We start from the raw sequence: 126,027 nt of genomic DNA on the forward strand, positions 1-126,027 counted from the left end.
CTGTCCAAACTGAGACACCTGGGCAACCGCTTGCAAGGTACTCAATCAGAACATCCCCCATTGGACAGTTCTCCCCACCTTTCTCTTCCAGGAACATGACTGCCAATTACTTTCCTTCCTATGGGTGGGTCTTTCTGGGTATATACCTTTATACATGTGGATGTGCATATTTCTCCATCTATGTTAGGGCTATTTGGGAGCTTGGAAGTGAAACCCAGTTATCTCAGGAGACTGGAAAAATGGTGAAACTGGGACTGCACTTATTAAAAAAAATAGTAAAACACCAGGAGAGGGAAGCTAGGAGGAGGAGATGATGATGATGATGATGATGATGATGACGATGATGATGATGATGGATTTCAAACCAGCAACCTTTGACTTATAAGGCAAGAGTTATCCTGACTGTGCTGTTGCAACAATTAAGGTGAAGAAAAGGTCTAAAAGACAGTAGAGCTAATGGTAAGCCAAAGAGGCATTCCTTCACCTGTGAAGTAGCCAAAGGGAAACCGTCTGGTCAGAATGGACAACAGCATTCAAGACAACTGAAGAGGAAAAGACTACTTTCAAACCACAGGAGGAAAACAACTCAGAAGGTTGAATTTGCAATGGCAGAGAGGTGAGTAGAGGCTGCCTATGGTCCATTTTGGTCTGAAAAGTGGTTATCGTCCCATTCTGGTGACCGGGCATCCATGCAATGTGGATCAGCTCTGGCTGCCCTCTGGTTTCTACTGTTCTGTTCTAAAATGTGTGTCCTTTTTATGACAAAACCAACGAAGCAAAATAAGAATACTGGTCATTCATAAGATTCTGTTATATTAAAGTATTTTAGAGCAGTGATGATTTTTTACAAACGTCTGGAGGAACAGTTAAGATGGTAGTTTCTAGGGCTTTGCACACTTGAAAAATGATTAAGAAGGGCTTCAGACCTTTTTACAAAGCTAGAACATCTAGAGCATCTTGGCTGTTCATTAAAGCAGCCCCTCCTTTTACTGGTTTCCAAATGAGACTGAAAAAAAAAAGGGGTGGCTCACACAAAAGCCAGGAGAAGGAGGGGCGCTTTAACAAACGGCAGAGTTGCTGTGCTCATACAAGAGCTGAAGCACTTTCTTCTGAATCATTTTTCAAGTTTGCACAGCCATAATGGCTGCACATAAAACATAATATAGGAGAACAGTAGCTTCATGATTAAAATATTTCTATGTTTACTCAGAATAATGTCCTTTTCATTCAAAGATCCCTTGAGCATATTATTATTATTATTATTATTATTATTATTATTATTATTATTATTATTATTATTATCTGAAGAATAAAGGTTGACTGATTAAGAGCCAATGCATTTCTTCCTCATGCAGTGGACCGGAAACAATAAAATGGATGAAAGATTCTGACTGTAGATGGTGTTGGAACAGGCAACGTTGGGATGATGCACACACTCAATCACACTGCATTTAATAATGACCTCATAAATAAACATTAAATATGTTGTGCCTATGCCTGTGTGTTTGATGTTTTATTTTTGAGTGCTATTTGATTTCTTAATTACTTCCAAGAAACATACTAATGTCTTTGAGTTTTATGTCTTGTAACAACAGTTCGGCATCTCTGTGTCAGCGACACATTATGCAAAGATGAATAAGTGCAAAGCTGCTTCTCTCCTCTCCTCTCCTTTGAAGATTATTTTCTGTAAGCATCTTCTTGCCATAAAGGAGACAGAATCAGTCCAGTATAGCTTTGCTTTGATTTGCAGTTTAAGAATCTGTTCCTAACTACAGTGTCTGCTTCTTTAAAGCAACTCTGAATATTTCCCACCATCTTCCCATGTGTCAACCATGTGCGATAATGTTCAGCTCTCTGTTTCACCAAGCTTATAACAATTTAAACCAATTGGCTAGCAGTTCTAATGGGAACCCATCATAATTGTGTCATCTCTGCAGAGAAAGGTAAGACCAACTTAGCAAGCACTGCATGCCAGCCTCCCTACTCCTACAAACGCCTAAAGTCACCAAACCAGTCTAGTCTGTCCAAAAAGAGATTGGTTGTAGTGACCATTTTGAGGTGTTTGAGCTACCCTCCTTATCTTAAGGCAACCTAAGCTATTATAACCTTTTATATATATATATATATATGTATGTATGTATGTATGTATGTATGTATGTATGTATATATATTTGGGGTCAGGTCTTCCAACAGGCTTTCATTCATTGTCCTACCCCTTCACTTGCTTGCTCTTTCCAATGGATGCAAATATACTGTACAAGATCAGGGGCTAGTGCATCATTCATTGGCCCCAGTACTGTTTATTCTTTCTGATGATGACAATCTTTGGTAAAGTTGTATCTGGCTTCTGGTAGCTAACCAATCATCTGTTACCCCACAGTTATGTTCCACATGGGTGCAATTATCTCACAAATATCTTAAGATGCATTCATGTAATAAATCCCTACATTCTGATGCAGCTCAACAGTGCCTCCCAGAGCATCTACTAAGTTAGCTCAAAGCTTAGAAGCTTTAACATTCTGTGTTTTGTCTCTGAATGCACATCTAAAACAAGCTCTTTTGTGCAATGATTTGTCAACAAATTATTTAGTGGCAGAACTCATTAAGTTAACATTCCTATACTTTTAAAAATGCCTTTTATTTATTAAAAAAAAAGAACAAAGGGATGTCACAGCAAAGAATCCAGCCATTAAATAATTCCATGATCCCCTTCTCTTGGTTCTTACAGCAACTGAGCACCTGCACTAAGTATTATCAGATGTCACACATCTGACAATAATATTATTAATTAAAATTTACAATCCAGGGCTAGAATTACAATTATTGAGACCCTGAACTTCAAGAAGTATGGGAGAAGATTATCTATACACCCCAACAATAGATTCTATCAGCAATTATCTATAAGCCTAACATGCGAGAAGACATGAGTGGCAAAGAAGCAATGTAATGTAAACAAAAGGAACTATATATGTATATGTGGCAAAAATATTATAGGGAGAAAAGTCAGTGAAACATGTGCAGTCCAGAACTCAAGTGGAAAGAGCATAATATACTTGTATCGTGCATATCCCAGTAGGAATGCAAAGTTCCTTGTTTAAAACTGGGGAGCTATGTCTAGTCAAGCAGAAGCATCCTCAAAGAAGAGCAGAGGAGCCACATTCTATCACCCCCAGTGAGTTAGAATGTCAGATACCCAATTTTCATTTAAAAAATTAATTTCAAAGATACAAAGCAAAATATGTGGCTACTGTTTGATTGCCCCCTCCTTTTCTTTCTTTCTTTCTTTTTTCGAGCTAGTACTGTTTTTATCTTTCAACATATTTTGTAAATAAATGAAGATATAGTATTGCCTGATGCACACCCCAAGAAATTAAGGAACTTCCCAGGTTATTTTTCCTTTTTATTTGTTCCTTGTTTGTTTTCTTGGTAGAAAGTAATTGCTATGTCCCTCAAAAACAACAGGTCAGAAATCTACAATATTAGTGTAATTGTAATTGCACTGTAATAAGCAAAAGATGGCAGAAAGGCGTTCATAATCTTTAAAAAGAAAATGGGCTGAAGTAGTATGTATGTATGTATGTATGTATGTATGTATGTATGTATTTGTTTATTTATTTATGCAGTTCATCTACCACCTCAGTTAACTCAAGGCAGCTTACAGATGTTATAATAATAAAAAATAATATAGTTACATTAAATAATTGAAGCTAAAATAGCAAATGGCTCCACACTCAGTCCTTCAAGGCCTTCACGAAAAGCCAGGTTTTTACCAGCCGCCAGAAGCTGCTATGAGTGGTGGCCATCCTTGCTTTGGTGTGCTAACACAGATGATGCCTGCCATCAGGTCCCCATCCTGCCTCACTTGCTCATAGATGGGGACTCTTGGTGGGCCCCCTCTGGCGATCTGAAAAAGGCAGACTCTTAGGGACCCAGTCCCCAAGCTGTAGAAATTCTAGTAGCTATTGTCTTGAATTGCATTTGGAAACACACTGGCAATCAGTGTAGCTCCCACAACAGCAGCGTGAAGTGACATGGCAGTAGTGTGACTGCCCAGTAAGCATATAGGCTGTTGCACTCTGGATCAGCTGAAGTTTCTGAGTAGTCTTCAAGGGCAGTCCCATGTAGCGTGAATTATAGTAGTTTAACCAAGAAGTGAGAAGGGCATGAGTGACTCTTCTTAGTTTATCTGGTTCCAGGTAAGATCTCAGTGGATGTACCAGCCAAAGGATCAAAGGGTCTCCTGGCCATGACTTCCACTTGCACCTTGACTTGGAGCTGTGAGTCCAGGAGTACCCCCGATTGCAAGCTTGGGGTGCTCTCTCTGGGGAAGCACAACCTCATCAAGAGTCCAGGATGGTACAATCCTTGTAGATACATGGTAGATTTCTGAATTAACAGCTTCTTTGTCTTGCCTGGCTTGAGTCTGAACCTGTTACCCTAAAAGTGCATGAGATAAAGTCTGTTGTCATATATTTTAATTCTGTGGAGTGGTTCAGCATTGTTATCCAAACTAGGTTCACATTAAGGCATAAGGTGGTTTGTTTAATTTTGGCTTAATGTGTTGCATTAACCCAGGTGATTTATAAACCTTGGTTTATCCCTTACCATGATATGCAAACCAAAACAGTAGGTTACCATGACTAAATGAACTAAGGCTCAGCATGATGTTTGACTCAGACTCATTCTTTGAAATATTGTTTTTATATATTTTTAAGGAAATTGTAGGGGATATCAGGGGATGATGTGGTGAATGTGTTAAGTGCTAGAGCACAGGCATAGGACTGGAGGCTATTTGGGAGCTGGGGGAAACCCTTCTACCTCAACTGATTGGAAAAATGGAACAACTGCATATCACTGGAGGTTTATAGAAAGAAAAAGAAAAAGAGAGCACAGGGAAATGTAGGAAGCTCAAAAAAAGAAAAAGGGAATTACCTCAACCACCTCCCGTTTTTGCTGGATTTTGAACCAAAAACCTATTTAGAAGGCAAGAATTACAGCCTTTGTGCTATTAGAGAAGTCATAATCTGAAGGAATTAGAAAGAAACAGGGCAGTAAAAAGGATTTTTTAAAAAACTGCTTATTGTACCTATATGTATTTGCATTTTGATGTCTTGTCTTGGTATATATACATTCAATTTAATTTTGTATGTGCTTGTAAGTGTGTGGGTATAAAGCCATAAACATACAGTGTGCTGTTAGTTATGTGAATTCACGATTATGTGATTGATCATTTTTGTCCTAGCAGTGTTGGCTGGAGAATATATGGTCCCTATGCCACATTGACTCATGGAGCCACCTCCTGCCAATGCAAAGATTTGCATTTTTAGAATGATTAATGAAAAGGAAAAGGACCCCTCTAATACCAGAAACAAAATTGGACACCAAAGCTGAAGGGTCCTCAGACATAGCACAAGTTTTTGACCTCAGCAAGTCTACTCTGTGCAATATAATAAAGAATAAAATAACATTTGTAGTACCGTGATGCATCCTACCTCTTGGTCCGCCATGAGAACCACACACATTATAAAGCCAGCTGTACAAAAGATGGAGAAAAAGCTTTCACTTCACATAGAACAAGAGACAAAGAATAAAACAGGTCTGAGTAATGTAGCACTTAAGAATAAGCCTCCAAACTTTTATAAGCACATTTATCAATGCACTTGGATACAAATTTGACACCATACCCCACAACCCCCTTTTTTCCACTGGTTCAAATATCTCACTGTATGCAAATTGGCTTTATGGGAGGTTATGCACACATAACCTACAGCAAAGGATCGTTACCTTGTCGTGGTGCTGGAGCTTGAGCACCTCAATGGTCCCATGAGCTAAACCGTGAAGGGCCACCCAAGACGGGAAGGTCATGACAGAGAGGTCAGACTAAATGCGATCCCTGGGGAAGGTAATGGCAACCCACCCCAGTATTCTTGCCGTGAAAACTAAATGGATCAGTACAACCAGAGATATGTCGGTATACCATCGGAAGATGACACCCCCAGGTCGGAAGGTGGTCAAAATGCTACTGGGGAGGAACAGAGGATGAGTTCAACTAGCCCCAGACGTGATGATGCAGCTAGCTCAAAGCTGAAAGGACGGCTAGTGGCTGACGGTGCTGGTGGTGAACGGCGAATCCGATGTTCTAAGGATCAACATGCCATTGGAACCTGGAATGTAAGATCTATGAGCCAGGGCAAATTGGATGTGGTTATTGGTGAGATGTCAAGATTAAAGATAGACATTTTGGGCATCAGTGAACTGAAATGGACTAGAATGGGCCACTTCACATCAAATGACCACCAGATCTACTACTGTGGACAAGAGGACCACAGAAGAAATGGAGTAGCCTTCATAATTAATACTAAAGTGGCTAAAGCAGTGCTTGGATACAATCCAAAAAACGATAGAATGATCTCAATTTGAATTCAGGGCAAGCCATCTAACATCACAGTGATCCAAATATACGCCCCAACCACAAATGCTGAAGAAGCTGAAGTAGAGCAGTTCTATGAGGATCTGCAGCACCTACTGGACAACACGCCTAAAAGAGATGTTATTTTCATCACAGGAGACTGGAATGCTAAGGTGGGCAGTCAAATGACACCTGGAATTACAGGTAAGTATGGCCTGGGAGAACAAAATGAAGCAGGACATAGGCTGATAGAATTTTGCCAAGACAATTCACTCTGCATAACAAACACTCTCTTCCAACAACCTAAGAGACGGCTTTATACATGGACTTCACCAGATGGACAACACCGAAATCAGATTGACTACATCCTTTGCAGCCAAAGGTGGCGGACATCTGTACAGTCGGTAAAAACAAGGCCTGGAGCTGACTGTAGTTCAGATCACGAACTTCTTCTTGCACAATTTAGGATCAGACTAAAGAGATTAGGGAAGACCCACAGATCAGCTAGATATGAGCTCACTAATATTCCTAAGGAATATGCAGTGGAGGTGAAGAATAGATTTAAGGGACTGGACTTAGTAGATAGGGTCCCGGAAGAACTCTGGACAGAAGTTGGCAGCATTGTTCAGGAGGCGGCAACAAAATACACCCCAAAGAAAGAGAAAACCAAGAAGGCAATATGGCTGTCTGCTGAGACACTAGAAGTAGCCCAAGAAAGAAGGAAAGCAAAAGGCAACAGTGATAGGGGGAGATATGCCCAATTCAATGCAAAATTCCAGAGGCTAGCCAGAAGAGATAAGGAATTATTTTTAAACAAGCAATGCGCAGAAGTGGAAGAAGACAATAGAATAGGAAGGACAAGAGACCTCTTCTAGAAAATTAGAAACATCAGAGGTAAATTCCAGGCAAAAATGGGTATGATCAAAAACAAAGATGGCAAGGACCTAAGAGAAGAAGAAGAGATCAAGAAAAGGTGGCAAGAATATACAGAAGACCTGTATAGGAAGGATAACAATATTGGGGATAGATTTGACGGTGTGGTCAGTGAGCTAGAGCCAGACATCCTGAAGAGTGAGGTTGAATGGGCGTTAAGAAGCATTGCTAATAACAAGGCATCCCAGCTGAACTGTTCAAAATCTTGCAAGATGATGCTGTCAAGGTAATGCATGCTATATGCCAGCAAATTTGGAAAACACAAGAATGGCCATCAGATTGGAAAAAATCAACTTATATCCCCATACCAAAAAAGGGAAACACTAAAGAATGTTCAAACTATCGAACAGTGGCACTCATTTCACATGCCAGTAAGGTAATGCTCAAGATCCTGCAAGGTAGACTTCAGCAATTCATGGAGTGAGAATTGCCAGATGTACAAGCTGGGTTTAGAAAAGGCAGAGGAACTAGGGACCAAATTGCCAATATCTGCTGGATAATGGAAAAAGCCAGGGAGTTTCAGAAAAAGATCTATTTCTGTTTTATTGACTATTCTAAAGCCTTTGACTGTGCAGACCATAACAAACTGTGGCAAGTTCTTAGCGGTATGGGGATACCAAGTCATCTTGTATGCCTCCTGAAGAATCTGTATAATGACCAAGTAGCAATGGTAAGAACAGACCATGGAACAACGGACTGGTTTAAGATTGGGAAAGGAGTATGGCAGGGCTGTATACTCTCACCCTACCTATTCAGCTTGTATGCAGAACACATCATGCGACATGCTGGGCTTGAGGAATCCAAGGCTGGAGTTAAAATCACTGGAAGAAACATTAACCATCTCAGATATGCAGATGATACCACTTTGATGGCTGAAAGCGAAGAGGAACTGAGGAGCCTTATGATCAAGGTGAAAGAAGAAAGTGCAAAAGCTGGCTTGCAGCTAAACCTCAAAAAAACCAAGATTATGGCAACCAGCTTGATTGATACCTGGCAAGTAGAGGGAGAAAATGTAGAAGCAGTGAAAGACTTTGTATTTCTAGGTGCAAAGATTACTGCAGATGCTGACTGCAATCAGGAAATCAGAAGACGCTTAATCCTTGGGAGAAGAGCAATGACCAATCTCGATAAAATAGTTAAGAGCAAAGACATCACACTGCCAACAAAGGTCCGCATAGTTAAAGCAATGGTGCTCCCCGTAGTAACATATGGCTGTGAGAACTGGACCATAAGGAAGGCTGAGCGAAGGAAGATCGATGCTTTTGAACTGTGGTGTTGGAGGAAAATTCTGAGAGTGCCTTGGACTGCAAGAAGATCAAACCAGTCCATCCTCCAGGAAATAAAGCCAGACTGCTCACTTAAGGGAATGATATTACAGGCCAAACTGAAATACTTTGGCCACATAATGAGAAGACGGGACACCCTGGAGAAGATGCTGATGCTAGGGAGAGTGGAGGGCAAAAGGAAGAGGGGCCGACCAAGGGCAAGGTGGATGGATGATATTCTAGAAGTGACAGACTCGTCCCTGGGGGAGCTGGGGGTGTTGACAACCAACAGGAAGCTCTGGCATGGGCTGGTCCATGGAGTCACGAAGAGTCAGAAGCGACTAAATGAATAAACAACAACATGCGCACACGCATGCGTGCACACACACACACAAATATATTGGTCTAGAAAAAAACCACTCCCAGGAAGGAAACAAGTTGACATTTGTTTTCCTGGAACAGAGATGTGGGAAGACAGAGCAGCAGGGAAGTTGTCCAATAGGAAGACACATTAGCTGTCATGTTTCCCATTTCAATGTTCTGTTAACATTGTAACGTTTCACATGTCAAGTCATTTTCCGTGTCCATTCGCTTCGCTCGTTCAGGGTTTTTCCATTCCTGCACCCTCCTTTGTTTTGGAGCTTGGGAATGTATGTTTGGGTTTGCGATCCTGTTCAAGGTTACTTTCCCAGGCGTGTGTAACGGTTTCTAGCACCTGGGAGGGGGTGCGTACTGACGGGTGCTTGGGGCGGGACTGGCTTGCAGGCAAGGCTTTTAAGTTTGTATTTGGCACGCTTTTGCTCATTCTCAGCTTTCTCTGTATTTGCATACTATTCCTTCAATAAATCAGTTATCTTTAAGCCCAAGCTTGTGAGACTGAGTATTTGGGATTAGGCAACCATTACATAAAGCTGAGAATCATTTAATTACTTTCCGCTAGCCCCATCCAAAGTTGGGTAGAGAGGAGCGCTAGCGATGATCGAACCTCCGCTTCGCGAGAGTGAAGGGAGCGAAGAAGAGCCGGACTCGACGAAGACTCTGATAGCTCCAACTTCGAGAGCACAAAGAGCAGCACGTCGGGAGAGGCGAGATGTCCAACTGGATGATCTATTGTTAGCAGTGCAGGGTGCCACAGGGGGTGTACTCCAACCCCAGCCCGAGGTGGGAGCAGCACCGGGGAGGGGATCTCCACAGCCATCCTGGGAACTCAAAATCCCCTTATCCCCGAGGGTGGTGGTAACCAACAGACCCCTAGAAGAGCCGGTCACTCCTGCCCGCATGAAAGCCATAGAGGACAAGATGGAAATGATAGTGACCTTCATCAAAGATGCCACTAAAAGTTTGGGGTCCCTACAGGAAGACTGGGAAGAGGAACCCTCTCAGCTGTTACCCCCCCCCCCGACGGAGTTCCCTGTCATTCAGGGGAAGAAGCAAGGTTCGAGCTCCCCGGACCATGGGGGGAAGAGAGTCAAGGGCGTCCCGAGATCGGCCACCACTGGCGGCTCGACGCTCGCTGTTGTTTGCGGAGCCACCACAGCCGGTGGAGCCGGTAAGAACCTTCCCACCTTTTGGGGTAAAGTTTGATGGGGACCCTACCACCCTTTCCTTCTTCATTACCAATGCTAGACATTATATGGAAGATTGGGGCCGAAATTTCCGCTCTGAACAAGGCAAGATTAATTTCATTGCCAATAAGCTGAAGGGGAGGGCAGCTGACTGGTACGTAACACTGTGCCAAGCTGAAGCCACCGAGTTAGAGGATTTTGATGAGTTTTTGTGGGCGCTGAAACAGCACTTTGAAGACCCCTTAGCCCAGGAGAGAGCGAAGAACACCCTGAGGAAACTCTACCAAGGGACCCTCTCTGTCGCAGACTACGCTTTAGAATTTAAAGCCCTGGCGGGGAAGGTGGAAGACTGGTCCCAGTCGACTTTGGTGGAGATGTTCAAACAAGGACTGGAGACGGAAATCTTCCGTTGGGCTTTGGGCAGGGACGATCCCAAAACATTATATGGCTGGATACAGTTGGCAGGCAGTGCGGAAAGCACCCTACAAATGTATGCCCAGAGTAAGGAGATGAGACAGACCCGAGCCGCGAAGGGGGCTCGTGCCACTGGATTTTCGAGTCGCCCTAAGCCAAAAAATTGGGAAGAAGAAAGGGAACGGCGATTGGCGAGAGGGCAGTGTTTAAGATGCAGAAAAGAGGGGCATCGCGCTACTTCGTGCCCGAGGCGCCGACCAGAAGAGCGGCCTGGGAAAGCACCGGGAAAATCGCCCTCCCTGCCGCGCAAGATGAAGGCTGCCTGTGCTGAGCTCGACCCTCTGGACTTCCCATTCGGGGATGAGGACGAGGAATTACAATTTGACAAACCGGCGGGAAACACCTTCCACCTGTCCTGAAGGGCGCCCTTGGACAGGTGGAGGAAACCGGGCGCAACCACGATTCAGTGAGTGGGAACTTCCCTACAATGACTGTCAAAGTGAAATTGGGCTCTAGAACTAAAACTGTCGAAGTCTGGGCCATGCTGGACTCGGGTTGTTCTCGTTCGCTGATGCATCCTGACGTCGTAGCTGCCCTAGAACTGCCCACGTTCCCTCTGCCACGGCCCATGATCTTCATGCAATTGGATGGGACCATGGCAGGGGGGAAGGCAGTCACACACTCTACTGGACTGGTGGCTTTACAGATGGGCACCCATTGGGAGAAATTGCCATTTGTCGTAGCTCCAGTAGGGGGCCCTTTGGTGATTCTGGGAATGCCTTGGTTTGTGCAACAAAACCCTTTTATCAACTGGTTACATAGAACAGTAACGTTTGCTGATGGATTTTATAAAGTACCTGAAAAGGACTTGTTAGAGGACATGGAGGGAGGTCGGGTGGCTAGCACCACAGTACAAACTCTTCTACCACTAGAAGGCTTGCCCAGCCAATATCAGGATCTAGCTGATGTGTTTGGGGAAAAGGAAGCAGATCGCTTGCCACCTCACCGAAAAACAGACTGTGCCATTGAGTTCTTACCTAATGTAAAGTTACCTCACCCAAAGATTTACCCCATGTCTCCCAAAGAGCTGGCTACGCTAAGGGAGTTCATTGACAAAAACCTGGCTAGGGGTTTCATTGAGCCTGCTAACTCCCCGGTAGGGGCTCCTGTCCTCTTTAGACCAAAAAAGGATGGCTCATTGAGGCTTTGTACCGATTTTCACGGGCTCAATGCAGTCTCAATATGAAATAAATATCCTTTGCCCCTGATCAAAGATATGTTATCACATCTGGCCAGAGGCAAAATCTTCTCAAAACTGGATTTAAGAGAAGCCTATTTTCGCATTCGCATAAGGGAAGGGGACGAGTGGAAAACAGCGTTTAACTGTCCTCTCGGGGCTTTTCAATACAAAGTCTTACCCTTTGGTTTGTCGGGGGCACCTGGGGTTTTTATGCAACTTATCAATGAGGTCTTGCATGACCACCTGTTTAAGGGAGTACTGGTGTATTTGGATGATGTATTGATTTATACTGAAACCATGTCAGAACATATTCACTTGGTGCGTCAGGTGCTTGCTAAATTGAGAAAAGCAGAGTTGTATGCTAAACTGTCCAAATGTGCCTTCCATCAATCACAAATTGATTATCTGGGATATAGAATTTCTGCTAAGGGCATTGAAATGGACCCTGCCAAAGTGGAAGCTATTATAGCATGGGAGCCTCCACGTACCAGGAGACAATTACAAAGTTTCCTTGGATTCGCCAATTTCTATCGGGCATTTGCCCAAAATTTTGCTGAAATCGCCCTCCCCCTTACTGAACTGTTAAAAACTAAAGCGCAGGGGGATACGCGGCGTTCAAAAAACCCAGGAGCGCTCCTTAAATGGACTCCGACCTGTCAACAGGCGTTCGAAGCGCTCAAACAAATCTTCACTACCGAACCAATTTTACAGCATCCAGACCCTACCGAATCTTTCGTTGTACAAGTGGGTGCTTCTGATTTCTCCGTTGGAGCACTACTACTTCAGTCAGACCAGTCTGGCACCTTAAAACCCTGTGCATACCTCTCTCGCAAATTCACCGAAACAGAGAGACGGTGGCATGTTTGGGAAAAAGAGGCTTTTGCTGTAAAAACTGCTTTAGAGACTTGGCGCCACTTATTAGAGGGGGCTTCAAACCCTTTTGAAGTCTGGACTGACCATAAGAACCTGGAGGCACTAAGCACCAGTCGTAAACTCAGCCCCAAACAACTTCGCTGGGCTGAGTTTTTCAGCTGTTTTGACTTCACCCTTAAATTCATACCAGGCAAGAAAAACTTTTTAGCTGATGCACTCTCCCGCCGACCCCAAGATGCTGGCCCAGGGCCAACAGTCCAAGGTACGGTCTGGACCGAAAAGCAATTGAGTTTGGCAGCGGTGACGTGCAGTCAGGCACGAGCGCATCAAACGCAGCCTCCAGCCGCCCCGCCTCCCAGCCGCTCACCGCGCTTGCCAATTCCATCGGATTTGCAACAACAGTTGCTGCTCCACCTTAAAAATGATACTTGGTTACAAACAAATCAAAACATTGTAACTTTCACTGACGGTTTTGCCTGGCGCAACGATCGTCTCTATGTGCCTGACGCTTTGCGAAAGACAATCCTCCAGCGCTGCCACGATGACAAGCTGGCTGGGCATTTCGGATATCTAAAAACACTCCACCTAGTTCGGCGGCAATTCTGGTGGCCAACGTTGCTTAAAGACCTTAAAGCCTATGTCACGGCATGCCCTGTTTGTGCAGCTACAAAGCGCAAAACAGGCAAGCCTCAAGGTCTCCTTCAACCCGTTGCCACCCCATCCGTCCCCTGGCAGGACATTTCCATGGACTTTATCGTTGACCTACCCCCCCAGTCAACGAAAAACCGTCATTTGGGTGGTCAAAGATTTTTTTTCAAAACAAGCCCATTTCATCCCATGCACCTCTATCCCCACCGCGCAACAGCTGGCACGCCTCTTCCTCGTTCACGTGTACCGCCTTCACGGTATCCCCGCCCATTTGGTGAGTGACAGGGGCACACAATTTACGTCACAATTTTGGCGGGCATTTTTGAAACTCCCGGGCACCAAGCAAGCCCTCTCCACTGCCTGGCATCCGGAGACGGACGGCTCTACGGAGGCGGTTAATTCTACTCTTGAACAATATCTCCGTGCTTTTGTCAATTACCAACAGGACAACTGGGTCGACCTACTCCCTTTTGCTGAAGTCGCTTATAACAATGCCGTACATCAGAGCACTGGCCAAGTTCCCTTTAAGGCTGTCTTCGGCCGGGACTTCGTTCCAATCCCGGAACTCCCGCACCCGCAGCCCCTACCAGCCTCACTCACTGACTGGGCTGACTCTCTCAAAGACTCGTGGCTAAACATTCAGCAAGCTCTGCTCCATGCCCAAACCACTTACAAACGACATGCTGATGCTAAACGCTCCCCTGAACCTGCTTTCGCTGTAGGGGATAAAGTCTATTTGTCTACCAAATTCCTCAAGTCACCACAACCTTCAAAGAAGCTTGGCCCTAAGTTTGTGGGTCCTTTTTCTATTGTGGCACAAATTAACCCTGTTACTTTTAAACTCGATTTGCCCCACAACCTCAAACGTTTACATCCTGTTTTCCATTGCAGTTTGCTCAAGCCCTACCTGCCGTCGGACCGCTGGCATCCCCAACCGGTTCCACCACCTCCTCTCATGATTGATAACCAGCAACACTTCGAGGTTTCGGACATCCTAGACTCCGTCGCCAGCGTTCCACTCTGCAGTACCTCGTTCGCTGGAAACATTTTCCTCATCCTGAATGGGTTGCTGCCCCCGATGTACACTCGCCTCGTCTGGTTACACGCTTTCACTCTGCCTACCCTGACAAACCCGCTCCTTAGCATTGTTTTGGGGGGGGGGCGATATGTCATGTTTCCCATTTCAATGTTCTGTTAACATTGTAACGTTTCACATGTCAAGTCATTTTCTGTGTCCATTCGCTTCGCTCGTTCAGGGTTTTTCCATTCCTGCGCCCTCCTTTGTTTTGGAGCTTGGGAATGTATGTTTGGGTTTGCGATCCTGTTCAAGGTTACTTTCCCAGGCGTGTGTAACGGTTTCTAGCACCTGGGAGGGGGTGCGTACTGACAGGTGCTTGGGGCGGGACTGGCTTGCAGGCAAGGCTTTTAAGTTTGTATTTGGCGCGCTTTTGCTCATTCTCAGCTTTCTCTGTATTTGCATACTATTCCTTCAATAAATCAGTTATCTTTAAGCCCGAACTTGTGAGACTGAGTATTTGGGATTAGGCAACCATTACATTAGCCTGCTGTTAATAACCTGCAGGCTGTTGCCAAAGTGTTTCAGTCCAGACGGGATTTTCTTAAACTGGCTTCGAATCGAACCAGCAGGAGTATAGGATTTAAACAGAAAATGCAGATATGCCTATAATTCTGTGCAGCTGCTGGATTTCAGTCAAATGAGGGAATTTACATGCAAGAAATCTAAGCACAGAACAGGTTTCAAACTCTAAATATTTGAGCAATGACAATGGAAAAAAACTTTCCAAATTTTGGTGGGAAAAAAGGCCACGCCGTCCAAAGTAATACATACATGCAGTTTCCCAATGGTGTTCTAAGCTACATGGTTCCATAAATAAATCTGAAAGTCTTCTGCAAATGTATAAAGCCTATTAACATTATGAAAGTTCCACAATATACAGTATGTATGTTTAAATGAACAAGTTTCTTTTAACCAAAAGCTTCTGTTCAGATTTTTACTTTAGCATAATTAACTGATCACTAGACCATAAAACTTCAAAACAGGAAGTTGGCTTTAAGCCAATATGACTACTGTCATCAAACTACTAATATGATTCTCTGAATCTCACGCCTTTGAAGCATAGGAGAATTTCTGAAGGAGAGTTCAGTATACTGAAGAATAAAGAACAAGTTTAAGTAAAATCCTATTCATTTCAGTATTTTTAGTCAGTGAATTAGTCAACTTCCTTATCATCAAAGCTGGTGAGAAACCAGTGTTACTTCACAGGATGTTCTGATACTCTAGGCTGTTCGTGCAAATGCTGAAGCACAAATGGCTATTTACACAAACCAAAACATCTGGTTTCCAGAAAATGTGCATCCATGTCATACAATGCATTCTCTGCAGAAAGGCATGAAGCCAGTGATATCATTACTTGGATGGCTCAGAGAATGGAAAGGAAATGGCAAAAAAGCCATGGGGCATCTTTTGTTTGTTCTGTTTTCAAAACAGAATTCTTACATCATTCCTTTACATTCTTACAATCCAAAATCTGTGGTCCCACACATCATTATTTAAATTCTGCATGGGATATTCTCCAATAGCATAGCTTTTTGGTGGCTAAAAAGAAAGTGGGATTTTATTCTGTTACATTATTAAACAATTATGGAGCTATGTTACGTGTCTTCTTTGGAGTGGTGATTCCATATTAGTGTTCCATATTTATAAAGGATCTTTATCAGGAGTTGAATGGCGGTAAACAAAGAGACTTCCTAATACTGGAACAAATACACTGGCACTTGTTCAAACCTTTTCCAGAAAAGGATTATTTCTATATGCCAGTTGTTGAGCCCCCTTCCCCCCAACCCATGCTGTTGGCTGAGGCTTCTATTCTGCCAATGATTTCAGACAATGTGGAACATGTTTCCTGCTGGCAAAGCTTCATCGTGAGAAAACAGACAATGAAAACGTTCTGAGTTGTTCCCAGTAAAGGGAATTATTCGATTAACATCTTAAGATATAGAGCTCTGATATACAAACTGACAAGCTGGCACGCTCTGAGATGATGAAACCCTTTTTATCAAATTCCTAATAGTTTACCAAATTTAAAATGGCACTCACAAGGCAAAGAAAATAGATTTCAAAAGTTGTTTGTGTATGCAAAATTCAGCATATTGTTACTTCGGTTTCTGAGTTTTGTGATGACGAATAATCTAGCTAAGCTCTGCACATTTGATAGATAACTATGAAATCTTTATTGTTGTGAGGAATTACTTGCCGTAGGATCCCCAGAACAATGCCTCTGGGCACCAAAAGGCCTGGAGGCCCTCCCTTGGCACCTACCAAGCTCTCTCTTTATTTTTAAAAGAACAAATATGAATAAAGAAAGAGGAGACTGCATGCTACTCAAACAAAGCACAAGCTTCCAGCTTTACTTTTATTTCCAAGAATGCTTCTGGACACCACATGGGAACTAAAGCATTCTTAGAAAATAAAAATGGGGAGGGAGGTTGGACTCCCATACTTTGTTTGGAAATGTTTCCAGGCAAGGAAGCTGGGAAGTGGTAGGAGTGTCCTGGCAGCTACGGGGGTTAGTGGAGAGCATCCTTACCAATTTGGTTGTGGTAAATGAGACTTTTTCAACAAGCCATGCTCATCACAGCAGCGATTTTAAGGCCACCCACAACAGGGTCCCAAATTTTCAAATGTGTCCACCAGTCCCTAAAGATTGGTGCCCCCTGCTATAGAACTCCACCATTTGTAAGGCAAGATATACTTCTGTTAAGGGACTATTCTTCAGAGTTTTCCCCAAAACAGAGGAAACAGATTGAACTAGATTAAGAAGATACTGATTTAAAAGGTAGCCCTAAAAGAGTTCCTAAGTAAACACCCATAATGAAGTAACAGCTGTAATCTGCAAATCAACACTTGAAGCTGGATCAGTATCTCAGTGGCCTGAAGAAGATAATCATAAATCCTATGTTGCTAGATAACCTTTGTTTCCTGATGTGGATCAAATGAATGTGTGAGGGCTATGCATTACACATACAAATGAGCATGATTCAAATTACAGTTTTAATAGCTACTTTAATAGATTGTTTGGGAGGGAGACACTGTCAGCACTGAGGCCCTTTTTCTTCTTAGTTAGCCTACATGCGAAACTCGGGCAATGTGGGGGGGGGTGTGACTGCTGGCATGTCGTGCCCAAATTCATTTCAACAGAGTACCGAAACATTGAAATGCCATTCACTGCCAGTATCTAGGATAATCTTGGTGCTGCATTAATCCCTTTTATAAGAATTTGGGATTATAATTTAGAAGCCTGATAATGTGTAATAGTAAGAATAGACCCTGACAAGCACAGAATTGTAATTTTAATTCATTTAAGAAAACCAAGATGTACATATAGAGAAAAAATGCTTCAAAAGTGACAAAAAGAATCAGAATAGAAAATACAACTTTCAGGTATATTTTGGGTAGGAAGCTAAAGATCACCCCTACTATGTACACAGGGTCCAATGCAACCAGAGGTTTGGAACCGCCCCCCCAAACAGCTTTAACAGATGATCATTGCAGATGGGTTCCTGCCAAATTGGACATTACAGCTATGTATTAAAATGGAATACCCACAAAGCACGAACTGAAATTTAAAGCGATACCTTGCAGAACATGTTGGATACAAATAGCTACTATTCTAATTCTAAAACAAAATCTTTTTTTTTTTCAGTAAATGGGACTGGGGAAGGCAATGCCTGGTTTTGCTAGCAGGAGCTCCAATGGTCCTGGCAGGGATGTCCAAGATGGCAGGACTTCTTTGTGATCCTAATAGTTGGCAAAAAGGGAAGCCCGGTTAGTGGTGCAGTGGGGACATGGCTGGGCATTGTCCAGACTGGTAGCAGCCACAGGGCTAGGTTGCTGTTAAAATATCCTAAGAAAGAAGGAGATCCCCCCCTTTGCTCCAAAAAACAGATATATTCACTAATACTAACTCTGTGCAACCTAGAGGTGATATTTATCCCCTTTCCTGGCACTGATTTTTCCATCTAGGAATTTTCTGAAGAGCATCTCTTCCCTTACTTCTGAAATCCATATCACATTGATAACAGGTGCAGAATGCATGACAGTCATCCTTTCTAAACTTAGTTACAAGTGTATGTGTTCTTTGGACCATTCCAGATTAAATTAAGTCATCCATTTTGACATTTTTGTCAAAATTGCCATTGAGTCTCTCAGCAAAATGTCTAGCATACCTCTGTCTTTACAATTAATCTAGGTAGGAGGCATAGTTTTCCCTGACCCAAGGAACTTTCTCTGTACCATTTCTCCCCCCTCTCACCAGCATCACCCCTTTGGGGCTTTCTTTCTAGGGCTACTGGAACTGAACTGAAAAAACATCCAGAGAAAGGAAACGTTTCTGGGGGCTCTTTCATCCAGCAGTACTAGAGGTCAGGGGAAGAGGAGGCAGGAGGCAAATGCTTCCTTTCGTGCTAGTAGCTGTCAGCAGAAGACCCACAATCACCCTGTGGAGTGCGAGGACTGGCCCCAAGGGAGCCCTTCTGCCCTACGCCTCTCCTCCCTGCTTCTTCGGCCTCCCATGGCTTTCTCCAAGGAGAGAGAAGGGTTCCACTTACCATGGGTGGTAGTAGACCGAAAAGAGGGAAAGAGCGATTGCTCCTTGGATCTGAGGACCAGAAGAGCCATCCCCCCTTCTTCTCTGGCCATAAGAGGGTAGTAGGAAGAGACCTGCCTTTCCTTCTTCTTCTCCTGCTTCTCTTGCCAAAGGGAGCAGAAGAAGCAGGAGAGAGACAGAGACAAGTTGGCTCTTCTTGCCCTGTGGGGATGCTGGCGGAGCAGCCACTGCCCCCTGCTGCCTTCCCATGGGGGAAGGCAAGTGGATCTTCAGCCACCACTCTTGGCACTAACACTACCCTTCTCTTCCCCCCACCCTGGGATTAGGTGCTGCCCTGTCTAATCTGCAGGGGCATTATTTTGACTCCTTTTGTCCAGAAGTTTATGGAAGACCCCTGGATACATGTCTCAAAATGCATCCCCCCAGCGCTGCAGGTCAGACACTGCTGTGCCTGCTCCTGCAGTGGCTAAAATGCTGCTTCCCCCTCCCTCTGCCCAGGGTTTCCCCAAAGGCACAGAACACCCCTGAGGGCTAAGACTCAGTAGCCACTTCCTCCCACCGTGCGGACACCCTTCACTTCCCATCCCCCCAAGTGCTGGCAGCCCTGATGTCAGCTGCTGGGTCTGGCAGGGATGGCAGGAGAAGTGGGAGAGATGGCCCTTTGGCATAGTGGGAGTGCCCTGACCCTCCAACTCCCCAGAGGCAAATGGCCAGGGTCCTAGGTGCAGGGGGGGGGGCTGCCCATAGCAGCCTTGGGTGGCCAATAGACACTTCCCTAATTCACATGAGTATAAGACCGGGGAGGAGGTACAGCACAATCAATCAAGAACACAATCTGTTCTTATAGCCAGTCTCAATAAAAGTAGTTCTAGCCTTCCTACGGAGTTGATTTCCTGGTCTGATCCACCTAGTAGAGCCATCGCCAACTGCATGGCGTGGCTTGAATTCAGAAAACACTTCTTCTGACCCAGCTGGAAGGTGCCTCTGTGACGGGACAGTCATGCAGAAGAGCCCTGTATTTCTATTGCTCCAGAACGCAGCTGAAAGACAGGCATCCCCACTTCCCAGTCCCCTTCCAGAGCCTAGGTGAGGAGACCCTCCTTGCCCGAGTTGCTATGGGTCCTGGGCAGAAGGGTGGGCAGGCAGACGGTGTACCTCCTCCATATCCTTGGCAACAGCCAGCTGCCAGAGCAGAGCACTTTTCTTTCTCAGTCTCTGCAGCAGTAACCATATGATTATCATTGTCACTGTCACTGGTACATCCTGCCCTTCTCCCCTTTTGCTGCCTGCTTGGCCCCTGTGCAGTGAGGGAAGGAGGCAGGAGTGGGCACAGGGGCTGGCACAGCCAGCAATGGAGCAGGAGCAGCATAGCAACAGCATGAAGGGGACTGTTGTGGTCGCTGCAAAGCACAGAGAAGGAGGGACCACTTTGTGGGGACAATGGGGATAACCTCCACACTGCCATCCCCTTAAACTGGCCCTGCACACAGATTATTTTGCAGCAGATCTCCATTTAAGATGAAGTTATCATAGAATTAAGAAGCAAGCTCAAAGCATCACCAGTAGCTTCAGGTGCTATTACTATAGACAAAAGAGTGCCTTCCAAGATTTGTGCCAAATTCTGTTTGCATCTCAATCCTCTCCTGGAACTGAAAACTCATTTGATCTTTATGTGGCACAGAGGCTATTTGGGTTTTTCCTTTTTAAAATTTGCTTAAAATAAGCAAATTTAAACTTAGCCTACCCCAAATTCCATGCTAAAATACGTAGCTATGATTTTGTCACCCAGCTACATGACCATGCAATAGACAAAATCATTCCCATAGATAATTGAACAATATATAGGTGGACCTCACTTAACAAGTGCCCTGTTTAGCTATCAAAGTTACAACAGTGCTGAAAAAGTAACTTTACAGCCAGTCCTTGCACCTATGACCATTGCAGCATCTCCACAATCACATGGTGGAGATTCAGGTGCTTCACAGCTGATGGGCATTTATGACCATTGCAGCATCCCACAGTCAAGTGATCACCATTTGTGCACTCACAGCCAGCTTCCAACAAGCAAAGTCAACAGAGAAGCCTGCAGTAAAATCGCAAGTCGGTCACTTGAAGTCTTGCTTAATGACCGTGGGTGATTTGCTTAATGATGGTGGTGGAAGTAAGGTCATAAGTCTATCAGGGTCACATGATGTTTTGTTTAGTGACAGGGTTGCCGGTCCCAATTGTGGTTGTTGAGCGAGGACTACCTATACTCTAGGGATGGATAAGCAACTTTGGAGAGTTTACAATTGTAATTCCTTCTTCTAACCTTCCAGAAGGACACAAGCAGCCATCTGGTGATATAATGATGTCACAAGAAGGAGTGGTGCTGAAATCTGGGGCCCATCTTTGTGAGCTTTGGGATACTTAAAGGTGGGGATGGGAGGAGGAAGCCCTTGGTGGACAAACTCTTATTGCCACCTTAGCTTCCCCAAACTATTCTACTCTTCTACTCAGAGAAACTGTTTTAAGATTAGAAGATTAGTTTTAGTAGGAAAAGTATTCTTCTTTCATTATGCTGACAAAACTTTACAATTAGGCCCATATCCAATCTATAACCAGAATATCATTTTGAGTGGATAAAAAGGTGAGGAAAGGGTTAAACATCTAGCTCTCTTTTCCTCATTGCTTTCCAAGTCTGATCAATACTACAAGTGGTACAACACATGCCTGTCCTTTGATTTGGCAATGTCATTTAGGCAGTATGTCAAGACATTGGCTAGAGATCAACAGGTTTTTGTTTTTTTTAACCCTTATGTGGTCTTTTTGTTGAAAGATCAAACAGATGATTTCAGGATTTGGGGACTAAAAGGGCACGAAGGGGATGGGGAAATGGTTAAGACAATAATTACTCAATAGAGAAAAGGGTGGAAGGCAGAATTCTATGTTTTCTCTTTTTTCCTTTTTCATTCCTTTCTGTAATCTTTTTTTCTTACTTTCTATCTTTTTGTTTGTTCATTTTCACTGAATTGAAAAAAATCTAATAAAAAGAGTTTTTTTTAAAAACAACAACAATGCCCACGTTACACTACGCACAACTGGCTTCGTCTGAAAAGTTCCTTCTGATGTTACACCTGTCTGAAAGCAGTGGTGTCCTCTGGGGGTGTTGTGTGGCTCATGGTGACATGCAGCTTATCTGGAACCTTCTTGCAGCTTCCAGGGGCCAACTCAGAGGGGATGAGGCTAAAAATATGGCCCTCCTTTTCTTTTTCTTGGTTTAAAAGGCAAAATGGGAGTCTTAAGCCTCTGCAAGCCACTAATTTCACCCCTTACGGACCTCAACCCCATAAAATGAGGGTCCTGGCCTCACCTCACTCAAAACCCAGGGCAGCCCTCAGGCAGATGTAGGGTGCATACCTCTGAAGTAAATGAAACTGAAAGAAGTTATTGGAGAAGATCCCCCAATGAGTATAGTAACTGAATAGGCCTTTGAACAACTGGGTTAGAGATATGGAAGCTGTGGGAGATCAGACACTAGTAGCAGGGGGAGGCATATCAGTTATTGCAAATAAGTAAATAAATATTTCTGAACTAAAGCTCGTAATGGCCATGTTTGTTGCAACCAATGATGTGGAGCATGGGAAGGCATAGACATGATGTGACCATTTATTTATTATTTATTTTATTTATTATTCAAATTTTGTTACTGCCCATCCCCCCCAAAAGAGGGACTCTGGGCAGTTTTACAACTGGCCAGTTTACAACCAAGGATAAATTTCCAACCCCTAAGTATGTGAAAGCAGAATGTTTAAAGTGTCAAGATTATAATTTCCAGATGTCCATATCCTCATTTAATCCTGACACTCATGGGGTGAGATGGCACCTAACCTACCTCACAGGATTTGGATTTAGAGGACATTAGCTTGAACTCTGGAGGATTAGCTCCAGTAGAAGTGCAGAAAAAACTGTTCCAAACAACCCCGTTCACGCACTGAAAGAAACATAGAAAAAGGCCCAGCACTTAATTAAGTTTTAGAATGGGGGACACAGATGACAAAGGTATTAATCAGCCAGGGCAGGCATTTGCTGACCTTTGAATTCTTGACTGTCATCTGTTTTCTCTGCTGTATCTCCTGTTTTAAAAGATAATGTAATTATTAAGTACTGCCAGCTCCTACTAGGTGCCAGATTAATTTAGCTGGAGGAAGAAAAAAAAAAGAACACTGAAGCTCTATGAAAAATCCTGCTACTTTCTCTAGCATTTCAACAGCACTCAAGGATGACTCACTCACAAACATATACCCCATAACATGCATTAGCACTTATAAATGACTAAGGAATCTGGGAAATTAGCACTTTGGTTCTTCAGATGGTTAACCGAATGGTGTTCTTACATCTCAGCATCATCCACCTCCACGTTATATGGGCTGCATAGAGAGAAAGTCTCTGGCCTTGAAAATTAGACACATACTTATTTGTTCTCCCACTTAGTTTTACATGGGAATTCTGTCCGATATGTTTACATATATTTAAGTAGTATCAGAGCCAAAAGAGGGCAAGTGTCCTATATTTTAGCCTTCCCAACCTGGTGCTCTCTAGGTCTGTTGCAACACAGCTTCACTGTCAGTCTTATTGGGACTGGGATGCTGGGAACTGTAGTTTCCCAACACATCTTGGAAGCACCAGGTTAGAGGAAGATGCTCTGGTGGCCCTTACCTGTATTGCAAGGGAGAAAGGAGAAACAAAAACCCTGACAAAATATATTACAGACCCTTTGGAATAATTGTATTTAACTACATAACTTTTTAAAAGGTGGAACATTTAAAGAGCAATAGAGTTCAGTTAAAATCTTTATTATTTTTGGTGCCTTCCAGTCGGTGTTGACTGCTGGTGACTGCCTGGACAAGTCCCTGCACTTTTCTTGGCAAGGTTTTTCAGAAGTGGTTTGCCCTTGCCTGCTTCCTGGGGCTCAGAGAGAGTGACTGGCCCAAGGTCACCCAGCTGGCTTTTGCCTAAGGCAGGACTAGAACTCATGGTCTCCCAGTTTCTAGCTTGGTGCCTTAACCACTAAACCAAACTGACTCTCATAGTTAAAATCTAAGCAGATAGAAATATGTAAAAATATCACAGAAACTGGCAACCATATATTCTCTGTCTATGCCATAGTGGTCTGATTCATTTGATCATATCCCAGGTTCAATGGCTTAGATATTCTCAAAACTATTCCTTTCAGGTGCAGCCCTGAACCCAGCCTGAGATTTTTTTCTGACAATGGAATGGGCCCTGTATTATCCATACAAGCAGATTGGATTGGTGGTTAATTTTTTCCCCTAGCATTGGCAAAGGGATGGGTATGATGGCTGGCAATGGGTTATCTCTGTGGCATCTGTAGCACTGCCATCTAAGAGCTGGGAATGAAGAGCTCAGGATCCTCTGGCTTGCCCTTGGCAGCCAATCACTTTGCCTCATGAAGGGGCAGGCTGGGCACACACCTTTTGACTTCTCTTGGACGTGGAGCAGCCAGACCAGGAAACCTTCCAGTAACCATCATTTTCAATTTCACTCAAGCTCAGAAATGTCTTTTCTAGAGACAACTTTCTCATCTACATGCCAACTTCTTCAAATTGGTTTCTGTTTCCACAACTTACTTGGTTTAAAAGAAGAATAGAAAAAGAGATGGAGAGATGGACCAGCTGGCAAATGTTCAGGAATGTCTATCTGGTGGTGGGTCCTGAAACAAACCATTAGTTTAAGCCAGAGATGCACAGTGTTTTGGGAATGAGCAGCATACAAACACAGTTAATTAATTAACTAATTAACTAACTTACCTGTAGTCTCAAAACATCATGTTCCCCCTTCCCTGTAACCTTGAATTGTAGCTCCCACAGTGCTTCCAAAAGAAGCACTCAAACTTTATTTTTTAATGTGACAGAAGGGGGAAACTATTAAGTATATGGGGAGTAATTATCTTAACTCTACTCACTCTGATTAATGTTTAAGTTGCATTAAAATTAAGTTAATGCATCTCCTTTCCATACTGTTTTCATGGTGGGGTGGGGTGGAGAAAAGGTACTTTAGGAATTAGGTTTTGGATTGAAAACAACATGAGCAACTCCTTCTAGTACTGGAGAAACATCTTAACTGATCCATAGTGAATTCCAATTTTAGAAAAGGGTTCAGGTGCCTGGGAATCCAGAAAATCTTGAAGTCCTCTGCATGGGAAACTGATGGGAATATTTTCAATTTGTTCTTTAAAATATGTGAAAGATTGGGCAACTCAGCCTTCCCTGCCACCTTGCTTTCTTCAGCCATCACTTTGTGCCACCCTAAAGTTGCCATTAAGATCGAAGTCCTCCCACACAAATCCTAAAAAACCCTCTCTTTTGTGATGCTAAATTGTGAAATTCTCTCTGCATTTATTAAGAGAAAGGCAGGCTTGTCATCTTAAGATTTGAAGGAAAAATATTCTATTAACTGAACCATAAAAAACAAGCTGAATTTCTAAGGTAATCCCCTTTTTGACAGGAAGTACTAGGAGCAGGAACAAGAATATTTCAGCAGATCTAAGTTATATACTATATTGCACCAAAAATCAGGCCTGAAGATAGAAGTATAAAATGTGGTTATTGATTTTATGTTAGGCCTTTGGACCAACTATCCTTTCTCCACTCGCTCCATCCATGAAAACAGGAGATGCATTAAGAATCAGTTTGGAAAAATTCTGCCTCACAATTTTGGAGCCTTAACAGCTGACTATGCAAATAGCTGCCAGAGCTGGGTACGATGTTGAAGAAATTCATGATTCTCCAGCTTTCATCCTCTTAACCTATGGAAAGCCATGGAAAGCAGGGCCTGGGATGGTAAGGTTGGCACCTGGGGGATTGCATAGATGAATGATGTAGTTGATGGATTGGGCACCTGGTTTTTCTTGATTTTTTGTTGCATTGTTTCTATTGTTTGTGGTTTTATTACTGTTGTGCCATAATATGGGCAGCCACAAAAATATTTTAAATAAATATTACATTGCCTAAGTTAGGGATGTTAATACTGAATTACAACTCTTGGAAGCCCCAGCCATTCTGGGCAATGATAAGGGATGCTGGAGGTCCACAGGCTTCCCAGTCCAATCTAGGTATATGTATCCAAGATGGATCAGATTTTGTTTTGCTTTTTTTCATTGTGTTATTGAACTATTTTGATATTGCACAAATACACATTGGTGTAGAATGCCTACTTTTCTGGGACAATGATCAAGAAAACATCAACAGCAAACAACAACTAAAAAAAAAATACCTTAAGGCAGCAAAACCACCAACACAGCAACAGAATACCCCAGAATCTTATGAGAACTGAGCCTATGCCGTAATCATGGAATGCTGCATGTTAATGAAAAAGAAAAATGGAAGAGCATGGAAGAATGGCTGGAGAGGCAGTAGATATAGTAGAGGTCCATAGAGGAGTGACTCGTTTGCAGGAACTCTGAAGAAGAACAATCTTGTTAGGAAGTGATGATTCAGCACAACATTTTGTTGAAAGCCCATTCATTAAGAAAGGGCTTGAAATAAAATGCCAAATATTCCAGTGCCTTGATATAATGGTGCTATAGAGCAGCTCCATCTGGAATACCAGTAATATATATTTATGGTCTTCCCATTTCTAGCACGAGCAAAAAAATGTAATTTTTAATCCAAAGGATTAAGAGCATCTTTAGCAGGAAATGCTAAATCATTTTAGAGCTTTTTTAATCTATAAACAAGAATATTCTCAGAGGAGTTTGCTTGAGGTTTACAAAAGTATAAACAGTGAGGAGAGAAATGTTTTTCTTCACTTATAAAATTAGAACCTTGAAACAGCCAACAAAAATAATTTGTGCAGATCCAGAACAGACAAATTAAAGAATTCCATGCAATATATAACTGATTCACAGAATTCAGTGTCACAATTTATAATTGAATAGGTAACTGCCCTGTGTAAATTTATCTACAGTGTAATTTTGGTAGCATACTATGCTGGCCATTATTTTATAGTTTGTCATTAAGTGCTTGAAATTTCCATTTTAACTATTAGGTTTTTTCCCCCCTCATTTGAACTCTACCCAGTTGGTATTGTGTTGCTGAATTCCCACTAAAACTGGAAGGTTTTGTATGATTCATTCTGGTAACCCTGCTGTCGCTTAATAGCACAGGGAATGCACACATGCACACACAGAACAAGATTTATGGACAAATTGCAGCTCTGAATATTTTGAATAATCTTATAGTAATGTAAGTAACAGTGTCACCAGAGCTCAACATACACACACAAAAATTACAAAAGTCTTTTCATGCCATATGTATATTCCACAATATTTTAAGAGACATTGTGACAGGCAAGATGTCAGATCCATAAAAGGAACCTGCAGTTAGGCTACATATTTCCAAGAAACTTGAAAAAGCAAGATTTGGGGCCAGCGTCAGGGGTGGCACTGAGAAGAATGAGGCTAAAAGTCAATGTCAGCTTGCCATATATTGAAGTAATGTAGCTATAGACATTAGCACTCAGGGAGTGTACACACACACACACATATATATATATATCACTATGCTACTAATTATCTGTGCATAGAGTTAAAAACAAGCATGAAATCTACCATGTGTATTTATTGCTCACTCGCTGTTATTCAATAGTCAGACTAACGCTTAGCATGACCCAGATCTATATGAGGGTGCCATCAACAGACAGATGTCAGAATAATCACTAAGGATGAAACAGCCCTAGAAAATTAACCTGAAACAATGTTTGATCCTCGTTATATTTTCAAAAATCATGGTTAATTTGTTCCTTCTTTGCACAATCCTGGGTATGGCCTGAAAAAAACAAAGACAAATGTCTCCAGTTTCCCCCTCACATTTGATCAATTGGACTGAATTGTTTCTGTATCAGATTAGCCTTTTCCCTTCTTCCCCTTCCACCTGCTTTTTGTAACATCTCCAGAAGAAAATTGACAATCAGAATAACTTGTGTCCGTTCATGATCCTTCTTTTATGGCTACTAGATCCGGGCTGCAAAAATGACCCAGTTCTAGTAGCTGTAATAATACTTGTCAGACATCAGCCTGGCAGAATTAAAAGCCTTGTAGGCAGTGATCCAGACACACATCTTTCATTACATTTATTGGAATAACTAGAAAAGCTTTAAAAAAGAAACCCAGCAACTGCCAAGCGTAAAGTGCAAGCCCTGTTCATAGTAGAAGCAACATTCAGTTCTGGGCTATGATGCTTATGCTGTCGGTGGGAGAACAATGGCCAGCAGTGCCTTGTCTTGGGAAAGTTCTCTTTGAAGGAAAAATCGAAGACACAGAAATTCTGTGCATCTCTTCATTGTGCCATCCTTACTGTGACCAGAAGTATATCACATTATTGTTGCTTTAAGAGCAAAGGGAAGATCTTTCCTCAGTCAAACAAATTAGTCGGAAGTGTATGTCTAAGGAAAATCAAGGCTAAACACACCTTGCCTTGGAACCACTCTACCCACTTATATGAAATGATAGAGTATCTTTCTTCGAGCCAGTACCCAGCCAGCATGAATCCTGGGAATTGAAGTCCCAAGACATCTAGATGATGTTATGTTGGGGAATGCTCTGATAGATAATGGAGAAAGTGAGGCAAGCAAGTGGAGGATAACAACAGCTTATCTGTAGTTGGTGCATATATTTTTACTTTTCTAACTTTCTAGAAAAAGGTTTGGAGAAGAATTTTAAAATTGTATGCACAACGTTTGCTGAGAAGAAAAGGTGCTTAGGATACCTGAAAATGAAGTAGAAGGGCTTGATAGATAATATGCACAGTCTTATTAAGCTTCCAGATCTGGTACTGCAGGAAAGGGATACTGAAAACTCTCTCTTTGCTGCTAATGGCTTTGGGATTTTTGTAGCCCAAATCTGACAGCTGTACGCTAAGGAAAGAAGTCACACAGTCTGAATATGACATGGGCTCCTGAAGCTGCTTCTAGCTGCTTCTGCTTTCAGATGAGTATCTTTTTTCCTATTGTGGCTCTATATGCTCTCCCTAGAACAAACAGTTTTTTAAAAGAGAATACTGTGCATTTGATGACATACAGTATGTAATGACATATTACAGATTGTTCCTTGCAGATTACATCAGATGGCTGAACAAGTGTTTCTTTCATTAACTATTTCCTCTACTAAGCTTGGGACAGAAAAGTGAAACCTTATACCCAGTTCCTAAGAAGGCTTATTTGAATTAAGGTGCTTTTCACCTAAACTGTCTCCTGAAAATATGTTCAAAATCACAAAATTACACCCACATTAAATATGTTTATTTGGGAATAAAACAAATATCTTTCATATTTTTGTCTTAGCTCCAAGAAAATACTGTTAAGATCACTAAATTGTATCAATTCACCAATTGAGCCAAAGATGGGACTTAGGCTTGAATGCCCACTCAGTGCTCAGTATGGCCATCCAACAACATAGAATAATAGAAGACAGAATGTGGTAGAAAACTCAAGGATAACTTATGCTTGATAATTGGTTACCTGTATTTACAATAAAATGAACAAACTTCCTTTCTATGAAATACTAACTCAGAGCACTTTATTTACCTACCAACATGAACACCAACTTTGCACTGCAGGAATCTGTGAAAAGCAGTCATGAACATAGTTTTCATCTCACATTACAAGTTCCTAGTGGAAAAGTTGTGTTTCAACAGGTCTTGTTATGTCTGTACTAGTTAATATGACTGCTACACAAACACTACTGCTAAAGCAAAGCCCATGTGTAAATGTACCAGTATGATTTACCAGTGCTAAAGGACAGTCAGTGGTCCTCTGGAGAAGGTACAACATGAAGTCAAATATATACACAGTCTAAGTCTAAGAGACTTTGAAGAGAGCAGCAAGTCAGGAAGACATGTTTGAAATATACAAAACCTGTATTTCTTCTCTATCCTCTCTATCCTCTCTATCTCTATCTCTATCTCTATCTCTCTATATGAACAAATGCATGTACTGTACTTTAAGTAGGTTTATCCTGTAGTCATAATTTTAATCTCTTAATTTAAGAGGGCAGATCTACTAAGGTTTACTAGTCTTGAAGACTCAGTGTCACCTGATAGCTGAGGGCTGCCTGCCTCCATTTCCCCCCATTTGCAGGGAACAATAGCAAATGGGGTCTTTATCTCCACTTTCTGCTTATGGCTCATGTGGCAAGCCACTGTCAGAAACAAAATGCTGGATTAAGGTGGGCCATGGTCTGCTTCAGCAGGTCTATTTTCAGGTTCTTTGGCAGCTGCCTATAACCACAAGTGATTATTTTCCAAGTAGGATTCTCACAGAATTTCTGTGGCAAGATTTATTAAGATGAATGCTATCAGTGAGCTATTATCAGTGTACAGCCAATGTATTTCCATGTACTTTAGGGCAGAGACTTTCTGATTTTCTTTCTAACAGCTTTCCAGGTCTCTTCGCTGATAACAGGGAAGCTTGCAGCTGGCTATTTACATACTGTAACCGTCTTCTGAATCTTTTACAGTTGCACCCACTTTTACCACTATGAGCTATTCTTATATTCTTTTATTTCTATTTTCCTGAGTCTGTTTATTGCAAGATCAAGGTAACTTCACCAGCTATCTGAAGGTTAGTTACCTTCTCCAATAAATAATTCAGTGTCTGCCTGAATAGTCGTTTGTAACATAATCTCACATGATGGTATCAGATGCATGTGAGTAAAACAAAGCTGCTAAATTCTAAAGGTTAAAAAAAAAAAACCTTAGTAACAGAAAAAAATGGAACAGCTGGCAATTGAATTCACATGCTGAAAAGAAATTCTGGTCTTACTTGCCAGTAGCACAAGACCTACAGAGTAGTGAAATACTGCAGCAGAGTCTACATCAGAGCCCTTTATACTGCTTGGTGGATATGTATGTTAAAGAAGGCAAGGAGATACGGTATTTGCTATGTTTATGAGATTCACTATAACATACCCAGTGCAAAGTGTCCTAACTTTGAATATGTAGAGTGGGTAAAGTCGCATTGGCAAGCACATGCCATAAGCTACTCATAGCATGTATAGCATTGCAACTGCAGGAGTAGCAGAGAGTCAGGTTACCCCTCTGTTTGCTGTTTATGGTCTTGCCTTTAACATCAGGTAGCCTCATGTATGCCTCTCCTGCTTAAAACATTAAAAATAAAGATTGGGTATTCACAGATGTGGGGTTATAACTGTGCCCCACGGGAAACAGACTCAGACAAGCGTAGATTTATTTTCTGACATTAGAGGAAAAGGTAGGGGAATGTAAGAAGAACCTTGATGGTTCAGGCAATGGTCCTTCCAGTCCAACATATGGTGGTATTTAGCTAGATGCATTCTGGAAGTTCACAATTCTGAACAAATAGCTCTTTTCTACTGTTGTTCATTATTAGCTGATATTTAAGGTATTCTATCTGTCTGTCTATCTGCCTGAATCTGTGATTCAGATAAGGCTAAACAGCCTGTAAGACTAGTAGCTATTGATGGCTCTGGCCTCCATACATTTGTACAGTTAAAAACCATCCAATTTCTTTTCAAGCCACATTAGATGTCTGTGAATTCCACCATTTATCTGTGTTATATAACACAGTTATATACAGCCTTAAAAGAATGTAAGAATGATCATTTCATAGAATGAAAGATAGGCCCCTTCCATACCAAGGCTGTGCCTATCTTAGATGGGCACTGCCTGCCTGTGTTCCAGCATGTATGGAGCTTGGGAAGGTGAGCTGATTAACTACCAGCTCAGCTTCTTCTCCAGATGAAACACTGTGGATACAGTTTAATGTATCTCCTCTTATGTTGTAAGTTGGACAGTTTCCCACTGGTGAGAAGCCCCATTTTATCCTGACTTCTGGCTTCTGGGATTTCCCCCCTCCCTCATGTATTCAATTCAATAAGTTTAGTGTTGTGACCACAGGTTGTAATAATACGACATTGCATAAAAAGGAATGAAATTAGGAGTAAGAATGAAAGTAGGAGAAAAAACAAAGAAAAAGCATGCGAGAGAATTAAGATGGAACCAATACTACAATTAAGAGCTTAAAATTTTCTAAAAGCAAGCATGGCAAAGGTAGAAACCTAACTGCTAACAGATGGAATCACATCCACAAGAAGGTAGTCTAGTTGTTCAGCGTGCAACCCCTTGTTTGTTTATCAACAATGTTTGCCTCCTGATTTCATCGTAGATAGGGCATAGAGCGCGTAATGGATAATGTCCTCCACTTGGTTGGCACCACAGGGGCAGAGATGCTGTTTCACTGGACATCCCTTCAAGGTATGCTGAAATTGGGGTTGGTAAGTGGAGAGATGTAAAAGTCTTTATCAGTAAAGTATTGGTGATGTTAACCAGATATGGGGAGATGCTTCTATGTTTCTTATAGTGGTGGTACCAAGATGAAAACTTTGAGGACTGTAGCACAATAGCATCTCTACAGGAATCCTGTTTGGAAAGCTTATCTCTGATGTTGTCACTACTCCAAGAACCCTGATGTTTTTACTGTTCTAAGTTCTTCTAGAGGGGTTCCTCTGTCCTGTAGCCATTTCACTGTGCTACCATCTCTCTGTCCTCCACGGTCATTCTGAGAGGCTGCTTTGCCCTTCACATAATGACCAATAGGGACTTTCCCCCATCTGTTTTTCTTTTTCTTGGTAAAGAAAGGCAAACACAGTAAGGGAAAAACAATGGTGGTGTATAGCTTTCCTATCATAGCAACATAGATAGAAGGGATGCTGTCAATTTATTTTGTTTTCCTTTTGTTTGGAGTAAGGGTGAAGAGACTTGTGTTACTGCAGGAACCATGTGGCTCCAGAGTAGGCGTTAATTGGTTTGCATTCTCTGTACTCTCTTGTTGGTCAGTGGGGAAAGCATTGATTGGCCCAAGGTGACCTCTGTGTGTTCTCCGCATTTTGGGTTTATTTATTTATTTGTTTATTTATCAAATTTATTCCCCACCCATCTCACTCAGAGAGCGACTCTGGGAGGTTAAAATAGGAATAAAAGAGAGCCAGTTTGGTCTAGTGGTTAAGGTGCTGGGCTAGAAACCAGGAGACTGAGAGTTCTAGTCCCACCTGAGGCATGAAAGCCGGCTGGGTGACCTTGGGCCAGTCGTGCTCTCTCAGCCTGACTCACCTCACAGGGTTGCTGTTGTGGGGAAAATAGGAGGAGGGAATATTAGGTATGTTCGCCGCCTTGAGTTATTTATAAAAATAATAAAGGCGGGATAGAAAATAAAATAAATAAAACATTAATTAAAGTACAATAAAACAGTATAGTAAAAACTGTTTTCTTAATAAATAATGTAAGATTCATTTCAAAAATGAAAACAGTTTGGAGGGATTAGTAGAGGAAATGTTAATGCTATGGAAACGCCCTCAGACCACTAGTGCTCCTAACTCATTTCTTGGTACTCTGCAAAGAAATCAGATTCCTAACATTAGTCCTTGGGATACTTAACCAGCAGGATGTATATTTGTGAATTCATTTATTACAGGAGATTTGCTTGTCAGTCAACAAATTGTCGAGGCGTTAGAAATGAACTTAAAACAACACAGTAATCCTGTATAAAAATAAATAATTATCAGTAACACTGCAACAATTAGGCTAAAGGATGAGAAGCCGTTGGTGAAAATCTAGGCAAATAAGAGTGTCTTCCACTGGCAGACAAACAGTGTCAAACATGGCACTATGTGACTTAGCCTTAAAAAATGTGCCATGATTTATTCTGTCATCATTGGTCTCACCTGTGAAGGTGGGAGGACTCTGAAAAGGGATGATGGTGATGATGGTGATGATGATGATGATGATGATGATGATGATGATGATGATGATGATATGCAGACAGGTTTGTGCAGGAAAGCATTGTACTTTACATACTTTTATCTTCAGCCCTTCCTCACCAACTTTGATAACCCCCAGATGTGTTGGACCATAGTCCCCCAAATCCGCAATAGCTGTACTGACTGGAGGAGGGATGGCACTTGGAATCCAACAGATCCAGAAGGTACTCTCTTTGGAGAAACTTATTCTCAGCCATTTGGGGTTCTTAAAACCTGGCACTGAAATTGATCATCTAAATAAATAGGGATAAGCATATACTCCAGAAACAAGAGAAGGGGGGAAAGAAAGAGAGATGGAATGGTCACACAACACATGTGGTGGCAATAGGCGTGTCATACTAATAATGGCTCATGTTAGGATTGATCAAGATTCCCTACATTATTTCCTAAGCGTTCTGCTTCCCAAGCCAGGGGTGGAGAACTTGTGTTCCTTCTGTTATTCTGAACTCTAATTTTAAGCTTCGCCCAGCATCACCAGTTATGAGGGATATTAGGAGTTGTATTTCAACAACTTCTGTAGAAATAAAGATTGCTTATCCATTATCTAAATTTCTAAATGGCTGTCTTTCAAGTAGCTGCTATTATCTCTAGACTTTTCTAAGCATCATCTCATCCTTCTAGCAGCAGCACTAAATCACTCTTTCAATACTTCTTTACCAGAGTGTGGAATGAACTCCATCACCATCTCAGAGGACTTAATACCAAGAAATGCATTTCTAGTTAATGTAAATGGGCAGCAGGTATAATAGATCAACCTGATCTATTTTTCACCCACCCTCCCACTGTACTGTATGTCCCACTAATTGTCCTGTCCTACTAGCCAGACAAAACATTTGGGCAGTGGTTGTGGAGCAAGCTTTGATTTCTATAATAACTTCACATCTTAAAAGTAAATCTAATACAGAATTCAGCTCAGGCTAGAAACCATTCCTCAGCCTGAACTTAATATATAGATTTGTACCACATACAAAATGTAGAATTACAGCTACTACAGTCTCTATGACTTTTTTAAATCTCTTGATTTTTTTATTGGTATTTATTTTATTCCTTTACTCTTTTTCTTGTTTCTTTCTTATGCCTGCTTATATACCTTCTTTAAAATATCTAATAAAAAGGAGGAAAAACAATTGGCCAGTTAAGGGTATTTTATTTATTTAATATATTTATTAGAGTTTATCCTTTTTTTTCTACTGACATCCTTAAAGTCACTTATGAACGGTGAATTGCAAAGAATTCTTTATAAAGAAACCATTGTTTTCAAATCCCCATCCCCCAGAACAGGAGCTGATACTTGGTTTTGTGTGCAAAGGGAGGATAGAAGGAAACCAAGCAAAATAAAAGAGAGTGGAAAGTGTAATTTTAGAGCAAATTAAGTACTGTAATTCTAGGTTCAGTCTTTAGAAGTCAAATGCACAGTGCCGGGCTTCCTGCATAATCAGTTTATTCATTTTATCTTCAAAATGTAATGCTTTCCACATCCATTTAGTTTTCATATTCAGAAGATACAGTATATGGCAAATTAAGCACACAATGTTCACTTGCAGCTAAACTAGTTATCTTCCATGTTCATTGGGAAGCACACATTATGGGGTGTCATTCAAGAACAGTTGAGCATGCTTAAGTCTCACTGGAATACAATCCAAATGGAAATGCTTTTGTATTAAGCCACAACATAGCCCGATACTGTTACTATTAATTTCAATGGAGATTGCATAGAGTTTCCTAGTGGAAGATGCATCTTGCTTCTAACAATCAGCACGACTTGGACTTCTTTCCTTTTCTCTTTCTTTTAAACACGCTGTTTACATTGACAGCACACAGCTTCCTCACTCCTACACAAAGTGCCTCAGTTCTAAATAGATTTATTGAGGCCTCTTACTCTTATAGTTCAATGTACCTCATAACATGAAAACATTTCAAAATAATTATATAGTAAACCATAGATAGCACTGTGCACAGCACTGGGTCACACAGCAATGATGAGCGTGAATTGAGTATGGAGAAGCAAGGACGTCAGCCTGGCAACTAAATGCAGATTAGTTCACACTATCATGTTTCCCACAGCTACTATGGTTGTGAAAGTTGGACCATGAAAACAACTAGACAGGAGGAAAATCGACTCACTTGAGCTGTGGTGCTGGAGAAGGCTCCTGCACGTTCCTTGGTCAGCGAAGGTGACCAACAAGCAAGTACTGGACCATATAAAACCACACATATCGCTGGTGGGCAAAATCACAAAATTCCACCTTACTTATTTCAGCCATGTCATGCGATCAAACTCATTGGAAAAGGCAGTTACACTTGGGATGGTCAATGGTAAAAGGAAACGAGGCCACCAAAAAACACGATGCCTAGACACCATCAAAGCCGACACTAGCCAGAGCATAAAACAACTGAAAGAAGCCATACAGAATCAGAAAATGTGGAGAGAGATGGTCTACAGAATCGCCGAGAATCAGACAAGATAGAACAGATGCCACCATCATCATCAAACTGTAGATACAGAGTAAATGTGCTTATGGCTAATGTTTACTTGTTATTGCCTCTTAATAAGTTAGGCATGCATTTTAAAAAATCAGTAGAATGAATGAATACATAAACGTGTCATCTGTTCCCATAGTAACATTAATTTGCTTGAGATTTTGTTATCAAGAAAGAAGGTTTTGAACATAGATTTAGTATTAAAACAAGATATCAAGTTATTGAGGTTAAGAGGCCTGGAAACCCATTTAACCTTCACTGCATTCTGGGGCTGTAAATTCCACAAGAGAAGCATAGTATGTGCACAGTATTATATAAACATGTATGACATAAACGTACTAATAGTTTAACAGAGAAGTGTTGACCAATGACTTCTATTATGATCAGCCAGTAAGAGTATACCGTATCTATGATTATATGTTCAGTTGGGAATATTATTCTTACAGTTAAACTTTTGGCCACATAATGGACACCATTCTGGCAGAGAATACTAATTGCTTAGTATTAATTTATTTTGGAATCCAGGAGGGCCATCAAATTCTAGTTGTTCCAAGAAACCTTCAGGAACTGGAGATGCCCAGTTTTTATACTGAAAGAATGCTTTCTCAGCACATTAAGATTTTTTATCAGTAGTACTGGTGGTTTGTTTGCTTTGCTTTAACCCTAGTTAAAGAGATAGAGTGAATACTGTACTTAGGTTCAGACATAACTGAAGCAGCAAGCTCTAGGCTTGAGAAGGGAGGGAGGAAGGAAGGAAGATCATGAGAACACTTAGGAACCAAATCTCTTAGTCCTTGCTCAGTTGTTCTCACAGTGTGGGAACCATAGGTTAAAGGTCACTAATAGTGGAATTACTGACTGATCTCAGCTTTCCTATTTTCATGCTCCCTTGTGTTTTCAGGGAGAACAAAGACTATTAAGAGAGGATAGAGTCTCTGCATATTTGCATTTCCAAATTTAATTCAGTTGGTTTGTTTATACAGGATGTTTCCTATTAGACATTCATAGAAAGAATAGAAGGAGGAATTTCATTGCATCATAACAGATCTCTAATAGATGAACTATGAAGTATTTATAGCAGGAATGTCCCCTTTCAGTTTCATGCCTTCCCACCTCATTTAAGCCAATCCCTGTTTTAACAAAAATATCAAATCATAATTAACACACAGAACTTGATACAGTTCTGTACAGTTTTTATTTTGGATTAAAAATACATACAAATGGTTTTCCTTGTAACATAAATTTAATGAAAATGTAATTTAACATAAAAATAATAAAAATAACATGAATTTGCCTTCCCTTCCATTTCCTAGTCCATTAGATTCTTCTCTTGACAAGCACTAAATTTGTTTACATTTTTAAAGCTGATTTTTTTTCTAAAAATTTCACAACATCATATTCCCTTCAGAATTTCTTCATGGCCCTCTGTTCAGGCCTACCTACTCCAGTGTGGGAACTCTTGATTTGCAGAGAAGCATAATCTTATGGTGACGTTTCCCAGGATTTTAAAAAAGCTGTTTAGACAAGTTCATTATGAATAATTTTTGAAAAGTGGTGTTTAGTTTTACAGTAGACCTATTAATAACATTACTGTATGTATATGTGCACAATTCTATGCATGTTTATTCAAAAGTAAATCCCATTATGTTCAATGGAGTTCTGAGTTTTTAGGATTGTAGCCTTGGCATTATTCCGTTTATAAATGTCAATATTCTACTTTAAATTAATTCTACTTTCCCTTTCTACTGGTAAACATTCTGTTTCCCTTCTGAGAGTTTTGAACATTCCATATGAACTTTGAGGAAGGGGATCTTCCTGTCTAATGAAGAGCACCTAATACATTACTGAAGATTGTGTAACAGTTGTGAATATACTTTGGGTTAATCAAGGTCCCTATTAGAATAGCAACAGAAAAGACACGTCATGTTCTTTCTTCTTTTTTTGTTTTTTTTCCACCACACATAGCAAGAGAAAGAAGTAGGTTGGTTGCTAGGGAGAACTGGGAAAGTGACCCATCGTGTATCATTCAGGGTGTCTAGTGTCTAAATTTAGGATTCAGCAGTGCCTGAAATCAAATCAGGCTCAAATACTGTTAAGTAACACAAACAGTTCTGGAAGAAGCTATTGCTGGGGGAATCATTTGATGTTCCATCAAGTGCATGTTAATGGCTAAGCGTATGAAGCTTTGTGGGTTTTGTGAATTGCTAAACTAGCCTTTGAAAAGCTGGCTTGCAACCAGCAAACAGTTTAATAGCTTGCCCTTGGGGAATTAAACTGGAAAGTGGATGTCCCCTATTATTCCGTTTTTTAACAATGCCTCAAGTTTGAAAGTAGAATCATTCTATATCTCCAGAGCAGGGTTTCTCAACCAGGGTTTCATGGAACCTAGGGTTCCACAAGAGGTCACTAGGGGTTCCCTGGGAGATCACATTTTATTTAAAAAATTATTTCAAATTTGGGCAACTTCACATTAAAGAGGCAAGTTTCATTCTTTATTTTTAGTTTAAAAACACTGTTAGTGCATATATACAGGCCTACCCATGAAACAAATATAATAATTTTATAACTTCGTCCTACATTTGAGCCTGAATGTGCAGGGGTTCCCTGAGGCCTGAAAAATATTTCAAGGGTTCCTCCAGGGTCAAAAAGTTGAGAAAGGCTGCTCCAGACACTTGGTTACCAGAAAGCAGAGCCTTCACATGCAAGTCTCCAAATCATTCATGACCAGCTCAGAAAGATCCTAAAGGGAATAGACTTGAAAATATTATTTAAAAAAAACACCAGTACCATTATAAGCAATGAGGCTGATTGCCCTTGAAAGTGTTTAAAACAAGTATAAACATGTCAATTTACATGGATACAGTCACCATAGCAGCATGGTAACAGTAAAAGCTTGTTCCAAACATATCCAAAAGGAAACTAAAAATAGTTTGATAGTGTCAAAATATCTCTGAGTGAGTGTATGTATGTACATATGTGTGTATGTGTGTGTGTATGTATATATGTATGTGTATACACACACACACACACACACAAACAGATATACTGGCTAAAAGAGACATAAAGCAGACTGAATGGGGGTGCAATCTTTTTAAATAGCAGTACATTTAATTTAGCAGTTAATGGGCTCTGTGATTTTTATCAGCATAAATGGCAATGCAGATTATTCAGTTCATAACCAACAAGCACCAGTGAATTTGCTTGGGCCACCAGAGACACTGTGCCTTCATTCCAATATAGATAGCAGTCCAAAATAATGCCATTCAGGTATGAAGCATCCTGTACTTCATTAGTCTCTTTGAAGAAGAACCTCTTGAGTCCTACTTTATGAACATGCATTTGGACCTTTTAATTCTGGGATTAATTGGTTAGGAAGTAATCAATTAACCATGCTTCTGGGTTCTACAATATCCTGGTTTTTAAAAAAATGTTGCAAGTTGCTCAGTTTATTTAATGCAGTACATCCTTTACATGGATCAAGTCTTGGCTAAGTTCTTGACATCTCAGTTATAATTTGTGGCCCCAGGGCTTTATGTATTTTATAGTTTTTCTAAGCTGCCCCAATGTGTAGACTCTGGTGGCCTACAACAGAATAAGACATATAGAAGTTCATATCTGGTCACAAAATGGCCACCATTAAACAATCAACTCTGGTTAAAAGCGTGATGGAACAGGGTAGTTTTGATGGCTTTGCAAAATGCCAGGGAGAAAGGAGCTCTGCACACCTCTGGAGGCATGGATTTCCAAAGTTTGGGGGTGGGGCACAACAGAAGAGGCCTGCCACATGGTTGAGATCCCCCTGGGATTCTTAATAGGCCATCTTGCTGTGTCCTTACTGGATGGGCAGGTTTGACCTTCTCAAAGTGGTTCTGAAGTAACCTGGTGCTCCATTATATAAGGCTGTGCAGGTGATGATCAGCTCTTTGAACTGGGCCCAGAAACCTACTGGTAACTAGTGCAGTGACTTTAACAGTGGTGTTGTCCTGCATTGTTGGGTGTCAAGTCCTATACCATTGGGCATGACCAAGGAAGCAAGAACTATACAGGCTTCAGTAAGGTATCTTTAACGCTAGACTTGAGGTAAGTACAGAATCTTGGAAACCGCAAATAGAATTTTCAGCCTAGTTTCTAGTTTATTTCACTTCTTTCCTTTCTTCCATGTCCATATTTTTGAAGATCCACTCTTGAGACTAGCCCCCCCCAAAAATGGTCTATCCCACATTCAAAACTTTTCACCACCCTTGTATCCTTCACTAATTATCTTAACTGTTTGCCATAAATAATCAAACCAATCATGGTTTTAGATTTATATTCATTCTTTTGCTATATGTATGTATGAATGGACTTAGGGTTACATCATATATTCAAAACAAGAAGACCTTCTTCTAAACAGGTAAAACAACCCTGCTCAGACCTCTTGATCTTATTGAAAGGGAACTTATGGATTTGCCCAGGTTGTTAATCCTGGGCAATTTTAACTCCCCTTCCTGGGGTTGGAAGTAGCTCAAGAATTCATGGCCACTATGACAACCATGGGCTTGCCCGGGCCCTTTGGGCTGTTATACACACCCCAGGTATGGCTTATGGTCACTCACTTGTACACATACAGCCTGTTGAGGCACGTGGATCTCACAGGTATTCCAGAGAGGTGCCGCTAGAGCTTACGAAACACACAGCCTTGTTCAACAGCTTAGACTTGCCCAGACAGGGCAAAATATTATTGCAAGAACTCCAGGGTCTTAACAGTATCTGAGAAGTAACAATATCTTTGAAATTTGGGTCTAGGATCTACCTCTGGTTATTTTTCCCTCTCTGACCACTATGAAATGGAAGTCTTTAAATAGCTATATCCTTCCATAAATCGCTTGAGATTTAGGGCAGGGCAGAGTGCAAAAAGGAGCTGTTTACAGTGCTGAAAACTAACATCATCAGAACATTCTCCTTGGCACTAGCTAAAAATGGTAATACATGCCTAGATTGCTATTCTGATTATTTTCTGTTTTCTCTCCAGTGTCTGCTACTGATCAGCTCCTACTCTGCTTAGCCTTTTTAAGATCAGAAGGATCAGCTGCTGCTTCAAATAATGGGGTGGGAAGATGATTTCGGTAATGAAATTATTCAAGGTCAGCTGACAAAATTAAACAAACAAACCAAAACAAAAGTCACAATTAATAAAAGCCAATGGTAATAAAACAAGCCATACATTCGAAGATATTAAAACTGAGAAACCATTGCAGTCCTGTAAAAACATACCACTTTTCATGATAGTGTGTTTCAGAAATGCAGGGCATGAAATTTGCTGCCCCCATTCCTGATGCTTACCCTGCCTCTATTGTTCTGTTCCTAGTCACTGCCAACCACCTACTTCCCTCCAAAGTAATGAATGAGAAAGCTTAACATATTTTACAAACACTGAAGCTTCCCGTGGCCAATGCAAAATAAGACAGAAGAGGGAGGTGGCATGCTGTCTCACTCATAAACTGGAGATGAGATGAAGGCAATGTCATGGGGACATGGCAGAAATAACAATTTTGTCAGGATGTGTTTGTTCTGTTAGTTACACAACTTTAAGATTTCCCTCACCTTGTTCCTTACAGTTGTCTTGAGTACAATTTCCATAATTCCTACCCAGCTCTTTGCCTCTGTGGCTGTTTGTGTCAGTCCTTCTTTTCCATCACTATAGATTTATCCCCCAGAGAGCTAGTGGGAGGCTTACCCATCACAAGCTGCAGTAACTAGTAGAGTATACACCTTCTTCATTGGGTTGAACCATTTCCTTTACCTTTCCTTGCTCCACAATAGACAGGTCTACAACAGTTGACAATGGAAGGGATTCCATAATGAGCCAGTCTTCATATCACAAGAACTCTGCGGTGATGACTGGCTGGCAATACCACTCTTCCCTTCTTTGGAGTCTTAACTATTCTTTGACATTCTCATGTTTCTTTGTTGCTAGGTAGGTAGGGAAACTTTTCTTCTTTTAAGAAATATGATCAGTTAATAAGATCTGGTTTCAGATGGTCTCAGGGTATGAATCTGACGAAGCAAAAGAAATGTATGAAATCTCTTTGAGATTGAAATGGGGGTCATCAAACAAAAGTCATCACGGGCATGGATTGTAATAGCATCCATTATTTTTCATTGGAAAGCAAATGTAGAAACAATACATTTTTGAAAGGCGCATCTTTCAAAAAAGAGTTTTAACTAGAGATGGGTGGATTTTTTTAAAAAAGCTTGTATTTAGGGATACTTGTGTGTTTTACAAAGGCACATATAAAGAATAATTACATATGGCGACAAAAGCAGATTTTTCAGTATGGTCTCTTTTTTTAAGTTTACAGGAAACTTGATGAAGCAGGATAATCTCTGAGCCATTGACTCCACTGATGCCCATAACAAAACACAGGTATAATGTACTAACCCACCAAATCCCAGTTCTTCATCTAGCAGCTCTATTAGACGGTGAAGCACACCGTTCCATTATTGCTTAAAGCTATTTTGTAAACACCAGCTTCAGATTTGCACATAATGAGAAATACATACTACTTGATAAGTCCCATTTGGCTCCTCCTGCCCATAGGAGCCATATAGCCTACGAAAACCCTTGTCTATGGTCTGTTTAATGTTACATGTGAACTAGGATCCTCAGCTTATTCCTTTCTTAAAAAGCCAGAATCATGAGACAGAGTTTGTTTTTCTTGTATGCCAACTGGATGGGTGCCATTCCAGTACAGACATTTTTCTCTGAGTTAAAATTTTTAAACTTATCTCTCCGGACAGAAACAGGGAGAATCAATTTCCTATGGAGAAAAGTTCACATCTGTTCTGAGTGTATTTCCTCTGCATTTCTTTTGTTTCTATCTATTCATCTGTTGCTGTGGTGATGTTTTCTTTGCTACTAATATTATTTCAACTCATTTTTTTTCTGAGTCACATGGAAAGGTCTCCAATATTGCTGAGAAAAAAACAGAAGGGAAAACTACTTAGTCCAAAGCAGAGTAGTCTCTGAATTCTGTTAGAATGTAGCAATGATTGATGGAAGACTGTCAAATTAATTTAAAGTATATTGGTTGAGTCTGTGAAGGTCACAACCAAGTCCCTTGTTTAGCTTAAATCAGAATTCCTCGACTTGGGTGCCCTGCAGATGTGTCATCAACTCCCCAAATTCCCCAACCAGCATGGTCATTATTGAAAAGTCTAGAAGTTGAACTCTTCTTCCCAAATTGGAAATGGTAGGTTTAACCATCTTGTTTTAATATTACCTTGTTATGCATCTATATTTCTAAAAGCTCCTTAAGGGAAGACAAAGATTCAAATACAAGAAATAGACTAATATGTATTACACAATAGATTGGCAAGAACGTCAATTACATCCAAGCAATTTATTGGAGGTTTCACAGTTATTTGGAAAATATATGCATTCATTTCTATAACATGTTGGAAGGTTTGTCTATGGAAAATAAAGCAAATACATCTGTCCCCAGTGGATTTCAGGAAGTCAACCAGCACATTACATTGTTTTTGCATTCAATTTCTAATATCTTCTCTGAATCCAAACAATGGTTTAACTAGTCCAGCATCCTGTGTGCCAGCAGTGGCAAAATGCCTATAAAAGCTCAAAAGCAGAAGATGAGGGCAATAATCATTGCCTAGTATTGCCCCCTGACCCCTCCCCCAGCATTTAGTCCTGACATGCCAAGTGCTCCTAATGATAGGAAGTAACATAAAGACATCATGACAGAGGAAATTCTGAAAGCTTTGCGGGTTCACCTAATCCCTTTTGTAAAGTCAGTTATGCTTGTGGCTAATTTTCTGTTACTCAGCATTATTAAGTTAGTTGAGATTTTAATAGTGTTAGAAGAGAAGAAATCTCTTTGGGGACTTCCAGACAGATAACTCCCAGTGCTACCAGTCAAAGTGCCCTATGTAGTGATTATCTCTCTCTTTCTCTCTTTTTTCTTAATTGTTCTTTTATGGTAAGGAGAACGATGGAAAGAAAACAGAAGTGGGAGACTATATTGTTGGAAACAAAATCCTTATCTGGAAGCATAAACACAGAGATATGTTTTTCTGCTTTTTTAGTTTTATATATAGTTTTATAAGCTTTGATCCCATCTCCCTTTGTGTCCTTTTGATAGCAAAGAGCACGAAACTCTTGCTGGCCTTATGGCCATAATAAAGGTTTGATTTGATGTGAAAGTGAAACTCCAAATGATTACTCACTTTCCCCTTGTGAAATTAAGATGAAATTGTTTAGCTTTCTGCTTGGCATGGCTTTTATAAGGGACTAATGAATAGCTCTCGACTACTATCTGTTGCTGGATTCGCAAATGCCTGAGGCAGTTCTCAAGGACTTGAGACGCGCATGAATACCAAAACCAAAGTATCATATGGACCTTCTTAAACAATCGTGGCCCTACTTCCAAAATACTGTATAGTCAATGGAAACTAAGCTATATGCACAGTTCTTGGAACTCTATATATGGAGATTTGAAGCTGGAAGTTCTCCAAGTTCAAATACATTTCTTGGACAGGATTTAGGTTATTAATACTCAGCAATCTAGCACAGTCACATGATTTCTTTTTAAAAATCTTTCTGCCAGTTTCTTGCTTTAAAGTCAGTTTTGATGTGTTTTTTGTCCTGTTTCCTGCAGCAGCAGCGTTCCTTCTAGGAAGCGCCATCACAACACATCAGAAGAAAGTTTGCTGCTGTTGCAGAAAAGTACTCATGAAAGCAAGCCAGGGAAGAAGTTTTAAAAAAGAAATCTGCCTCCAAAATAAAAATGTCTTCTGTCGCAAAAAGCACTCACACACACAGAGACCATTTATTTTTTTTCTCCCTTTATTCTATTTCCTGTTATTTGAATCCCTTTTTAACTCAGAGAACTGCACTGAAAAATTTACCTGGAGAATATTTAATACAACCTTTGCCAGAGATATGTTCTTCTTCATGTATGTGTTATACAGTGTTTATACTATTTACTTCTAAATTGCCTGCATGCCATTTTGGTGACTCTGGCAGGATGCAGGATGCAGTCAAATTAATATACCAAAATACACTGTGTACTGATTAAGTTATACCATCTGTGAGCCAGAGAGCTGGCTTCAAGTGACTTAAAGGAATCATGCTGAGTACTTCCTGCACCACAACTATTGGTCCTCAAACATTAACGGCTTTATAGCTAAACTTGGAGAGTATCCAACTCCTACTCTACCAACACAATGAAAAGTAAATCTGTCATCAAGCAAATCGGCTTTTCTGACAGTACAGCAGGGATGTAAAAAGTGTGTCTGGAGGCTTCACAGAGCCACCTGATATCCCTTTTGTGCCCTCCAGAGCTTCTCCAACTAGATGGGACAGAATAATTGTCCTACTTGTATTCTGAGAGTTGGGAGGAGCTTTAAAGGGAAAAAGATTCTTAAGCCCTGCAGATGTTTAAAACACCCACTGTCTTCTTAAAGCCCCTAACCTGTTTCCCAAATGGGCCTTGATCCCACTCACTCTAGGAGAGCAGTCCTCGACATGTCATTGGTGTGGTCTTCTAGTGGACAGAGTTGCCCATTTTGCTGTAGAGCTTTTGAGTATCAGTGGCACACAGATGTTTTCAATAGATGCCCCCTTTTACTAGCAAAGGTTTTTGTCTTTGACAAGCTTAGTTCTGTGTCTGTGTCTTCCAGGTCAAATGGTAGGCAAGATGGATTCAGGTCAGAACTACAGTAGTGGTGAGAACGATTCCCCCTGCCCCATTAGTATCTTGATTATTTTGGCCAGTTTCTGTTCTTGACTTTTAGAAAACCATTCATTCATTTAAGAAGATAAGTGTAGGATGCTGCTGACCCAAATCATAGGCATAACTTGGGTAGCATTTTGTTCACCCAGTGGCAATCAGATGCTAATGGAAAGCTCACAGAGCAGGACATAAGGGAGTTCTTTCCCCACAGATAAACACGAGACTTTTCTCCTTACCCCTTCTTTTTCTAGGTACACTTTTTGTTTGATTTTTATATAAAGCAGGATTTAATCATGTGAACCCTGCTGAAAAATCCTGTATACCATAGATAATCAGTTTATTTTCTTAGTGAGAACTGTGCCAAAATCCTAGACTGTACACCAAATGCTCTTTTGGGGATTGGCTTTTTACAGCTGACTACTAAATAGTTAAGAGACGGAGTTTTATTTTCTATATTTAAATTATACGTTTGAATTATATTATTTCTTTCTTGAACTAGTAACTTCTTTGAGCAGAGACAGGGTGAGGAAGGAAGATACCAGGGGAACTGGCAGCTATGTGTTCTCTCTTTTGCCTCCTAAACTGCTCTAATATTAATTTTCCCTTATGGTGCCTGAGGATCTTGTCATTCTTGGTATGACTTCCCATGACTTGCCCATGGAGCTAGAAGCTCACCTGGGAATGCTAGCTATGCTCCATGGCACATGTTTATTCCTAGACCTGTGTGGTGACCGAGTGGTCAGAGAGCTGGGGTTCTGAATCACTCCTCTGGACTTGAATGAGTCTGGTATGAGGTAGATGTGAAGTATGCTGACTAAATGATGAGTCAAATAAGGTTAAGATGAGTATCCTAAGAAAGAACACCTGCCCTTAAATAAGATCCAGAAGAGCAAAGACAAGCAACCTTCAACAGAGAAGCAGGGGATAAGTGAGCCGTTCTTTGATCTGCTTCCTTCTGCTTGGAGTATTTCAGGTTTTGGTAATCAAGAAACATGTAGTCATTTAGCATTTTTTGTGTCAGCAGTGAAACTAATCTCCTTGATGACTGTTAAAGGGATGTAAAAGAAACCTGCCCCAAAATATTATGGGAACAGATCCACCAAAATGGATCTGGTATAAATAGCAGCACCAAATATGGTCTGCTAAGATTCATTAAAAACTCAACATTGGGAAAATATTCATAGCGTTTCTACTCAGTGTCTTTCAGTACCGCACCCTTGATGGAAGGGAGGATTATAGGTAATGTTCTTGTGGCCTCATATGCCCCCCTACATATAATCCCCTCTCCCTTTTCCACTTCTATTTATCCCTTCTTGGCTCTCTCCCTTTTCTTCCTGGTGCCCTTTCCCATCACTGGGCATGCTCACCTGTACCCGCAAGGCATTCCAGCCTCTCCCCCAGATTCTCCTTGTAGCTTTTTCCTCTGCACCTTCCATCAGCCTCTCTCCTCCCACAGTAGCCTGCTAGCCTCACCCCTTGTACTGATGTGGGAGCCTCTCCTCCCTTGTTGCCTAGGCTTTTCTGCACAGCCTCTCCCTCTTATTGGTCTTGCACTCCCTTTTGCTCTAAAGCTCTGTAGATAAAAGAGGTAGAAAACAAAAATCAACACAAATATTTTAATATTTTTGTAAAATACAGATTTATACCGATCCACCTAGTCCTAATTACTGTTTTCCTGGACCATGAATCAGGAACTCCCCCTTCACTGTTTTTTATTCTGATTATGGCATACCACAACCATTGCATCATCATGGAATACCACAAAATATGGGTTCTTCATAATTAATATTTGCTTGACTTGACTACATATTTTTAAAACGGAACATCTCATCACCAACAAACACCAGTGGAGCTTTGGACACCATTAGAGCCAGACATGTCCAAACAGAACATTGCAACTCTTTGTCCAAACTCAACCTAATGGGCCATCACTTATAAAGGGAAACTATTTTGGACAGCATCTCCATACTCCAGGAGTAATAAATGTTCTGAAGGTTTAAGAAAATGTTTCTAAACATTCTATAATATTGTGCTGTCAACTAAGGAATTTTCCATGGAGTAATGAGTAATCTTTTTTTATTCTGCTGCATTTATTTATTTATTTTATTTGTCGTATTCTTCTACCGCCCAACTCATATACAATGACCCTGGGCGGTTAAACATACTGTATATTTAAACATATATTTATTTGTTTTTTTGCTTTTGTATCTTATGTATTTCAAATAAGTTTCTCATTCCTAAGACAGCTGAGAACCTATCATAAATTCGTTTTAATCACACAGTTTAAAAATATCAGTAGAAAGAAAAGGATTGTTATTCTCAATTCTAATTCATTCCGGAGGTATTTCATCTTGTAGTTCTGTGCCAGAGAGGCAGGAGGTAGATGAATGTCCCAAGGGAGGGAGTTGCTCTTCCAGGAGCCCATAACAGAGAAAGCCCTTTTTTATTTAATTATTTTTATTTAAAATATGCTGATACTGCTTCCTATGAAACATTTGCAAATTTAAAATGACAGCTATAATTAAAAACAGTTAAAACAATAAAAGACATTTTATAAAGTGCATGATAAAAGTGCAAGATAAAAACATTAAGATCAACATTAACTTAGTTAGAAAAAATAAAAGCAGAAATAAATTTTAAAAAAATATCACAACATTAACATATGATAAGAAGGCCTGGCAGAATAATGCAATAAGGACTGTGCCTGGTCCCCAAAAGACAATAAGGAGTGTGCTAGGCTAGCAATTCGAAAACATGCAAATGTGAGTCGATTAATAGGCACCGCTTCGGCAGGCAGGTAACGGCGTTCCCTTTAGTCATGCCGGCCACATGACCACGGAGGAAGTGTCTACGGACAAACGCCGGCTCTTCGGCTTTGAAATGGAGATGAGCACCGCCCCCTAGAGTCGGACACGACTGGACTTAATGTCAAGGGAAACCTTTACCTTTACTTAGGCATACTTCACAATGGAGAACATTCCAAAGTTGAAATGTTCACTGAACATGAACGTCCACTGAAAAGGCCGGCTCCCAGAAAGCCATTCTCCATACTTCAGCATAAGAGGATACTTGGAGCAGGCCCTCCGGATGACCCTGGGGTATGTATACAAACATATGTATTAATTAACTTCTCTTCATTGAAGAGTGGCACTGTTGAACAAGTTTATCTGAAAGGTGATGGCCTAATAATTTAGGCTTTAAAGAGAGGTTAGGCAACGTGTCACCCAATCCTATAGTTTAGTCGTATGACTACTAAATCACAGATTGCTTTATCACTTGCAGCAGCCCCCTGTCCAGCAGTTTGATGAGCTCCAGGAAAAGGCTGTCATGCTGAGACCAGGAAGAGGACAGCCTCTTCCCCACTGTGATCCCGCTCCCTTGGAGCCCATCAAACGGCTAATTGTCCACCTACTGGGAGCAAAGGGCTGCGCAAGGCGTTAGAGCACTAGCAGTGGGTCTTATACTGTCTACTACAGGCTTCTTGCCTGTGCTTTTAAGGAAATACTACAATATGAAACTGTCCTTGAAAACAGACTTCAAACTGGTTTGTTTTTTTTTAACCTGATCGATTGTGTCAGATTAACATCGGCTTATACGAGAGTGCATATTCTGACATATACGCCTAGGTACAATTTCAGGCTGTGATATTCTATACAAATTTCTAAATTCTTTTCCGAGGCATATTCATCTCCAGCATATTGCAAGAATCTAAGCTGGATTTGAGAAAGGAGTTTGAACAAGAAACTGTAAAAGATACAGTGGGTACCTCTGATTAAACTATGCAAAACTGTTCTGCTCGCAGCCACCACCTGATCACCCAAAAAACAAACCTTGGAGCACTTCTGAACTGGTTCTAACGCTGGCACACAGCAGCTTTTCTATATTCGTGGAAGGCATTTCTGTCTTTTCCCACCAACTCTCAATGTATTCGCTTACTTTCAGCCTCTCTTGGATATCAGATATTGATGGAAAGCTTCTGCTGCTTTCCTGAGATCAGACAGAAAAGACTGGTAGATCTGAGCATCATAACAGTACTGAAACCACAGTGTGGCCAAAATGCTCAAATTCTCCCAGTAAGTTCAGGGAAATGTTTAAAAACTAAACCAACAAAAAAAGGTACAAACTGAATTTATATGGGACCTTATTAATTAGTGGTCATACATTGAGCAGTAACTGCCCAGACCTCCTGCTGAATCCTAGGCTGCCAAACCAAAGCAACTGCAGTTGACATTTCCAGCCCCATTGTGGTTCTATAATCCAAAGAATGCTATTGCTGATGGAAACAGAGACCACTGAAAGATCCAGCAGCCTCAGTGTTCCCCTCTCACCCCGCTTTTGATTTAGCTTCTCCATCAGATGAACTAATCTCCAAACCAGTTTAAAAATGGAAAATAAAAAGTCTAGATAATTGGTGTTGTATGGACCTGAAATTTGGTCAGTAATGGACTTGTATTTCTTGTCCCCCCAAAACTGATAGTTGAATACAGTGGGTTGTAATTCCAGATGGGATCTAAATAAGATTTACTCAGTAAGGTGTTAGCTCAATCTTATTCAGAAGTGTTGGTATATTTCATATAACCCAAGCATCACTTCTATATAGTTAATCAAGAAGAAGGGAAAGGGTTAGGAAAAAAGGGCTGATTTCATATCTCCAGGCATGCTGTCCACATGCTAAGATTATGTAAACAGCATGGGTGATCATCTGTTGAGACAAAGGCATGTCTGCACTATTTTATGGCCTTTTAAAGAAGTGGCAGTATTGCCACTGGCATGCTATAAATTGCTTTGCTAGTAAAGATGGTGTTGGAAACAGCACCTCCTCACACATGCATATACAGAATGTAGCATGCCCAAAACAGCTTCCACCAGAACAGTCCATGTGCACAACCTGCTTCCATATAGGGACTATCCTAGTTCAACATTACATTAACATCTTTAAGATTTGAAGATTTTCCCATAAATCTGCTTATATACATTAATACTCTATCCCCAAAAGATATCAAATGATCACATGACCATATCATATGGCTCAGTGAATTCTCAAATTTTTTACCCCTCCAGCATACAAAACTCTGATTTTCATCCTTTCAATTATATTATTTGGGCTGTCCAATACATCCTAAATATATTTTTGATGAATCAACCTTCATCTCAGATCTGTAGATACCATTTTAACATTTTTAAGGACACGATTCCATTGATGGGACTTTATTGGAGATTCCAGTTCTTTAGTCCATGTTTGAAATATCCCAGAAATGCCCACTTCAAAAATATTCTTGAGCCTTTGACTGAGATATGTGAAAGGTTTTAATTCTGTCATAGATACCGTCAAGTACAGTAAGAAAACAGCTCAGGTGCCTTTGAGGCCGACAAAGCATCTGGTCCTTATTGATCTGTTAGAACATGCCATAGATACCACCATCCAAGCGGACAAATGTCATCAAAGTAGAGTGTATATCAAGTGCAGCTGCTGTAATAAACACATCCTATATTACAAAAAAAAAAGACAGAAAGTAATTTTCTTTCCCAACCGTTTGTTGTGAAAATTTTAAAAATGGCAGGTGGAAAACATGTCATAGGAAGTATACAGAATGAAGCATAAATATTTAAATCAGACATTGGTTTTTATTGATACAATGTTGGGAGAAATAGAGACTATTAAGACTAGCAGAACTTTGTTTAGCCCTATTGGGAAGTGCAACATTATGGAACTGGTCCTGCAGACACATTCGCATACTAACATCATAGAACACAGGGTGCTTATTACCCATGAATTGTGAGGATTCCATATCATCTTCTCTGATATCTAGCATTCTACCTCCTCTGGTGCACTCTTATACCTTCTGTGTAGAAACTTTCTGAAGATGAACCATCAGGCAGAGTTGTGTAAGAACAATCACTGACAAAGAAGTAAAGATGTGTTCAACACATTGCTTGTGTGCCATTAATCAGGTGCTAGTGTTTTTCTTACCACTCAGGCAATCAAAGCAAGAACTTGGAGCCCAAACATAGTTCAGTAAAAGGTGTTTAAATCATTAGATTGTTTACATGTTTGTTGAACCTCAAATGAATCTGTGCATTATGCAAGGATGTGCTATGGCTCCTAGGCATATGTATGTGACAGGTCATTGCTTATTTGCTGCTATGCAATTTCTACAGCTATGGAAAAAAAATCCATAATCCCTACCCTCCTTCAAAAACATGCTGAGAAAGAAATATGTTATCTGTAGAAAACAACATAGACTTGCACATGTCGCATGACTCAGAATGCCTTGTTAGACACAAATGCCAGAACAGAATGTGCCTGTCATAAACCAGAAACTGACTCATGTTTAAATATCAAAGATGATTTCAGAGTGGTCCCATTGATATGGAATAATAACAGCCTTTGAAATGGTGTAACAATCCCCATGCTTTTTTGTAGTTTTTCTTCTTTATTTGGTCAGAGCTAGGTACTTGGAAGACCTGGAACAGGTATCCACATGTTAATTGGCTCTGAACATGAATAACTTGGTATGCGTATGTGTACATACATATAATCATATATATCAGCATTTTTAAAAAAAATTCTTGCATATGGTGGGAAGTTTAAAAAAGGTTTCTCAGAACTACCATGATTGGTGATTGCCAAGTCTCACATTTCTGCCAGCTTTTTCTGCCAGCAGATTATGCTCAGTGGGGAGAGAAATTCAGCCAGTAGGCACCCCCAGTTGGTAACTTGCCTGCATTAAAACTGTAAGAATAGCACTACCTGTTGGCCTCATTACTGAGGAAGAATAGGGTCAGAGGTCAGGGCAACAACTTTTCCACTGGCATATTTTTATTTATTTATTTATTTATTTATTTATTTAGTATTGTAGGTGTTGATTTGGTGATTTTATGATGTTGAGGTTTTAAGGAGAATTTTACTGTAAACCACCCAGAGTTCCCCTTTTGGGGGGAGATGGGCACTGATAGAAATGTGAATGAATGAATGAATGAATGAATGAATGAATGAATAAATAAATAAATAAAATTTTGATCCTGGCTCTCGGACTGACACATTGCAAGTTAATGTGGCTGTCTAGCTGTACCCCAAACTAATTGGTTGGATTGGGCTAGAGTTTTGAATTTATTTTGGATTTGCTCAAAGCCTTGCCCCATTATTTTCACCACTATTTTTCCATAACGTTCAGTCTTCATTTTGGATATGCTTACTTACTGTTCTTTGGTTTAGTCTTTGAGTCCAGTCCTCTTTCTCTAAACTGAATACTCATCCATGTTTCTCTGCTGTTGCACGTAGGAATAAAGGAAATACTATTTAAAACAGATATTTTTGATGCCACTTTGTGTCCTGGAGGTTGTGCTCTGGTAACATATCATAGGCCTCTACAAACTAATAACCAGATGCTGTGCTTAGATTGCCCTTGTGTTTTCTTTTATTAACAAAAAGGGTAAAGGTGTCATCTTTCTGTTAGCCTTACTCCTATCTGATTTGGGACAATGAAAGAAAGAAGGAGGCAGCGCTACCAGAGAAAAGTCTGGCTGCATTCACCCCAGCCTGTTCTGATTGGGAAGGCAGGTCTGGGGATGGTGAGTGAAACCCTTTACATATCCTTGAACCATTCTTTTTTAGAGAAATATAATTTATATTATATGAACTTTAAGAACATTTTAAATAAAAACCACACATTTAGTGACTGCCTAAGGCCCCAAATGTGTGAAGGGACCCATCTCCTGGCTGTGTTAGTGATTGTTTTATCTCTCTCAGCTGCTATGTATTATAAATTTTGTAATTGTTTGAACTTTTATTTTAAATATTGTTCACCACCCAGAGTCACTTGCTGAAAAGGGTGGCTATAAAAATTGACCAAATAAAGAAATAAATATTAGCTAAATCTGTGATAAAGGGTTTCATTTCTGCTTCTTGATTTGGTAAGCTGATATAACAAATGCCAAATATGTACCTGAAGTTCTGTCCGTGGCTCTAAAGACTGTGCAGAGCTTAAGCAAAAGTTGGTCAAGTAAAGTATCATTTCTGGCATTTGCATGCCTACTGCACAAAAGCAATCCATGTCTGTAAAAGCAGACATTTGTGAAGAACTGAGTCTACTGAACAGGAAGGTAAGCTGGGCTTCCATGTGTTATCCTAACAAATTACTTGAGTCAATTTTAACAGCTCTTATTAATACTGTCTGGAATCAGTGTGGCAATGAGCCCACTGATGCAGAAAAATACAAAATACTTTGATACTTCAAGGATCAACTCCTGTTGATTGGGACACCTCTACTGTACTCATTTAGCTGTATATGAATTTGTTCACCTTCATTCCTTTCCTCAGTCCCCCCCCCCTTTTTTTTTCTTTCTCCCCTTCTGTTATCTCTATCAGTATTTAGATAAAAGCACTTGGAGAATGAACCTTTCCTTTTTTAATTTATATTATCTTGTAAAGCATCACATATATTGATGGTAAGATATAAAATCATAACAACAGACTGCCTTTTAGATTCCTTGCTTGTGCATCAGATTGCAAGCCTGCATTCATTCATTAGCTCATGATCGTTTCATTTACATTCTCTTCACATGTCCTGACATGATTAGCATGTGAAAGAAGCATCACTGGATGTTACTAGAACTTAATCATGCAGCTACCTAAGGACTTCAAATTCAGTTCAGAGGAAATTAACACACAGGGCACCACCCGGATGGACACCCTGAAGTCTATCCACCAGTCCTTGAGCAGCCAAAAAGTGTGCTGCCAAAAATTTGCTGCCCCAATCACTGCCCCTGATTGTCTCACAATAATGAAGCTGGCCACGTGTGCTATCTTTACTCTTTTAACTGCATCACAACCACATAATTGATTAGGTGTATCCACAGCATAAATTGTGTCCAAAGAAGAGGGAAAAGATTACTCTAAAACTGGAACAGCTAAAGATGACTTGAAGTTGCCTCTGCTATGGGCTGGAGATGAGATGACTGTAAGGACATTAAAAGATGGTATCAGGGCCAGTTTCTCCCACAGTTTGGGAGACATGAGGATGAGCCTATAAACTGTTTAAAATGTTTTTTTCTGTGTTTTTTTTAAACCAAGACCAAATATATAATCACAATAGATATGGTTAAACCTGGTGCATTCATGCATGTTCTTTAAGACATTTCCCAGTAGATACTGTACAGCTGTATAGAAAATGGAATAGAAGAGCGGCATGGTAATTAAGAACCATCCTAGAGTTTTCAGCCTTTCTAACATTCACTATTTTTAGTATCAACATCCTAGATTTGTTGCTTAGAAGTACAAGCACAAAGTGTTGATGGGGGGATTGTACAAACAGAAAAATGGGATGGGATATCTCTATTAAAGCGATTCTTTAATAAAAATTTAAAGGGCAAAGGGCCAATCATAAGGGATGGTGGGGAAGGCAGGTCAACATGTGGAGAGTTATGGATTCCATATGCTTGGCCTACATCAAACAAAACTTAGGAGAGGAGTAATTTATGATACAGCATTGCTGTATCTCAGCACAACTTTTCTTGATCGGAGTCCTGTGTTTAAATTTGTCTTTACATTTGAAAAGCAAAAGGGGTATGCACTAAAATTGTATACGTGTCCTGCTGTCAGAGCCTGGAACTCCTGGTTGCCAAGACTTTCCTCAGATTTGACTTGCTTAATCTTTGGACTTCCTATGTGGGTTCCCACAGACTAGCTGGTGCATGTGCTGACGTCTTCATGAAATTTAGACTGAATTTACAACTTTGAGATAAGCCTGACGAATTTATTATAACCATAAAACAAATAAGCATTGCCAGTTCAGGAGTTTTAGACAGTAACTGCTTAATTAAAATGAACTTATAAACCCTAGTACAAACTTACAAACACAGGAAATAAAATATATCCATATTATAAATCTTGAAGAGTTCTTCCTGAAAATCCAAATTGTAGTTTTTTTCCTAAGATAAATACTATTATCAAAATACTTATATACTGTTATTACTTACTTTTTATTTATTTCATCTGTATCCCACCTGTTTATTCTATCATTTAAGGTGGAAAACAACCACCAAAATACAAAATATATCAATCTTCTACTCCCTATAGTAGAAAAGCTACTATAAAATAACAACTAAAAAAAATAGTATTTGTGTAGGATTAGTGACTGCAGTTGGCTATTAACACACTTTCAGAGAACGTCTAAAATATATAAGCAGTACAAGAGCTGAGATGTTCTGTACAATAGCATAGTCCTGAGTTGTTAGAAGTTTGGATAGCTTGAAGCTGGTTTGGCAGCAGTCCTACCACCAGTGCAGGTGTAGCAAGGCACCCCAGTTGATCTCATAACTTTGTATAAAGCACACTACAGAAATCTAATCTTGTGTTTGCCAGTACCTAACTCACAGCAGCTAGTCTGTGATTTCAAGAGTGGATGTATCTGATGTATCATCATCATGGAGGTCATCCAGTAATCAAATAAAATGATGGATCCAGGAGCACCCCCAAACTGCAATTTCATTGAGGAGTGCTAGCCAAAGATAGAGATTCTCTTGATTTTCAAACCTGGGAACTGCTCACATTCCCAGTTTTAACTTATTAGGCTTCATCTAGGCTCTAATAAGCATCTTGAAAGCTGGATCACTGATTTCACTATATGAACACTCCTTTTACAACATTTTTTAAAAATGAAATATGATTAACAAACATTATCAGATAACTGAATAACGTAACTCCATGATGCATAAAGAAATAAGATATAGAAAATATAAAAAAAACTACTAAAAAGTAAAGGAACAAATATTATACACATACAAATTTACCATATTACAGTCTATTGCTATTGAGATAAACTATAAAATCTATCTAAATTTGATAGAATTGTGGTTCCTGGCTTGGAAGTTCCCTTATTTTAATTTTGTTATTTTTTTCTAATGTAGCAAGTGAAGAGGCTTTATTAATCCACATTATCTGGAGTTTTCCAGTGTTGGGCAATTATTATTCTGATATATACGTGCCAATCTAACAGGAGTCAAGTGCCAGTGATATAATCTTCCACTGCAGTTCTTTCATTGAAGCTGAGGCAAATCCACCCAATTTCCATAATTCCTGCCAAGTTGTCTCCTGTATGGGTTTGCCAAGATCAATATCCTAAACTTCCTTTAAACCATGGGGTCAATCTCCTATTTCTAATTGCAATAATAGCTTATACATTTTTTAGATTTTTCCTTTTGGTTGTTCTAAGTTATTAAATTCTCAAAACTGGTGTAAGGCCAAATTGCTGAAGCTCTAACATTCCTATAGCACAAAAGAGATCTGTGTTGTTACCAGAAGAACCCTCTTGTCACCATCATAGGTAAAGGTTTCCCTTGACATTAAGTCCAGTCGTGTCCGACTCTAGGGGGCGGTGCTCATCTCCGTTTCAAAGCCGAAGAGCTGGCGTTTGTCCGTAGACACTTCTGTGGTCATGTGGCCAGCATGACAGTCACAGAACGCCGTTACCTGCCCGCCAAAGCGGTACCTATTAATCTACTCATATTTGCATGTTTTCAAACTGCTAGGTTGGCAGGAGCTGGGACTAGCAACAGGAGCTCACCCCGTCATGTGGATTCGAACCGCTGACCTTCCAATTGGCAAGCTCAGCAGCTCAGCGGTTTAACCTGCAGCGCCACTGCATCCCTTGTCACCATCATAACTTATCACCTATTTGTTGCACTATCTGATCTTTATTGAGAGGTTACCTATTGCTATAAAAATCTTTTCATCTCTGAAGTTTGTAATCTCTCAAAGGTTTCATTTTAGCCAGACCATAGTGATTATTCTGATCTATACTGTTATTAAAGGCGCTGCGGGTTAAACCGCTGAGCTGTCGATCGGAAGGTCGGCGGTTCGAAACCGCGCGGCGGGGTGAGCTCCCGTTGCTCGTCCCAGCTTCTGCACACCAAGCAGTTCGAAAACATGCAAATGTGAGTAGATTAATTGGTACCGCTTCGGCGGGAAGGTAACGGCGTTCCGTGAGTCATGCTGGCCACATGACCCGGAAGTGTCCTATGGACAACGCCGGCTCCAAGGCTTTGAAACGGAGATGAGCACCGCCCCCTAGAGTCGGACACGACTGGACTTTACGTCAAGGGAAACCTTTACCTTTACCTTTATACTGTTATTAAAGGAGTTAAAGGAGAAATATCTTTTATTAAAGCTATTTATTTACTTTTCCAAATCTGAAGCATCTTTAGTGAAAACATTTTCAGTCTTGTTCATTTTAGCAAAATGTTTTGCCTGAAAGCACCACTGATTTATTAAATTCTTTGGTTCTAATATAGTTTCAATTTGCATCCATTGTTTGGAAGGATCTTCCATAATAAAGGGAATCATATGCCCTAACTGTGCTGCTTGATAACACACAATATTCTCAAATTGGATATGCCCGAGTCTCTTTTACAACATTGTTATACAAAAAAAAAAACCCCAAACCCACCAAACCCTCCAGGAAGCACCTCAGCAAAAAAGTCTAAGTCCTAGGAAGAACGATGCTGCGCATGTAATTTATTTATTTGTTATTATTCAAATTTAATTACTGCCCATCTCCCCCAAAAGAGGGACTCTGGGCGGTTTACAATAAAATCAAACCACGGTCATAAACGTTAAAATCTCATAAAAATCAAACACATTACAATTATTATAAAGTGCAATAAATAAATACAAAATCCAAGAGGCTATAAAATTCCAAGCTGGTGGGAGGGACTCTAGGGTGTGAGCCACCCCCAAGAGTGGTTACCCACTTTCCTGCCCCAGGCAAGACGGCAGAACCAAGTCTTCAGGGCCTTCCGGAAGGTCAGGAGTAAGGTCCCCGGGCAAGATGTTCCAGAGTGCGGGGGCCACTGCAGAGAAGGCCCGCTTCCTGGACCCCCCCAGATGAAATTCTCTTACAGAGGGGGTCGTAACACGCCCTCTCTGGATGGTCGGGTGGGGCGGGCGATGTAATGGGGATGAAACGGTCCCTCAGGTAATACTTCGCATCCAATAATTATGCGAACGCTACAGTTAATGTTTTGTAGCTGAATCGCCTCGTACAGCAAAGTCTTCATTCCCCTTCTTCCCCTTGCTTTATAGCATCTGCGCCAAGCCAGCTCCCGTTAATAAATTCGCCACATTCGCATTGTAAGATCGCCCGCCTCGGCGGGGTAGCGCCGTTCGCGCTTGCCGCTTCTATCCAGCCCCGGAGTCGTTCTTTCTGAAGAACTACAGTTCCCATACTCCTTCAGAGGGCGGTGCGTTTTTATGAAGTCACCATATCCCCGCCCCCTTTTATGTATATGTGTGGTGGAGCTACCGCCGACCCAGAGGGCTAGTTCTAGACTCGAGGTTGGTCGGGGGATTTTCCTCCCTCCACCTCGTTCCCAGCCACAAAGAGGGCGAGCTACTTTGTTCCCTGGACCCATCCCCTCCCCGGGTTTGCAGGCGCGCGGCGGCCGCCGCTTTGACGCGAGCCACTGACAGGATTACCGAAAGCTCCGCTGCAGAATTGCTCTCCCGCCCTGCTTGCCTGCCTCGCATCTGGGTGAGGGTTGTTTTTCCTGGAGGTGATTGATTTACAGCCTTTTTTCCCCTGCCGTTCTGCGAGGAGCAGCGGCCGTATCTTTTCTACCTGGTGTAGCGGAGGAGGAGGAGAGCGCGGTACAGAGGAACGCCACCAGTTCATACCGGGTCACTATCCCGGCTCTCGGTCTGTACAAGGTAAGAATGTATAGGTTTGACTCGGGGGAAATGGCAGGAGAGGGAGGCAGGGAGGGGGAGCGAGAGAAAATTTTAGAGCAGGAAGAAGAAAGAATTGCCCCCGCCGTTTTCTTCCTCCTCCCCCCCCCCCGTTTGTTTTTAGGCTCCTGATACGTCTCTGTATAGGTTTTGCGTTTGCATGTTCTTTGTCCTCTTTCTCAAAAAGGAAATTGCTCAGGCGTCTGAAGTGAACATTTCCACATCCTGTCTTCATCTTCCTTTAGCAAAAAGCTGGTAATGATCTGGGAAGTCTTTGTCAGGGAGCTTTCGGCTGGGAAATCTGCCTTTTTTGCCTCAGCAGCGTGTGAAAGGTCATGAAAGATAGGTGCTTCTTCAAACTCTGAATACGTTTCCTAATTTGCCTGGCTAATAGAGCGGGCCGAAACGTTAACTGATGCTAAAAAGAGTAAAACAAAGGAATCTGACTCCTTTGTGCTGATGTATAACAACAGCTTGATTTCTTCGGTGTTCTGGTGTCTTTTCACCATCCTCTTCACCATTAAAAGAAGTATATATTTCAAATAACATGATCTTTATCCGTGGTTGTAGAATTCTTATTTTCACTGTCCTTTATATTCTCTAAGATATTACTAGTCTGATGTGTTTGTAGCAATTTTCTATTTTTCTACTTTAGCTAATTTCCTCAAAAGCCTTTAGCTTCCAATGGCTAAATTACTGCAGGGAATATTAGCAATTTTTTTTCCTATCTTTTTTCATGGAAAATGAGGTTGAGGGTCTTTTTTTGCCTTCAGTGTTTAATCATTTCAGCCCCACAAAGACACCACACTCTTCCTTAAGAGAGAAAACCTTTGAGGATGGTAGCTGCTGAATTATCTCTTTATTTTATATTGTTTGGATTTTAAAATCTGCAGTTATTCATCATTGTAAAGTAGAGACTACTTCCATGAGTGGATGTATGTAACACTGTACTTCCCAGTGAAGTGTATTGTTTACAGATGGCCTGTTTTGTCTTGGCTGCTAGTTAGCTGGTTACTTTTTGCAATCTTTGTGATAGTCCTTTTCTCAGCTTTTGACCAACCAGACTTCCAAATTCTCTGCTTTAAATCTGAGTTATGCAGGACTGGGTTTAACTTTACGTTCATGTTGAATTTGTACAGGAAAGAAAAGAGAACAAGAAGTCTGTTTTTCCTGCTTTAGTTTGCATCTCATAAATACAATGTATTCTGTGCTGCTTTAAGTCTTGCTTTCTGTCTTGGTGTATGCTACATTTGGGCTGAATTACTCTCTCCAAAGATCTTATGATTGTAATTTATGGATACTTGAGATGTCATAATCTCATTTTATATTAATATTTCTCTGCTCACTTCAGGACTTGAAAGCTAATGCTAAAAAATATTTTCTCTGAAATTTGGCTTCTTTTCAAAGTAATGGTTAAAGTCATGCAGCCTGGATTTTAAGAATAGGTCCTAATATTTTAAATGAAGGAATATGAAGAAAATACTGACATTTTAAGGCTACTTGGTACATAAATTATTTTGCTAGTAACTTTGGTTAGGTTACTTCGTAGTAGATACGTTTTGTTTGGGATGTTAATTCTAATTAGCGGGTTTTGAAATCAGTGCTGTTAGTAAACTTTATGTTCTGCATTTTATTATGGTGGCATTGTAAGGTTTCTGGTTACTTATGGACTTAAGTAAAGAATTTTGGAAAACGTATTTGAACAAGTTAGAAATCTCAGTGTGTTTTCCCCTATTAGTGTGCCTTGCTTTTTAATCCAGATTGAAAAAGGATATATCTTTAGTCACAGAGCTTTTACACACAATGTTTTTGTTAAAGGCAAGGGTAGAAAATACACTGATATTGCTTTGCAGCAGGCCATACCCTTTTCACATAAAACTGTCTTACAATGTAAATTATCACTTAAAGCCTAGCATGGATAACGTCAGCCTACATCTTTCTCCCTTTCATGTTTGGCTCAAGTTTACTAGAGTTCTGATTGTGTGCATTGGTCCTAAGTATGTAGTAGCATGACTGGATCCTGCACAGGGAACCATGTTTGAATTAAAGCATGCGATGTGAATCACTAGTGTTTTAACCTCAGTGAGGGTGGAACTGGTTGCAGTATAGGCAGGCTATTTAGAAGGGTGTAGATTATATGATACAGGATTCTCCTGTAATCCATGTGCTGGATGCTAGTTACATAAATAAGGAAGTGTGTTCCATTTGATTGGCCAAAGCTGGATACAACAAAGGGATTTTATTTTCAGGATTTTTTTCCAATAACAGAAATCTTTATTCTGGCAAAAAGAAAAATGAGCATAAGTCTTGAATCTTGTGTTAGCTGGCCAGAGTTACAGCCATATAAATTGTATAAATAAACGTCAGCAAATGAAGCTGACAAAACTGACACCAAAGTTTTGAACTATTGTGTAAACCTAGGACTCCTTGATTGTACTCCAAATCTTGCAGCAACAATTGTTACAATATTTTACTAAACTGATGTTCTCCTGTTGTGTGGGGTTTTCTGAAAAAAAAAATTGCTTATCAGGATAAAATTAGTGTTTTCCCCCTTTGCAGAAAAGTGGATATAATTGCTTTACCATTTCTTGCAGTCTCTCTGCAGCGATAAAACTAGATACTGTACCAACTTTATCTTCCCCGTCCTTGTCCCCTTGCATCAAAATGTTTATCAGATAAAGTGTCTTTATTCTTTTCTATTCTTTGATTACAATTTAGAGAAATTAAGAAGCGTGACTATTTGCTCCCAGTTTCCTCTTGTCCTAGTAATTCAGATGTTATGTATTATCAGAAGATACCACACAGTGGATTGCCAATATGGAAACAAATCTTTGCATAAAAAGATATTAATGTTATGCAAGTTGCCATGGGAAAACAAATATCAGCTTCCTGTTGTTTTTCCCCAATCTACATCCAAAGTAAAATGTGCAAGAATTACAGTATAATACATGCATATAGTTTTGTAATGCATATAAAACTATGTTTTTGTAGTAAATCTGCAAAAGGACTCTTCTATATGCTTTGATATAAATCTTGACAAGAATATACAGACTATATGTATATTAAGTATATATTAATTATGTACATTATATTAGAATATATGTAGATCAAATTTGTGTAAATATGTTTCCTAAACAGAAGTCTACATGTTTATCAAAACATTATAGTACAAATAAATATAGCCCTAAGTTAACTCAAAACATTTGGTTATGCCAATCATATGTTTTTAGTTCACTACTTTAAAATACTACTGTACCCATATGTGCTAAGGAGTAGTTACATTTCATTGAAGATTAAGGCCACAAGGGAAGTCAGTTTGACTTCATGTATTGTCCATTTATTGTAGGACTACAAGAACTACATTTTTTTTTGTAACTATGTCTAAAGGGCCTTCAGTACTGATATTTTTAAATGCAGCTTTTGGAGGATTCAATGTCCCACACACACCAAAAAAGGAAAAGAAAAAGAAAGGAGCAACATTCAAAGGCTTTGGAATTAGTAAAAGGAAACATTGGCATATATTTACAATTGCTTTATTTTTTTACACTTGTTTTATTCTCTGATAAGTATGGTTATTCATATTGCTTGAGCAGTTAAAAAGTGATTAATATTATACAACTAGTGATGGCCTAGTCAGTATCACCTGGCCCACTTTAAAAAAAAAAGTTAAACAAGATCACCAGAAAATTCAAGGCTTTGGACTAGATTGGGAAGTTGAAAAAACATCAAGAAAAAGGTATGGGCAAATCATTGTGTATTTTAGCTATGAAACCTGCATGCATATTGTTCATGTTGTTCATCTTGACTCAAGGGAAAGCGCGGAGTTTTTTTAATTAATAAAGGCTCAGTATATGTCAGCTTATATCTCACCAGTATTTTCTGGACTCCTGATATGTTTAATTGGTAGTCTTTGTTCTACAATATTTAGCTTGCCTAGCTAATTAATATGTACTGTCGCCCCTGAATTTTGTGGTTTCTGTCCCTTATGCTACCGCATGTTGAAAAACAAAAGCCAGAAATCTTTATGCTGGAAATGTTCACATACTAGACCACTTGTGTTTTCCAACACTAAAAATAGCACCAGTTGCCTGGTACTTGAAGCCATAATATTTACTTAAATTCCTTTATTTTGGTTGAGAATCGGCATAATAACATTCAGTTTTCAGGAACATCAAGAACTTAACTTGTTGATTTCTAACATGTCTATTCCATAATCTGTAAATGCACAAATATCTCACAAAACAGAAGTGACAACGAAGTATTGATGAGTCAAATAACATTAAATGCTATCAAGTAATATCTATAAGGGGAGAAAGCTAACACGCTTTCTTCTGAACCACCCTCTTATTCATCTTACATTTCATTAGATAAGTTGCCTTCATCCTGTTGTCCTCCATGCCCTGTGATTTCCTAGGTAGGATGATAGAAACCCTGGAAGTCAAAATTTCAAGACATACAGAAAGAAACAAACTGGGGAAGGCTGAGCTAGACAGCGTTCAGAAAGTCCAAGCATTTTTTAAAATAATAGCTGTTTGATCACTTCTGTGAACTTTCTTCTTGCCTTTGGATGGTGAGGGTGGAAAAGAACACTTAATGAAAGTGTTAGTTAATGAAGTAGTAAGAGATCTTATTTCCAGTTGTTGCTTTCTTTTCCTATGTAGGAAAATGAAACATTTGCTACTATTTTGAATGAATGCATGATTATTACTCAAACACAATTCAGAGTGATGTCCTAGATCGCAGTGATGAACATCTGGGCCTCGTGATATAATTCAGTAGCATAAATATATGCTGATAAGTCACTTATAATGGTTATAGATGTATAAAAAAGGACCTTGCTGTTTTTACAGATACAACACTTATGCATTATACATCTTACAAATATTTTTAATTTTGAGTCATAAACTGCAGTTTTTAGAATTATGGTAGAAACATAAATATAAAATGAGTTCAGGCCAAGACCCTTAGTCCAATATAGTGATCTTTTTGAACAGATGAATCTTTAAAATGAAATTAGCATCTATACAACTTAATTGATTATAGGTATCCAAAGGAGTATTTATGGAATTGAAGAGTTGGAAAATATGCAGTTTTCTACGAACTCTAGGATGCACGAGGCATCTCAATTAGCTTATCCGGTCAGTGAGTTTAGATTGTATGATAAGATACCATCCACAAATATTCAATTGATTTGCATATACTGGGATGCATCTTCTTTCCTCTGAAGTTTTTCTTCACTGCTGACAAGGTGAAGCAGACTAGCAAGCTGGAGAGTCTTTTTTCTACACCTATATTCAGACAGAATTAGAATCTGATTGCTTAGTTGGGATTATACAAATACTCTGAAGTGATTCCACTTTTATTTCTTGTTTGATCTACAGTATTAAGAGATTATTTATATGTGTGAATGAGCTATTCTTGGTCAAACTCCAAATACAAGCATTTTCAAATTATCAACCGTTGACTTGAATGTAGTGCTTACTGTACAGTTGGCTTAAATGTTCAGTTGTGAAACTAATGGAATGACCTTGTACTGAAAAGCTGCCATTATTTCAAGCATAATATCAATGTAAATTGAAATTTGAGTATTCAGACTTGTTCAGTCACAGAAGCAAGTATGTTGAAATAGCACATAGCTGTATTAAAAGTTTGGCATGTGATTAAAAAAAAGAAAAGCATCACATTTGTAGGCTTACTAAAAAGGAATCAATTTCCTTTCAAAATAAGCGATAGCTTTTGTACTTCAGTACTGTATCACTTGGAGTATGTTGCTAATTCAAAAAATGTTATATCTTTGATTTCTTATCATGTGCTATAACATTGGTTCCTCTCTGCTTTTAAGCTGATACGTGAGAATGTGTGTTTCCTCTAACAGATGTTGGAATATAGGGTGAAATAAACTTAGCTAGTAATTAAAGTGCCTGCTTCTCAGGGATCAAAGTAAGTGTTGTAAAGCTTGCCTAGTAACCTAAGAAGCATGTACAATAGTTGGTAAAAAATATGGACTGTCCTTGGCTCTAGATTCCACTTTGCTTTGCAGTCCCAAACCGTAGCATTTTATTTTCCTATTGTGTTAAAGTTGAGAATATATTGAGCAAAGTTTTATCTCTTTAGTCCAAATCCCCTTGGTGGAAGGGAAAAAATGCACACCTTTGGTCACATCAGGTGGTATATCCAAAGCATTAATTGTGCTTAGCCTGTATATCAGAAATGAGGATAATAATTACTTGGGAAGGCAGGGTTATGGCACCATTCAGCCAAGTTACTTGTGTGCATTTGAATGCTTACAAAGTGCTATTTATAAACAAATGAACTGCATGAAAAACACAAGTGGCAATTCATCAGTGTAAGAATCAGTTTGATAAATCAGTTTAGAAGAATTGCTTCCTGTTAAATACATTGCTCTTCTTGGAATCCATCAGTTGGTCTGTAGTCTTGTTAGGGAGTTCCAGTGCTGTGCAACTCAGTGGCATTAGGCTAGAGAAATTTACCATAGTGCCACATGGACAAGAGAGGTAATGGTGATGTTAGAGAGTGTTTATGTGATTTATGGCAATAGAGAACTTGTAAGTTTTAACAGCTTTTTATAACCTCTATGGCTATTTAAAATCGCATTTATCAGTCCTCTAACATTTCATAAAGCTTGCCAGATAGCTCTAATGTTGTAATGCATTTGGAGATTATCTTGTATTTGTAATCTTTTTTAGAAAAATGCTTCAAATGGAAACAATAAGTAATTCTGCTTTGTTCTTCGAAGTCATGGTTGCTATATTATTGGTTCTTGGCAGGAAGTATCTGCAAGTACTTTGTGCTCAGTAGAGCCTGGGCCAGATTTGTATTATACATACTGAAAACATCCAAATCAGAGTTTATTCAGTTTTATATTCCACATCCAGTGTTATCGAATGTCTTACATTTCTTCCTTGTGCAATATAGGAAGAAACCAAGCCTATCTCTTAGAGGAATCACACAAAAGTAGTAATGGTTTACAAAAATGGGGAGAACAACCTATCTGCCCACTCTCCCAGGGCCGTGTAAATTCTACTCTTGGATAGAAAGGCACTGTGCTAAGGATGAAATGTCTCTTTTAGAATGATAGAATGTATGAGTAGATGCCTATTACAAAACATCTGGTTCAATCAACTGCTTAGTGCGGGAATCCACTGAATCATTCACAACAAGTCCAGTCCTTATTTGAAAACTTGCAATGAGGAGAAGTGTGCTTTTATTCTCTAAGATATTAGCCAAGCCCTCTAGCTTGGCATTATATGCAAGTCTGATGACCATACCTTCCATTCCATTCTCTAGATCATTTATAAAGATGTTGAATACCACTGGAATGAGTATGGATCCTTGGGAGACCCCATGTATTACTCTCCTCCAGGACAATGCCGAACCATTTATGAATAACCTTTTGGTGTTGCACTGCTGTACTGTCTAGCTTGTTATCATGAAAAATCTTACCACTTTACTGGGATCGAGAACCATTACATCCTTAGTAGTCCTTTGGTCTATCAAACTAGTCACTCTGTCCAAAAAAAAAAAAAAAGGCTTAGTCTTGGGAAACTTCTTAAAGGCAATAAAATTGGAAGGTAATAATGTGAAATGCAGTCATACTACAGAATAGAAAATGGTGTATAATTTGTCTCCAGAACCCTCTGCAGTGCATAAGAAAATGAATAGTCAATAACATGGCAGAGAAAAGTCGCAGGCTGATTCAATGTATATAAACTGATACTATGAAAAATAGTTTCTAAATATTGATTTTGCCTTTGGACAAACTAAAAGAAAAGTGTTTCTTCTTAATAGTGACAAGATATTTTGACTGGGAAATTATTGGAAAATGTTACTAGAGTCAAAATGGATGTTAAGTTAAAAGTTGTTCAAAACACCGTAATTTATTTTCCAGAAGCTGTGTTCCAGATCAATATTTCAAAAATTGCTTTCAAGTATTTTAATATCTAAAGTATAGTGAGTAAAGATACATGTAGTAAGCTGAGAGTTTGTTTAAAACAACCATAATTCAAAATATGGATATTTTTCTAACTGGTATTATACACATTCAGAACAACCTCGATGAGGCTATAAAAACCTGAGTTGAAGGTATAAAAGAGGAGCATTATTCTGGGGAAATAATGTTAATTCATTATAAGGGAATCTAAATAAAGAAGTTGAAGGCAGAATTGCTGAAGATAAAACACTAAATGTATGTTTTTCCAAGTACATCAGAATAAGGAAGCTTATTGAACAGGCAAGACAGCTGCTTATCTAAGAGCATGGGGGAAAAGATAATTGAAAGCATGAGTGTAAATTAGTTCTGTATTGGTGAATTTGGGTCTAGGTGCATTCTGGCTTACACAGTGAACTTCGTTTCATCCATCTTCCACTTCCCACCTACCTAAGCAAGTCACGAAGTTTTTTATGCCCTATCTGCAGTTAAGGTACAGGTAGTCTTCACTTAATGGTGGTAATTGTGCCCAGAATTTCCATCGTTAAGCCATGCAGTTGTAAAGCAAGATGGCATCGCTTAGCGATGGGAATCCTAGCAATTCCCCTTGCCATTGTTAAGTGAATTTTACCCATCATTAGCCTGACCACCCACCACAATCCAAGCCATTCCAGGCTTGGTTCCTCCCAGTCCCAAACACTGCCTTCAACTCCACCCCACCTATCTCCCCTCATATCTCCCCTTTTGGAAGCCCTGCACCCTGCCTTGCGGGGCGGCAAGCCCAGCTGTGTGGTGCAAGGCCACCTGTCCCATCCCAGCCGCGCAGTGGGAGACCACCATAGCAAGCTCCAGCTTCCCCAGCCTGCATTCCTTTACCCAGCTGCCTCCTCTCCCAGTTCCCCACACCTACCTTTGCCTTTTTTGCCCAGCCAACATGGGCAAAGCAGAAACACCTGGCTGCCTTTGCTGAGTCCTTTTGGGACCCAGCTTCTCCAGCGAACATTTCCCCCACATGGCTCCCTTCAGAATGCTGTCTTTGGAAGCTTACGCTATTCTAGTGGATATTGTTAAGTGGCTGTTTTCCTGATGCAGGAGACCAGGAATGCTCAGTCTGGTTCTGGAGGAAGTGGGGGAAGCCTAGTTTACCTCTTTCCATTCAGGAAATGTAGTCTGTGATTATCAATTCAATATAATTGTTTCAGCAACTGGTAGCACATAACTAAGCTTCACTGGTCTTGGAAGCTAAGAAGGGTCAGCCAGGTTAGTACTTGGATGGGGGAACTGGCAGGGAATCCTAGCACTTGGCTGTACTATGAAGTAAGTTTTTAAAAAATCCGGAAGAAGGCAATGGCGAACCACTTTAGTAACACTGCCAAGAAAACTGCGTAGGTACAGAGTTGAGCTTGACATTTTAATCTCTTTTTAAACATCAGCCTTAATTTACTAATAGTTAAAACATTGCTAGTTATAAATACAAACCATCTTGATTTGAAATAGACAAGCTTGCAGAGGAAGCTATTGAAATCTGACCAAACTGATTGGGCCAAGAGAATAGCATGTCAAATTCAGTATAAATGCCAAGAGGTGGGTTTTAAAAATGCAGTCCTAACTTCACTTTTATCTGACAGATGTAAATGGTGGCAAACAAAGTCAAATGTGGTATTGACTTAATTCTGTTAAATTCTGAAACCAGTCTAAATATTGTGGAAAGATATTTAGCTTTTGGTGGAAGTTACCCTGTAGTTCAGAGCCAAGATATTTGTAAATATAATGAACTGTTGTCCCAGATATCTCCTAATCATGGCTTTCCTCAATTTTCTATGAAGGGAGAATTATTATTTCACTAGTAGATGGAATTAGAAACTTAACAAACCTGTGCTGTGTCTTTCAGTGCCATTTGGAGATAATGGAAATGCCTCAATAGTTGAATCACAGGAACCAAACCACAGTTGCAGTCCACATGCTAGGAAGTATTACCAAATAATTTCTGGCAGGCAGAAAAAGGATTTGGCATGGTTTTTCTGTTTCATTAATATACTATTACCTTGACTTCAAGAGCAGCTTTTGTCTGTGCCTGCTTTAAGCTTTTAGAATTTGTTCTTTTTTTTCTTAAAAATGTATTGGAGAAAAAAAAACTGCTGCTAAATACTTTCAGGTATGACTTGGCTGAAAATAAGCTTCCTTCTGTTTTACTTCTCATTTTCGGTGGCGAAATAGCCTTCAGATCATTCAGTCATCCTGAATCAGAGCAGTATGTCAACATTTAACAGTGTTCTCTATGGCAGAATTTTATTGAAGATGATTGACTCCTTTAGAAACCAGGAGATCAGTAGCCTTCCCTACTATTTTCACATCTGTAAACTTTAGAAATTACTTTTTTAGTTTGATGTTTCTTTTCTTTTGGGGGGGCGGGGGATGCTGAAAGAGTGCATTTATAAAACTGGACAAAGTATAATGTAGTTAAGGATAATTATTACTGCCTCATTATCTTGACATGATACTTCTTCGTAAGTTTAGCTTGAATTAGTTAGTTCCTGTTGAGTGCAAACTCATTTATTTTAGCAGGTAGACTGGTAAAATAGTTCTTATTGGACCTGTAAATAAGTTGTAAATAAAACTTTCTTTTATATTTCACATCTCATTTATTTGTATATTAATTGGGATGGCTCTGCTCTAGCTGGTTATAATTTTGATGGGGGACCACAAGGACATTTCAGTGCTTTAAACTAGACTGGGAAACTGGGGGGAAAAAGGTATAGGGGCTATACAGTGACGAACCTGTTCCATATTGTTCCTAAGAAAACAACATAGACATGTCCATATAGTCATCAGGAGTTGAGCTGGACTCAAGGGAGACTTTACTTACCACTGTGCAAGTGACTCAGCTTGAAAATATTAGAGCCTAATCTCACACATTTTAAGCTACAATTATGAAAATGTTGACTTTAAATGTATTTGAAGTACATACTTCTCAGAGTATTCCCATAAAAGTTTTTATATAATTGACTAGGAACCTTCTCAATTATATTCTCTTGGTGTGTGAATCAGCCCTTAAGATAGTAAACTATATGGTAATAGTTGTGGGGTAGGAATGTTAATATCATTTTAGCTGTCTATTTTCAAGGAAAAGCAGCTATCCAATATAAATATAACTTTTTGTTGATACCCATAATCAGTGACTGATCATTTTCTTAGTAAAGTTTGTACAATTAAATACCATGTATATTAGATTTGGATGTAGCAAGTGTATTTCTTGATCGCAGGAGATCAAACTGACAGGAAAAGGATTAACTCCATCTTTTCTAGTTTGAGAAACAAGGCTGCATTCTCTCCCCTTATTTATTCACCCTGTATGCTGAATATATATTAAGAGAAGCTGAATTGGAAAAGGTTTAACATGGTTTTAAAACTGGAGGAAGAATCATCAATAACCTGCGCTATGCTGATGACACTACCCTGATAGCCAAAAATGTAAAGCATCTCTAAGCTGTAGTAGTAAAAGTCAAGGAGCACAGTGGAAAAAGAAACTAAAATTAAATATAAAGAAAACCAAACTAATGACAACAGGTACAACCATCAGCCTTAGAATTGACAGTGGAGATATCAAAGTTGTGGATAGGTTCTGCCTTTTAAGATCAACCATCAATAGTAAAGGAATAAGCAGGCAAGAAATATGCTGCAGACTAGCACTTGGTAGAGCAGCCATGAAGGCCTTGGAAAAGATATTCAGATGCTAGGAGGTGTAAATCTATGTGGTCACTAAGAGTCAACACTGACCAGATGGCATATAAATCAAATTTCTGATTGGAAAGTAAGCTGAAGACTTCTTGTTGTGTAGAGGAAATACCTTCTGGTTACTCTTATTCTCTGCTTTTTAAAAGAAACAGTGGCTTTACAACCAGCTTCATTTTGAGAGTTAAGGGAAAGAAGGAAAGATCCTCCTGGTCACTGTACATCAGTTGACTGGTCTGCTAGCAGGAAGTCATAACCAAGAGGGCCGTGTGCTAAGCTGAGAGAGTGGCCTGAGAGACTGGGTAAACAGCATTAGGTAAGACCCCAGTTGCTTAGCTTGAAGCAAGGCTTATCAGGAAACACAGCCTCCAGATCTTAATTTGCAATGATGATCTTGGTAACTAAGGTTGGGCATAGAAGCCCCAGCTGCAGAATTATGTGTGATTCTAAACCATGACATGTGGAAACGTGTTTCATTTTGTAAGAAGATAGCTATTTCCTTTTCTAAAAGCCCATCCAGTAGTCCCTTTCTCTCCACCTGCGTATTAGTAGGCAGAGAAGAGAGCAGCAAGGTGAAAGCTATAATCTCACATTCAAGATGCCTAAGCAACATGGAGGATCCCCTGTCTCCTGCAGGGGAACAAGGCATGAGCCATACATGACATCATTCCTCAATGTAATTAGTCAGGGAAGAGAGTTAATGCATGGGACTAGTTTCATGCAATCCATACCTTTTCATCAGATGTTTCAGCACTGATCTGTTTTTAGTGATCTTTAATAAATCAGCTAGACATTCCAATTAAAGTTGGGTGATCACAGTCCAACAACCATTGTGTCTACAGGATCCCAAAGGGCAGCAGGGAGCTTTACTATTGATGTTGTCATGTTCACCGTTCCAATGTTGCTGGTACATCGTAACGTTTCGCATGTCATTTCACTGATACGTGTTTCATCTGGGAAGGGCGGAGGATTCCATCTTGGGGAGTTGTTATCTGTTGGCTGCTGGGTTGGAATGTGTTTGGGTTATCTCATGTGTTCAAGGTTACTTTCCCAGGATGGCAGTTAAAACGGTTACCAGCACCTGGGGGGGGGGAGTTTGCAACGGCAGGGCGAGGGGAGGGATTACGTTTGAAGCGAGGGTTTTTAGTTTGTATTTGGCGCGCTTTTATTCTCAGCTTTCTCTGTATTTGCATACTATTCTTTTAATAAATCAGATATCATTAAGTACCTGCTTGTGAGTCTGAGTCTATTAGGATAGGCAACCATTACAGATGCTGATTATGTATGTCAGAGCTCAATTCCCAGGCTCCCTTTCTAAAGTAGCCAAGGGGAGTAGGAGAAACAGCCAACCCTATGGCACCTCTAGTGAGTAGCAGACAAATTGTATCTTCTACCTAAGGGACTATGGAATAGCTGGTGATACCTAGCCAGAGATAGCCTTAACTTTCAAAAACAGTAGGTCTGGAAAGATCAGAGGTACTTGTAGAGCCCATTGAGCAAAGGGGAGCTCATGATTGACTTTTGGTTTAAATAGTGCAACTATCTCCTCCAGAATCTCACTGGTGTGTTCAAATTATTTCCTCCAAAAAATGTTGGTTGACATTTAATTCCTAAGAGAAGACATCAAGAAACATGCCTGAACAATAGAAATTGTGGTAGATATATCTAGGAACCTCCTTCTGTTTACTGCCAAATCTATGGCATCAGAACTGGTGGCATGACAGGTTTATACCTCAGAATTGGAGATGGACCACCAGTCAAAAACCAACCTCATATTCTCCTTGGGAATAAAGAGACAATCAGATTGCTTCTGGTAGAAAGCAAGGAGAAATCCTTGCCTACAGCCCCGAGGAAGGAGAAAATCAAGTGCAAGAGAAGTTCTGTATCATCACACACCTGCCAGAACAGATGAGTGCTGGCCCAGCAGGAATATGCACTAGAATTAACAAGAATGATCTAGAACTCATAAGAAAGGCCAAATAAAGGTTTTTGCCATTACATTTCCAAGAACAATCTCAAGGATGAAGGTAGAGAATAGAGTTTTATTGGACATGAATGTGACTGAGCTTATACTACTAGAAAAGGGTTTTTTTCTGCCATCTTTTTATATCTTGTTTATGGTCCTGAATTAAAATGGGGATTGGAAAATCACCCTGAACCTCACATCTCAGAAGAAACTCATCAGGCTTGAAAGTTTCAGGATGGGGTCATGAAAGTCAGTGTTGGAAGCTATCCTGCTGGATAGTGTTCTAGCTTCAGGAATTCGTCAGAAACATACTTACATATCCCAGTCAGAATAACCCACTGAAGGCCTCAGAGGTGATCAGTTTCAGTTCATAGCGTGTCCTTTCACTGTGACATCATAACCCATCAAAAAGACAGTGGCTGTTATGGGCTGTTTAAGAATACAGGTGGTCTGTGTTCTTTGTTTACATATATCTAGATAACCTGTTCATGATTGCTCTCTATTGGAAAAGCAGTTAACAATTTCAAGGTAATGGTTTACTGCTGCCAAAAACCTGGCTTTTTGGTGAACCTGGCCAAGAGCATATGGGCACCCCTAGCACAATCCAAGTGGATTCTACACCAGGAAGTCTTCATTGGCAGAGAAAAGGCTTTCCTATCTCTGGAGCACTCTTTTAAGCTGGGAAAGAGTTCCTAGCAGCCATCAGCCTGACTTTTATGAATATGTCAGGGCTACATAGCAGGAAGATCACAGCACTAGATTTGAGCCCATGGGCCCACTTCCACTCCAGTCCACCAGAATGTCCTCTTCTTCCTCTTCAGAGTGTCTGCAGAGCATACTGGTACATAGTGGTTCCAAGCAAATTAATCCCAGTATTGGTTGCTAGTCCCTCCAATTTTTGCATGGGGAATGCCACCTTGATCAGGAATCAGATGACCATAAATGCCAGCCTAATGGGGTGGGGGGTCACTTCCCAAACTAATCATTCCATTACTAAGTACCATTAGGAGTCAAAACTGCCATTCAGACAACTTGTATATACTGTAGGACAGTATGATTGGCCTTGAAAGTGCTTTCAGTCAAGGTGAGTACCACCATTTAGTACAACAGAAAACATTACAGCAAAAGTCACTGAAATCACCAGGGCAGATCCAGAAGGAGATTGCAGATTAAATGACAAGGGTGGAAAAACGCCTCTGGTCTTTATTAGCAGATCATATAAAGTGGGTAGCATGGCAGATTGGTTGAGTTGCCGGAGTCTGTCACTGGGAGAATGAGCCCTACATCAAGGTTTTTTTTAAAACAAGATTGTAATTAGATGGGGGGCTGCCTCTCTATTGACTGATTTGGGACAGCAGACGACAAACAGGCATTTCTTCCCCTGACCCTAAGACAACAGAGGAAATGAGATCAATGCTGTAATGGCGCCATGATCCAAAGGGTTGCTTTGCACGTTCCTGCTTTTTCCAGTGTTATCCAACTGGTAAACAAATTAAGATGCACAAAGAATAGGTGATTTTGATTATTTCATTCTGGCCTTGGAGGGCTTGGTTCGCCACCCTAATGGACATGAGAGAAAGTGGTACGAAAACAAAAACTTTGACTTTCAGGTTTTCTAAAGGTAGGGCTGCACAGAGGAATTCAGAGATAATCTCAAGGAAAGAATGCAAGAAATGTTAAGCAAATCAGCTCAATCCTAAGAAAGGAAAAAGTATAAGAAAAAAGCTCAAGATAACCCTGCTTTCATTCTGTTTAGTGTAAAGGGTGTTAGAGGAACACTCTGGAAGGCTTCCAAGATTTTGTTGTTGTACCCTATAACAATAAAATAGAGTTCTAATAATCTTTGTGTAGTCTGTTCCATGTCTGGTTTATCTCAAAGGGCTATTTGGGTGAGCAACTTTGTCTATGAGCTACAATTTAAGTACAGATCAGACATCGTGTTTTACAAGTAGGAAGCCTATAAAATTCATGAGGGAGGCGCATGCGTACAAATGTGAGAAGAGAGGGAACATAGACTTACGTACACATATTTCAGACTCATTCCAGAAATAAGTATCTCAAGCTTTCCATACTCAAAATGTCATAGTGAAGGTGGGATTTCAGCTCAGGTTATGTTTTGAAGGACACAATGCAATAGAATTAACTTTCAACCGTGAACTTAATAGTGATATGTTTGGGGCTTTGATTGAAGCTAGGGGATTCTTTTGTGTTTCTCTTTTCTGGCCAGGAGAAGAAATTCTTCAATTTTTTTCTGTCTCCCAACCACCTTTCATTGTAGGCTTCCAGATTGTAACTTCTGTCCTTTATACATCTGTTTCTGTCTTTCTGTTAACATCATCTTAAAGGCCTATCTAATCCAGAATTCTTCTTCTGCGGTGCTTAAAAAATGTCAATTCATTCTTGTTGCTTGGTCTCCCCCCCCCCCCCCCAGCCCTTTTTACTCTATTCCTTGCCATTGAACAATTATGGAAAAGTAGGGATTTTTTTTTTGGAGGGGGAAGGTTTGCCTTCAGAAAGTGTTTTCCAAGGTTATTCATTCATTCATTCATTCATTCGGCTATTTGGGGTTACTTTCATTGCTGATACCTCCCTTTTGGGTGTAGACTACATAAAAATGAGCAGAGAATACATGAATCAGTATTAAAAGGATTTGTTGTTGTTTATTCATTCAGTCGCTTCCGACTCTTCGTGACTTCATGGACCAGCCCACGCCAGAGCTTCCTGTTGGTCGTCAACACCCCCAGCTCCCCTAGGGACGAGTCCGTCACCTCTAGAATATCATCCATCCACCTTGCCCTTGGTCGGCCCCTCTTCCTTTTGCCCTCCACTCTCCCTAGCATCAGCATCTTCTCCAGGGTGTCCTGTCTTCTCATTATGTGGTCAGAGTATTTCAGTTTTGCCTTTAATATCATTCCCTCAAGTGAGCAGTCTGGCTTTATTTCCTGGAGGATGGACTGGTTTGATCTTCTTGCAGTCCAAGGCACTCTCAGAATTTTCCTCCAACACCACAGTTCAAAAGCATCGATCTTCCTTCTCTCAGCCTTCCTTATGGTCCTCTTCGCTTTCAGCCATCCAAGTGGTATCATCTGCATATCTGAGATTGTTAATGTTTCTTCCAGCGATTTTAACTCCAGCCTTGGATTCCTCAAGCCCAGCATGTCGCATGATGTGTTCTGCGTACAAGTTGAATAGGTAGGGTGAGAGTATACAGCCCTGCCGTACTCCTTTCCCAATCTTAAACCAGTCCGTTGTTCCGTGGTCTGTTCTTACTGTTGCTACTTGGTCGTTATACAGATTCTTCAGGAGGCAGACAAGATGACTTGGTATCCCCATACCACTAAGAACTTGCCACAATTTGTTATGGTCCACACAGTCAAAGGCTTTAGAATAGTCAATAAAACAGAAATAGATGTTTTTCTGAAACTCCCTGGCTTTTTCCATTATCCAGCGGATATTGGCAATTTGGTCCCTAGTTCCTCTGCCTTTTCTAAACCCAGCTTGTACATCTGGCAATTCACGCTCCATGAATTGCTGAAGTCTACCTTGCAGGACCTTGAGCATTACCTTACTGGCATGTGAAATGAGTGCCACTGTTCGATAGTTTGAACATTCTTTAGTGTTTCCCTTTTTTGGTATGGGGATGTAAGTTGATTTTTTCCAATCTGATGGCCGTTCCTGTGTTTCCAAATTTGCTGGCATATAGCATGCGTTACCTTGACAGCATCATCTCGCAAGATTTTGAACAGTTCAGCTGGGATGCCGTCGTCTCCTGCTGCCTTGTTATTAGCAATGCTTCTTAAGGCCCATTCAACCTCACTCTTCAGGATGTCTGGCTCTAGCTCACTGACCACACCGTCAAAGCTATCCCCGATACTGTTATCCTTCCTATACAGATCTTCCGTATATTCTTGCCACCTTTTCTTGATCTCTTCTTCTTCTGTTAGGTCCTTGCCATCTTTGTTTTTGATCATACCCATTTTTGCCTGGAATTTACCTCCAATGTTTCTAATTTTCTGGAAGAGGTCTCTTGTCCTTCCTATTCTATTGTCTTCTTCCACTTCCACGCGTTGCTTGTTTAAAAATAATTCCTTATCTCTTCTGGCTAGCCTCTGGAATTTTGCATTTAATTGGGCATATCTCCCCCTATCACTGTTGCCTTTTGCTTTCCTTCTTTCTTGGGCTACTTCTAGTGTCTCAGCAGACAGCCATTTTGCCTTCTTGGTTTTCTCTTTCTTTGGGATGTATTTTGTTGCTGCCTCCTGAACAATGCTGCCAACTTCTGTCCAGAGTTCTTCCGGGACCCTATCTACTAAGTCCAGTCCCTTAAATCGATTCTTTACCTCCACTGCATATTCCTGAGGGATATTAGTGAGCTCATATCTAGCTGATCTGTGGGTCTTCCCTAATCTCTTTAGTCTGATCCTAAATTGTGCAAGAAGAAGTTCGTGATCAGAACTACAGTCAGCTCCAGGTCTTGTTTTTACTGACTGTATAGATGTCCGCCACCTTTGGCTGCAAAGGTTGTAGTCAATCTGATTTTGGTGTTGTCCATCTGGTGAAGTCCATGTATAAAGCCGTCTCTTAGGTTGTTGGAAGAGAGTGTTTGTTATGCAGAGTGAGTTGTCTTGGCAAAATTCTATCAGCCTATGTCCTGCTTCGTTTTGTTCTCCCAGGCCATGCTTACCTGTAATTCCAGGTGTCATTTGACTGCCCACCTTAGCATTCCAGTCTCCCGTGATGAAAATAACATCTCTTTTAGGCGTGTTGTCCAGTAGGTGCTGCAGATCCTCATAGAACTGCTCTACTTCAGCTTCTTCAGCATCTGTGGTTGGGGCGTATATTTGGATCACTGTGATGTTAGATGGCTTGCCCTGAATTCGAATTGAGATCATTCTATCGTTTTTTGGATTGTATCCAAGCACTGCTTTAGCCACTTTACTATTAATTATGAAGGCTACTCCATTTCTTCTGTGGTCCTCTTGTCCACAGTAGTAGATCTGGTGGTCATTTGATGTGAAGTGGCCCATTCCAGTCCATTTCAGTTCGCTGATGCCCAAAATGTCTATCTTTAATCTTGACATCTCACCAATAACTACATCCAATTTGCCCTGGCTCATAGATCTTACATTCCAGGTTCCAATGGTGTGTTGATCCTTAGAACATCGGATTCGCCGTTCACCACCAGCACCGTCGGCCGCTAGCCATCCTTTCGGCTTTGAGCTAGCTGCGTCATCATGTCTGGGGCTAGTTGAGCTCATCCTCTGTTCCTCCCCAGTAGCATTTTGACCATCTTCCAACCTGGGGGTCTCAATCTTCCGATGGTATACCGACATATCTCTGGTTGTACTGATCCATTTAGTTTTCACGGCAAGAATACTGGGGTGGGTTGCCATTACCTTCCCCAGGGATCGCATTTAGTCTGACCTCTCTGTCATGACCTTCCTGTCTTGGGTGGCCCTTCACGGTTTAGCTCATGGCATCATTGAGGTGCTCAAGCTCCAGCACCACGACAAGGTAACAATCCTTTGCTGAAGAAAAGGATTAGAAAGAACAATTAAATTTGCTGTGTGAGCTCCATTGGGATCAAATCTCTAATTACCTTTGAAGCTTTTACTTGAGAGGACACGAATGGACTTAATGTCAAGGGAAACCTTTACCTTTACCTATGTTTGATGTATTCCATTATTTATTGTTACAGGCCTATCTGGGAATAAGTCTTTTTGTGCTTAATAGGACTTCCTTCTCCGTAGAGAAGCCTAGTATTATAAGTGTTTTATTTTCTATATTTAGCCATCTTACTATTGTGCAATATTTAGAAACAAAAATAAAGTCTTTCTGGTCAAACTTGATTCCTGATAACTTTATGGATAGATTTGTGTTTTCTTGGCAACAATAAAGGAATTATTTTCCATTGTCTCTTTTTTTTAAACTCCCAGTCTTGTGTATAGCCATTAATCTTCAGTGATCTCCTATCCAAATGCTAACCAAGCCTGACCCTGCTTAGCTACTGAACCCCAATACCGGCACTTGCAGAGACTGTGGATATAAATGTGTATCTGTCCATAATGTGGTTTAATGTGCAATCAATGCATTTATGTACAGTTTCATACAGTATACAGCTGCATTTTAGACAATTATAAAAACAAAATAACACATTCATGGTAAATATATCAAATTCTTTAGTTGCATAAAAGTAATAAAGTAATAAGTAAAGCTGTCAAAAGTGATGTTCATAATGTGTATGTGGTTTTTTTGTTTTGATTTATTAATATATATGAATGAAAAGTCATTTATTACTGAGATACAAGATAGTTGGAAACTGGTGCATATCTTGACTCTTATTCCTTAATTCCCTATTCCTTTTTTGTAAGCAAAAATTGATTTAAAGAAGTCTAAGCTACACTCAACAATTTGTGGGAGAAAAGAAGTGGCAGCAGGCACAGTCTTCCCATCTGTGCTGGGCTCTTCAAGCCTTCTCACTTGAAATTGTCCATCTCTTCTTTCTTGGCTCTGGCCATTTCATATAAGTACTGCCCAGTATCCAACTATCCATTTCTAGAAAAGATTATTGAGAAAGTGGTGGGACTGCAATTACAGAATGCCCTAGGTGAGGTGGATTATCTTGATCCCTTTCAGCAATAAAGGTTCAGATCTGAACATAGGTTAGAAATAACATTAATTGCTCTGGTTGGATGGGACTTGGATGGGGAATTGCATCCCTCTTGCTCCTTTTAGACTTCTAAACAGATTCTGATAGCATCAACCATGGTATCCTTCTGGGATTCCTGCAAGGGTTGGGAGTAGCAGGCTGTAGCAGACTGGCTGAACCCTAACTTTTCTGGGTCTTCACACCCTTACCACACCTTCTGCTTTGGGATGTTGACTTGGTAGTTCACACTGTGTGATGGTGTGTGGGAATGATCTTGAGGGGGGAGGAGAAGAGATGCTGCCTAGGGAACAATCAGAAAAAAGAGGGAGGAGCCTCAACTGCTTAACAGTCAGAGAAAGAAACTCAGAAAGGATTCTCCCTAACTTATCAGGCTGGAAAAAGAGATGGTGGGAGGTTTGTACTTTCAGACTTGCAAGATTCTGTTCATGTAGCATTACAATAAAGTAGAATCAGCTCGCTCATCTGGTCATGTTTCCTGGGAGGGCTGACACACTGTCACCATCCTGTCTTCCAAGGGGCATTTCACATGGCCTCCACTCCATAACCAAAGCATAATGGTACATTCAGAGCTGGAGAGATACAGTATTCCTATTCCAGACACTTCTCTTATCAGTTAAGAGAATGGCCCCTTTTCCAGTTCACACAGAGGCCGTGGTTAAGAGGCCGAGAATTTCCAACATTAGCTTATAAAATATTTCAGTTGCTGAGATTTCTATCACCTGATCCCTTTCTCCATTCAGTAAATCTGAATAAAGAAGCCTCTGTAAGAACCTTATTTTGGGATATAATGAGCTACCAATAGCTCAACAGTAGAAGTCTTACAATCTGTGCTGCCTTTCTGTTGATTAAAAGTAAAAATGCAAATAAATAAATAGGCAAGCAAGCTCCTGGCTATGTAGCTTAGAGGTATGTGACTAGATGATTCAGCCCTTCCTTGGGATATAGAGCAATGTCACCAAGAGATCAACAAATCAAATTTTATTTAAACAGAAGAAAATATAACATATAAAAATGCTTATTAACTTTGAATATAAAAATGAAAGCATTCCAAGCAGAAGAGAATAAATTCCAGAGCTGTTCATATTTCAGTAAAACGGGTAAAAGAAACACAGAAAAAAAAATGCAATCCTCCAGGCAGAGCACAAGATCAGACTAGTTTCCTACAAATTATTAATTACCTGCCTCAATGTTTCATAAAAAGATGATGAATAGAAGTTTCAAATTAATGTTAGCAAATACAGTAAAGTTCTATAGAAAATTTCATGTCTCCACACACAGCCTGACAGATGGAAAAAAGGCTGAGGTAGCACACTTAATTTCATAATTTGTTCAGGGAAGTAAAAAAACTTGCACAACACAGAATAATAAATTAAGACCCTAATGCAAGTTCCTGGCTAGACTTACCTCTTTCTTCTGAAATAACAGTACCTGAAGCATCTGTTCCTCTGCTTCTGTTTTCCTGGATTTCCAACCTCTTGGAAATTCCAAACTTTAATCAGAAGCTGCTGGGAGATGGTAAACCTTAACTCATTTCTAGCCTCAGTTCACAGACTTTTGCTTCTGATTTAAAAGGAATAAATCTTTTTTTCCAATGTTCAGCAGAAGGACACGCTGGGGTCACCTGATTTGGTAGATGATTAAGAGCCATGTCTTATTTGAGAGAATGTGGACTGAATATCTGAGCCTGTCTGGCAAACAGGCTACACGCACAGCAGAAGCAGTACGATGCTTCTGCTTTTCTCTGAGTGGGCAGTTTTAGTTGTGGGGAGGAGAGATCAACCCAATAGTCATTCCCTTGTAATGCGCTGCAGCATTTACTCTCTCCCCGGATCCCCCTCCCCCCGTCTTCAAATATCTACCCAAAGCCACTCAGGAGGTTCATCAGTGACTTCTGGGGAAGAAATGGCGAACTGAAGTTGGCTCCCCTAAAAGCGGAGCCAATGACCATATGTAAGGAATGCCTAAGACTAAACAAATGACTCAGACTCTAAATCAAGTTTAAGCTCTGGCTTTTATTTAGAATAGAATGCACGCCAGTGAAAAGCTGAGAGTGCGGGAAGCGCGCCAAAAGTTGAATTAAATAGTCTCGCGCCAAACAGCGCTCCACCCCCACACTCCCCGGGTGTGCCCCACGAGTTCTACAGAGTGACAGGTCATCCAGACTTGATGAGTGAGAGGTTGTCCAGCCCCATTCGCCCCAGGCATCGCCCCGTTTATCTTCCTGCGAGGTAATGGTCCATTACCGGGCGATTAGACTTCAATATTCCTCAAAAGCCTGGCCGCACCCTTCCGAACCTCGCCCTGGTCATTTCCGTGTCAATGGTCGATTACCGGGCGGTGATACCTTGTTGTTCAATAGATCTCCCAAACCCATTACCTTCTTTATCCGGTTTATCGCCCGCATCTCTCCAGTCATTGAGATGCATCTGTGCTTTGTCATGCGAGCCGTTACGATGTCGCAAACATCACAATGGCGATCATGACATACCGCCCCCCTGAAGAGAATCAAGCCGTGGGCTTGGAGGGATATGCCATGTGGAAGTTGTGGACTAGCTCGGGGGCCTGAATGTCGCAGGCAGCAACCCACTCGGGGTGGGGAAAGTGTTTCCAGCGCACTAAGTATTAGAGAGAGCCACGAAGCTTGTGGGAGTCGAGAACCTCCTTGACTTCGAAGTGCTGCTGTCCGTCGATCATGATGGGTGGAGGGGGGGGAGTGCGAGGATGCCACCGGGAGGGGTCACTGGCCGGCTTGAGTAAGCTGCAGTGGAGCATAGGGTGCAGCCGCTTCAAATTATGAGGTAGATCCAAATGTACCGTGACCGGGTTCACAATTTGTGTAACCTGAAAGGGGCCAATAAATTTGGGGGCCAGTTTCTTGGAAGGCTGAGGTGACTTGATAAATTTAGTGGAGAGATAAACCAGGTCCCCTACTCGAAAAGGTGGCTGTTGGCACCTGTGCTTGTCAGCCTGCAGTTTGTATGAGGTCTGTGCCTCATTGAGGGCGTCCTTAATGACGGGCCAGGAGTCTGCGAGTTTAGAACCCCAATCACTCACTCTGGTGGTATCGCGCCCATTCTCCACCACCTGCCCAGCGGCGCTGTTTAGGACAGGTGGAAGGTGTTTTCCGCCGGCTGCTCCAGGGCGGCCAACCCGTCCCCCGCTAGGTAGACGCCCTCTTCGGGGTCGCTAGTGCCCCTGTCAGCCGTCGGGGAGGGTTGGGTGGTTTCTGCAGAGCCTTCTGCGTTGGTCTAGGTGGGCAATCCGCCGTCCTAGCCTTGTGGCATTCTGCCGCACGGTGACCTGCCTTACCGCACTTGATGCATTGCCCACGGGCAAAGCGACGTTGTCTTTCGGCATCCCATATCGGGCCCAACTGTGGCACTGGCCCTTTCCTGCTGGGAGGAAGCCTGTCTCTTTTAGCCACCAGCATGAAGGTGCGCTGGGCGTGTTCAGCCTTCCCGGCAAGACAGATCCAGTCATGCAGTGAGTCCGGATCGTCTCGGTACAGCGCCCATTGCAACACCTCTCGCTTGAGGTCATCCTTAAACATATTGATCAGGGTGGCCTCCAACCATTCAGGGACCTTCCCTGCCAAGACCTTAAATTCTAGGGTGTAATCTGCGACCGATTTCTGCCCCTGATTAAGTTCTTTCAGAGCACCTTTAACCCTTTCCTTTGCCAGGGGGTCTTCACAGTACCGCTTCAGGGTGGCCAGGAAGGTGTGAATGGTAGCCAGGGCTGGGGCTCCGGACTCTGACATTTGTATGTACCAGTCCGCGGCTTTGCCCTTGAGTTTTGTGGCAATAGCCGAGATTTTAGTTCCTTCCGATGCAAAACAATGTCTGTATAGCTGGATGTAGTTTGTTGTGTTAGTTAAAAAGAATGACAGGTTCGTGGGATCGCCATCAAATTTTACCGGAAAGTCTTCAGCGATCCCACCAACTGGAGAAACCCCAACCTGTGAGTGAGTAGGGGTGACCCCCACCGGCGTAAAGCCACGGGGCCCTGGGAAAAAGTCCCGCACCTGGTCCCTTCCTTTCGGGGCCGGCGATAGGGTGGGTGGGATGCCGAGACCCCTCCCTGCACCCTGCGCAGCAGTACTCTTCGTGAGCTCACTCACCACAGTTGACATGGATCGCAGTATGTGTTCTAATGACTGCACCTTGGACTCCAGAGCCCTGATCCTGTCCGTTGTGACGGGATCATCCATCCTTGGTGCTGTCGGTTGTTGTCCGATCGGCAGTCCTGCGAATTCCCTCTTGGGCGTCTGGGGGTATTGGAGTCTCCAAGTGGTGTGGGGTGTCCCCGGCCGGGGGTCCACTACGCCGTCCCACCCGAAGTGTTGTTGACTCACGACTCCCTCTTCCATCGGGGCCCTCCACTCCAGGCTGGGGCTCCAGGCTCCAAACTGGGGTGCGGTGTGGGTAGGGAGGGGGCTCGTGTCCCATCTCGGGAGCGTCGATTCCAGAAGCTGTCTGGTCACCTCCCCCACTCGCATTGAGTCCTTCGCGTCTCCGCTCTGAAGCACCAACTCCAAGATCGTCCCCAGTTCAGTCATCGCTAGCTGCTTCTCTCGCAAGAAAAAAATTCCTGGTAGAGACTAGCGAGGTTTGTTCTTAAAAGACTCTCAGCTTTATGTAAGGAATGCCTAAGACTAAACAAACGACTCAGACTCTAAATCAAGTTTAAGCTCTGGCTTTTATTTAGAATAGAATGCACGCCAGTGAAAAGCTGAGAGTGCGGGAAGCGCGCCAAAAGTTGAATTAAATAGTCTCGCGCCAAACAGCGCTCCACCCCCACACTCCCCGGGTGTGCCCCACGGGTTCTACGGAGTGACAGGTCATCCAGACTTGATGGGTGAGAGGTCCAGCCCCATTCGCCCCAGGCATCACCCCGTTTATCTTCCTGCAAGGTAATGGTCCATTACCGGGCGATATTCCTCGAAAGCCCGGCCGCGCCCTTCCGAACCTCGCCCTGGTCATTTCCTTGACAATGGTGTCAATGGTCGATTACCGGATGGTGATACCTTGTTGTTCAATAGATCTCCCAAACCCATTACCTTCTTTATCCGGTTTATTGCCCACACCTCTCCAGTCATTGACACGCATCTGTGCTTTGTCATGCGAGCCGTTACGATGTCGCGAACATTGCAACGGCGATCATGACACCATAGCAGAATGAAGAGCCAGCCAGTAGACCAGCTCTTTGATAATTCCTCTCTAGTTGAGCAGAGGACTTGAAATCGCACAGAAGTGCTCCAGTCAGTTGCTCCTTGTGAGGAGACTGCAAGACAGTGGTCTCCAATGGGTTTAGAGCTGTGGGAGACGAGGGAATAGCAATCTTTCTCAAACCATGGTCAGAGCCTTTAAGGACTCTGGGTTCACATACTTCCTTTCACTGTCAGAAATTGCCTGTTAACTGCTTTTTAACTATTAGGAACCTTTGGAGTGACAAGTCTGAAAACACCAGGTGAGTTTCCTTCAATCCTTAGCGAAAGAAGTTTTAAATACAAGTTTAAGGACTTTAATTTTTTTTTTAATAAACAGCAAAAGGGTGATTAGAATGTTGATTCTGGAAAGTTACAAACAGACTAAGGGTCCAGATGGATTTGCAATAAGATTTTGGAATTAATTATAAGAATCCCTCCCACGGGAAAATGCTTTTGTTTTGAATTCTCTTTTAAAATAACATAATAGGATGAGACTTTGAAGGTTGGACACTAGAGGGAACCAGAAGGAACTAAAGATTACAATTAAAGGAGAAGAACACTTAAATTTGACTTACTAATACAGAATGAAGCAAAATATTTTAACATTGGACATATTGAAGGAGATTTTTGAACAATGGACCCAGAAGTTAATTTTAAGAGTGTCTGCCTCTATAGATAGACTGTCTTTAAAAGATGTTATAGAAGAACAAGTTTTACCTGACAAGATTGAGACTGATCTGACAGTGGATTTAAAAATGACAGGCTGCAAGAAGGATATGGGAAAAGATGCTACACCGGACATACAAAAGAAACCAGCTGATGTCTTAATAATTAAAGGGATATACAAATAACAAATCAAGAGAGTGACCTGGATAATGTTCCTATATTGGATTTACAAAAAAGGCTTGTTAAAGCTTTGAAGAATAATTAAATTATTTGAAGACAAAAATGAAAAGAGATAAAGTTCTAGGACATTATTTGAAGGGACTAAAGATCAAGATTGTTAAAAATAAAAGGAAGGAATAGAAAGTTGGTTTATTTGATCACGGTTAAAATAGATATGATGTTATCTCTGGTAACCCTTAATGGGCTTTTGCTGATGAGGACTGAAACAGTGAGTCTTTAAGGATTTGTTTATAGATAAGAGATGGGATATGGGAAGAAGAGACCATTTGTTGTATTTTAAGAGAAGGTGATAATTTACTAAAATTGTTTATACTGTGATGAAGGGGGAAGAAATCTATATATTTTTTCTTTACTATATTTTTATTTTTTATTTTTCTTTCTATTTTTTCTTTTCTGCACCTTCTATTTTTTTCTTTTTTCTTTTAGTTTGTAGTAGCTTTTATCATTGTAACTGTAATTTTTTATAAAATTCCTATTAAAAAATAATAAAGAAGGGTCATCAGTCAGTTCAGTGTGAGGTATCATCAAAATGCAGGTGATACTCAGATATACATCTGTACTCTGGGCAAGGCCAGGGCAGAGATGTGAAGAAGGTTCTGATTATGAGCGTAGAGGCTGTGAGGGACTAGGTAGGAAAGCATAAGCTGAAGTGGAATTCCCCAAGGCAGAGTCGCTGTTTGTCAATAAACCATCTTATTGGGGTAACACTCCTCCTGAAGGAGCAAGTCTGCCCTCCTAGATGGAGGGGTATAGCTAGTTGGGCTTTTGTTCAGCTTTGGTTGGTGTGCTTTACCTGAAGGTGGGAGATGCTGGCACTAGTTACCCATGACTATATGGCCTCTAGGACTGACTACTGTACTGCAATGCACACTACATAAAGCTGACTTTCAAGTTGACTCAGAATGCAGCACCCTGACTATGGGTGGGCAAGAGCTGCCAAAATCACACATCATTGGCACATTGGTGCTGCACTGGCTTCCAGTAGGCTTCTGAAGTTCTGGTTTTGACTTATAAAATCCTTCATGGCTTGGTAACCTGGTATGTACAGAACCACCTCCTTTTAAGCACTATTTCTCAAGTATTTCAACATTTAGAACTATTATAGATGTATAGCCAGTTTGGTCTAGAGGTTAAGGTGCCGGGGCTAGAAACCAGGAGACTGTGAGTTCTAGTCCCTCCTTAGGCATGAAAGCTGACTGGGTGACCATGGGCCAGTCGCGCTCTCTCAGCCCAACTCACCTCACAGGGCTATTGTTGTGGGGAAAATAGGAGGAGGAAGGAGTATTAGGTATGTTTGCCACCTTGAGTTATTTCTGAAAAAATAAAAGGGATAGTAAATAAATGAATAAAAAATAAAAGAAATTATGATGTGGTGGTTTCTTCTATATGTGAAAGAAATCTTGGTTTTCGTTCTGTATACTACCCATAGTTTAAAAATGTATTTCAGGTTTTATTTCATACTTGTACTATTATCTAGATATAGGCTATAGATCGGAAGGTCAGCGGTTCGAAACCGCGTGGCGGGGTGAGCTCCCATTGTTAATCCCAGCTCCTGTTCACCTAGCAGTTCGAAAACATGCAAATGTGAGTAGATCAATAGGTACCGCTTCGGCAGGAAGGTAACGGCGTTCCGTGTCGTCATGCTGGCCACATGACCCGGAAGTGTCCTATGGACAACGCCTGCTCTAAGGCTTAGAAACGGAGATGAGCACCGCCCCCTAGAGTCGGACACGACTGGACTTTACGTCAAGGGAAACCTTTACCTTTACCTTACAAACATTTTAGAATACTTAGTGTTACCTGATAAGTTTTTGGGCTGTGCATTTTCTTCATCTTATAATGTTATTTGCAATAAGAATTAACAATACATTCTTACTGCAAGTCACATTATATTCATTGAGATGTTAAAAGTGTGGGGTTTTTTAGCTCTGGCAGGTCCATATGGAAGAAATAAGTTGCATAGCAAAGCATTTGTAAACTGATAAATGATTTATTGAAATAGGACAACCAGTGACCCAATGTTTTAACCTTTATTGAATAAGACATAGTTTAATTAAATGCATTTTCTGGGTTTTGACGCTAAAGTTTAACGTTAAACTATAATTAGTCAAAATGTAAGTGGAAGCTTTGAGAGTCTTGTTGAAAAGAACACTGTAGAAGTCCAAACCTTGCCCAGCTTTATTTACATAATGCTAAATCATAGTTTTGCATTATGTTTAAATAGAGCCATTGATCTGGTATGAAGATTGGGTTAAGCCATAATGTTTGGTCTTGATTTAGCCTATTGTCTAAATCTGGTCAATTATGATTTATTCAATAAACCATAGTTAGACAAATCATGGGTTAGTGCAATGTGTGAACCCAGTCATTGAGTATTTTATCTTCTTTCTAATTGCCTGTGTTCTTTTAAGAGTATTAGAGCTAAAACAAACACTTTCAAAATGTATTACAGCAGCTATTTAAAATACACCAAGGCTTAAACAAGGATGGTTTGGGCTTAATGTGTCCTTGTTTAGAAGCCAGAGGTCTGGGGAGTCTCTTACCATCCCTGGAGTGTACAAATAAATAAAATTGCTCCTTAATGCCTTTTGGCAATTCTTAAGCTACATTCCTCTGAAACTGCTTGAAAGACTGTAGGTTACATCCAACACTGCACATGTGGGCTTTGGCTCATGTACTGTAATGAACCTTTCCTGTCTTTTCCTTGCTCTGGCTTGCATGCCTTCAAAATCTGTGGTGGAGGTTCCTACAGCCCAGAAAGGGATTTAGGACTCTAGAAAGAGTCTGTGAAGAAAGAGGAGGCATCTGCTGTGCTGGTAGGTCCTTCTATCAGCTGACAAACACAATCACAGTTTACCATGTGTGTACAATACAGTCATGTGCTACCTCAATTTTTGCATTTATACCTGTTGTGAGGAAGCCTTTTTCAACGGACTTTGAGAAGCCACTATATTTATATATTCTTATATGGCATTAATTGTGGAAGAAGTTGTCTACTGATTTGGGCTACAATTATAGCCTTTGTATGTGTTGTGGATTGTGTTTTTTTCTTCCCTTTATGCCTAGTCTACTGGTTATATATTGACATCAGAATTTTATCTACATGTTAAAAGCTGTGCTACCTTTCTTCATCCTGCTTCAAAGGATGCTTTGCAAGCTAGTAGCAATAGGAACCAGAGGCAGAAACCTTCTTCACCAGGCTTCAGGAGTGAGTGGGAGTTCATACTGATGAACAGTCTTGAGGCAGGTGGTGTGTGGGCCTTTCCTTCTGTGCAGTTGCTGGGGAACTTTTCTGTGGAGATACTGAAGAAGTGGGTGGAGAGAGCTTGGTGGAAATAGAATTGTGGGGATTATATGCACTGCACATTGAGGGATCATTTGTGCTCTTTTGGACTGGCAAGGAGTTTAAATTTCTCATAAGGTTGAATGCATAGAGCAGGCCATGTTAGGGAAGCAAGCCAGGTACCAGAGGACCTTTCTACAGGTAGGGCTGTTGTGTTTTGCTTTTAATTCTAAGTTTGCACCTGGAGAGAAGGGGGTTGAATAGAGTTTATTTCTGGCTGCGTATCGCCCACAGGTTATTAAAGTCGGATGGGAAAAAGCTTGACTTGAAAGTATTTTTCTTTTCAAAGTATTGGTTTCCAGCAAGGTTGTGTAACTGTAGGCATCTCTGTGCTGAATTACCTTAAATTGCTACTCATATTCATTTCAGCTTCTGATTTGGTTTTCATTGTTTAGGGTAACTCTTGATTCAAGCAAGCTAAAAGTGTGGGGGAAGGGTGACAAACATTCCTTTTTAGGGATGGGTGTCAGTTTTGTGGGGAAATGTTGTTTGACATTCAGAAAAATTGTCACTTTCAGTATTTGCTAGCAAAAAAGTTAAAATTGCAGGCTTCCAGATATCCTCTCTAATTCAAGTTTCTGCCAGCCATATTACCACTTTTGATGCTGCTTAAACTGAATAAATAATAGTTAGGGGAGTAGTAAATGTTTATTAGCAAAGGTTCCATGTAACTTGCCATTACAAATTGTGAGAGACAGTTGATGGCAGTGCATACATGACAGACAGAAAATTCTAGGTTCAACCTATTGCAATCTCCAGTCCTCTTTTGGGAGGGCTGTGTAGAGATCTCTACCTGAGAGTTAGCAATCTGCTAGTGGTATAAACTAATCTCCCTTATTCTTGTGCTGTTCAGATATGTTAATCTATTACTCCTTTTACCCCCATCCACCATAGTTATACAGACGAGGGTGATGGAAGCTGTAGTCCTGTACATCTGGAAGGTATCAAGTTGGGGAATGCTGACCTAGATGGATCATTAAGGTACTTTTACCTATAAAGAAATAATGTAGAAATATGGCATAACAAAAATGTGGACTGATAGGTAGAATTAGGAGCACACTTTATCCAAGGAATCCATAAAAGCAAGATCAGCCAGTTGAGCACACAGTAAGACCATTACTTCCAATTTCTGCTGTTCAGTTTTAAAGTTACATACATTGCTGATGTCACATGCTAGCAAAATAATGCATCCAATGCAGCTCAGAGCCGTACATGGAAAAAGAGATGCCAGATGTTCAAGTTAGCTTTAGAAGCAGCCAAGGAACATGAGACATAATTTCTGATGCATGCTGGATAATTGAGAAAGCCAAAAAATTCCAAAAGAAGTCAGTATGTCCTTCACTGATTATAGAAAGGCCTTTGATTACATTGGGCTGTGAAATGTGCTTAGAAAATGGGAATCCCAGAACATCTCATTGTCTTCACGGGAAACCCATATACAGGTCAGGAAGCCACAGTACGAACAGAACATGGTGAAACAGACTGTCTCCAGGTCAGCACAGGAGCAAGACAAGGCTGCATTTTTTTTTAATCCGTTCAATCATGTCCGATCCTCGGGGACTGGAGACTGTCTGGATTAGTCCCTGCAGTTTTCTTGGCAAGGTTTTTCAGAAGTGGTTTGCCATTGCCTCCTTCCTAGGGCTGCGAGAAAGTGACTGGCCCAAGGTCACCCAGCTGGCTTTGTGCCTAAGGTGGGACTAGAATTCACAGTCTCCCACTTTCTAGCCTGATGCCTTAACCACTACACCAAATGGCTCTCTAAGGGAAGCTGGATTGGCAGATTAGTATGGTTTTCAAATTGGAGGAAGAAAACATCAATAACCTGCACTAAGTTGATGACACCATTCTGAAAGTAAAAAATCTCCAAGCTCTAGTAATAAAAGTCAAGGAGCACAGTGAAAAAAATGGACTAAAATATAAAGAAGACTAAACTAATGACTACATGTACAACATCCAGGCTTAGAACTGACAATGAAGATACCGAAGTGGGAGATAGCTTCTGCCTTTTAGGATCAACCATCAGTAGTAAAGGAACAAGCAGTCAAGAAATATGCCACAGACTAGCACTTGGCAGAGCAGCCACGGAGGCCTTGGAAAAGATATTCAGATGCCGGGATGTGTCTATACCTACAAAGATGATAATTGTGCAAGCAACAGTACTCCCTGTGACACTCTGTGGAAGCAAAAGCTGGACTTTGAAGAAGCAGGATAGGAAGAGTATTGTCACTTTTGAAATTGGTGGTGTTGGAGAAGACTGTTTCATGGACAGCCCAGAAAACAAACAAATGGATCATCAAACAAATCAATCCAGAATTCTCACGTGAGGCACAAATGACCAAGCTCAAATTAACTCTACTTCAGACACGTTATGCAAAGACCTATCTCTTTGGAGAAGGTGGAAGAAAGAGAAGAGGATGACCAGCAGCCAGGTGAATGGATTCAGTTCCGGTAGCAATGAGTGCACTGTTGGAAGACCTGAAAGACTAGGTTAGGGGCAGATCGTCATGATGAAAATCTATGTGGTCTCTTAAGAGTTGACATGGACCTGATGGCACAGAATCATATTGCTGATAAACTGCTGGGCTAAAAAAAAAGTGTATGAATTAGGTTCAAATGAGAATATAAAATAATCTCTGCCGCATTGTTCCAGGATCCATCATGTTGCACACAGGCTAGCCTGTTTCTGAGAAGCCCATATCAGGACATGAAAGCAGCTATTCATTCCTGAAGTTTTCCTTTTTCTGCAAGCTATTATTTAGAAGAATGCTGTCTCAGAACCTGGTGATTTCATTTAGGTTTTATGGCTAATGTCCATAAAAAAGGGAAAGCTAATACAGGTGGTCCTCACTTAATGAACACTCAGTCAGTGACCAAACTTACAATGGTGCTGAACAAGTGGTAGTTACAACCAGTCCTTGTACTTAAGTCAGTCGTAACATCCCAGTAGTCACATGATTGCAATCCAGGCACTTTGGTGCCTTGCTCACAGTTACATCACAGCATCCCACAGTCACGTGATCATCATTTGCAACCTTATTTGCTGGCTTCCTACAAGCAAAGTCAATGGGGAAACTAGCAGGAGGTCGCAAATGGTGGCCATGTGACATCCTCATTTAACAAGTCTTGGTGATTTGCTTAATGACAGCAACTGGAAGTGCCGGAATTTCTGTTGCTAAGCAGTGTGGTCACATGACATCGTGCTTTACAACCACGTAGCTTAGCAATGGAAATTCTGGTCCCAATTACTGTCATTAAGTGAGGACTATCTGTAGGACACATAATATCTTCCAATACTTGGAAGGACTGTCAGAAGGAAGAGATTGTGGATTTATTCTCCACAGGGTAGGACAAAAAACAGTTTTGAGGGTAGGACAAAAAACAATAGTTCTCAATAGTTCTTGTCGTACCAGATCCAACAGGGTAGGCCCATTCTACATCCCTTCTATTAAACAATGTCATCTGGTGGGACCTACAAGATGTGCCTTCCCTGTTGTGGTGCTTGCTCTATGGAACAGCCCCTGAGATCTGGAAGGCGCTGACCCTCTTGGCCTTCTGAAAGGCCATGAAGAACTGGCTCTTCTCCCAGGTGCTGGACCAGAGAGTTATCTGAGCCCAACCTGGGTGTAGCTGTGTTGTGAATCTGTTATGGTGCATTGGTTATTGCATTATGGTTATTTTAACTTTATTCTTCATTTTGCAATTAAAGGTTTTATTACAACTTCTGTATGAAATATGGGGAGTCATATAGATTATCTAAATGAAATATAAAATAAATAGGTGGAAACTGTACTGAGGGAGATACAAACTGAAAATGAGGACATATTTCCTAACAGTGAGAACTATTAAGCAGGTAAACAATCTGCCTCCTGAAGTCATGGGTGCTCCATCATTGGAGGTTTTCAAGCAAAGGTTGGGCAGCTATTTATCTGGGATGGTCTGAGGATTCCTGACCTGGGCAGGGGATTGGATTAGAAGATCTCCAAAGTCCCTCCCAACCGGTTGTAAGAACCACTGTATCTCATCTCTGCAGGGAATTTGTTCAAATGGTTGCAGTCACTTGACCCCTTCCATTTTACTTTTCAAGGTAGATGTAGGGCATATAGCATTATAACAAGTAACATATGAGTCAACAAATGGTTTGTTGGTTTATTTAGCTTTCATGCCTAAGGGGGGACTAGAACTCATGCCCTCCCTGTTTCTAGCCCAGCACCTTAGTTACTACACCAAACTGTTATTTGAATAGTACATCTATTTGAAATTCCTTGACTTCTAAGGAAACTGTTTCTGTAAGTAACATATGCTGCCCAATACCAAGTTATTCCTTTAGAAGTAATATAATTTACAAATGAGATCTTCATCTTTCTTTGTCTTCCATAATGCCGATAGGAATAATTAATGTAGAAGCTGGCAGCATACAGTCAAATGCAGTTGGGTGAAAGTTTATTCTTTTGTGGGAGACCTGGCTGTTGAAGCAGCTAGCTGGTAGCAGTAATGCAACACTGACCAATTCTTTCTGTATATGAAGTTAGCTCTTTGGATGAGAGGATATCTGATCTAAACGCTGCTGTGAGCAGTAGTGCTAGGTGACCAGAAAGTTCTCTTTCCTTGAAATTAAGTCCTTGCTCTCTCATCACTTGATAGAAAAGTATCAGGCTCTTCCAACAAAATAAACTTGCTTATTATAATTTAACATTAAGTTTAAATACTTGCTTACTGAAATCCTGACCATCTGTAAACAGTCAACATACTGGGCTAAATTACCAACAGAATTAATATGCTTTTGAAAGAACTACTTCAAGGATTGTTCAGAAGCTGAGAGGCCAGTAGCTAGTAATCTGTGATAGCCGTGTGAACTTGTGAGCAAGGTTGGCATTTGTTATGTATAGCAGACATTATTTTAGAAATTAATTTAGACACTAATTTAGACATTAATTTAAACATTAAATATCAGGTAATAAGAATGGTTTGCAGAGTTATGTACTGCAGTCATATATGCCTCCTAATTTCTTCCCTTATTTAACTTCAATAGAACATCTGTTTGTTCAATATTTGGCAGCATAATTTGATTATCGCCATTTTCCTGTAGTTTAAAAAAGGATAACGCCATGCAGTTGGTAAGAATTAGAAAGTTCTGTGCCTGTCTTTTTATATGAAGAAGGCAAAAGTAATTTTGAATCCTAAAAATTCCTAGTGTTTACTTAAATATTGGATGTTATAACTGATATTCTAATGATTAAATGAGCTTGGGGGAAAAGGCTAATGGTGCAGGAAAAAGAATGTAGAACTTCCAAGATTTACAAAACTGTAATGTATCATCCAACTCATTTTGAATGGAATCTCCACTGTGGGCAATGTAAACACAGCACACTGTGATCTAGTTTGAGTGACAAAATTCAACTGTTGGAGACCTACACTAGGCAGCAGAGGGGAGCCAGCTGGCACTACAGGGGCTTTCACGATGAAGTGTAAGTTATGCTGGTGCTGTTATCCATATGTGCCTTTTGTGTTCCATGTGCTATGTTAATACAATGGAATTTGCTTTATAGCAGGGCATGTGGTGAGGGAGGCACTAAAGACTAGTACTATGGAAACAGTCATGGCTGTTTTTAAAAAGCTGTTGTGTAAGGCAGAATGGTTTGCCTGGGGCTCGCTACTGAGGTTCACAATCATTTGGAGATTTGAACCTTTATTTTCCACTGCCCTGAAGCCACAGCATTTGCACGGGAACTTCACATTGCTCATATAATGGTACATTATTGACTAATGTTGGAACAGCAAATTTGTCAGACTGGTACATATGACAGATGATGTAACTTAGTTTTCTGGAAATGCTGGTTAAGCTAGTTTAGTGGTAGGTCATTAACTGCAGAGTCTGCTGTAACAGACCCAAACCTATTTTTGTGATACACTAAACCATAATCACTATAGCCTTAAGATGTTTTTGAGTTGCTCTAACAATGTAAATGCTTCTAGAGATCTCATTTCATAACTGTACAGCACACAAAATGATGATAGCTAGTAAGTACATGCAGAGAATTTCAAAGCAAAAAGAACTGGAAGATGGCCAGTGTAAGCTCTTTATGGAGTCTTGTGAGGCTTCTGAATAATTTGGAAGCTTTCTCCTTTCATTACCGAAAAACTTTGGTAAGAGAAATTAAAAATTGAAAGAATCAGGGTACCTTTGATTTTATCTGTTTCGATTTTTCTTTAAATTTTCAAAAAATTATCAGTCCTAGTAATTCTAGGATGAGATCACAACTAATAGGTGCATGTCTACCCATTGTAGGTGCTCATAGTTCATCTGAATGTTGCATACATTCAGAGCCGGCTCTAGACGTTTTGGCACCTAAGACCAAGTTGTATCCTGGTGCCTCTCAGGCTTTGGCTCATCCTCCAATTTTGTTAGGAATTTCAAAAAGGTGCCCTCTTGTTTCTTTTTTTTTCTTCTTCTTCAAGTTTTTGAGCTTGACACTTACTATTTTCAGCCTTGGACCATTTTTTGTATGTTTCTTGGACATTTTCACCCTATTTACACAGTAAATAATTCTAATTACATCAGCACCCATTTTTGTCATACAGTATGGCAACAATTCTGAGAAATTATATTTAATCTTTGAGTGGGTGCACTGGTTCAGAGTGTGCTGTTACTGCTTTTCACTTTTTAATTGTGTTTTTCTGAAGTCTTTTCCATTTTGGCACCCCCTAAAATTTGGCGCCCCTCAGCCTGTGCCTACTCAGCCTTAGCCTAGAGCTGGCCCTGCACACATTAGAAAAGTATGTTGATGAACTGTGGCCTTACCCTCCTGATAAATTCATGGTGTGATCTTAAGTTCTGTCCAAGTTCTGTCAATAAAATTAGTCCTCTTAAGTTTTTCTTTACTGCAAATTAGTAACGAGGCATGCTTGACTTGCAGTTTTCTGGCAGTAGGACCAGAGATTTGTCTGTTTGGAAAACTTCACTAATTCCTGCTTCTGATGACAGCTGAACAGCATGCCATTCAGTAGCTGTGTGAACATGATAGTGTTGTAATGGCACGTTAAAAACTTCCTGTAGGTATAAGCAGTGCATTTGGAGCATACAGGACAATAGAACTGGCCTTCATGAAACTAGTCTAGTCTGTTGTGCTTCTCCGAAACATTTTCAGTATTCATAAGCCACTCTAAGCCACAAGCTCAACTTTTGTACTATCCAAGAACATTGGAAATGATGGATTAAAAAAAAAATCTAGCAACAGTAGAATTTCATACTTGAAAGAGAACAAGAAATTGTTTGTTTTGGAAATTTGCATGAACTTTAGTGAGGATGGTAAAGTTAGATCAATCAATGTTTTGTTTTACAATGAACAATGTTTCTATATAAAACCTTTTCTTTAAAAAGGCAAGAGGAAAAGTTCTACACCAGCAGTTATAATTACTGCTGTTTTCTGTTTTAATTCTTTGGCTTCTGTACTGTAAACTTTCTTAACTTTCTTTCTAAAACAGAATATATTTTACCTCTATAGCTACCTTTCTGCAATACTGGTGAGTGCAGTGTTTCTTCCTAAGTTTCCAAAAAGTTCATTTTGAAAGCATTATTTTATTGTCTGTATGTGTCCTTTTTAGATCAAATATATCAAGTCACATATCTAATTTAGACTTTTTCTCTACTGTCTTGATCAACTAGGTCAAGTGGGTGTAGGCAATATTTACTTTTATGGTGATTTAGATAGATAATTTCAGTTCTGCTTAGGAAGATATTGACTGTTTTAAGGATGATGATGAAACGTAAGGCTTCTGACCACTGAGTTAGTGGTAATTAATGTAGGATTCCTCTTATTCTTACTGCACTTATAAATAACAGTATTTTTTCTGCCCTCACTACATATTTATGTAGCTGGTCAGATAGTTAAATCTGGCAGAACCTGACTAGAGACCAAGCCTAAAGCTTATTGAACAGTCCTGGTTTATCATATAAAGTTAACAGGATGGAACTGGAACAAAAGGCATGGGGAAGAGAAACAAAGGACATATCGTTCAGAATAATTCTAATAAAAACAGAATGCTTCCTCAAGGCTCCAAAAGGGGTCAGTAATAAACCTCTAAAGTTACTTAAGTTATAGCAACACTTCTGCCCCACTGATGCTTGAGTCAATGCCAAATAATGATTGTGATGCAGAAAACTTTAAAATGTAGTGTAAGATTAAGCCTCATATACTTTCAAAATGATCTTTATTTATTTATCATATTTCTTCACCGCCCATCTCGTGTTGCAATGACTCTGGGCAGTTTACAAGTGAATAAAAGATTCATTATAAAATATAAATATACATAAATATAAGAATATAAAATATAAAATCCAAGACATCTTAGTAAAATTTTCAAGGGCCACGTGAAGGTGCCAACCACCCCCATGATCGACTATTCCCCCCTCCCACCCCAGGTGAGGTGGCATAGCCAGGTCTTAACTCACTTTCTGAAGGCTGGGAGAGTGGGGGCCAGCCTCACCTCTGGGGGTAAGTTATTCCAAAGGGCAGGGGCCATGGCAGAGAAAGCCCTCTTCCTGGACCCTGCCAATCTGCAATCTCTCATGGACAGAGTCAGTAACATGCCCTCTCTGCCTGACCAGGTGGGACAGGTCGATGTAATGGGGGTGAGGCAGTCCCTCAGGTAACCTGGACCCATGCCATGTAGGGCTTTAAAGGTGATAACCAACACCTTGAATTGGACCCAGAAGCAGACTGGCACCCAATGCAGCTCATGCAACAAAGGTGTTATATTTGCCCTCTTTGGGGCTCCTAAAACTGCTCACGTGGCCGCATTCTGGACCAGCTGCATTCTGGATACTCTTCAAGGGTAGCCCAATGTACAGCGTGCTGCAATAGTCTATGCAGGAGATGACTAGGGCATGAGTGACTGCTCGGAGGACCTCCTGATCCAAGAAGGGGCGTAACTGGCTCACAACACAAAGTCGTGCAAAGGCTCCCCTGGCCACGACTGCCACCTGCCCTTTGAGCAGAAGTCGTGAGTCCAGGAGAACCCCCAGGTTCCACACCAGATCTGTCTGGGGCAGTGCAACCCCATCCAGAACCAAAGCTGGTAAATTCCTGGATGCTAAGGAGTCCCCAATCCACAGCCACCCTGTCTTACCAGGGTTCAGCTGAAGCCTGTTGTTCCCCATCCAGACCCCTACAGCCTCCAGGCACCAAGAGAGGGAGGTCACAGCCTCACTTACATCACCCGGTATGGAGATGTATAACTGAGTATCATCAGCATATTGATGATACCTCATCCTGTGGCAATGGATGATCTCACCCAGTGGTTTCATGTAGATGTTAAAAAGGAGCAGAGAGCGTACTGAACCCTGTGGCACCCCACAAAGGAGAGGCCATGGGCTGGATCTCTCGCTCCCTATCAACACCAATTGGGACTGGCCCTGGAGGAAGGAAGTGAACCAGCGCAAAACTACGCCACCCAGCCTCAACTCCCTGAGTTGCCCCAAAAGGATACCATGGTCGATGGTATTGCAAGCCACTGAGAGGTCAAGAAGAGCAAGGATGGATGCACTGCCCCCATCCCACCCTTGCCAGAGATCATCCAAAAGTGCAACCAAAGCTGTTTCTGTCCCATATCCAGCCCTGAAACCCGACTGAAAAGGGTCCAGATAATCTGTTTCTTCCAGGATCCTCTGGAGCTGCAGTGCCACCACTTTCTCAACCACCTTCCCTAAAAAGCGGAGGTGGGAGACTGGATGAAAATTGTCCAGCATGGTGGGATCCAGTGATGGTTTCTTGAGGGGGTGCACCAGCGCCTCCTTAAAGGCTGTTGGAAACACCCCCTCTCTCAAGGATGAATTTACTTTCGCCTGGACCCACCCACACATCACCTCCCAAGCTGCCTTCCCCAGCCAGGATCTAATTGACAAGTGGTGGCATTTACAGTCCAGAGAACCCTGTCCGCTTCGCTATGTTCTGCTCTGAGTCCTATGGATTTAGAGACCAGGATACGGTGTTGGAATTATCTGAATAAGTCATTTTTAATGCTATCTGAAAAATCAACTTTCACTGTTGAGGGCCACTTTCCAATTCTCTTTTCAGAACCATAGTCCACTAATCAACTCTGCCTTCTCCCCATATTGCTCTCATGTAGACTACCTCTGGGTGTGTGTTTGTGTGTGCAGAATCAGATGTATAGAAGCTAAGCATTCAGTCCACAAAACCTGGAACAGCCTCGATAGTTTCTTAAAGTCAAGTGTTCTTCTGTAACAAAGGGTTACAGAAGCCATACAGATGGCTTCTGATCACTAGGTGTGCATATATTTGTTGAAATGGATGAATGCTACATTTCTATGATTCAGAATGCCTGAGGTGTTTCTGCTGCCTTTTAAAAAATATCTACTGCATAAGAGAGTCATTGATGATGTGGGAAGTGAAGAAAGCTCGTTTGTCTAGTAAATGCTAAATCGTGTAGCATGTATCCGCACAGTTACGTAACACAAACTGACAAGGAAATAGAAGAGTGTCTCTCTCCAGCATTCCAATCCTGACAAGCTACTGGGGATTTAGTATGTCTTTAGGAAACCTGTATTCTACACTCTCCGCTGCTGCTGCTTTTTTGGAATCTGAGAGTAATTTTAGGAAGGTAAGCAAGATGCTAGCTTTCATCCAGCTAAGGGAAATCTATCTGCCAAGTGTTTATCCAGCTTGCATAACTCAGGCCGGTCTCCTTTTCAAGTCATCATGTATAAGCCCGGTGGCTAAAGTAGAAGGCACAGAGAGAGACTCACTGGAGCTGCTGAAACATACTTGAGGATTGTGTGGAACTTACCGCTCTCTTTCATTACTTTGAAATGCCTGGCTTCCCCTTCCACCCCATTTCCCCACTGGCATGATATGAGTATTTTGTATAGGGAGAAGCAGGAACATAATATAAAGGGCAAAAGACACTCTGGTTAAGTTTCTCAGCACAAGAAGCTTTAAATTGTTCACTGATTCTGAGGAAATTAAGAACATTACTGATTGTGAAAGGTGATTTGAATACAGGAGCAGACTTCATGTTTCTATTTTGCATTCTAGATTTTTTTTCTAAGTGGTAAACTAAATAATGGTGGCAAGTAAACTGCATTAAAATTGCTTTGAATTTTAAGTAATTTCTAGGATTATAGCCATAGGCCATTTTTGGATTTCTCAGAGCTTCCAAAATACAAGAACTAGGATACAGAAAACGTTCGAAATACATTTCCTCATGAATTTCTGTAATACTGGTTGCCAGCAGTAAGTTGGCATTTCTAAAAGTATGTTGTAGTTTTGAATACTTTACTCGCTTTGGAGCCCAGAAGATCGAAATACATTTTTTACAATATCTTTAATTTTATGAGAGGTAGTGCAAACTAGAAAATGTTGTCATATACATCAGGATTTTTAAAGAATTTCGTGGTGGGTGGGCGTGTATCCATCACCTGTTCTTAAAAGCTCACATCCTTTCCACATAATCTGATAGAATTGGGGAGGCGCAGTATTAGATGGATAGAAAAAAATAAAAAGGAGTGGCAGGGTGGTAGAAAATTTCTGTATATGAGTGACTGAGACAAGATGAACTATGAGTGAGCATGAAAGGGAGACAACTCTTACAAAGAAGGTGAAAGCAGATACACATGGATTGGTCGAAGAAACTGGGCAGCATGTGCATATGTTAGGTCTGTTCTGAATGTTGGGGAAATCCTAGTATTTATTTGGGGGCTATCAGAGGAACAAGAGCAGGAGAATGGAATGGGTGTATGGAAATCTGTGTGAGTTTTGATTTCTGAAAGGGAAGGCCTTTATCGAGAGAGGCTTCCTTGCCTGGGCTGAAGGAGGAGGAAATCTTGGAAGCCATTGTGTTAATATCTTGAATGGCATATGCCATTAATAATTGTGCCTTTAGGGTGACAGGAGCAAGAGCACCATGACTGTTTTTGAATAATAGTGTAATCATATTTGTGCATGTGTAGGCAGAAGCTGGAAAAATATTAGCTGAAAACAAAAATCCCATAGTATCCGTTTTTTTCTTCATACATTATAAAGCATATTCTGTATACTTGTACAGTATATGCTTTATAATGTTTATATAATGTATAAATAAGTATAATGTGTAAAACACCTTTCTTAAATTATAAATTAGATTAGAATGGACTAAAATATCATGAATCTGTCCTTGGACCTACAGTTTAGGCTGATATGGTCTTATATAGATTCTAATATGCATAACATATTGGATTGTTGTACACCATCCAGAGTCACTCTTCGTGAGATGGGCAACCATATAAATTAAATAAATTAATTAAATACATAAAAAATAAAAACCTTGTCACTAAAAGAAGCAGGGAAACTAGAAATAACGAGAGATATTTTAGTGCAGTAGAAATATCTTTGCTACCCTTTTTAAAAACAAATAACTGAAATGTATTTTGAGGGTACTTCTGATTTTGAGAAAGTCTGGATTCAGCCTAAATAAGTAAAATTAATAAGCAATAAATAAGTAAAAAAAAAAAAAAAAAACCCCACCCAGAGTCATTTTGAGATGGGCAGTATAAAAATTCAATCAATCAATTAATTAATTAAACTGAAGTCATAATTGTCTATAATGTGTTGCTAATTTGAATATTTAGAATTTTTCATGATTTCTTTAAATGAACAGTTTAAATATTCTTACTATTCACTCTTAGCATTCTTTAGTACTGTATTGCTTAAAGGAAGCGCATGACTCTTCTTGTAGTATTGCTAAAAATTGAGTCACACCAAATTCATGTTTCTAGATCCGTTAGAAAACGCATATAACATATGAAGAAAAAATGATAGATAAATCTGTTGGCATTCTTCACCTAAATATGATATCATACAGGACGGCCTGGCGTGCTATGGTCCATGCGGTCACGAAGAGTCGGACACGACTTAATGACTGAACAACAACAAAAAAGTCACAATATTTACATATGAGTATGATTCATGATTCTGTGATCATGATGTGCAATTACCTCCCATTCTTGTACAAATCCTCTGTACAAGCTTTGCATGGTTGGGTGCCTTGTTGTCTGTCTTTAATAAGTTACATGAATCTCTGGGTAAAATACGATGTTACTCAACTTGCTTTGTAGCTTTTCTTTTATCCCAGAATTAAGTGCAGTTCCATGTTCAGTTTCTCCCCACCATAACATCTAACTTTCTCAAATCCTATCATCACAACATGCCTTGTTCCATCACCCACCTTATTATTTCTTAGGGATGGTATGTATTTAGCTGAATTTTAATTTAATTATTTCAATTTCTTGGCCATTCAACTCCACAGTGACTCTGGGTAGCTTACAATTAAAAAAGAATTTAAAAGAAAACTACATATATCAAAGGAAAGGGAATACAACTGACCAGAAGACCTACCCTATAATACAAAAAGGTCAAAAGGATACTAAAAAACCAAAAGGGTTTGATTACCATCCTTAACCAAGGTCTGGGGAAACCATGGAAAATAATGGAACAGTGGAAAAATATGCTGTGCCTACTGCTCTGTCATGGTGATGTATGATGTTGTAACTATTCTTTGAAGGAGATTGTCAGGAAACTTAAATTAATTATTTCCAATAAATTATTGTTGCAGACGATTCCACATTTGAACTATTGTTTTCAAGGGGCAAATTAAAACCCTTGCTTTAGTAAGATTGACTCCTGAATAGAAATGCACGAGGCTAAATTTAGTGATGCATAAGATCACATACACATCAGATGAAAGAATGATGCTTTTTGAGTGGTAACTTCAGAACTTAATACCATTATATGGATGACATTCACATGACAGTCCTTAAAGAACTGAAATTTGATCAGCATTATCTGAAAAAGATGTTTATGATTGATAGGGCAATTTATTTCCCTATCACATTTATCTTTGAAACTAATGAATTGAAATTTACCAGACTTGGTTCATGCAAAAAGAAATATTTATTTTATTTATTATTCAAATTTTGTTACTACCCATCTCCCCCAAAAGAGGGACTCTGGGCGGTTATATGTTTTGGCAATGAATAGTAAGGTCATTCATTGTGACATAAGTGTCACTAGGTAGGTTCTAAATTATTAAGCACTTTCATGGAAGATACATATCTATAGGCATTAAGCTAAAGGCAGAGCTGAATGTTGGGAAGCTATCAGTGGTTTATGAAAATATTGTAGTATAAATGTTATACTTCATATATTTTGAAAAACAGGACTATTCTGTAAAATTACAAAGAACCCACCATTATTCAGGAAAGTAAGTAGGAGGGTAATATTAAGATGCAACATGCAAACTTTAATGAATCAGCTGGGCAAAGGATTAGGCTATCCCATTATTGTGTGCATTCTCAGATACTGGGCAAATACAACAACGGAGGACTGTTGCCTTCATATCCTCTGATCTTTCTAGAAGCATTTAGCTGGCTTTGACAGACTCAAGATCCAAAAGAACTTTTAGGTTTCTTTGAGAGAGTTGTTCCTACAGTAAGAGCATAGTCTTTGTCGTGCTTGTGCAACTTGCTCTCATTTTGTAATAATTGTTCTATAGATATTGTGCAAAGCTCTGAAATGGCTTGATTACATATGAATATTCAAAGACATTGTTAATTTTGGGGGTGGGGGTAGAATTGAAGCATACTACATAGTCATACTATTCTGACATAAAAATAAAATTTACTGGTAGATGATAATATCATCCTGACAGCTTTAAAATAGCCTCTCTGTGCAAAAAAGATATGTGTAATTCTGAAAATCTGTGCGTGGGAAGTTGAGAACCACACATATAATATGTATGATGGTGTGTGGTTTCCTCAGAAGAGGATCAGCTGTTGCTCTTTCATAATTGGAAGTGTTTCTCTAGCTTTTCTTAAAACACAGTTTTTTGTCCTAATCACTTGCCCAGATTCTTGAAGTTAAGGCCAACTTTAATATTTAGAACAAATTATATTAGAAACTGAATAGGTGAGGCTTAAGTATGGGTTTACCCTATCAGAAGGCTCCTATGCTGATTTCTTTGAAATAGTGAAGTACAACTTACTGTAACAGGATTTTGCTGCTTTGCACGCCACCCTCTCTGTTTTAAAGCTGAAAGGTAGAGATCAGAGTAGTTTATCAGTATGTTCAAGTACAGCCATTATATCTGAAAAAAGATGTCTGACACTCGGGCAAACCATTTAAAGAGGGAATTTGCATGAATGAGAAATACAGAGCTGCTTTCTATCTTAGCATTTGAGTGTATTGTACTGTTTGTATTCTTGGTAGTTCTCTTTCTGTAGGAGTGGACTGACACCCTTACTAATGCAGAGACCGTGCTGACTGAAAATGATGGGATTTGAAGCTCGGCGTACCTAGAGGACTCTGCATTGGGGAAATTTACAATAGGTTCCTTCCCAGCCACTCATTCATGTGTGCCTGGAGTTTGCTGGATTCAGAAACTAAGCTCTTTTTTCCTGCTTGAATATAATGATTACTAGCATTTTTTCAAAGCTGTGTAATGTTAGCATCTTTGCATGTAGTTAGTCAGCAAAACCAAGTCATGGGACTTTTTTTTTTACATCTTTGCATACCTAACTTTTGTGCTCCCAAAGTGAAGAAAGCCTTAATTGTAGTACTACAAGTACTATTCTTGGGGGAATGAGCCAATCCTTAAAGTTTCAGTAGCATGGAACATATTATTAAAATGTTTAGATCAATTTAGATAATAATTGAAACTGTGCTTCCAGATAGTCAGTATATGATCTGTTAAATGGTATTTCCACCGTATCTTCTGGAAAAGACTTCAACTGATCTGGGAAATTACAGCATCTTAGTACTTTGTACCTCTATTAAGTTTTAGAACATCTTTTCAGCAGCCTTTCAACATTTCACTAAGAAGGTATTCTGATTTAGGCTAGTCTTAGCTAACAGAATCTTTATAGCATGGATCTAGTTGTACTGAATATACAAATGTAGATATAATAAAGATTTTAATTTGGATACATGCACGTCTAAGCAAGATGTCCAGAGGCATTTCTCCTGTATGGGATTAATGAGGGTTCCCTTCCCCATTCCACTCTGAAAATTTTAGAAAATGAGTGGCACTTTCATGACAATTTTGATGTAGTTTGCTTTTGCAACAGTGGTCATTCTCTGGGTCCTAATTTGTTGACTTTACCACTTTGAGGGCACTATGGTATGTAGCAGTGAGGCTGTATAACTATAACCTGCTGTTCTAATGGCTAAGCGTACAGATCTGATTTTAAAACAACTGGGGAGTCTTGATCGTTCATGGACATAGAAAGTCATGTGCAATACAATTTGCAGGTATGTATCCATCCATATGATAAAATAATGGCTAAAATGTTTGCTTCTTTCTTTGAGCTATCAGTAAAACAGATTGTAACAATTCAAGCTTGGACTGACTTGAGACACATCAGTTGTAAAACTTTTGGAAGAAAGATGAGATATAAATCTGTGACCACACGTGTGAATCAGGTTGCATACATTTATGTCAAAAGACTTCCCTCCTTTTGCCCTCTTCTACTGTGCAAAGAATTTAGCCTTAGAGCAAAAATGCTTATTCAAACTTAATATTGTGGTTTAAAGAACAAGTTCTAAATTCATGAGAGCAGAAAAATGCATATGAATTCATGCTTGTTTGTTGCATGTTCGGTCCTCCACGGTAGTGAAAGCTGGTAGGCAGTGGATGTGAAAGGGAAACTTTGTTCTGCACTGTTTGGAAAGAAGTTAAAACTGCTTTTGCTTCTCAATTGACATATTTTTTTAACTTACTCATTGAATATAATTCAACCCTTCCCCCCCCCCGAAACAAATTAGGAGGAGTTGTCATTCCAGCTATATATATAGTGTGATCTCTGTATCTAGCAAGTGATAACATTATGACAAAGGCACTTCTAACTTCTTTAAAAGCACAAAATAGTTTAGGAATCTGCTGAAATATGTACAGGCCATATTAGCTTATGGATTGTGTTCAGATCTACTAGCATCTAGGATGTGGCATTCTCTGTCATACTTCTTTCTTTTTGTTTAGGAAATGACAAAAGTGTGCCAAGGTTCTTGATTAGAGAAGTGGAATTTGAGAAAAAGGATCTAGCTAGGCTCATGTTTTCTCCTGATCAAGAAAATCATCCATCAAAAGCACCAGTGAAGTATGGTGAACTGATTGTGTTGGGGTAAGTGTCTGGCACTGACATTAGAACCTCTAAAACAGCAGTTTTAGTTAATCCTGCAAACCAAAGTTATTTTTGTAGTCTTTCTTGTTGCCTTGCAGTGTGACTCTCTCTAACGAATTCTGAAACACGGCAGTTCCTTGCTATGCAATTTTTTCTAGCATTCTGATTTCAGACTAAAACCATTCCAACATTAGCATCACAGGAATCAGAGTTAGATCATATCCACAGAGTCTTTTGAGTTGGATGTGATCCAGCCAAAGATTTTGAAGCTCCATCAAATTTCACTACGAGAAAGTTGAGTGCAGGGTTTAATTTCTTTTCCCCCATGAAATCATTAGGGCTTAACTTTAGAATGGTGTTTATACCATTTGTATATTATTAATACAATGGATTATGGCTAAACTACTTGTCAGCAAGGGAGAGGATTTATTCTTAAAATAAAGGTAAAACAAAACAAGGGCTCAGTTTTTCCCATGCTACAAATTATACAGGATATATAATGAATGAAAACTAAATGAAATGGTGTGGCATTCCTATTAAATTAGGCAAATACGTTATATCTGCATTCATATACCTAAACCTGTTTGTGATAAATCTTAGGAATGCATAACACTTCATATTTAGTGGATTTAAAAAAAAAAACTCCTGTAAAGCGTATAACCTGAAAAGCTTTGATTGGTGCAGGGTTTTTTAGAATAACATCACTGGACATGAACCATCAAAATAATGTATTTCTGACACAGCTTTTAGCAAATATTTTATAATATGCTAAATAGGAAAATATATGGTTGCAATTCTGCAATACAGAGTGATGTATCATTTTCCTACTCGGCCCTTAAATGCATCTGGAGTAACCTCTGTCGTTTTGTAGTTTGTTGTAGTTGTATGCTTGGTTCTCCAGGTCCTTTAGAGATACATGTTCTTATAACCCTTGTGTTTTCTTATAGGCATAGTTCTCCAGCATATTCAAAAAAGTATCATGTGTATCACAGCAATATTTTAAAACATTTAGCAAGTCATACTTTATTTCTAAAATCTTCAATTCTGCAACATTATGGAATTATGTACACATTAATTCAGAGCCATCACCACCAAATAATCCTCCCATCTCTTTAATTCTTCCTGCACTGTTCTGCAGATATAATGGCTCCCTGCCAAATGGAGATAGAGGAAGAAGAAAAAGCAGGTTTGCTTTATTTAAAAGACCTAAAGCAAATGGGGTGAAACCTAGTACAGTGCATATTGCCTGTACACCTCAGGCAGCAAAGGTAAGCTTGATTAATGAGCTATCATCAGCAGTAGCAGACCTTATTTCTTGATATACCACTGTAAATTGAAAGCAACTTCAATCAATGGAGGGGTGTGTGTGTGTGTTAAGATGACAGGCAGGGATTATGTTGAAGCTGATAGTGGGTGGTTGGTTGGGGGGAAGTTGTTGTGGTCAGATGGTGAAGGATACATGGCTATATAATTGGTAAGCGCAGAGAGTTAATTTATAGAGTTAACAGAAATTAACGTTAGGATGTTTGGACTGGATGTTGGTAGCATGGAGAATGAAAACAGTAATAAAAAGAACTGTTACTATCAATAGCTCCAAGGCTGGAGCTGGGAGGTAGCCTACGATGAAGAGCTGGGAAGAGCTTAACCTTTGGATGAGGTTCTCCATCATGACAGCAACAAACTCCACAGGCTGTTCTGCTATTGGTGGGACAAGAAGACTTTCATTGCTGGAAGAATGAAAGTACCACCTAGGTGGAAGAGGGCTGAGATCCAGAAGAGTGGCTGTGGCAGCGGCAAGCATCTGCCTGGGTCTGATGGAAGTTCATCTGGGTGGGCAGGTGGCTGTGGTCAGGGTGCCCTTTGCCCAGTTTCAACTGCTGCACCAGCTATGGTCTGACTTTGAACGGAAGGATCTTGCAACAGTAACTTAATGCCTCTATCACAACTTGACCAGATGTTTTGGGACTATGAGTCTCAGATTTCACTGGAGAGTTTATAAGTTGTAGATCTTGACACGTCACTATTAGCCACATGGGTCTTAAAAACTTTTTTCTTCAAAAGAATGGAAAATTTCCTTAATAGCATTGATAATAATTTTATCAATAGCCTCATAACTCCAGAGAGAGAGAGAGAGAGAGAGATTTTCACATAGGGAAGTACAGTGTATTGGAGAAAAGGTACACTTAAACACCAGTCATCCAGCTTCCACCATTTGGGATCCGCGATCACTCTGGCCTCTTTGAAAAACCAGGTTTTTAGAACTTTTCTAAAAGGTGGCGAAGTTAGGGCCAGATGAACTGGCAGGAGCCTGTATTCCAGAGGGCAAAGGCAGCAACAGATAAAGTTCAGCTCTGTGATCAGGAGATAGTGCTCTTTTAATTAGTGGGACACAGACCATGCTTACCCTGCCTAATCTTATAGAATAGGCAGAGATAATTGGAGAAAAACAGTTTACTCTTAGGAAAGCTCAGAGACCAGAGCTAGGCAATCTAGTGCCTCACAGTTATCTTAAACAGTTCTCTCAGTCCTTTGGGGTTGATGTTGGGGTTGATAGGCAGACCATGATCCAACTTTTGGAATGCTAGTAGCAAGTAATCCATTTTTAACCATTCACTAAGTACAGATTGCATTTGAATTTTACTGTAACCTCTGGTTTATCATGATTAGCTTGTGCCTAATCCTGCCCATCTCTTTGCTTCCTTTTCTTCATGAAGAGCAGTTTGGCTTTTGTTGATTACGGTTTCTCATACTGCTCAACCTCAAAAGCAGTGCTTAAACAATTTAAGCCATGGTTTATGAAGATAACTTCTTGCAATAAACCGTATTTTAAGCAGTTTAGGTTTTGCATGCCATGTTTAAATATCACATTAGGGATGCCAGAGTGCAGATGGATAGGGAAGGGAGGAGAAGTGTGTAAGTCTTGGATGGCCAGTATTGGTAGTAAATATAATCATATCCAATTCCAACATACTATTACAGAGGAGAAGGCAAACCTGAATAGTTCAGTAATTAGGATTATTCCATATGTAGATAAGAGGAAATTGCCCCTGTCATTATGAAAAAAACTTCATATACATTAGTTACAGTATGTAAAAGTCATATTGTTTGTACTCAGAAGTAACTTTTGCATATTGGAAGGCTTATTTGGATTAGCTTTGGTTGCTGAATCAGTGTTGAAGATTATTATTTTGGACAGGAGATGCTTAAAATAAGTAAAGATTTGTGTCATATTCCCCAGATAATTTTATTCCTTTATTTTGTTTTTTATTTATTTACGCTAAGTGTTTTTGGCCTGCTCACCATCCTAAGATTTCAGGGCAACATAAAATTGGCATATATGCTTATATGTGGTACATTATAATGGAGCTCAAACAATATCCCAGTGAATACAGACTGAAAGCATGTACACATCTTCCACAACTTGGCCCTTCCACATCGGTTTTGTTTCAACTTCCATAATTTGGAGAATGCCAGACTGCAGAAGGCTGAACTAAACAATACCTTACAGTACCAGGGTGTAAGTAATTTTTATCCTGGTATTAATACAATAGCATTAGCCATGTTGGTATCAGTGGTAGAGGAGAAGACATTCTGGATGGGCAATTCCTCAAAGAAAGCTCAGTGTCATTTGCTAAAGGAGGCGCTTCTACTGGCAAAAGACTCGTAACTTCTTACTGCATCTTTGCATCTGCAGCTTGAGCTCATGGTGGCATCTGACCAGCTGTAGATGAATCAAGACACCTCCCTTACACCCAAGCCCATGTCATATAGCTGAAGCTATCAGATAGCCAAATCTGCTGTGGTAGCTCTTTCTCTGTTTTGAGTAAATTTCCATTGTCTTTGTTTCATAATAGCACCCTTCTTGTCTAAGTAATGTATTAATCACCACAGGATATAAGCTTGCATTAAAAAAGCTGTTTAACTTTAAAAAAAACCCTCCTCTTTACCCCAATGTGCTGAGAGGCAGGGATGGAGGTATTGTTGACTCATTATGTTCTGTGTCTCATTGTCATCTTTTTGTGTCTCATTTTTTGTGACACTTGAACGCCCTGAGCATCTTAATCATTCAGAGTGTCTAGGCCAACATATGGCTAACAGTAGCCATGACTAATCGGCTTATCTCATAGCAACATGTGTTCTGTTGTAAAACATCAAGTGGGACCAGTTGGGTCTGTTTTCTTGGATACATCAGTCATGCATTTTTTTAAAAAAGTTTCTGTGCAGTTTATTGTTGTGAAGTGACACACCTGCACTTAATTAGCATCAGTAAGTTCAGAGTTTCAGCAAGCACAACAGGAGGCCAGTGATATTAATTTCAGATGCAAGCTTTGCATATGGTTCTGGTCTGGGAAATAATCTCTATAGCAGTTTCTGAAAGGGCTGGAACTCAAAGCACAAGAACAAAAGTAACTTGTATGCAACATGCTTGTGATTCTTTTTCCTTTGTTTATATCACAGAGCTATATTTGGAGAGGGTAATGCCACAGCATTTCCTCCATAGTTGCATAAAACATGTTCATTTTAATTTATTTCATGATCCTGCTAACGGGGCCTTCAGGGGGCTTATCTTCCCTTTTTTCCAAAAGTATATGTGCTACCTTGCATGCTTCTAGAAGACCTGCTTCCCCAAGCAATTTGGAATCTGAGTCTTCCTGCCCTTCATCAGCTTTCCTCACTTTGGTGCCTTTGAGATATCAATACAAGCTAGCATATGTAGGTTGTTTGGGCCATACAGGGAATTTGTACATGAGAATTGCATCCATACTGAGTTTGTACATACATTAAGCTACATTGTAGACTCATCTGTGATTTGCAAGCTGTGAGTCTTGGATGGCTTTGCACATTACACTAAGTGTAAAAATAAGTACCCATCACATTACAGTTTGGTGCAGTATATGAACCAGGATGGGCTTCTCAGAACACAATAGAGATTCAGAATCAGCATAATCAAAGGTGATGATGCAGAAGTCCGAACTCTTCGCTTTGGGCTGTCAGTACTTCAAAATAGCCAAGATGTGCTTGGCATGCCAGAAGTGAGTGGGAATCAAAAACTAGTAGCATTTTTGGATAGGTAGCAAACCTGCCTATTTGAAATCTATATCCCACGACTGGCCTGCTTTAAAAATATGCAAGCAACCTAAAGTAAAGAACTATTACCTTCCCAGCCATTGTATGAGCCTTTGCATTTATATGTTGCTTCCTTTTATATGCAAAGTTACAAATAGGAATCTAATCAAATGGCATCAAATCAATGTAATCATGCATTAAATTGCCTGTTAATAAATACAAGTATGAAAGCCTCAGCTGGTTTCTGTAACATATAAGGCATTTGAGCAAAATCTGTGTTTTTGGTCTGAAATAGGTATACTGTTCCTACTTATCATGAAAGCAAGTTGCCCGGGTACACTGCTTCAACATGACCAAGCAATACAATATACACAGTAAGGGACAAATGAATGAACCTACAGTCCAAGACCAAATAATAAAAGTTAAAAGAACCAAATGCAATCTGTGAATACAACAAAATTTCATTACGTAAATTACCTACTTCTGTTGTTGGGTCTGACCATAGTGAAGCCTTATGGCTTGGACACAGAATTTAGCTTTGTATAAATGATTTCAGGGCACTTATCTTTCAGGAAAAATTCTAAATACCATTGGTCGGAACAACCAGGCGGTCTATCTATTAAGGACTGCAAATCCTTGTAAAACCTACCCCTCAGAAAGACAGCCTTCAATTTCACAGAGGCACAGGATAGAGTAAGGGAGGAATTGGACAGGCAGAATATGCATCCAAGTCTTCTTTGCAATGAATAATGCCACAGCCAGTGGCCATGTGGCAGGAGTGAGAGTGGTGGTAGTCATTGCAGGGCATCATTTTGGGAGTGACTGGTTCACAGCATGAGAATGGGGAGGGACCAACATATTTAGGCTAGGTGGCTTTAGTCAGCAGTGTTGCTCAGAAGAGCAGCTGCCTTTATGATGGGAAAGTCGGGGGGTGGGGGGAGAGTCATGCGAAGAATCACTGGTTTTGTTGCATTACAAAGGAACAGCCACAAAAAGCTGAGCGTTAGCAGTGGGAGAAGACGCTCTTTAAAGGCTTTGTTCCTTGAAACTGTCAGCTGCCTGTTTGTGCACGTTCTTAAATACCACAGTTTGAGCCATGTATCGTAGGACTTTTATAGTAATTGTAGGATTTTAGTAGATTCTTCAAATAGGCTAAAATAATATATTCAGGTGTATCTTACTTAAGTAGGGGAAGTAGAAAAATGAGATAGGAGTAAATTTTCTAATTCCATTATTTGCCCAATCATGAATTATTTCCCCTAATAGGATTGTACTCTGTTGTAATGTTTTATTAATCAATATATTTCACTGTTTTATATTATTGAAATAGCCCCTCTTTTCCTTTTTTCACTAGGCAATAAGCAACAAGGACCAGCACAGCATATCTTATACTTTGTCTCGAGTTCAAACAGTGGTGGTGGAGTATACACACGACAGCAACACAGATATGTTTCAGGTATATAAAGAATTGCAGATATTTATGTTAGAATAATATGGATACAATTGCATAAATTTATGTTGGAAACATGAAATTGCGGTTGTACCAATAGGAAGTAAAGAGTTTTACTTCATTGTCCAGGCCATCAACACTGTATGCTGGTAACATCCACCACTGTATATCCCTGAACTGGACTCAAAGGGGTCTGGTGACCTTGGGGTTAGGGATGGCTGGTAGAAACAGGAAGGAAGCACTTCCTGTTCGTTTTTGTTATAGACGTCCATCCAGTAAACATTTTCTGAAAGTTCTGTTGTTTGACCAGTCTGTTCCTTCCTTGTCATTCTAGGCCTCTATTAAGGTACTCAATTTACAAGTAATCTTTTGCCATGCATAAAGTAAGCAACTTGTTGCCTTGGTCATCTCTGTATACCATATACCATATACATTGGTCATCTCTTGAAAAAAACACTAGACTTTAAATGTTATACTCCAGTTTTGTTCTAGTTCCTGACTTGGATAAATCTTACCTCTGATTAAAATTTGATTAATAGTTTTCACTAGGACCATAATACACTCCTCATCTATGTTGTTTTTTTTGGATTCTTTATTATTATATGCTTTCTAGGAATTCTCTTTTGAGTGCTTTTTCTTTGGTAAAATTCTGCCTTGGACTTTCCCAGATCTCACAACTTACATTGATACAAACATTCTATTAAAACCAGTTTCCAGAAAATTAGCTGTGTTTCAGTAAAGTACAGGATCAGCTTAGACTGTTCGTCCTATCATGGCAAGAATCTGCAAAGGCAGCTAATTCTGTCAACTGTAAAAGGCAAAAAAAATAAAGATAAGTTACTTAGGAGTTGGCTACCTGCTAAGAATGTTAAAATAAATTTTCTTGTGCTCAGCAAAAAGTTTTGAAGTACACTGCTGAACCAGAAACCTAAGAGAATATACCATGTAATCTAAAGTATAAGCTGATAAACATTTTCTTGCATATAGAATACCAGCATAACAGGAAGAGGCATTTTAGCTTTGCTTTTGCCTCAGCATAGTCCTTTTTGATGTATTAGGAGCTTGAGCAGTGTAAGCAAGTCATGTAATACAGGCCAAAGCAACATATTGACTAAAAACAGATTTCCACTTGGATGTTTCTGATTGTATTGCTGAGGCTGCCCGCCTGACAGACATACCAACAGAGGCTGTGCAATAAGAGCTTAAAATTTCATAGCAGAGAACTTAGCCAAAGCTTCACTGCCTCTTCAGATAGGCATGTGAGAGAAGGGAGCAAGTGAAACACTTCATCTTGATTCTTGCAAGCTGGATCAACAGCTGGAAGCTCTTAACCTTTGATGCCTTTTAACAGGTCAGGTATAAGTACCATCTTAAAAACTTTGGAATGGAAATGAAGAGAAAGATGCTGCCACTTATTTTTTTTAGATTTTTTTAATCTCGCCTTTATTATTTTTAGAAATAACTCAAGGCAGCGAACATGCCTAATACTCCTTCCTCCTCCTATTTTCCCCAGAACAACAACCCTGTGAGGTGAGTTGGGCTGAGGAAGAGTGACTGGCCTAGGGTCACCCAGCTGGCTTTTGTGCCTAAGGCAGGACTAGAACTCACAGTCTCCTGGATTTTAGCTTGGTGCCTTAACCACTAGACCAAACTGGCTCTAATTGTAAAAGCAACATTTAGAAAGTGTTGGTTCTAACAGGTGTTGCCTAAATGGTTCTAACTGGATCATCTGAATATTTCCAACTTCTCCTTTTGGGGGAAGTTGGTTGAGAAAGTGAAAGGTAACAGTTTACAAAGAGTGTAGCGAATTCAGTCCTTGTGAATTACAGAAAAAAATTGTGCCCTTGCTCCTTCCAAGTTATTAAGTAATTAAGTTAGACTATTTAGACAACTATTGGAAACAACACTAACAATGGAACAAGGACACAAGTATCTTTGTAACTCACAAGAATGGAATTAGTTGCACTGAAGTAAGTCCTGCTTTGTTTCATTCTTGTGATGTCCCCTCAAAGGCAATGACATTTTGGTTTGGAAAGTGCCAGTTCCCTTATCAAATGGAGTTTTTCTGGATTTTAGCCAAGAGCAATAAGTTAAGCTATTGTTTTCAGTCAGAAAAAAAGAAGGCTGTTTGTGTTTACTTTGCATTACATAACTCACATATGTTCCCGCTGTATACTATCCAAAGAACAGTGGTGGTTTTAATAACTCCAGATATACCAAATTTGGCTATCTGTAGGTGGGGTGTTAGACCAGAGGTGTCAACCCTGTGGCTCAAAGGCCACATGCAGCCCACCACACTCTTGAGTGTGGCCCAAGCCAGATTAAAATGCATTTGGGAAATATTTAACAGAAGCAAATAAAAATACAGTGAGACATAGATAATATTACATTTTAAAACTAAATAAGTTTAGTCACCAGCAGCCATAAAACATTTTTTATAAAGTGCGTTGTGAGCCTGGAATCCTGCACAAGTTCGCTGCCTCAGCTTAACTGGAGCAGCAAGGATTGCTGGTGCTGCCATGGCACAGACTGACCAAGAGCTCCATGTGATTGAAGTTCCCTCTCAGCCTCACTGCAGCAGTGCCAAACAGTCCTTGCTGCTCCAGTTAAGCTAGGCAGCAAGCTCGTGTTCTTTCCACAGCAGGCAGGCAGGCAGCCTTGCAGTGGTAGCTGACCTGCTCTGGACCCATCTCTCCAAAACAGGTTGAATTCATTTTCCTCCTCTGTCCAAAAAAAGTTGAATTTCCCTCCTCCCTCCAAAACAGGTTACATTTATTTTCCTCCTGCCTCCAAAAAGATATACTTAATATGTTGAGTTTCAGTCTGCACAATGATCATAATCAACTATATTTAAAAAATCAATTTTAAAATTAATAATAATTAAAGTTTAAATAATTTCAGAATACATCCAGAGAAGAAGGAAAGAGTGGGGAAGAACGAGAGGGGGTGATCTAAATGCTTTGTGTGTAACGCTTTGCTTTCTTTTTTCCATTTTTTTTTCTTTCATTACAATATCAAATTCCAAAGAAAGAAAGGAAGGAAGGTTAAATGCTTACAAAATATTGGGTGCAGCTATCAGTGACTACTGAGTTTATATTATAATCTTTAAGCATGTACATGTGGAGCCAGTTTGGTGTAGTGGTTAAGGTGTCAGACTAGAAACCGGGAGATGGTGAGTTGAGTCCTGCCTTGGGCACAGAGCCAGCTGGATGGCCTTGTGGCAGTCAGTTCTCTTGCCACTAGGAGGAAAGAACTGCCAAGTCTCTTCCAAAAAGCGCTGCCAAGAAAAGTGCAGGGGGGCAGTTGCCAGGAGTCCAAAATTACTTGAAGACACAACTTTCAAGCGTGTATGTGACATGCTATTATACTTTCTAGTTTCTATACTTTAACTAAGAAATACATAAATATCTTAACATGTCACTATTACATGTATTTACAATTTACAAATATTCTTACATTGTGGTGCATAAGTTTGTACTTGGTTTGGGAAAAGCTGCAAAAAACCATTTTTTTTTTCCTGTGTACAGCACATCAGAAAATAGAGGGAACATTACAAGGAGGTGATAAGTAGGAGTAGGAGGTGAGGTGGTTTGTGAGATAGTTTGGCAGTAGGTTGGAGGAAGCTTAGGGTGGGGTGGTGGGGATATATACACACACACACACATGTTGAAAAAAAGTCAAATACATAATGTTTCCTTTTTACATATTAATTATATCTAGTTCCTATCTGATTTTAATGTGTTAATGTATTAATAAAAAAAAACGAACCAGTGTGGTTTTCTAAGTCAGTATGTGGCCTGCAGGGATCCTTGTGTACAGTTTAGTGGCCCCCATTCGTATTTGAGCTTGACACCACTGTGTTAGACTATAACCCACACGGTCCTCACCCATGATGATCTATGCTCTGTAGGCTGGAAGTTGTAGTTCAACACATCTGGAGGGTATCAGGTTGAGAAAGATTACTCTTCATGTTTATGTTCATGTTCATTCATCTTGTTCCTTCATATATTGAAGAAGTGAGTTTTGCAACTGAAATTAACTGTTATGGCTTAGCCTTGGATGACATTAGCATATTTTAAAAAGGTAATACAGTGCTTAAAGTTTTCAGCCAAACACAGCAGAGGTCTCAAAAAACACCATTTAGACCCCTTTTAGGAATGGAGATGTACATAAAGTCTGTAAATAAATGCAATAATGATTTGATTAGACATTTGATGAACATAATCACCTCACCCAGTCCTGCTGCAAAAGAAAAGATAAAAGTCTTATCAACTTTACTTTTTGCCCAAAGGCAGGAAAGAAGTCTCAGATGAATACTGGATGAAATAATAATTTTTTGCATTCTTTTAACTGGTCCATAGTGCTAAAACAACAGATGGGTAGTTTTGGGAACCAAACAGTCACTGATCCAGGCAAGACTGAACGCTTGAGATGTATGTCTATATGTATGTAAGAGATTAAATTTTGGCTTGATATAAATACTTTAAATAATAACCAAATCTAAATTCATTTTATTTTTGCTAGATTGGCAGATCGACAGAAAGTCCTATAGATTTTGTAGTGACAGATACTGTTCCTGGAAGCCAGAGCAATTCAGAGACTCAGTCCGTTCAGAGTACCATCTCAAGGTTTGCCTGCAGGATAATATGTGAACGGAATCCTCCTTTCACGGCAAGGATATATGCTGCCGGCTTTGATTCCTCCAAAAATATTTTCCTAGGGGTAAGGAGCTCAAGGCCAATGTAACATTTCAATTTGCTTTCCAGCAGAACTGCCAAAGTATTAATAACCAGGAAGCAGTTTTTAGTCATTTGTTATCTCCCTCTAGGAAAAAGCTGCCAAGTGGAAAACACCTGATGGACAAATGGATGGGCTAACCACAAATGGAGTCCTTGTTATGCATCCACGGAATGGGTTCACTGAGGACTCCAAGCCAGGGGTGTGGAGGGAGATATCTGTATGTGGGAACGTGTTCAGTCTTCGCGAAACAAGATCTGCTCAGCAGAGGGGCAAAATGGTAAGCGTGAGGACAGAGGTTTTCAAGCAGTACATGGTGACTCCCTGGGAGTTATGAGCAAATTGGTGGGGTGGGGGAGGCTTTTGCAATCTAGCCATACAAAGCTGGATCATAAATACATGGTTCCAGGTATGCTGACAAGCCTCCCTCTTTACTGGTTCAGCGCAGGGAGTTGCAAGACTGTGCTGTGAGGAGTGCTTAGTTGGGGTGGGAAGGGTTACTTTGCCTTTTTCCTGTTGGCTCAGTGGGATTTGCACAAAGGAGAGGTGTATTGCATTCTTGCTGATTTGTGTGGAGAAATGCCTGCCTTGGACTCTGCAGGTGCTGGCACTCTGCAGCGGGCAAAGGCACTTTCTTTTCCACTTTTTTTTTTTGGTGCTGGGAGGTAAAGGGTACAGGTGCATCCAGCATAATGGTGATGAAGGGCAGTGGTGGCTCCAGGGGAAAGGATGGGCAATTGGAAGATGGTGGATTCTGGAAATGGAGGCAGTGTAGCATGCTTACTTGCAGAGAATCCCCAGAAGCCTTCACCTTTTGCTGACACACCCCTCAGGACCCCAGGAGCACAGTGTTACAAGAAGGGCGTTGCTGTCTTGCATGGAGTATCAAGATCCCAGGCAAAGTTGAGGTGGGGGCAGGGGTAGATAAGAAATGTAAAATGCATTGGGGGGTGAGAATTGCACCTGTGGCTCGTCGCCGCTGCTCTTCCCCTTCTCCTTTTTTCCTTGTGTACTAGAAGGCTGCCTGAATCAAAAAGCATAATTTAGAATTTATTTCAGCTTTTAGCATACTGTTGTTTTACCTCACCCTCCAGCTTTGTGCAGTGCCGTCCTCCCAAACTGGATTATTGGTCATGGGAGTTTCTACTCCTCCATGTGGTGCTCAAGCCAGAGCCTTGCAAGAACTTGGTACTACTCTGCCTGGACAGGCCAGAGGGTCCCATTTTACCTGTGATCTGGAATGATGGCTTGCTGAATATGAAAAGCTAGATTGCAGATAGAACTTTGTCCCGTTCTGCCTGTTCAAGCCAGCAGCTGGACTGAGTTGACAAGACTCTACTTTTCATGTCTAAAAGGAATCTACTTACTTATCAATGTTGTATACTGCTATAATCACATACAGGTAGTCCTCACTCAATGACCATTTGTTTAGTGATGGTTCAGACTTACGATGGTACTGAAAAAAACAACTTACAACTTACATTATGGCCCAATGGTCACATGATCACAATTTGGGTGCTTGGCAACCAGTTTGCATTTATGACCATTGCAGCATCCTGTGGTCAGGTGATCACCATTTTTGATCTTCATGGCTGGCTTCTGGCAGGCAAAGTCAATGGGAACCATGTGACTCACTTAACGACCATGTGGTTCACTTAATGGCCATGGTGATTCACTTAATGACCACCACAAAAGGTCATAGAATTAGGTTAGATTTGCTTAATGACCACTTTCCTTAGCAACCAAAACCCCAGTCTCAATTGTGGTCTTTAAACAAGGACTACCTGTAATAGACTCCTGGCAAATAAATGGGAATAAGAAATCCATTCAGAGCTAAAGTGATAGCTGGCACATTCACTACTACTGAACAGAAGCTTATGAGTTTCATTCATGGAGGGTCACACATGCAATTTATTCCCTTCTTAAGTGCAGATTTCTGTAGGGAAAAAGAGTGTTTCTAGCTATTTCATTGGTTTCTCCAACATTAGACATCCACTATTCATTTCTAAGGCTGTAAGAACAAAATCACTTGAATTTTGGAATAGGATTGATTTTATTAAAAACTATGCACATTTCATGAATTCTGTATTAATCTTTCAGGTTGAAAATGAAACCAACCAACTCCAAGATGGTTCACTGATTGATCTCTGTGGAGCCACACTTTTGTGGCGTACAGCAGAAGGACTTTCACGCACACCAACAGTGAAGCACCTGGAAGCTCTCAGGCAGGAAATCAACGCAGCCCGGCCTCAGTGCCCTGTGGGCTTTAACACATTAGCCTTTCCCAGTATGAAGAGGAAAGATGTTGTCGATGAAAAACAACCCTGGGTTTATCTGAACTGTGGCCATGTGCACGGATACCATAACTGGGGGAATAAAGAAGAGAGAGATGGCAAGGATCGGGAATGTCCAATGTGCCGGTCTGTTGGTCCATATGTGCCTCTCTGGCTTGGATGTGAGGCTGGATTTTATGTGGATGCAGGGCCTCCAACTCACGCATTCAGCCCATGTGGACACGTGTGCTCAGAAAAGACAACTGCCTACTGGTCCCAAATCCCTCTTCCTCACGGTACCCATACTTTTCATGCAGCATGCCCATTCTGTGCACATCAGCTTTCTGGTGAACAAGGCTACATAAGACTTATTTTCCAAGGACCTCTTGATTAATGTACACATGTTATTCAAGGACTGCATCTAAATACATAAGCATAAGCTAAAGAATTCTGATTTCAAATGAACTGTTGTCTTAAAATCAACTATATTTCTTCTCTGGGCTTTGACAGTTTACTTTGAGATGAAGAATACTTTTATTAATATTATTTCAGTGGTTAAGTTCCTCTGTAGATAATGAAAGACGTTGCTATGTAGAAAAGACTGGTGGTGGGTAGGTAGGATAGATGGAAGGTAGTTCCAGGCCCATCTTTTTTTTTTTTTGAGATGGAAATGATAAAATTCTTTGCCTTCATTGTAATGTTTTGAATAACATGCCTTTAATATCGAAAAGATCTTTTTTTTGTAAGTATGTATCTGAGGGTAAAAGTGATCAGTTCAGAAGGACATATGTTTACAGCTTGGATGCAAACATGTAAAATAGGGCAATCTGTATATTAACTCCTTTTTCTATTTATCTTTACTATGAGTAATTATCCTAGATGACTTGGATAGAGTAGCAGGGTAGTGTTGTTACATCCATTGATGGGATGTGTAGATTAGTTCTTGACCAGAAAAGTTAGGAGAAGGGGAAATGGTAAAGGAGCTTTATTTTGTAAAAGTTTAAAACACTATTGAAATGATGGGCTAAACAGGAAGTTATAAAACCTAATCAAAGCATATTACTTTTATATGCTTTTTAAAAAGTCCTTAATTACACGTCAGATAATCCAGATAAACACTTTGGTGTTTCTTTTTCTGTCTGATGGAAATGTAACATCTGGTCACATAACTTTTACCTGATACTTGGAATATGCAATTTACCCTCAATGAAGTTATTTTCCTCCTCTGTGTTAAATATTCTGTGTTTGTTTTGCTTTTAGTTTTTGTTTTGCCTTTTTTCCCAACTCAGAAGGGTTTATGTTTATTTAAATAATAAAAAATAACCAAGGCATATGAGGTTGGGTTTTTTTTCTGCAATATTAGAAAAAAGTCAGGATATACACTATGTGGTCAGCTTCTATACATTGTATTGGTAGCTGATCAATGTAATAGGTTTTGATGATATATTGTAAACTGCCTAAAGTCTTGGGATTGGGAATGTAAATAAAATGTGATGTAAATAAACATAGACACAGATTAGGATAGACTTAACAAAAATACATGTACATATTTTTATTGCAAAAGTTATTGTAATTTATGTGTGTGTTATGTGTATATATGTATATTTGTGTGTGTGTGTGTATAGGCAGCCCTCAAAGAATTTTCTAGCATTTTTCATAGAACAAAAAATATACACTGGGATGGTAACAGCCTTCATTTTCTTCCAAACACAACAATGAAATACAGAAATAGGTCCTTAGTGCTGATATGTCTATTCCCCACCCCCACCCCCCATGCAATCTGTGCTGAAAGCACGTTGGGAAAAATTCAGTGTAGAGCTAATAAAAGTTCTCCTCAACCTGGTGCCCTCCAGATACACTATCTACCATTTATATCCAGCTTAACCACTGATGGACTGTTACAATCAAACACACTGGCAAAGCAAAGATTAAATTTCCCTACATCAGCACAATTGTATGCAAGCTGATTCAGAAGCAAGTTGTACTCTGTTCAGTGGGACTGACTCCAGGTGAGGAAATGAAATTTGGTAATAGAAGAAACTGCATTTAATGGCATTATTCATCACATTAGTGGGCTACATAAATGACTGACAGCAGTGAAACCCTATCAGAATACTTTATTATTTTCTGTACTACTCTTAATCACTAATTCTAAGGCTGCAGCCTACAAACAGAAAATAACAGCATTCCTCAACTATGGTAGCCTCCAAATGTGTGGATTTCAGGTTTCAAAATCTTCAGGAATCACCATACTACCTGGAGAAGTTCATACATCTGGAAGTACCTAAGTTGGGAAGATTGGCCTAAAACAGCAGCAGTTGCATAAGGCAGATTCTAGGTGAATTCCTGTAGATGTGGAACTCCCGTAGACGGGACACACACAAGGTTCAGGTGAACAAGTATACAAGGTTTCTTGAATTTTCCTTTTCACAAGATTGGCTACAGTAGCAGCAGAATAGAAATTACAAGCTTATTCACTTAATGTCTTTCATTTAAATAAATGCAAAGCAGTATTAACACAAAAATTATGAAGTACTTTGAGAGAGATGGACATGCTCTGCTGAAAAATAACAAGGCTTCTATAAAAGCAAAGCAATAATCCTTTCTGGTACCTGAATTCTAAACCGTATAATAAAAATAAACTAAATACAAGCTGAACATAATGGGAAAAATCCCAAATGAGGAATGGGGCTTCTTAGTTCCCTTTTTAGAGTTTTACACCTTAACTACTTTGACCCTGCTTCAAACCTAGTAATAGCTTTGTATTCTTGAATTGATCATCTTTCTTTGAACAATTCTGCCTATGCAATCAAATCCAATCATATTATTGCTTTCCAGTAGCCCACATTCTGAAAGATACGTGAAAAGATACTGAAGCTGAAGTTCAAATACTTGGCCACCTAATGCGAAGAGACGACTCACTGGAAAAGACCCTGATGCTAGAAAGACTGAAGGCAAAAGGAGAAGGGGATGGCAGAGGATGAGATGGTGAGATAGCATCACCGATGCAATGAACATGAATTTGAGTAAACTCCCGGAAACAGTGGAGGAGAGGAAGGCCTGGCGTGCTCTGGTCCATGGGGTCACAAAGGGTCAGGGACAACTTAACAACTGAACAACAAGCCCACATTCTAGCTCCTAGATCACTCTTTCTGTTTCAGTCCTAATAATAACTTTGAAAAAGCAAAGGTTTGAGTCATAATGCATGACTAGCGTTTAAGGTGTAGTTAGAAACTTGTCAAGTGGCTTTGCAAGCAGATTAGCCAAAGGCACCTGCCTTAAAGAGAAAAAAAATAAGGAACTTCTGAGTTATTTAAAACGTTTTTTCATAAAAGCAAAACTTTTATGAATACAGGTCAAAGGCTCATCTATTTCAGCAATGATTTTTTTTTTAAAAAGGAATCTCGCTTGTTTTGATCAGGGTGTTACGTATCAAAGAGCACAAGACACACAAATCATAGCTGTTTAGGTACAGTTGCATTCCAGTTCTGGATCCTCATTTATTCTAGCTGTCCAACCAGAATATTCAAGACAGTTTTCCTTAAAATGTGAACGCTTAGTTGTCTTCAAAGTTTGCCTATCTTTGACATGCCTACTGGATAAGAAGAAAAAAAAATAGAAATAAGAACTCCACAGAAAGACACAGCCCAGACAATTTAGGAACTGAATTATTTTTCTTGTATTAGTCTTTAGCACTGCAAGAAAAAATAAGATAAAAATGGAGAGCACTTTCCAAAAACAAAGCTGGAAGCTTTTGGACAAAAGTACTCAATCAATGAGAACTGAAATGAATATTTCTGGAGTTTTTTTCCCCTCTAAAAGGTCAGCCATACTAGGGGAATGTACTGCAAATGAGATGGGCACAATCCCAACATATACCTATGTGGACAATTGCCTAGAAAGAAGAAATCCCCCCCACCATTGGAAAAAAGTAAAAAGGATGATGTCTTCACTGAAATCCTGGAAATTGTTGAAAATCCCAGCATTAGACATATATCTTATACGAGCATGTTCAACAAGGAAGTCAAGGAAAGCACTGGAAGCAATAAGGTTCCTTAAGAATATGAAAGGCTTGCCCAAATCAGGACAACAAGAAAGGAACCCAAGCTTGCAGGTACATAAATGCAATCAAATAATACTTTTCTTTTTTGTACATCACTCAATTTAAACCAACATTTTAAAAAATTGTAACAAAAGTAGAGAACTAATTAAGGGTGATTGGACTATTATGACAACAAAAGCAAGAAAAGAACACTGCAGAACAATGGATTTCTTTTGTGGTCTTCAGTGAGGAAACCATAGGCAAATACTTTTGCTTGAACTGAACTTCAGAAAAATGTCTGAAGAATGAAGTTCCCACTGCCATTTTGTAGTCCCCGGAGGCCCATCTGATTGCACCACCAGAATTCAGCAGCGTGGTTTTCCAATAAAAATCAGTATAATGTAAGCAAGCTGCCATTTCAGTGCTGGATTTTTCTGAGTACTTTAATTTAAAAAAATGCTGTGTTTGAGATTATTTTCTTCCAGTTGCTCTGAGTTATTTGGGTTCTTTTCTCCTGGTTCTTCCTACTTAACATCAAGGCTCTGCTCACTGCTGACTTTGACCAGGGTGGAAAAAAATTAAAATGTGGCCCAGAAAATTGTACCTCCCTGTTCTAAGCCTTTGGGATAAAATCATCATCACCATCATCTACTTGGCTTAAATAATATCTACCAAAGAATTCTTAACTTTAATGTGAAATTGCTGTTTTCAACAACAGCAAAAATAAATACTTCTAAATATTGGCCTTTGAACTAGAGAAGAGTTTTATTTATTACTGATTTATTAGCTCAGTGTTCAGTGGGTACTTATGCCTGAGCCTATCTAGTCTTGACTGCAAGGCAAATCAGTCAAGTATTTAACGTATGTAGAAGCTATTGTTATGCTATTTCTTTCTTATGATTGATAAATGTTAAGGGAAATTGGGGGGGGGGGATTCCATGTATTTTAAAATACAGTATTGGACTGCCATCTGCTGACATATATGAAGGTTGCTACATACAAAATATTTTGTATTTCAACCAGGTATTTCATTTGTTTTAAATGACATATGGAGCCTTGACACTGATATCCTTTATTAGAACACAAAAATGGTACATGCAAGGGGCTTCTCACACACTGTCATATGAAACAGTTTTGTTTTTGATCTGGTGATCCTTGAGAGTTCCCTATAATTCCTGCTGTTGGCATCAATGGTGTAGTTTCTCAAAACTTTTCATAAAAAACACAAACTGGAGTGAAAGCCAAAAACAATGTAATTTCAAAAAAACCAAGGAAAAAACTTCCAAATTTCTAAAAGGTCCTTCAGGGAAATGAAAAGTCTGCTCTCACCCACATGACTGACACGGCCCATCTACTCTGCATTACTGCTGTTCCTCAAAAGATGTTAGGTGTGGCTCCTGCTCACCAAATCTGGCACATCTGTTTTTAATGAATTATACTGTAATAAAGAGGGACGCGGTGGCGCTGCGGGTTAAACCGCTGAGCTGTCGATCGGAAGGTCGGCGGTTCGAAACCGCGCGGCGGGGTGAGCTCCCGTTGCTAGTCCCAGCTCCTGCTCACCTAGCAGTTCGAAAACATGCAAATGTGAGTAGATCAATAGGTACCGCTTCGGCGGGAAGGTAACGGCGTTCCGTGAGTCATGCTGGCCACATGACCCGGAAGTGTCTATGACAACGCCGGCTCCAAGGCTTAGAAACGGAGATGAGCACCGCCCCCTAGAGTCGGACACGACTGGACTTTACGTCGAGGGAAACCTT

The 126,027-nt window shown here is 40.2% G+C and overlaps 1 protein-coding gene across 1 annotated transcript; it reads left to right on the forward strand.

Moving 5' to 3' along the window:
- Window positions 1–59,342: 59,342 nt before the first annotated feature.
- Window positions 59,343–121,559, forward strand: PELI1 (pellino E3 ubiquitin protein ligase 1). Its single transcript, XM_063316820.1, has 7 exons — window positions 59,343–59,742; window positions 106,560–106,701; window positions 107,840–107,969; window positions 113,123–113,224; window positions 117,743–117,940; window positions 118,047–118,235; window positions 120,056–121,559. Exons 2-7 carry the CDS (start codon window positions 106,631–106,633, stop codon window positions 120,620–120,622), a joined length of 1,257 nt encoding a protein of 418 aa, XP_063172890.1. The 5' UTR covers window positions 59,343–59,742; window positions 106,560–106,630; the 3' UTR covers window positions 120,623–121,559.
- The last annotated feature ends 4,468 nt before the right edge of the window (window positions 121,560–126,027 follow it).

Source organism: Candoia aspera, chromosome 1 (genome assembly GCF_035149785.1).
Source record: "Candoia aspera isolate rCanAsp1 chromosome 1, rCanAsp1.hap2, whole genome shotgun sequence".
NCBI classification, from domain to species: Eukaryota; Metazoa; Chordata; class Lepidosauria; order Squamata; family Boidae; genus Candoia; species Candoia aspera.

Excerpts from the sequence above, each read along its gene's own strand:
- PELI1 (XM_063316820.1), top strand. The coding sequence starts at position 106,631 with ATGTTTTCTCCTGATCAAGAAAATCATCCATCAAAAGCACCAGTGAAG. Across the intron at positions 106,702-107,839 it reads GGTGAACTGATTGTGTTGGG|ATATAATGGCTCCCTGCCAA; the intron begins GTAAGTGTCTGG and ends ACTGTTCTGCAG. Across the intron at positions 117,941-118,046 it reads CCAAAAATATTTTCCTAGGG|GAAAAAGCTGCCAAGTGGAA; the intron begins GTAAGGAGCTCA and ends ATCTCCCTCTAG.